At 40.3% G+C, this 121,896-nt stretch overlaps 1 protein-coding gene across 1 annotated transcript; it reads right to left on the reverse strand.

Annotated features, from left to right (window-relative positions):
* Nucleotides 1-81,304: 81,304 nt before the first annotated feature.
* Nucleotides 81,305-121,032, reverse strand: LOC137268740 (uncharacterized). The gene is made up of 12 exons (XM_067803323.1): nt 120,946-121,032; nt 114,096-114,219; nt 111,999-112,126; nt 90,265-90,384; nt 88,940-89,019; nt 87,683-88,295; nt 86,400-86,473; nt 85,397-85,480; nt 84,341-84,473; nt 83,657-83,779; nt 82,464-82,594; nt 81,305-81,418 (listed from the first exon to the last, which is right to left on the reverse strand). The coding sequence occupies exons 1-12, from the start codon at nt 121,022-121,024 to the stop codon at nt 81,305-81,307; spliced, it is 1,803 nt and encodes a 600-aa protein (XP_067659424.1). The 5' UTR covers nt 121,025-121,032.
* Nucleotides 121,033-121,896: the final 864 nt, after the last annotated feature.

Here is a 121,896-nt window from a genome sequence, read left to right on the forward strand (position 1 = left end):
GGAGGTTCTTCCGTTGTTGATTAACACCACTGTGCCGTTTGAGTCGTTCATCTTGAGTTCGGCTCCCAGGGGTTTGAAGACCTCGTCGTTTAGCGAGCACACGCTGTAGTAGCCGTCAGTTATTTGACTGCGAGTTCCACTGACGAACAGCTTATTGTTGCTGATATTAATGTTAGTCCATTGCGGTAGGTAGGTGATATCGCAGAGTGCGACTTCGAGTTGACCTGACGTGTTATCGATCGCGTGCGTCAGCTGAACGGCCTCACCGCTAGTTATTCCTGGAAGTGTTATGTACATATTATAATATATGAATTATAAATTATAATATGGATTTAGCACACTTGAAAATCGTGGTGAATGCAGATGGTACTGGGTTTAAAACAACCTTTATTGATATCTTTGAAAAGTATGTCGTGTCCGTTAATAACGCGCAGGCGGTGGTAAACTGGAATCAAAACCCAATGCAGTTTTGGCAGAACCAACTCAACTTTGCTGTGTGGTGTGCGACGACAGGGTCGGGTGTGACACCAGACTATGGTATAGACGAACTGAGTAAGGCGGTTGTTTTGTTTCATATTTATTATCAAACGAGACGAATATTGAAGGAAATAAGTGCTCCTCTTCCCCAAGATAAAGCGTGGAGTATGACGAATAACCCCTATGATAGACGCGCTTATGAACGTATTTGTGGGGAGTTTGAGATTCCAACGAATAAAGACTTTCGCCTTCCTGGTGTGAACCATGGTCTCGGTATAGTTCTCGTGTACTTCTACAGGTCCGGAAAATATTATGCCGGTTCTAAAGATGGTTCATACAACCCAAACCGGCATACATTTACAGGCCCCACAACGAATGAAAAGATCCATGTCAGCTGTATAAAGCAAACCAGTCCTGATGCAGCCACAGCCTGGACTAAAATGATCTCAAAAACATCGAAAGGATTCACTCGTGCTGGTACAATACGCTTGAACGACTCGATTCGAACGTACGTGTGGGCGGTGTTGGGTGCGCAGTCGATGACGCGTTCTAACATCCTCGGTAAGGGAACTGCTTACGACGCTCAGACACAATTCGTTTCCAACGTTGAGGATGCTATCAATTCTCCAGTTGATCTCCCGAGGGCCATCGACCGTTACCAAAATGTGTTAGAATACGCCAGATCGAAAGTCAATTACGTGTTCGGCGTGGGGTTATACATGGCTCCGAGTGATATGCAACTGAGAATAAAAAAAGTGGTGGGTTATAACAACAAAATAGTTATAGCCACGGCGGACCAAAAGTTGGGTATCAACCCCGATATTAACACCCCACATATCCCACACACCCAACCACGTGAAACGGGTATAGTTGCGCCACCACCGGAGCCTAAAGTTCATGTGGAGGTACCCTCGGGGGGTGTGGGGGTTTCCACCACCTATCAGCAGCATATTGATAATAAAACAGCCTTAGTGGTTGGCGGGGTAACTTTGGGACTTATTTGGTTAAAGATTTCTTAGCCGCTACGTACACCAGACCCACCACAGCGACGATGGCTGCCCACAGGTTTTGACTGAGCCACATGGCAGTTTTAGATAGAGCGCTCAACAACCACGAGACGATGCTACCCAGGATGCCGGGAAGGGCTTCGGCGGCTTTACCAGCCAGTTTAGCTAGGCCTTCCCCGAGTTTTTTAATCCAGTCTTTAACACCACCACCTGGGGTAACTCCCCCGCCGGCACTTGGGGGTGTGGGGGCACCCCCCACCAGTGACACCACCAAGGTTGATATGATGAAACCCAATGCAGTCAGAATGCTGGCGATGGTGATCCCTTGCTCCCGGAACAATATCCGAATCCTGTTGGCTAAAGTTGTATCTTCATTCAGTATTCTATCGATTGTTTCCCGAATGCGACTGATCTGGGATCGAAGATGTTCACGATTCGAGGAAGCGGCTTCCAATCGTGTACGTCTCTCGTCTTCTAAATCGCGTAGTCGTTCATTGATACGACTCTTCATATCATCGTCGTCAGTTTCGGTGAGTTTGGTTTTTTCCCTAGCGATGTGCTCGTCGATTTCGTTCAGTTTCCCCATGTTGTTCACGAGTTCTCCACGCACGCGTTTCACGGCTTCGTCTAAGCCGCGCAGTTCCCTTACCGGAAAGTCAAATCCCGGTAACGGTTTGTCCCAGTAGGTGCTCAACAGTTTTTCTATGCTGTCCGAGGCTTCTGTAGCACGCTCTGGCGTCATTTCATCTATAGTGGTGAGGTGGGATCTGGTAGCTTGCAGATCTTCTTTAACGGCCTTAGGTATTGCACCACCGTAATCAGGCATGTTTAGATGTTCATGGATAAATTCAACACCACCATTGCGGCTGGCTAGAGTTGACAAGGCCAGTGGTTTTTTATTGATCTTGTTAAAGAGGTCAACCTTTGGGGCAGACTTAAGACGTAGAACACCCTTTTTATCAATAAAAAAATTCTTATGGTATATACCCTGTGGTTCAACGTAGTTTTTATCACTTTTTAATCCTTCGTAATAATCATTTACCGTTGTTTCTAAAAGTTGTTGGCTCAATGGTGAACTAGTAAATGAGGTCTCCTGCACATCGGATGTCTGGGCACTAGCGCCCGGCATCTCATCCATAGGTATGTCTTCATCCATTAGTATTTAAATATATTTTATTTATATATAACAATGTACGGTAGAAAATTAGATCCTTTCAGAAAATTGAGAGAGCCATTAGGTGCCAGAGCCGTGCGACAGTCGGTGACCATCACCAACAACCCCAGCAAGATAGACCAGAACCAAACTCTGCTGGTTAGATTTCCAAACCTTGGTGAGAATGACCTCATTGTACCAGGCACTGTTCGACTGGCGTTCAATATCACGTTGACCTCCGACAACGACAAACGCGAGCTAGTGCGGAACGTGGGTCGAGCTATCATCAAGAAAACGACCGTCAAGATCAGCGGTAACGAGGTGCTGAGCATCGACGACAGCGACGTGTTTCACTGCTACAAGGATCTCTGGAAAAGCGAGAGAGAACGAGTCAATGATGTGTACCAGGGTATCAGCAAATCAACCCGGGCGCGCATAGGATACGTCTTCACGCAAGACCAACAAGACAAGCTATCGGACGGTGAAAAGGCCATCGCTCTAGCATACGGGAATCGATTCTGCGTGCCGCTCGACTTCGAGTTGCTCACGGGACACGCGCCGTTTTACCAGGCCGCGCTGGGTGATAGGCTCGAATACGAGCTCACGTTTAACGACTATAGCAAAGTAGTGCGTACGCCGAACGGTGATGAGGCCAGTTATGCCATAGACAACATCTCTCTTGAGTTCGACATGGTCACTAGCCCGGAGCTGGCCAGGCAGGTTCGAAGCCAGTACTCTGGGAAGATGGCTATCCTATACGATCGTGTACTGAGGCATAGATCAGTCGTGCGAGATAAGAGCGACACTGTGTGGAATATCAACCTGAACGTGCCGGCGCGATCGATGAAAGGTATCCTGGTCGTCCCCGTGGAGGATTACGATCCATTCCGGAGGGACAGCGAGAAGTTTTTCAACCCCGAGATTGAAAAGGTGGAAGTGACCATCGAGGGCGTGCCCAACCAGCTGTTCAGTCATGGTATGAGGCCACACCAGCAGTGGGATGAGATAAAAAAGCTACCAGTGGGGGATTACATAACAAAGGACCTGGACCTCGGCTCCGTGCAGATCGGTGAATACCTGACCACCAAGTATGCCCTATGGCTGGACATGCGATCCACGGATGATGATAAACTGCACGGTAGCGGGCGCCGTATAGATAACGGTAGCGAAGGGATAACTATCCAGATTAATAAGAAGGCTCAAACCGCTGGTAAGTTGAAATTATATCTGTACGTTATTATGGACGCGCAACTTAATATAGACAATGGGAGATTTGTGCAAGCCATCTACTAGTGGGGGGTATCCCCCCAATAAACTACCAACCTCTGGGGGGTGTGGGGGTCTCCCCCTCCCCACTGACCCACACTGCGCTATCATATGCGGGCAGACTGGCTGTGGGAAGACAGTTTTCGTGTTGGATATGTTGGAGGGTTACTACAAGGATGTGTTCGATAACATCGTTATCATGTGCCCTACTCTGGGCATGAATAAAACGTACGCGCGACCTTGGGTGATGACGGACCCGGACGTACACAAAATCGACCCTGGAACACGCCTGCAGGACTGGTTGAAAGCTCTTCACGAGAAATTTAAAGGGGAACCGACGCTGTTTATACTGGACGACTGCAGCGCTAATCGCGAGATAACAAAAAAGAGAGACATGCTATCGTACCTGGCCTTCTCCGGCCGGCATGCAAATCACAGCGTCTGGGTGCTAACACAGAAGTTCAACTCGGTGTTGAAAGACCTCAGGGAGCAGACGCGATGGGTGGCCTTATTTCACTGCAAGGATAGGGATTCGTTTGAGGAGTGTTTGAGAGAGAACGATGTGATGAGTAAATTAGAACGGGAACGGGTGAAGAAACAGCTCGCTGAAACTAAACACGCTAAGCTCGTGCTAAAGACCGACCAACCCGTGGCTTATATAGTATGCTAAGCAAAGCTAAGCAAAGCTAAGCAAAGCTAAGCTAAAGCTAAGCTAAAGCTAAGCAAAGCTAAGCATATAGCTAAGCATATAGCTATGATATTTGAAGTATTTGTCGTGTGCAACTTAACCTTCATTTCTCTGTGTTTTGTTTGTATCGGGTATTATATAGTTAAAACTAAATCTTACTTGTTATATTATAAGATGGAGTGTGAGGAATTGCTCGAACAATTGTCTGTGGAGGGTTCCCCAACTGGGGATTCCCCCAAGCGAGAGAAACTGGTGGCGTTGGCTGTTGGCGGCAAAGCCAAACATTACTTTGGAGACTACACTCCAGATAAAATTAACAAAATGTCAGCCGAAGAAATCGATAAGCTGTACGCTAGATACGAGTCCCGGCTCGGAGCAGAAATGACAAAAACAATAGGATCGGCTATGACCCAGATATACACCGGTATTGTATCACAATTCCTTCCCATTCCACCAGAGCGCCGACTTTACCTGTGGGAGGACCTCGAGAAAGACCCTTTTATCGAACACGCCGTGAGCTCTATCAGCTGCGGGCTGTACCACAAATATGGTATGTTGTTGGCTCCAGTGACGGCGGCGATTATCACGGCAAAACATTGCCAATTTGAGAGAAAGAATAATAATAATAGTATAGATGGATGCTGCACAGGAAACCCCAGTGGAGGTACCCCCAACAGTGATGGAGGAGACCCCACCCCCAACAGTGACCCCTTCAGTGGAGGTACCTCCAACAGTAACCAGGCAGAAGAATCCTAAGAGAGTAGCTGCCGGTAAAAAACGGTGGTGTAACCAACATAAAGTGACCAACCCAACCCGACTGTTGTTGGCTGTAGGCGTAACTGCTGCCGTGGTTATAACATGGTTATACACCTCCCACAGTGAGCCACAACCCAACAGTGAGGTAACCCCCAACAGTGGGGGTATGGGGGTATCCCCCATGGTAGACCCGCATATCATGTTATAATTTAAAATATTTTATATCATATACATAATGTCTGAGGGGAAAACGTTCGTCAACGACGCATACCACGCCACAGTGGTAGCCAGTCTAGCAGTAGGGTACGCTCGGTTGACTAAAATGGTGCTTAAACAACCAACTATCAAGCTAGATTTCAACCTGCAGGATATGGGTATGCTCATAATGAACCTTGGTATGGCGATGGCCACAAAAGACATCCTAGTAAAACAAGGAATAATACCTGATAATATAATGAAATAAATATAGGGATGGCCACGATAGCTATGATGGTCGGTGGGGCGTTAGTGAATGCCCTGGCATTTTCCGGGAGTAATTTCCTCTTCTCGAAACTACGAGATGATCACGCGGCTGAAATACAGGAAGAAAGGAAGCGACACGATCTCGCTACTGAGAAACTACAAAGAGCACAGGCTGAGTACGCTAAAAAACGCCTCCAGAGGATCGATTTTATTAATGAACAACTCACGCGTGAAAACCATGCCGTTCAAACATTCAAAGATGTCGATGAAGCAATGAAAGAATACTACCTACTAACTGGTAAACGATTGGAAGCGCTCAATAAACCCACACTCGCTCAGTACTACACACCATCCAAGGGACAAATGAATCGTGAACTGGGCTTCATAGTGTTGGGTATAGCAGCTACTGCGTTGGTTGCGAAGCAATTAAACTAAAATACCTATATAAGTAAACATGAGACCCGCTCCATACCGATGCGAATATATACTTATGGGGAAGACCGAGGCCTGTGGTAGGAAATGCAGGAATCAGGGGTTCTGTTGTTTCCATATGGGAAGTCCTAACTACACGTGTTCTGTGTGTGGTATCGGGGTTAAAGGGCACTACTGTTTATGTAAAGCTCACGGAGCGAACGTAGTCAGACATCAACTCATATACGAGAATAAAAAAGGCTACATAAAAGAACGTAGGCGACTGCTCAAGATAGACTCCAATTAGAGATTATACACACCTACGTATAGCTATGTCTGTGGAAAACATATTCAAATATGAACTGGCTTTATGGGGCAGCTTCAGATTTAAGATAATAGTGGACGTGGTATGGATTAAAGAGGGTGTTAAGTATACTCACCCCTTCGAATGGGAGCGGGATATCGCGTCTCAATACCATATAGAACGTTTTTCGAGTATAAGTGAATACAAGGAATACTATAACCAAGGTGAGTACTGGATTGAAACAGCCACACTATATATTTTACCAGGTACGTGGGACGATTTGACAGAATGTCTAGAATTGTACCCGGCCACCAGAAAATATTTTTTAAGAGTTACTGCCGACCAATTAGACATTGATTCTCTTAGGTGTAAACACTATGGCTACTGTGCGCGAGCTCAAGCGGGCCGCAAAGCAGAGAGGTGTTATCGGGTATTCTAGAATGCGGAAGCCAGCATTGTTGAGATTACTAGGTTTAGAAGTCCCTCCTACGGTAAAACAGTTAAAAGCTCAAGCGAAACAGCTTGGATACACGGGTTATTCAAAACTGGGGAAAGCCGGGTTAACCACATTGTTATCACATACCCCTGTAGCACGTCCAACTGTAAAACAACTGAAAGCCGAGGCACACGATTTGGGTTTAGGCGGGTATTCTCGTATGAGAAAACCACAGCTTGTAGAATTATTACGACAGAATAGAGCTATTGACCTACAGTTCGTGCGCACTGAGCACGCCGTAGGCAATTATTTGAGAGGTTGGCGCATGCACATTGATAGAAACATAGACATTACAGATATTAAGCCTCTGATAGCTGATAAGGTCAACCAGGAACTAAATAATCTAGGAAGTATCAAGTTTCAGATCACAGTGAAAATGTCACTCGATAAGCAGGTTGGGAGTACCACTGAGTATGTTCAACCTTACTTCCGAGGTAAACAAGAGGTCGTCACACATGCAGAGACCATTGACACATCAATCGATAATAGTTTTCAGCAGATACGAGAATACCTAGAACGCTACACACACATGGGGTCCGGGTGGGCTGTAGATAAAATCGATAATGTCTATCTAGATATAGCTAAATACGTGCCGTTCAGAGGTGGGTCATACCTAGCCTTGCCTCCCTACTATAAGAACAAACAAGCCATAGTAAACGTTAAGAATAGAGGAAACGATTGCTTGAGGTTATCTATCAGGTCAGCCTTATTTCCAGCTGCCACTAATCCGAACAGGCCTTCTAATTATCCACAGGACGATGGGCTCAACTGGGATGGTATAGATGAACCCACCCCAATATCCCAGATCACTAAAGTAGAAAAACAGAATAATCTGGCTATAAATGTCTTTGGACACGAAGGTAATACAACAATAATACACAGGGTCAGCCCGGTGAAGGATTGTCAAGTTATTAATTTATTCATGATTCAAAAAGGTGAAACGTATCACTACACGTGGATAAAACATCTCAGCCGGTTGTTGCACGACCAGTCGAAACACGTTGGGGAAAAACACTTTTGTGTACGACTGTTTCAGTCGGGCCGATTTATTAGAATCCCACCTGGAGGATTGCCAAGGTGTTGGGCAGACGGCCATACGAGTCGACATGCCTAAGGAAGGTGAAAATATCCTAAAATTCGACAATCACAAGAACCAAATGTCTGTGCCTTATATAATATACGCCGACTTCGAAGCCTTAGTGGTTGGGGAATCATCCACTAGTGGGAGTTTCACACACAAAACACAAGAGCATAAAGCCTGTTCGTTTGGATACATTATCGTCCGTTGTGACGGGGAAACGAAAGCTCCGGTAGTGTATAGGGGTCCTGACGCGACTGAAAGGTTTCTAAAGTGCTTGCAGGAGGAAGAAAAAATTATTAGGAATGCATTGTATAGAATCGCTCCAATGCGTATGACCAGAGCCGACATGCTAGCTCACGCCAGTAGCACTAACTGTCACGTGTGCGACTCGCCACTTAACGGTGATTCGGTGAGAGATCACTGTCACATAACTGGTAAGTATAGAGGCGCCGCTCATAACGCGTGCAACCTCAAGCTTAAAATCAACCCTAAGACAATAAACATCCCCGTTGTCTTTCACAACTTGAGAGGGTACGACTCACACTTGATCATGCAGGCCATTGCGAAAATCGATGGTAATATATCGTGCATCCCAAACAACATGGAGAGATACATCTCCTTCAGCTTAAACGGACTTAGGTTCATTGACTCGTTTCAGTTCCTCCTGTCGTCACTCGACAGTCTGGTCAAGGCCAACAATACCTTCCCTATCACAGATCGATACACAGACGCCGAGACTAGACACCTGCTCATGAGGAAGGGTGTGTACCCATATGAGTACATGGATAGCTGGGCTAAGTTCACAGAGACCAGACTACCTCCTATCGACTGTTTTTATAGCAAGCTGAATGAGGCGTCCGTCTCACGAGACGATTACTCGCACGCGATTAACGTATGGAATAAACTTGGTTGTAAGAACCTTGGTGATTATCACGACCTGTACTTGAGGACAGATGTACTGCTGTTAGCCGACGTGTTCGAGACGTTTCGGCAAACATGTTTAAAGCAGTATAAACTCGACCCCGCATGGTATTACACCAGCCCAGGTCTGTCGTGGGACGCCTTGCTTAGAAAGACCGGAGTTAATTTGGAATTGCTCACAGATTACGACATGCACCTATTCATTGAGAAAGGCTTGCGAGGTGGGATTTCCATGGCATCCAAACGATACGCTAAAGCAAATAATCAATACGTGAAAGGTTACGATCCTAACAAACCAACCAATCACATTCTCTACCTCGACGCAAATAACCTGTACGGCTGGGCTATGAGCCAGTATCTACCTACAGGAGGATTCGAATGGGTACCAAACGTTGATGTTATGAGCATTGCACCAGATTCGAACAAAGGTTATATCCTCGAGGTTGACTTAGAGTATCCCAAGGCATTACACGCATCGCACAACAGCTATCCCCTTGCACCCGAACGTATGAGGGTTAACCCAGACTGGATGTCTGAGTACCAACATAACTTGTCAGGTGGTCGTGTGACAGACGTTGAAAAACTCGTGCCTAACTTAATGAATAAGACCAAGTACATAGTTCACTATCGCAACCTACAGCTGTACCTGTCATTGGGTATAAGGCTGACCAAAATACACAGGGTGCTCATGTTCGACCAGAGCCCATGGATGGAGCCCTACATCAGAATGAACACAGACCTACGAAAAAAAGCCACCAGTGATTTTGAGAAAAATCTCTACAAGCTCATGAACAACTCGGTGTTTGGTAAGACTATGGAGAACCTGAGGAAACGCGTAACCGTGAAACTGGTTAGATCTAGTGAGGAAGACAAGCTCAGGAAATTGATAGCCAGTCCGGCATTCAACCGTAATAAAATATTCACAGACGACCTAGTTGCCATACACATGAAGAAAAGCCACATAAAATTCAACCGACCTGTTTACGTTGGGATGAGTATCCTCGATTTATCCAAACACCTGATGTACGACTTTTACTACAACGAGCTTAAGAAACAGTACGGCGACAGGTGCGAAGTGCTGTACACTGACACGGATTCCCTGCTGATGGAGATTCGAACCGAGGACGTGTACGAGGACATGAAAAAACACATCGATTTATACGACACCAGCGACTATCCTAAGACCCATACCATGCACAGTACGATAAATAAAAAGGTCCTAGGTAAGATGAAGGACGAGTGTGCTGGCACGCCAATAGCCGAGTACATAGGTTTAAGGCCTAAGATGTATTCCATATTGAAAGCCGACAATAGTGAGATCCGAAAAGCTAAAGGGGTTAAGAAGTATGTGGTGAAACAACACATCAAACACGCCAGATTCAAGGAGGCCCTGTTCAAGACCCGTACCTTTAGGCATAAGATGAACACGCTTAGAAGTGATGGACATAAGATATACGGACTGACTATAAACAAGACGTCCCTATCGCCTATGGACACGAAACGTTGGATAGCTATTGATGGTATAAACACATACGCGTATGGACATGAAAAAATTTGAGGCTATTTATTACAGCCCGCGTGGATATTGGAAAGGAGCTAGCGCAGTAGATAAGCTAGCTAAAATGGCGCGAGTATCACCAGAGAAAGCCAAAGCGTGGCTTGAAAAACAAGCCCTGTGGCAGATCTATTTGCCAGCGCCACGCTACGTACCTAGAAGGAGTTTCGGAATTAACATACCTAATAGCATTCACCAGGCAGACCTACTGTTCCTACCTCATGATAAGAGGTACAAGTATGCCTTAACCGTAGTGGACGTAGCCAGTCGTTACAAGGAAGCCGAACCCTTGACCACGAAAGATTCGGCCAAAGTAGCCAAAGGATTAGAACGTATATACAAACGCAGCCCGCTGACTTGGCCAACAGAGCTGCAAGTTGATCCCGGACGGGAGTTCATGGGTGCCGTTTCACAACTGCTAGCCAAACACGATACAAAGGTCAGACGTGGCACGGCCGGAGCCCATCGCAGCCAAGCTATAGTTGAGAGATTTAATAGGACTTTGGCTGAGCGCTTGTTCGGCCATCAATATGCTAGGGAAATGACAACCACTGGAAAACGATCGACCGAATGGGTAGCGAGGTTACCCGAGGTGGTGTCGGCAATCAACCATGAAGTAACCCGGCTCACTGGTAAGAAACCGGCAGACGCTATCAAACTAAAATCAGTGTTAGCAGAGTCGTCTGCTCCATTGCGTGGAAAGGAGAAACAGATACCAGATAGGGCCTTAGTTAGGTATCTATACCAGCCGGGGGAACACGAGGGCGATAGCCGTAAGCGAGCCACCGATCCTATATGGTCAGTCAAAACTTACAACATAGATAAAGTGGATATGAAAGCCGACGAACCTAACTTGTACTACTTGAGGGGTGGGCCAGGTAGGGGGTTTGTAAGAGAAGAATTATTGATCGTACCGTACGGCACAGTGTTACCGCCTGCCAAGTCACGGTAAACGTGATGGCGTGGCTTTGTAGTAGGGGCAATAATAGCAAGAGCTAAGGGTCCCACCAAAGCCTCATTTAGTAAATGAGGCTTTTTAGAGGGGTTTTTGAAAAGTGTTTTCGGACTATCATTCCCTATACTACTCCGGCAGCACTGATTTGCCAGTTGGGCTTGTATCTGCGTATTGCTTTGGCGATGACTAACAGTCCCTTTTGGTTGGGGATGTTGGTGTGGAGTGATGTGACGTCTAGTGTGACTAGGAGGACATGTTGGTGAGCTGGAATATGAAGTGACTCTAATCTTTGTATAAAGTGAATCGAGTCCCAGACGTAACTGGGGTATCGCAGGACAAACACCACATAGCCACTGATTTTTTCAGTGGGGGTATTGTTGCCACTTATGATGGGGCAGCCCGTGATTTTGCCCAGTGTGAGGTATTTGTGGATTTTGGGGAGTGTGTAAACTCTACCTGCTTTACAGTCATTTGGTACGAGGCCTAGGAACACTTTTTGTGATATTTCCTCTTTGTCGTAGAAATTGGTTAAATCTCTAGATGTGTGATTGTCCTCTAGTTTGCAGTAGAATTTATCATCCGAAAGTTGCCGTAATAGTTCATATATGTAGACCGCGGAACCTTTGTCTTCCTTTTTAATGATAATTTCATTATTATTTTTTAGAGCAGAGAGTGCGGTCAGTTCATCACGGGTGAGGTTGTGATGTTTGAATATAGTGTTTTTCAGTTTGAAAAAATCATTGGTGAGTGCTTTGAAGAATGATTCCAAACTGTGGTCATTACTATAGGGTGGGTTCCAGTCTTTTATTTGAGCTTGTCGGGGTAGGGAGAAATGTTATGCCCTTGGATAAGATACTTAATTCCGGTTCAGTTAGTTGGTAATGGGACAGATTAGCAACAAATCTGTTGGTAAATTTGCTAGTTTTTATTGGTGTCTGAATTATTACTGATATTCAGTGTACTGAGAGCATCACAAATGGAGCCGTTGTTAAGGTTTAAGCTCCGGGTGAGTAGGGCAATTGTGTGTTTTAGGTTGTGTCTATTGCCGATGGGTTTGCGATTTCCCAGTTGGTGGCGGGGTTCCGGGTGGCGGGCGGCTTGTGCTGGGTTGGCGGCGGCGTCTGTTGGCGCTCTTAGATCTAGACCTGGGCCAGCGGGTTGTCGGTTTGATTGTATTCCCTTCAATGAAATTATTGAAGTGGAAAAGGTCGTCTTTATCATGTTGTTGCAACAGATCATTGAATATCTGGTCCAGTTATACAGTATATTGGTTACATGAGGGGTGACTGTTTCAATCACTTTGGCTATCGTAGACTTGGACTGTTGGTCTAAGTCTGTGGGGATGCTGTGTTCGCATTCCTTAATGCTGTTTTCCAGAGATGCCTGCTGTTCAGAGAGCAGGCGCATGTGCAAAAGTAACATGGAGGCGGACTTAAGAGTGGAGACCCTAAGGGTGGCTGTTTCCTCCGTGAAGGTGGCTTGTAGGGACGGAGTTGAGACCCTGTACGACCCTGTGTGGAATATGGATAGAGACAGTACGCCCTTGTCGAGGAAGCATCGCAGGAATTCAAGATTGACGCTCACTCGGCTGCGTTTGGTGCTTGCATTTCTAAGATTCTGGTAGGGCTGCATGGTTCTGGCTGGTAATTCGACCGCTTTGGTCTCTAATGTAGCACCGGCCGGCAGGTTGGTGCCGAAAGTAAGACAGGGGCGTTTCCCTGGTGGTGGTACAGGTTCGTGGTGTATTTCAACATTTGTACTAAGGCTCCTAAATGAGGCTGTTGACCATGGTCCACCATGATTTCATTATACTTTGGTTGACCATGGTAGACCATGGTATGCTGTGGTCTTTCGTTTACCATGGTTTACTATGGTACACCATAGTCAATTTTTACCATGGTAGACCATGGTTTAATTTTACCATGGTAAACTGTTGTGCCATTCACCGCCACCATGGTCTTTTGTTATCACAGTAGAGCATGGTTGACCATGGTCTGACCTTGCACACTTTCTTGAAGCTAATGGTCATATTTCTCCACACAAACAAAAACTTACCATGAGTATTATCAAACAATAAAAAAATGTTCTTTTCAGATTATGTGTCAAACTGTACCAGCAGATAACAGACCTTGTAATATTTAAGAAAAACAACCCTTTCCACATCTCTCTTTACATTGTCAAGCACATAATATCACAAAACCACAGCCATAACCATCTACACCACAAAGAAGCACCATCTGATGTTTGACTCGAGCACAAAGAAGCACCATCTGATGTTTGACTCAAGCACAAAGAAGCACCATCTTATGTTTGACTCAAGCACAAATGCATATATTTACACTCTGGATTCAAAGTTCATCAAAGATTCTCCTAAAGGAACTTGCTGTAGAGAGATTTCAGTAAGATTGGTTTGTTGCCACTGAGAACTTTATTCCCAGACACACCAACACACATAATCAGGGTTATATGGTATTCGAACCCGATCCCACAGGCATCACAGTACTGACATTCCCTAATGACCCAACAGGGGTTCCTATAGCCATTGGTATCAGAAAAAAAATATGCATGTACAGCTCATAGAAAAATTACAATGTATTAGTTATATTCATTAATTCATAATTATTTCAATATTTTATCTAGGATAATCAACTAGGGCGATGTTCATAAGAGAATTATTGATATTACAAACTGTACATGTTTCTAATATGATATTCATAGAAAATAGATGGGAAAAATATTTTCACAAAGATTTTTGACCTTCTACAGAAAGGCACATCAAGATTGAATCAAAATGTGCTTTATCATAATCTAGACTGAAGAAATTTAACATTGCAACACTGTAAGTATTCAATCCAAGACTGCTTGTTTGGTTGGCTGGCTGACTTGTAGCACTTTGAATAAAGCGTGACATCAATTTCTACAATCCTGAGAGATATTGGTCCTAATATTTGTCTCGAAGCAATTAAGTTCTCTTTATGGCAAATATTGCTACTAACAAACAAAATCGTTCCATCACGTGTTCTCAAGAGCTGGGTTTTGTACCCACAACCTTTTATGACCTATTCGCAAAGGAGTGTCTGTCTGAAGATCAATGAGCTTTCCAATAAATGTGTGGATGGTGGGTGTGGGACATGAATGGTGCGTGTTGGACATGGATGGCAGGCGTTGGACATGGATGGTGGGTGTGGAACATGGATGGTGGGTGTGGAACATGGATGATGGATGTGGAACATGGATGTTGGGTGTGGGACATGGATGTTGGGTGTGGACATGAATGGTGGGTATGGGACATGGATGGTGGGTGTGGGACATGGATGGTGGGTGTGGGACATGGATGGTGGTGTGGAATATGGATAGAGGATATAGATGGTGGGCATGGGACGGTGGATAGCGGGACAGTGGATAGTGCGAGAGAGGATAGTAGGACAGTGGAGAGTGACTGTTGGACAGTGGAGAGTGACTGTTGGACAGTTGACAGAGGGACATGGATATGTATGGTGGGGAAGTTTCCAGAGGCCTAGTCTGCTGTTGGAGATGATGATGATGGTCATTGTATTATGAAAGTTGGGACTGTAGATTGGTGGGGAAGCAGAGGATAGTTGTGTACTAGCGAGCTAGTTTTGAAGACAACACCGGGGACCTAGTCTGCCCTGCATCAAATTCCCACTGGAAAACAAACAGCAAGTCGTGGAGAGCTCCTTGTTCTGGAATCCCCATAAGGAGATAAGCAGTGGGCATATGTCATCCACTCTTTGGAGATGCCGAGACAGGCAGGGAGCACTGATGATCTATTCAGGAATCCAGGACACTTGAAGCATAGAATTACATGCTTGACCTACATATGCTGTTGGGTTCAGCTTCATCATGTACAGAGACTCTCTGAAGGGTAAGGCACTTACATGTGGAAGTTTTGTAGTTAAACCACACGGTCCATAATGTCACAGATGAATATCATATGGTATTTTTTGTCATTGAAAGCTGACACAAAAACTTTCACAAGTAAATACTCAAATTTGGTCAAATTGTCAAATATTGTTAAAAATGTGTCAAGATTCATTTACAATGCAATAAATATTCAAAAGAATGCATTTATTCAGTGACTTAACACACATGGTTACTGATCTATATTATGTCATAAAACTGTTAGCATACTCTGTATAAATGCACCATAGTTCTCAGTTTTAAGAAGTAATAATGTCTGACAAGAGTGAAAATGACTACAAGTATGTGTTTTCTACAAGCTGACATTAAACCCTGTACAGGTTCAGGAATGTTTGAAATACTTACACTGATACATGGCAGTACACCACTGTCACATCATTTCTGCAAATACCTGCTAAATATTTTGGTCATGACAGACAACAATGAAAATCTGTTTGAATTTGCATAAATCCTCTTTCAGGAAAGGCCAGAATTGTATTTCTAAGCCATTGACGAACCAACAATGAAAAACTAACTTGAATTCTTTATGTGGAAAGTGGAGAAGAATTGAGAGATTGAACTGTTTTGTGGTTTTTACCCCCTGACATGAGGAGAAAAGTTGGAGGATGGAAACAAAACTCAACTTTAGAACTGTCCATCTTTCAAGATTTCAACCCATGGGGCAAAACTCAAGATTAGCTTGCCAATTTTTACCTTTCTGTGTAAGAAAAGGAAAGGAGACTTGAGAATTATACTGAGCTAAAATAGAAAGGTATCAGCATTGACACATATGATACATGCATGTGCATCAGCATTGACACATATGATACATGCATGTGCATCAGCATTGACACATGATACATGCATGTGCATCAGCATTGACACATGATACATGGGTGTGCATCAGCATTGACACATATGATACATGGGTGTGCATCAGCATTGACAAATATGATACATGCATGTGCATCAGCATTGACACATGATACATGCATGTGCATCAGCATTGACACATATGATACATGGGTGTGCATCAGCAGTGATACATGATACATGCATGTGCATCAGCATTGACACATATGATACATGGGTGTGCATCAGCATTGACACATGATACATGCATGTGCATCAGTATTGACACATGATACATGCATGTGCATCAGCATTGACACATATGATACATGCATGTGCATCAGTATTGACACATATGATACATGGGTGTGCATCAGTAATTACATATGATACATGGGAGTGCATCAGCACTGACACATATCATACATACATGTGCATAAACTTTGACCCATATGATACATGCATGTGCATCAGCATTGACCCATATGATACATGGATGTGCATAAACTTTGACCCATATGATACATGCATGTGCATAAACTTTGACCCATATGATACATGCATGTGCATAAACTTTGACCCATATGATACATACATGTGCATAAACTTTGACCCATATGATACATGGGAGTGCATCAGCACTGACACATATCATACATACATGTGCATAAACTTTGACCCATATGATACATGCATGTGCATCAGCACTGACACATATCATACATACATGTGCATAAACTTTGACCCATATGATACATGGATGTGCATCAGCAATTACATATGATACATGGGTGTGCACCAACTATGAGTGAGACTGCATTCACCATGACAGAGACAGTGTAAGCTAGAACACATATGAGATCATCTTCAACAAAGACTGCATTAAATGTGACAGACAAAATATGTGCGTGTATCCGCTACCATTGCATCTATCACAGCACACAGGGCATAATCTACAACACAGACTTGGCCATGATGCAGAAAATAATAGTCCCAACACAGACAGTATATGCTAAAAATACTGCATATTGAATATGGTGTTTAAAACATTTCAATATATTTAGCTTCAATCATCTTGTAGATACACTTTTCCTCTAAAGATATATTTTAACATCAAAAATATTCTTTCCAAATATATTTAAACTCATGGTTGTAACCAGTAAACAAAGAAAAAGCACACCCCCAAGACATTGATCCCTCATTACACCCTAATGTATCACTTCCATTTATATGCAAAGTTTACAGGAAAATGGCACCAAAAAAAACCCAAATGTTGAGTACGGAAAAAACAATCTATCATATGACAGAGTACTAACAATCCGTAAAATTATTGCTTTGCACCACAATCTCCATCATGCTTGCCACTTAAAAAATACCTTGCAACGATGCGCAGAGATAAGGAAGTTAAAAGCTAATTGTCCTCGCACTAATCTCAGGAGGAACTCCACTGGTCCAAAGGAAGGTACCAAGAGACCAAATGATGTAATACTTGCGCGAAAACTTCTCAGGAACTGAATTAAGAATTACATCATTTCTCCAAAGGACAATTTATCTTTTTCGCAGTTGTATAAAAAGTTTGGGGTTGACATCCCTATGAGGCAAATGACAAACATGTGTCCAGTGAAATCCCAGGAGGGAACGTGACCCAAAACATAAAATCATTACTCTCTGCTAACCTTTTACACGGACAACACAAAAATCAGATTTACATGAAACTGTGAGTCTGTGTTAAATATTTTTCGGCACTGGTATGAGAAACAGGCAGATCCTCGACAGTGTGATTCGGTTTTTGTTGTATTATTTTTTATGGGTGTATCTGGACTTGTCACCGTAATAAAATCAGCTGCTAGCTGAGCGGTAACTGACATGGTCTTAATTGTGGGTAATTTCCCCGGAGACTCATCGAAAGCCACCAACATCGAAATGTAACTGTGAGGAGTCAATTATTCCCGCTGTCCAAAAATTCAACTGAGCAGACGTCATTTTGATTGGCGGCAAAAGTATCGAAAAACACATTTTTAACACTTTGTTGAAGACTTACGTCACATGCTGTAGTGGAATGGTGCTGTGAGGATAAAACTACTGCGAAAAAACAACAAACAAGTTGATGTTGATCTGATCTACTCTCAAACACACACAGAATAAGGATATAAGTTGATACTGATTTGATCTAGCCTCAAACACACACAGGATAAGGATACAAGTTGATATTGATCTGATCTTCTCTCAAACACACACAGGATAAGGATACAAGTTGATGCTGATTTGATCTTCTCTCAAACACACACAGGATAAGGATATAAGCTGATATTGATCTGATCTACTCTCAAACACACACAGGATAAGGATATAAGTTAATATTGATTTGATCTTCTCTCAAACACACAGGATAAGGATATAAGCTGATATTGATTTGATCTTCTCTCAAACACACACAGGATAAGGATACAAGTTGATATTGATTTGATCTACTCTCAAACACACACAGGATAAGGATACAAGTTGATGCTGATTTGATCTAGTCTCAAACACACACAGGATAAGGATACAAGTTGATGCTGATTTGGTCTAGTCTCAAACACACACAGGATAAGGATATAAGTTGATACTGATTTGATCTACTCTCAAACACACACAGGATAAGGATACAAGTTGATACTGATTTGATCTACTCTCAAACACACACAGGATAAGGATACAAGCTGATGCTGATTTGGTCTAGTCTCAAACACACACAGGATAAGGATATAAGTTGATACTGGTTTGATCTACTCTCAAACACACACAGGATAAGGATACAAGTTGATGCTGATTTGATCTTCTCTCAAACACACACAGGATAAGGATATAAGCTGATATTGATCTGATCTACTCTCAAACACACACAGGATAAGGATATAAGCTGATATTGATCTGATCTACTCTCAAACACACACAGGATAAGGATATAAGTTGATACTGGTTTGATCTACTCTCAAACACACACAGGATAAGGATACAAGTTGATACTGATTTGATCTAGTCTCAAACACACACAGGATAAGGATATAAGTTGATACTGATTTGATCTACTCTCAAACACACACAGGATAAGGATACAAGTTGATGCTGATTTGGTCTAGTCTCAAACACACACAGGATAAGGATATAAGTTGATACTGATTTGATCTACTCTCAAACACACACAGGATAAGGATACAAGTTGATGCTGATTTGGTCTAGTCTCAAACACACACAGGATAAGGATTAAAGTTGATATTGATTTGATCTAGTCTCAAACACACACAGGATAAGGATACAAGTTGATATTGATTTGATCTAGTCTCAAACACACACATGTTGATATGTGTTAACCACAATATACAGAGGCCAGTCAACACTTCTGTAGACATATGACTCTGAGCAAATGAGAAAAGTCAATTGTAAAGCGTAACTGTAGTGCTATTTAATTAACTGGACAGATTATTATCACTGATAAATAAAACTAAGTAAAACAACTCAGAACACTTAATACCGATTATGACTTCAGTGATGATGTAAATAGAGAACTTAGATATCCGTAAATACAGAGTTTACAGTCATTAAAAGAAATATTTCTCTAACTTCCTTTTAGGGTTTTAAATCATTTGATTCCAGGTTACTGATGATAATGTTTGATTATTCAGAATACATGCCCATGTGTAGTCCTTTAATGTTCAATAATCTGGGTTGAACCATTTGATACTGAATTACATAGCATGACCTTATGTAATATCATCCAACTACAAGTCACAAGAAATGTAATCAGAAATATGTGTAAGCTGTAGGCAGCATAAACACAATGAGGAACACTCACCTGCAAAACTTGACTCAGTTTGAAAAAAATGCAGGAATGGCTGTTAAAATATATCTTGTTTTCCAATCTTAATAGTTTCAATACATTTGTTGGTTTGAGACTGATAACTTTTACTGAAATGTATGCATATCAGTCCCTCACACAGATACCTAAAATTATCCTGTAACTCTCTAAGTGTATGAAACATCAAGATTTCTGATTCTGATAATGAGAAGACTTTTTCATCTCCCTTTTGATAAAATACATAAGAATTATCATTTATTAATATTTTTATTAATTAAATGACTCTTAGACCAATATATTTCAGAAACTTATGATATTTTATGACTAGTGCCACCTTATAGGTCACGATACAAATCACCTGGTGTCATTGATATTTCATAGTGATTCATAAACACATACTTATATAGAGAGAAACTATATTTCTTTCTCAACTATATTTTCAGTTTAGGTTTCTTATGGATGAGGAGAGTGTTTTGTCGTCTCTGATTATCTGCATGTACATCTGGTACCAACGAACATTTTGCATAGTTAAAGCATGATCATTTTTCACTTTCCTGCTTGTCTACTGTCAAGGTACAGAACTGCTCGGATATCTTCATCTGCAGAGTCAATGTTTCATGTGGTTGTTGTAGTTTTTCTCAGACCGGTTCCCAGCTGTACTTGAGCTGGAGAACTTGTGCATCAGGACATGGTCTTTCCTTAAAACGTATTTCATTAAGCTGACTTTGTGTGTAACATTCAAGATGTAATCAGTGTGCAGTGTATGAGTTTAGTTGCCCTTTTTTGTGGAGAAACTTACGAGGGATCTGCTGGCCAAAATGGCTGACATGTCATGGTGAGAAGAAAGACTCACTTTCAGTGTCAACAACTGGGCTATCTTTATCAACTGACAGAGGTTCTAAGGTTTGGATGGATGGATGGATGAAATGATAAAAGGATGAAGGGTTGGATGAATGAAGGGATGGATGGATAAAGGAATGAAAGTATTAACAGATGATGGATGAATGGAGGGATGAAAGGAGTAACAGATAAAGGATGAATGAAGGGATGAAAGGATTAACAGATGATGGATGAATGGAGGGATGAAAGGAGTAACAGATGATGGATGAATGAAGGGATGAAAGGAGTAACAGATGAAGGATGAATGAAGGGATGAAAGGATTAACAGATGGTGGATGAATGAAGGGATGAAAGGAGTAACAGATGAAGGATGAATGAAGGGATGAAAGGAGTAACAGATGATGGATGAATGAAGGGATGAAAGGATTAACAGATGGTGGATGAATGAAGGGATGAAAGGATTAACAGATGAAGGATGAATGAAGGGATGAAAGAGTAACAGATGATGGATGAATGAAGGGATGAAAGGAGTAACAGATGATGGATGAATGAAGGGATGAAAGGATTAACAGATGGTGGATGAATGAAGGGATGAAAGGATTAACCGATGATGGATGAATGAAGGGATGAAAAGATTAACAGATGATGGATGAATTGAGGGATGAAAGGAGTAACAGATGAAAGATGAATGAAGGGATGAAAGGAGTAACAGATGAAGGATGAGGGATGAAAGGATTAACAGATGGTGGATGAATGAAGGGATGAAAGGAGTAACAGATGATGGATGAATGAAGGGATGAAAGGATTAACAGATGGTGGATGAATGAAGGGATGAAAGGAGTAACAGATGATGGATGAATGAAGAGATGAAAGGAGTAACAGATGAAGGATGAATGAAGGGATGAAAGGATTAACAGATGGTGGATGAATGAAGGGATGAAAGGAGTAACAGATGATGGATGAATGAAGGGATGAAAGGAGTAACAGATGAAGGATGAATGAAGGGATGAAAGGGTTAACAGATGAAGGATGAATGAAGGGATGAAAGGATTAACAGATGATGGATGAATGGAGGGATGAAAGGATTAACAGATGATGGATGAATGAAGGGATGAAAGGAGTAACAGATGAAGGATGAATGAAGGGATGAAAGGATTAACAGATGGTGGATGAATGAAGGGATGAAAGGAGTAACAGATGATGGATGAATGAAGGGATGAAAGGATTAACAGATGATGGATGAATGAAGGGATGAAAGAGTAACAGATGAAGGATGAATGAAGGGATGAAAAGGTTAACAGATGATGGATGAATGAAGGGATGAAAGGAGTAACAGATAGATGGATAAAGGAATGAAGCGATGGATGATGGATGATCAGATGGATGGGTGAGTGGATGAAGGCATAAAAGAATGGATGAGGTGATAAAAGGATGAAGGGCTGGATGGGTGAAGGAATGAAAGGATGACAGATAATGGATGATGGGATGAAAGGATGAAGTTATGGAAGGATGGATGGATTGTTAAGTGATGAAAGGATAAGCACATGAATGAGGGGTGGATGATGAATGAGGGGTGGATGATTGGATGAAAGGATGAAGTTATGGAAGGATGGGTGGATTGTTAAGTGATGAAAGGATGAACACATGAATGAGGGGTGGATGATGGGATGGATGAAGTCATGAAAGGATGAAGGGATGATATGCAATGGAATGGATGGATGGATGAATGGATGGATGGATGGATGGATGAATGGATGAATGGATGGATGAATGGCGTAAGTTGGGGGTCACCTGATCCTGATGATCTTTACTGATAATTTTTTTCTACTGTGAAAAGTATATTTTTCAAGTTTAAACAGTTAAATGAGATTAAGAAAAAGTATCATCCAGGGTTTTTCTTGGATTTCAACAGACAAATTAGCTTTATTGTTTTAAGGTTGAAGTCACCTAATTTTTTTCAAAAGTGTAATCAATAATTGAATTCTGGGTTGAGCAAAACAGAACACCTTTTTGTTTATATTTTTGTTTTATCTACACAACTTGTCCATCAAATGACTATCTTATCCGAGTTTCTCTGCCCTCTACTTCTGTGTGAGTGAGTGAGTAGGGTTTTATGGAACTTTTAGAATATTTCAGCAATATCATAGTTGGGGAATCAAACCAGGAGTAAATGCCTTCGCCCCTCCATCAGCCACTTCTCTGCTCCCAACTTCTGTCTGAATCACAATATTTTTCTGACCATCACACGTGTCTGCTGTCCATCATGTGATTAAAAATCTTGTCTAGGAGGAGGTCACTGTGGTCAGACTGCAAACAATAGTCAGATTCCCCAGTGGGTGTAAAGTGTAAATCCTATTTCTGGCATCGTCGTCTCTGTTGAATCACTGTTAAAAATGGTGTTAACAATACTTACTCATTTTGTTTATGGTATTGTACCAGAATCCCTGAAAAACTAGACTCCAAGATGCTGACTAGAAGAAGTTAAGACACAGCTACAAAGTGATGCATGCAATATCTTAGTTTCCTCTAAAGATAACAAGAGAAAATATTGACATAGCCATTTTAACTTTCACAATGCATGTGATGCCCAACAGACAAAGGACAACAAATAAACATTAAAATATCAATGTCATCACTGTAACAAATTTTATTAGGGTCTAAGCATGGCGTCATTTCTTCAACTGAATATAGCAAGGTTTTCATTCTCTCAAAATGTCTATTGAGGTAACAAAAACATAGATATTCTTAAAGATCAATGGTGTGTACCACTCAAAAGAAGTTAGGATCCCCTAAAACTTCCATGTTGCATGTGGCTATATTATCATGAGTGTTCTGTTACATCTGTGGAATTGTGGTCTGTGGAATTGCTGGCTTTAGAAGCAAACTGTGTTATCAAGATATTACAACTGTTAGTCTTTCAGGGTATGACTTATTAACCTAGTGAGTGAGTGAGTGAGTGAGTGAGTGAGTGAGTGAGTGAGTGAGCGAGTTTAACGCCACTTTCAGCAATATTCCAGCAAAATTATGGCAGGGGACCCCAGAAATGGACTTCACATATTGTACTATACTGTACTAGCTAATGCTTTAACCACCTGGCTACCCTACTGCCCCATCAACAAGAGTGGAGGCAGGACAATCTTTAACATGTTCTGGGAAAATGCTTCAAAGTAAAACCTGCAGAACATTCCTGGAATTTCTTCAAAAGCACAACAGAGTTAGAACTGAATGCCCCATTCCCATGTTCCAGCCTTATAAGGGCAAAACAACAAACAGCTCAGGCCGGAACACGAAATAATTCATTAATTATTTCCATGATTACAAATAAATTTTCTTTTCTGCCCATTTCATATGATCATGTGTCAAATAGCAAGTGTTCTTGTTACTTGTTCAGATGTAAGCAAAATGGCAAAATGCATAGCTGACATCTAAAAAGTGTTAAAAATAGCCAGTTTTACAAATAATCCTTATTGTCCTGTATGTTGCCATGTGATGACATGTTCTGGTAGTAAAGCTGCATGGAGACTTGACATCGTGACTACATGCCACCATGTATACATCAGGGTTATGGATTTGATGTTTCTTCTGAATGTTCTTAACACAGTTTACTGTTCTAGAGAGCTGGATGGTAATAAAAGGAGATAATTAAACTAAATGGAATCACAAACTATGTTTTTACAGTCCAACCTAACACATTTTATTGGACATTTGGGGAAACTGTCCAGTTAAATAATTGTCCAGAATAACACATGTCCTGACTAACTCCTGTTCTGATTCAGTGATTACACATGAATAAAATAATAAATGTCTTTATTAATGCATGTCTGTTGCATGTCCTGATTAATGCCAGTCCAGATCTATGCATGTCCTGATTATTGCATGTCCTGATATTGGCATGTCCTGATTACTGGATACAGAGTACCACTACTTTAAACATTCATGCCATTATCATGCATTAGGTCAGCGATCTGGACTAAGGGGGTTGGAATGGATGAAGTTTGAGGTTTGAGATAGTGATCAATCACTTCATGCAATGATATGCCAAACATTTTATTTTGCATCACATCAGGTTCAACAACTTATGATATTTAGTCTTGTAACTTTACAAAACTGAAACACTGAAATTGAGATATATCAAGAACTGGAGTCCAAACTAAGTATAGTGTTGTTTGTTAAACTGAGAGGAAGCTGAGATGCACTACATTATAATGACTTGACTCAATGGTTTGCAGTGCTAAAAGTAACACACAAACTTAATTCATGCCTTAATTCATGCCTGTCAACCTGTGGTGGAGGAGAAAAATAAAGCATCCTAATGACAGGTATTTTCCAGAGAACACATCTCTAAGCAACTGCAACAAGCTCGGCATCAGTGTATGATGACTTCATGACTATTGCCTGTATGCATGTCATCAAAACAACTGTCACATACTTATATCGTCATTGTATTCACTTTTCAGGATATCCTTAGAACTTTGATATTAGAAGTTTGACTTGAAAATATAAAAAGTATTCAGTATGACGTGTCTACAATGGTATCAGCTCATCAATCACCCCAGACCATGGTCAGTGTTTAAGGGATTGTCTTTCAAGTAATCTAAAGAGGCCAATATTCGGTCATTTAACAACGCTATCATATTTTAAGTCTAATCAGCCAAGAGAAGAGAGCGAAGACTTATGACATGAAAGAGCATCTTTCTTTGACATTTTGCACAGAGCCCAGCACCAAGACAATCATTACCGAGCCTTTGATATCAGGGAATAATGTCTCTCTGATTACAAGCAGCTTAAAATATCTTCTTTGACAAAATATATGATCCATATTTGAGAAATCTTATAGAATTTGAAATACATTCAACCCAAACATGAAATTTCCATTGATACATGACAACCCACAGAGGCAGATATTTGCATAATTCAAATCTGAAATTAATATGCATCAAGATCAAACTCAGTCTCACACGACATACACATCATAACAACTAAAACACATACATAAATACATGTTTGAAAAAAGATACATTGACTCAAATGTTCTTGATTTGTTGTGATGATTTAGTACAAATATAAATCTTGTTACAGTTAAGAGTCAGAAAAAGACCACAAAAATAAGTCTCATTATATATAACATGTATTGTCTGGTTATCTGTAAAATGCATTGCCCAGTTACCAATAACATGTATTGTCTGGCAATCAACAATGAGTTGTCCAATTATTAATAAAATCTATTAAAGGGCTATCAATAAAATGTATTATCCAGTTATTAATAAAATGTATTTTACTGTTATCGATAACATTTTTTGTCCAGTTATTAATGAAATATATTGTCTGGTTGTGAACAACATGCATTGTACTATAATCAATAAAATGCATTGTTTGGTTAGTAATTAAATGTATTGTATGGTTATCGATACTTTTTGCTGTCCATTTATTAATCAAATGCATCATCAACATGCACTGTCCTATGATCAATAAAATGTATTGTCCAGTTATTGATGAATGCATTGTTTGGTTATCAACAACATGCATTGTCCCATTGTCAATAAAATGTATTGTCCAGTTATTGATGAATGCATTGTTTGGTTATCAACAACATGCATTGTCCCATTGTCAATAAAATGTACTGTCACATGGACATTGTCTGTTCTATGATGATAAGATCAACAAAATTTCCCAACACAATCAGCATCCCTTATTTTTACATGTATTTCCTCACAAAAGGTATATTTGCCCCTTGAAATGCATGTAGTCTGAAAAGTAACACCTGTTTTTGTCAAATCCTCTCAAAATCATCAATACATAATTCTAAATTTACATATTTATAACAACTGTCGAAAAAGGTGTTCAGTGGTTGTGGCACCCAGATTTTCAAGGTTTTATCCTTTATGATAATGAGTATGAATGCATTTAGAATGTTATTTATGCAAATGTGATGACATTTTCACTTGCATATTTAGCAGATTACGTTTCGAAACTGAGCGAGAACAGTGGAACAGTGATAGCACTTTATACGATCATCAAATACAGGGTTGTTTTATGTGTCTACATACAGATTCAAACCCTGCACATGACAAGCTAATGGCTGATCCATGGTGCCCACTGAGCAGAGCAGCTACTGCAGCTTGTGCAGCTTGACCTGATCAAGTGAATACTACAGCATTGCCTGACCATGTCTCAACTGCTTGTGTCTATTATTGTGAAGGGGTGCACCTTTGTCAATCAATTGCCAACATGGCTAACAGCCGAGACAAGGTTCCTGTTTAACATTCTCTGCTCACCTTTTCAATGAAGTTAACTCAATCTGCAGTTTCTGCTAACTGACCTACCAGGTTATGCATATGTAGAGTAGCTCAGGTCAAGCTAGCAAGCTGTACAGACACAATATGTTCCCGAATGTTCTTGTGTTCCTGCATGTTTTTGTGTTCAACGTTCCCAACAGGATGACTTTAAAGGTACACATTAGTGTTCATAATAATGAGGCATAATATACGACAAATTGTATGGATGTCAACTTCTTCTTCATTGCATACATAACATTTCTGGGCTATTCCTTGCCCCTTTGTCAGATGGACACTTACTAACAGCTGTACAGGATATATATACTAGTAATGTACATGAAGCCATGATTTTAAGCATGTCTATACAATAAACAGCACATTATAAGATGAAAGAGAAAGAAATATACAACAGCCGATATGGTGTTGGTACAACGGATTAAGTGGGGAAGTGATAGAAGCTAATGAAAAGCTTAATGTGTAAACATTAAATCAGTGTGTGACATTATCAAGACGGTTGTACACTGGATAATCTACTAACATCAACATCTGACACACCCACTTTAATCTGATGAAGCATGCTACCCTATGTGACGTAACAGGGTTCTCTTTCATGGTTTGTTTGGAGTGTATGAAACCCTAGATGCAGATGTTTTGTGTGGATGTAGACATATCAAAGCTCTTCACAGAGATATTTAGATTCATACTGGGAGCATACAAATGTGTCACACACTGCACTGGAGCTCCTTTGATACATACATCTGGCTGTGTCTGCAAGACCTTTATGATACCTATTACCCTCAATGTAATCATCAATTACAGTTGAGTCTATTTTTAGATGATAGCCCTGTTGGGATTGACCTTTAATCGATGACTGATTGTACTATGTATGGTATGAACGCCACCATCACCTTATGACGACAATGTCACCCTGGGAACCTATTCTGCCAAATCCCCTGTGGGAAGAGCATCAATAAGGATTAATAATCTCTTATGTATCATGTGACATATCTCAAACATCTAGCAAAAGTTTATTCAGAAATGCCATCCTGCCATGTATCAGTAGAACCAATGTAAGCTTTGTCCACACTCATTTTTTTTCTGTGACACTCTACAAAAAGTATTTCTCTTGGAAGTGTAACCTTTTAAATCTTTCCAAACCATTTTAATCTGTTCAAAATAATCTAAGTCAAGAGATTCACAGTCCTTGAGGAAACGTCATTGACAGTTGTCCCAATGCATTCCCAAAAAACATATGAAGTTACTTTTCAAAACCATAGCACTTCTTTTTTAACACCTACAGGCAGACTGGTGAAAACAAATCCGTGAATGAAATCCAAAGAAAAAACGGCAAATGGTACCAGGGTCCAAGTGAGCTACAGGTCTAACAACCAATGAGAATATTGCTGCCACAGATCAACACTAGTTTGGTAATTCCCTCCTGATTCTAATGACACTGATTGTGACAGTAACATTCCTCCAATAGAAGATTGTGTCAGCAATGACACCAGCCATTATTGTGCACCTCTTGGTTATTCCTAATGACCTGGTGTTGGAGTAATTATATCTTAACGTGTAGAAACTGACATATTATTGACATACCTGGGCCCTGACTAACACTCTTTATGAAGTCTTATGTTTGTTGGTTTTCACTGGATACTGAAAATTTTCAAAATATCTTTGACTCCAATGATAATATGTTTGTTAGTTTCGTTCAAACATATTTCTTTTGCATTCCAAACACTAGGCAAAGTCCTCTCACATCAGTTACCTTCTCCCAAGAGCTGCATGTTTGTTTACTTACAACTAATACAATAAATGACAGGAAGAAAAGACCAGAAACCGAGAAGCACACTCAGACCTTTGGGGCTTTTTTGGAGGATGGACAGACAGACTACTCATTCAGTTAAAAGACCAGGGGCCCATAATGCAGTGTTTGTTTAGATGAATTACGCATATCAGTGAAGTAATCGATTAAGTTTCTCTGTAGCTGTTGACTTTATGTAAATACAGACATAAGTTATATACAACATCAAAGATTTCAGATGAAATAATTTCAGTTTGAGATGTTGAAGTTTTGGACTTGATATATTGTTTGAGATATGTACTTCAAATAGCTGACTGTTGGCATGCACAGCAATATGGAGACTTCATCTTCTAAAACCTTCTTGCCTCTTAACAGTCTTCACTGTACAGGACATGAGTGAGTGAGTGAGTGAGTGAGTGAGTGAGTGAGTGAGTGAGTAAGTTTTACATTATATGGGGGCAGTCTGTAGATAATTGAGTCTGGACCAGACAAGTGGGAACCGATGACATGTGTCAACCAAGTCAGCAAGCCTGACCACGGATCCCGTTAGTCGCCTCTTACGACAAGCATAGTCTCCATGGCAAGCATGGGTTGCTATTCTACCCCGGAACCTTCACGGGTCAGGTGAGTGAGTGAGTGTGAGGTTGTACCGTATTGTCTTCATGACTGCCTTAGTCAGCTGACACAGAAAGTTAACATTGTTAGAAGAGATGCTGAAGCAAGACTGTAATACTCCAGAGAAGACATAAATGTCTTGGTAGAGAGAGTTAGCTAGGGCATAGTTGGGGAGGAAGGGAGCTAGCCTGTCTCACAGTCCCTGAACCACATTATTTCCCTATAGGTCTAGCCCTCCCTGCAGTGATGAGGCTCTAAATGAAGGACGTCTACATTTCAGTAGGTTCAGGTTCTGAATCTCGGATCTCCTTAGGACTCCTTTTTAATTAAAATGGGTTTGTTTGTTTCTATCAAAATTATATATATTCAGAGAATAAATCTTAGTCTATAAGTGTGGGCGGGGGAGGGGGCAGGGGAGGTTGACGTAGGTATAGTGAGGGAGGGAGGGCATCATGAAAGGTGGGGGTGAGGTGGGGGATGGGGGACAGGGGAGGTTGCTGTGGGTATAGTGAGGGAGGAAGGACATCATTAGTGGATGGAGGTGAAGAAGGAAGGGGGCAGGGGAGATTGAGGTGGGTACAGTGAGGATTGGGGAGAACATCATTTGACCACTTTCTAAATGTCATTGTATATTCATTTTGCAATGCTGAAGATACGCATCCTTTATCCTGCCACACAGAAGACAAAACAGAACACTATCAGTAACAACGCACTACTAAATAAAAACAAAAACCTGCAAACAACAGAGTAGAATAAACTCTATCTGTGCCATTCCATTTGACAAGATTGTTTGGCATCAAAGAAAGACATTTTTACTGTTGTGGGTAAAGAGTTCCCAGTTTGTTACAATCTCATAAACTCTGTTGATCTTTAATCACAGATCTGATCAAAACACATAGCAATAAAGTGCATAGAATGACCCACAAATGCTCATTTCCTGCATTCTATTTATTTACTTTTCCGACAAAAGACATGTTCAATTCAATTTCTTTGATGAAGTTTACAAATAGGCACTTTTCCAAATAAACTGTTACCTAAGTCTTGGCTCCAGTGTCCCAAACACCACAACCCAGCGTATTCTTCCTCAATAAGGTGAAATCATAGATTCAAAGATGCTAATTTCTGTCAACAGGGCAAAGCACAAATACACCTTAGATAAACACTGCAGGCACAAAAAGTAAACAAACATGAAACTCCCTCAAGATTGAGGAGAAATAGCCTACAAGATAAACATACTATTATTTTGACGCCTTGTGCAGGAAAAAGTTTTGTGTGAACACTTTTCTGAGTTTTATTCATGCATAACTGCAGAAAGCCAAGCTGATACTTCAAGCCTCGCTGCTGTGATGTACATGGAAACAGCCACTATCAATAAATCAAGAAGCCATCCCAGTGAGGAAACCAAATATGCCTACTCATGACAAGAGTGTGATAAGTAGAACCAGTTTGAAGGATAGCAGTAGTTGCATGGAAGTTTGATAGTTCAAGAAAAAATACACCCATTAAAGGTGCTTTCATGATAATAGCAATTAATATTTAGCATAATGACACATGATAACTTAGTTTAATATCGCCTTGCTACAAGTAGTTTTAAGAAAAGTAGTAAGTATTAAGTTTAAAGTTCTCAGGAAAATTGCTTTTCAATGTAGCAATTGCTTTTGTTCCCTTCTGATAATCTGAATTAGTGTCAAAGATTAAATCAGTATCCTTATACACAAAATTAGCCTCTTGCTAATTAAAATTAAATTTTTCTTCAAACAATTAGGTAAAATTTGATAGTAGCTACTTGAGGACATACTGAAATCAGAGAACTACACTGCTGTACAGAGTTCAAATACCACCTGAACAAAAAACATTGGGGATAGATTCATTAAATTTCAAAGGCAATGATTTTGATGACACATTCACAAGTTCAGATTAGACAAGAAGACCCCTTGTTGAAATAATGCTTTCATGGGCAGCATTATTGTTTCCTGAGGGTGTGTCTAATTCTGCCACTAGCGCATGCGGGGTTGTTTCAAGCAGGTCACATGACTGGGACCCAGTTCCACAAGCATATCTTAGCAGTTATTTTCCAAAGTTGATGTTGAAGTAAGAGTGACTAAGCACTAAGACTGGTTTATGGATGCCTTCCATTGATCCAACTACAACAAAGGGCTGGCTGACATTTGCTTTGGTTGGTAATGGTAACGGTACATTGTTATACCACACTCAGCAATAATCCAGCTATATGGCATTGGTCTGTAAATATCTGAGTCTGGATCAGATAATCCAATGATCAACAGCATGAGCATCGGTGTACACAACTGGGATTCCATGGCATGTCAACAAAGTCAGTGAGTCTCACCACCCCATCTTGTTGGCTACTTCTCATGACAAGCACAGGTTACTGAAGGTGATGGTTCTAACCTGTCTGACATGTGCAATATTGTGACAACAATGAACGTCAGAGTACTATCAATAATAATCATTACATAAGGAAACTCAGGCTTCACATTACAAAACATGAACACACTACGGCTTTTTCATGAAATGTTCTTTACAACTTCCATAAAATATTTTTGGTCTCACATGCTTTGTCTGGCAATTTATATTAGAGTATATTGAACATGCACTGCGAAAAAAAATCCAAAAATACAATTACTGAGCATGATAAACATACAACCGAGTACAATTAGCATGCTCTAGAGTACAATAAACTGGAATACAATAAACACACAAGAAAAACACTGGTTGAAGCATCTTAAACTCATCGAATTTAGATTTTTTTAAAATAGTATTTTCATGCATCAGACATTTTTATCTTTTGGTATTGTGGCACAAGGTCTCAGTTTGGTCCCCTTCTGTTTAGTATATGAGATAATATCATAATGTAGAAAACTGGCACCAAGAGCCAAATCTTGTTTTATAACATAGAAAAAAATTACCATAATCCTTGTTATTTTTAAATAACCATAATCCTTGTTATTTTTAATGAACAAAACTGTCACTTCTTCACTAGATAGTATGAAAACTGAAAATATGGAATTTTTGGATTGCATTATGGCATACCAGACCGAAAGCAAAATACTGTGGTATACCGTTTCACCCATAGATATGATGCCAGTCATCAACCAAATCAATGAGCCAGACCACTGATCCTGTCTCTTTCAACATGCAGGGGTTACTTAATGCCAAATCTGACCAGGAATTCAAGGGTCCTTAACTTCAGTCTGCACTGAACAGCAGTGCATACTTATTGTCCTATGTGGCAGTCAAATAAGGCGGTATTACATGCTGTTTATTTCATTTGAGCATGTCTATCAAGTAAGCCCACTTAGAGGTATCTGTTTCACTGTCCTTAGTTGCATTATGCTTAAACATTCTATCATCAACACTTTCTGTTAAATGTACGACAACTTTTATTGAAGAAGAAGAGTACCTGACAAAATCAACTTTTCTCATGCAAAGACATTTTTCTGTTTCATGTTTTCAAGTGCGGTCAAACTTGAGTCACTTGGTCTCTGCAACAAGATCTCCAGTTTCAGGATATTGTTTTTCTTCTTATTACAGACATTCCCTGCAAACTGCATCTTTCCTTCATTTTATAATGTTTTTCTCTGATTTGAGTTCCCTAAGACAAGGTATGAGCTTGTGGGCAAGATGACATGGGTATGGACGTCACGACTGACTTGCATGTACACACTTGCATGTACACACTTGCATGTACACACTTGCATGTACACACTTGCATGTACACACTTGCATGTACACACTTGCATGTACACGCTTGCATGTACACACTTGCACGTACACACTTGCACGTACACACTTGCATGTACACACTTGCATGTACACACTTGCATGTACACACTTGCATGTACACACTTGCATGTACACACTTGCATGTACACACTTGCATGTACACACTTGCATGTACACACTTGTACGTATCTACTGTGGTTCACACTGATGCACCTGTGTGTACACACTTGCATGTACACACTTGTACGTATCTACTGTGGTTCACACTGATGCCCATGTGTGTACACACTTGTATGTATCTACTGTGGTTCACACTGATGCATCTGTGTGTACACACTTGCATGTATCTACTGTGGTTCACACTGATGCATCTGTGTGTACACACTTGCATGTACATACTTGTATGTATCTACTGTGGTTCACACTGATGCATCTGTGTGTACACACTTGCATGTATCTCTTGTGGTTCACACTGATGCCCCTGTGTGTACACACTTGCATGTATCTACTGTGGTTCACACTGATGCATCTGTGTGTACACACTTGCATGTACACACTTGTATGTACACACTTACATGTACACACTTGCATCTACACACTTGTAAGTATCCACTGTGGTTCACACTGATGCCCCTGTGTGTACACACTTGCATGTATCTACTGTGGTTCACACTGATGCCCCTGTGTGTACACACTTGCATGTATCTACTGTGGTTCACGCTGATGCCCCTGTGTGTACACACTTGCATGTACACACTTGCATGTACACACTTGTATGTACACACTTGCATGTACACACTTGCATGTACACACTTGTATGTACACACTTGCATGTACACACTTGCATGTACACACTTGCATGTACACACTTGCATGCACACACTTGCATGTACACACTTGTATGTATCTACTGTGGTTCACACTGATGCATCTGTGTGTACACACCTGCAAGTACATACTTGTATGTATCTACTGTGGTTCACACTGATGTCCCTGTGTGTACACACTTGCATGTACACACTTGCATGTACACACTTGTATGTACACACTTGCATGTACACACTTGCATGTACACACTTGCATGTACACACTTGCATGCACACACTTGCATGTACACACTTGTATGTATCTACTGTGGTTCACACTGATGCCCCTGTGTGTACACACTTGCATGTACACACTTGTATGTACACACTTGCATGTACACACTTGCATGTACACACTTGCATGTATCTACTGTGGTTCACACTGATGCCCCTGTGTGTACACACTTGCATGTACATACTCGTATGTATCTACTGTGGTTCACACTGATGCATCTGTGTGTACACACTTGCATGTACATACTTGTATGTATCTACTGTGGTTCACACTGATGCACCTGTGTGTACACACTTGCATGTACATACTTGTATGTATCTACTGTGGTTCACACTGATGCCCGTATGTGTGCACACTTGCATGTACACACTTGTATGTATCTACTGTGGTTCACACTGATGCACCTGTGTGTACATACTTGCATGTACATACTTGTATGTGTCTACTGTGGTTCACACTGATGCCCCTGTGTGTACATAATTGCATGTTTACCTTACTTCACGCATAAATATTGTTTTCTGATTGTCTTCTGTTATTTTCAGTGTATCCTGCTTACAACTGAGGTACACTGTAATGTACCCTGCTGCCTGCAGTAGCAACACACATTTAGTATATGAAGGTTTTTCTTCAAGTAACATGGTATTTACCACTGTGCACTGTGCTGATGAAACTACTGAGCTATAACCATTTACTTTTCCATTAGATCTCCTTTTGAGTCCAAAATTCTGACATATATTTCACCTTTTTATTAGGTACAAGTTCATAGTCAGTGTCTGCAATTTTGTAACCTAGCAAGTTGTGGCAACGTGCTTAATTAAACCATTCACTTTTTAAATATCATCATCTGGATAATTGGGCTTTTGACCACACATGCTCAGTTACATTTTGATTAGTTTGATAAGAGGCATTCGATATCACCATATTCAATATATAACTGTTTGGAGGGATACACTCTACAACACTTTGATGGGAGGTGTTCACCATAGATAACGTCGTTAATAGGAGGCAACAACATATGACAAAACTTTGATGGGAGGTATTCACCATAGATAACGTCGTTAATAGGAGGCAACAACACATGACAAAACTTTGATGGGAGGTGTTCACCATAAGATATCACCTTAAAAGGAGGCAGCAATGCATGCCAACACTTTGATGGGAGGTGTTCACCATAATATAACACCTTTAATAGAAAGCAACAACTCATGCCAACACTTTGATGGGAGGTGTTCACCATAGATAATGTTGTTAATAGGAGGCAACAACATATGACAAAACTTTGATGGGAGGTGTTCACCATAGATAACGTCGTTAATAGGAGGCAACAACATATGACAAAACTTTGATGGGAGGTATTCACCATAGATAACATCGTTAGTAGGAGGCAACAACATATGACAAAACTTTGATGGGAGGTATTCACCATAGATAACGTCGTTAATAGGAGGCAACAACACATGACAAAACTTTGATGGGAGGTGTTCACCATAAGATATCACCTTAAAAGGAGGCAGCAATGCATGACAACACTTTGATGGGAGGTGTTCACCATAACATAACACCTTTAATAGAAAGCAACAACTCATGCCAACACTTTGATGGGAGGTGTTCACCATAAGATTTCACCTTAAAAGGAGGCAACAACTCATGCCAACACTTTGATGGGAGGTGTTCACCATAACATAACACCTTTAATAGAAAGCAACAACTCATGCCAACACTTTGAGGGGAGGTGTTCACCATAGATAACATCATTAATAGGAGGCAACAACATATGACAAAACTTTGATGGGAGGTGTTCACCATAAGATTTCACCTTAAAAGGAGGCAACAACTCATGCCAACACTTTGATGGGAGGTGTTCACCATAACATAACACCTTTAATAGAAAGCAACAACTCATGCCAACACTTTGATGGGAGGTGTTCACCATAGATAACATTGTTAATAGGAGGCAACAACATATGACAAAACTTTGATGGGAGGTGTTCACCATAAGATTTCACCTTAAAAGGAGGCAACAACTCATGCCAACACTTTGATGGGAGGTGTTCACCATAACATAGCACCTTTAATAGAAAGCAACAACTCATGCCAACACTTTAATGGGAGGTGTTCACGACATGATTAACATCGTTAATAGGAGGCAACAACACATGACAAAACTTTGATGGGAGGTATTCACCATAAGATTTCACCTTAAAAGGAGGCAACAACTCATGCCAACACTTTGATGGGAGGTGTTCACGACATGATAACACCTTTAATAGAAAGCAACAACTCATGACAGCACTTTGATGGGAGGTGTTCACGACATGATTAACATCGTTAATAGGAGGCAACAACACATGACAAAACTTTGATGGGAGGTGTTCACCATAAGATTTCACCTTAAAAGGAGGCAACAACTCATGCCAACACTTTGATGGGAGGTGTTCACGACATGATAACACCTTTAATAGAAAGCAACAACTCATGACAGCACTTTGATGGGAGGTGTTCACGACATAACACCTTTAACAGGAGGCAACAACTCATGTCAGCACTTTGATGGGAGGTGTTCACGAAATGATAACACCTTTAACAGGAGGCAACAACTCATGACAACACTTTGATGGGAGGTGTTCATGACATGATAACACCTTTAACAGGAGGCAACAACTCATGACAACACTTTGATGGGAGGTGTTCATGACATGATAACACCTTTAACAGGAGGCAACAACTCATGACAACACAAGAGGCATTCAATGCTGTTAATGCCTGTGCCCATTACACAATATCCTGCTGATATAAAACTGAGGGCCTTTAACTGTTTAAGCCCTGTGCCTCTAACACTCATCAACCTCCAGCGCCAACATTTAAAACCCTATAAAAGTTTCCATGTTCCTAATTCCTGGAAGCTTAATTTGAAATTGGATCATCTCCAACATATAATCCTTCAGCCGCTTGTGCTGTGGTATCAGGCTGCGATGAGGGGAGGCTGTCAGAGGGACGGCCTGAATGGGCCACCCATATCAGTTGTTATCGGACTTATTACACGCAGAAATGCACATCCTTATTATCAGCTGCAGCGATGACAGCGGAGTTGCCCCACCTGTTACGACATCGCAAACTGTGGAGTGCTGGAGTTGAAGCACCATTAAAGTTCCTGTGTCTCTGGTTCTGAAATGTCTGGGAGCATTTAAATCATGTATGTTGTCTAAGACTGCACTAGGTACAGCTGAAACACACATGCCGCTCCACATTTAAACACTACCAAAATCATTTACACAATTCTCACTGAAATCATCTCTCAAAACAAGGCACAGTTGAAATGCCAAGAGAACACCATGTTGGTCATGATATAATTTGATGTAAGTTCATGGGTCCATGAACTGTAGAGTGCTACACCACAGTTTGATGTAAGTACTGTAGAGTGCTACACCACAGTTAGATGTAAGTACTGTAGAGTGCTACACCACAGTTTGATGTAAGTACTGTAGAGTGCTACACCACAGTTTGATGTAGGTACTGTAGAGGGTTACACCACAGTTTGATGTAAGTACTGTAGAGTGCTATACCACAGTTTGATGTAAGTACTGTAGAGTGCTACACCACAGTTTGATGTAAGTACTGTAGAGTCCTACACCACAGTTTGATGTAAGTACTGTAGAGTGCTACACCACAGTTTGATGTAGGTACTGTAGAGTGCTACACCACAGTTTGATGTAAGTAGTGTAGAGTCCTACACCACAGTTTGATGTAGGTACTGTAGAGTCCTACACCACAGTTTGATGTAAGTACTGTAGAGTGCTACACCACAGTTTGATGTAAGTACTGCAAAGTGCTACACCACAGTTTGATGTAAGTACTGTAGAGTGCTACACCACAGTTTGATGTAAGTACTGTAGAGTGCTACACCACAGTTTGATGTAAGTACTGTAGAGTGCTACACCACAGTTTGATGTAAGTACTGTAGAGTGCTACACCACAGTTTGATGTCAGTACTGTAGAGTGCTACACCACAGTTTGATGTAAGTACTGTAGAGTCCTACACCACAGTTTGATGTAAGTACTGTAGAGTGCTACACCACAGTTTGATGTAAGTACTGTAGAGTGCTACACCACAGTTTGATGTAAGTACTGTAGAGTCCTACACCACAGTTTGATGTCAGTACTGTAGAGTGCTACACCACAGTTTGATGTAAGTACTGTAGAATCCTACACCACAGTTTGATGTAGGTACTGTAGAGTGCTACACCACAGTTTGATGTAGGTACTATAAGTACTGTAGAGTGAAACACCAGAGTTTAATGTGATAGACCAGATTCAAACCTCTTAAACAGAATGGGATGGCATAACTGCAGTTATATTTATATGTAAATTATTGACCTGGTTGGTTGAAAGTTTCCTGCCCACATGTCTAGCATGGACAAAAGTAAAGACATTATGGGGAAACACACCAGGATGTAGCCTCACTGCACTGTCAGTAAGGTGAGTCAAACTGGCATCAAACTCGCCCAAATAAAACAACCAGCTCCATATGACCACCTTGAAAGAACACAGACTGTCACACACCTTCTTATGTGTCCTATCTTTTCAAAGGAAGTGTGGTCATTTATATGTTGGAAGGTATGAAACATTTTTACCATGTTCATCAGTATTTGTTTCTGATTTATGACTAAGTTTTAAATAAATATAATAAGAGAATTAAAAGTTCATTTCCATAAATATACAAAAATATACCTTGTTCCAAATGAACTCTTTCTTCAGCAACCAGGAACCATAAATCAGTCCTGAATATGTGACGATTCATGCAGATCGATTAAAAAACCTTAAACGTCCTCTTTTTTCTTGTGCTAATTGAATAAAATGTCTCACAAACAACAATTAATGCAAAAACTCAGAAAATCACAAGATATCTACCATTTGAAGAAACCAGGAGTATTTCATTACCCACTTACAGTCTCCCCCAACTTCCACCCTCCCCCCCTCCCCTCAAACCCTTGAAAACAACTATGTAACATGTACAGTGCTTGGTTAAGTAATTGCAGCTGGACTTGAGTTATTATCAAGCAAGCAAAAGACTTGATGTCTTTGAGTTTGTGTACATTGCTACAAGCACTTGCTCATGATGTACACATTTTATTCTGCAACTCTTTGAGTAAATTCTTGTCCAACTTTGTGGAATCTCTCATGCGAACATGTTAATGAGTAAGGCCTTATGTGAAGTCATTAGTCAGTACCTGGGCAGTGGCGTGGTACTTCATCATTGCGACACCCTTACACAATTAGGTGCATCACAGCAAAAAACACCCCTGTGATTTAACAGTTACAACCAAAAGTGACCAGAAAAACAAAATGCCCAAATCCTTATTTTATGTTTCAAAAAGTTCACTTTGTAAATTTTGCTTTGAAACTATGCTTTCAAATGTACATTTTCATTTTTTTTGCATTAAACCACTTTTCGATTCTGAATAAAAAGACGAAACATAACATATACTGACAAAAAATGGGTTGAACATGAATATTTCCTTAGACATATTTTTTTATGAAATATTGTGCTCAGACCTCACTTGTATCCACAAGATTCATGATCCCCAACTGTTCCTTCAGAAAATGTACGTTTGAAGATACAACATAAAAACATGAAAAGTAATACAAAGTAATTAAATAAAATGAAATATATTAACTATCAAACAAATTTAAAATAAAATAATTATTAATCAATACAAAAATACTGACATAATCAAATTCGCCATTACCGTCAGCTCTCTTGAAGCATATGAAGGTAGTTTACATTAAGAAATACAGACAATGGATATGTGAAGTGCTCACTGTACGGTCTCTGTTCGAAAATACTTCACTTCAACAGCCAGTAACAGGCAGGCTTCTACAAAAATATGTCAGCAATCATAAACTGAGCATTTTCACTTGGTGGCACATGTATGCAGTTGTCCTGAGTCACAGGTGACATACTTCACCAACATTGGTAGTAGAGACTGATCAGAAACAATGGGGACTTTGCCACATTAAGGTATAACTGAAAAACCTGGGGTGTGTCCTTTGACAAGTGATGATGATGCTGATGATCATGATGATGACGATGATGATGATGATGATGATGATGATGACGACAATGATGACGACGACGACGATGATGATGATGATGATGATGACGATGATGATGATGATGATGATGATGATGATGATGATGATGATGATGACGATGATGATGATGACGATGGCAATGACAATGATGGTGACGATGACGATGACGATGGTAATGACAATGATGATGACGATGATGATGATGATGATGATGGCAATGACAATGATGATGATGATGATGACGATGACGATGACGATGGCAATGACAATGATGATGACGATGATGATGATGGCAATGACAATGATGATGATGATGATGATGATGATGATGGCAATGACAATGATGATGATGATGAGGAGGAGGAGGAGGACGATGACGACGATGGTGGCGATGATGGTGGTGGTGGTGGTGGTGATGGTGGCATTATCATTTGGCAGTTTTTTTTACTTCCATCAGCCTCAAATTTGAGGCAGCTTCTGCATTTTGTATCATGGGAATAGCACAGACTACACTAAACCGACTCATCTGAAATCAGCACATGATTCAGTGCAAATGTTTAGGAGTACAGTTGTAGACTTTACTTGGCATGCATATGTCAGCATGAACCATGCCTCTCCATCAATTGATAACAGATAACAGGATTTGCCAGATTAATTATTGTAGACATGTTTATAAAATATTGTGTCTGATACACATAGAAATGGATGCAACTAAGTTAAAGTGGACAGGATGCAAAAATATTTGGCTGCTTGATAAAATGGATGACGTAGACTAAAGGTTACAAAGTACTGCCTGTTTTAGTGTAGTTGGACTACAGTATATGAGGTGCATGAGGTGGTAGAGTGAGTGAATGAGTGAGTGCAACAGTGGCAGACTAATATTTAAAACAATTAATTACTTGCTTTACTGAATATTTTAGGAAACTACATTTTCCTCCTTTTACACAATAACCTGAAGAAAATAACAGTTTGATCCGTTAGCCTCAGCACTCTCACTCTCTACAGCTATTGTTTGTGTTTAAGTCTATAGATTAACTCTCACACTTTGCCAACCATAAATCCTACTTTTTAGAATGTAAAAAATATCAACAAAAAAAGGAATAAGATTTTTTTTAATGTTTACCTTAATGAACACAATAAATATTTCTATTTACCTCTGGTGAGGTATTTATGTTTCAAAATTTACTTGCAAACAAAGAGTCAAGAAAAAGTTAAGCCAGTAAAAATATATGAGGCACTGCTGTCTCTGCAATGACTGTTTGCAGTACTTTTGCTCATTTTTTTCCAAAAAACACAAAATTATTTTTGTCATCATTTATGTTTGGAATATTCCATTTATTTTTCTAGAATTTCAGCCATGTGTTCCAAAAGAATAAGCATAGAATCTAAGCAAAGTATATAGCTGCAATTACATGAAAGAGTCGAATGGAAAAACTGACAACATTGATTCTTTGCATATCTTCATGTGTCAAGTCCACCATGGAAAGACTGGAATCATATAAATTTCTACTTTTCATATGAGCAAATAATGTGAATAAAAATGATAAATTTGTGTTTATTTCAATCTGTTAATGTATATGAAAATATGTAAATTATGACATTTCCAGATTTTATTCCCTGTGACACTTTACTCTGTCAAAACCTGCTGTGTGGGGCATCAATTACAAATCATCCAGAGATTTATACAAGAGCAAATTCCTAACTTTTAAGTTAGAATTCCACCATATTTTAAATAAGAAAAGTTTCAAAAACAAAAGTTTTACCAGCATATAACTTAATTTCCAGGAAAACAGACATATAACAGATGGTTTCATATTATTCTAAAATATTATATAAAGTCAGTGTTTACAAAAAAAATGGTATCAAAATTTCAAATTATGAATAGAAAAACCTTAAGAAATGTTATAAACAAATCCAGACATTTCTGAAACACAAGTTTACATATTACATCAATGTTTCTACACATTACAACAATCTTTTAAAGTTCCTATATCTTGATAAAAAACATATGTTTTTTTCCATTAATCAAATTCTCTTTCATACTTAAAAAGGACATTAAAATTACATTTTTGATGCAAGGCAGTTCTAAATTTATGGAACCTTCCACGACGTTAGTGACACAGTGTTGTTCTATCAGCTGGTGCAGTACCCCTCACGCTGATAATATTATCTGAACGTACCCCAGTGTTACTAGTGAAGATGTTATCAGCGTCATTTAAAAAGTCGTTTGTGAAATGTTAGCCAAATGCACTGTAGGGAGCTGTTGTGAGATGGAAACTTTGTAGAAAAATAAACATCCATCGGCTAAACTCACAAAGTTTGACGTCTTCGGTGGTGATAATGGGTTGGTTCTGCTGAATGTTGGTTCAGGGAACATTGAGCTGGTATGAGAATAAATTTTAATGAAAAGTATGTCATATGTTCCACACACCATAACAAACTGTTTTTTAAAAATGATTTGTGAAGTTTTTAAAAATGTTGAGATGAAATTTGGGACGATATCCATTTCATAAGGTACATAAACCTTCTAAACGTGAAAGTTTTTGTTCATGCGCAAGTTGTTCTTTAAGTGCTTTACAGTTCATTACACAGTAACGAGAATTTGTTTGCAAGTCCTTTCCAATCTGATGAAATTGATAATATAGGAGACAGTGAAACATGATATACAGATAACATAAGATAGGATTATTTCGGAAAAATCGTCCACTGTACTAATGAGGTCATTGGTGTTACACCAAAAAATCCAGTGTCTCAGGTTATGAAGATATTAAAATTTAGTAATTAATTCTTAAAAGTTTGTCATACTTCTGTATACTTTTTGAGCCTTTACAAAATATTAACATTGGCTTAACTGACACCAATGTAGTGATCATTTCACATACAAACCACAGAATATCTCTTTGAAGGGACAAAAGCGTTTCAGACAGACATACCAACAGTTTCCTTTGACAGGTAATTTCGTGATTTCACCATAACAAATAGATGAATAGTGTGCACATTACCTACCAAGAGATACCAAGTTAAAGTCAGTGAGGGTGAGTGATGATTTGTCTGGCTATAATAATGTATGACGCAAGCAGACACATGGTTATCCCGTGAACCCTTAAATCACAATCACAACTAAATATAACGTCCACAAACACATGTTTATCAGACTGATGTCAGAGTATATCAATCCATATTTTTCACAATACAATCAAACCTCAATAATCTAAACCAAATTACAATTGACAACCAGGGTAAGATTGAAAACAAAACCTGACATGCCACTGAGATTGACATCCAAAGGTCGAGGTGAAAAAAAAAAGTGCCATTGAGCAGCTACGCAGATCCGGATATTGGTGCTATAGAGATACATAAAATAATTATAATAATAAAACACTTCATAATGATAATGGTGAGGGAGCTTATTTTTATGCTGCTTTTAGGAATATTCCATCAATTTTGCTTCAGGGACACCAGAAATGGTCTTTACACATTGTACCCATGTGGGGAATAGAACCTGGGTCTTTGGCATGACAAGAGAACGCTTTAACCATTAAGCTACCCCTTACACTGATAACACATGAAGGAGTTTCTCAAGTAATGTCTTTGCACACTCTCCGGTTTTCATTTGAAAAACATGACTGGCAGATCAACAAGATTTCACCTTTAATGGAATCTTAATGTTTAAATCTACAGCAAAATAAATGTGTTTCATGTGACAGGTCCCAGACATTAAAACTTGACAGGGAAAATTAAAACGGGTTTATGATAACATGTCTGCCTGTCCAGCTGAAACATAATGAAAGACTGACTCACAAGATAGGTAATTATGAAATCTTAAATAAAGGGAAAGAACTTCTAACTTATTACTGTACATACCACTATACAAAAATATTGATGGAAAATTTACAAAAAGTATTCCAATAAGATGAAATGAACATATTTAAAAACACAACTTATGCAGCATGTCGGCAATACTGAAAACTTCAGTTTTTATAGTTGTTATCCAATTTCCAAAATGAAATCCACATGTATCATTAATATTTATGGTTGTAATAGACATATTTTTCATACATATCAGGCACCACATGAAGAACTTTATAGCTCATCTCAATCGCATGGAGACAAGACACTTTGGTCAACTACAGGTATACGCCGCTGATCCTCATCGGCTCACTACTTTGGAAGCAATCGATATTCCTTGTGACATCACATTTCCTCGCATGAACCAGCACCTTGTAAGGATCTCATTAACAGCATGTCACATTTTGCATATATGTGTCTCATCTCAATCAAACCATCCTTGGTATGTATTCCTATATTAATTAGGTCAATTTGTAATAATATTTATCAAGATAAAAGATCTGACGCCTCTGGAGGAAACTTTGCATTAACATGATAAGGGAGGTAACTCCATATTACAGTCACAAAATGATTTTATAGCCTCATATCTCAATATGCATGAATATAGTCTAAATGTTCTTCTCTCATGTTCCTACAGAAATATTGTCAAGATTATTCTGTGGCAATAGTTCAGAGTTAACTAGCATATATGAAACAAAGTCAAGTTTAACAAAATGGCATATATCATGTCAGAAGAACACTTAAAACATTTATCAAAACATCTTTGTACAAACTTTAATTTCTTTTTTTCAGAACTGCAGCCATTATCTAAAGGCCCCACTTATAATCCTTAACAGTAGCCCTTTTTCTGAATCATTAGAATCGAGCATAAATTGATTAAAGTGCATGACACTTATAAAACATCTTAAATCTTTATAGAAGCTTTGCTTAATTGAAAATTCACATGCTCCTGAAATTTCTGTACGAAAGTGATGTCACATACATTTTTTCAAAGATGTTTATTTGTCTGCACTACCGTATTTGTCCTGAAAACTGTTGCTATGCAAGCTATGACAGTAACAATTGAAAAGTTAATGTGAGTGTTTGTTAAAAGAGAAATCAAATATAAAATACCTTAAAATTGGATTAAAACCCTGTAAATTGTTTGGACTATTTTAAGCAGTCAAAAAGGCCTTTATCAAACGTTTGATGATATCTTTAAAATAAATAATGCAGGTCCAAAGGCTGTGGTGGATTTCAAAGTTTTAAACTTCATGTCTGGATTAGACATGCAATGGCATTTCTATGCATGTTGGGAACCTACTAAAGCTTTCATATGTAACCTCCGGCATTAAATAAATAAGGAATCAAAACTCCTGACCAAGTGTAACATGTCAAGATCAGGCAAAAGAACAATGAGTAAGTGAGTAAGTTTGGTTTTATGGCACTTCTAGCAATATTCCAACAATAAACTGGCGGGGACCACCAGAAATGGCCTTCACATATTGTACCCATATGGAAGACTGAACCTGGGTCTATAGTATGATGATACTAAACTGACCCACCTTGACTAAACATAGAGTTTGGTTAGTGGGAGGGTTGTGGCCAGGGTTAGGGTTAGGGTACGTTTCTTTGATTGTCACATTTGGAACTTGGTAAATGAGACAAGGATGAACAACTTCTTCATTGATACAGATTCAAGTGTCGTTGTACTTGTCCGACAATGATGCAAGAATCTGTACTGAAATGTCACATCAACCAAATATAGAACTTGTTTATCCATAGTGTTTAGTCCTTATTTGAAAGGGCAAGGGCAAGAGCAAGGGTCAGGGTCACATCAAGGTAGGGCTAAGGTTAGGGTCAGGGTCAAAATCAAGGTCAGAGCATAGAGTCAGTATCATGATCAGTGTTTGTGGCTAGAAATGTTGTAACTTGAAACACAAATAATTGATATAAAAATTGGGGAAATCACAACGTATTTCATGGGTACGGGCAGACATACATGCTTTGACATAATATTTTTACACAACTTAATGTTATTTTCATCCATAAAAAGATAATTTCCCTAAGTTGGTATTCAAAAAGTTAGTAAATTGCTAAAAACTGTTGCACTCAGGGAACTTTCAGTTTTCGGCAAGAAAAATGTTCAACCATCACGGCATCCCGTAATGAAGGAGCAGATCCATGACGTCATTTCAAAAGAACTTTGTGGTTCAACATGCAATTGCTTTCGACACAAAAAACACTGTCATCAAAAGCAATTAAGTTACTTGTCATATCTTTACAGATTTCTTTCTTTGTTTTTGTAGTTCTCTGGTACATAAATCAATGATGCGCTGACAATGCTTCCTTTCAGGGCCTCCGGTTCAAGTTGTCCCTCGTAACCTTTACCGACCCTAACAGATGACAGAATAGAGGATTGGATGGACAGGCCTGGCAACTTGCTTGATTGATGTAATCATATCTGATAGGGGGGTCAGTGTGCAAAATTGTTCCAAATTTCACAAGTCAGTTGTGCTAACTATGCCTCAACATTAGAAGCACACCACAATTTCACTAGCTGAAATTTTAATGTAGAAACGTAACAAAAAACCTACAAAATCAGATTAAGATATTGTAGGCATGACACCTGTTTCATCATTCAAGCTGCCGATATGATGAATATTTTTATCAGGCCATAATTTTACCTGATTTAAAAAAGTATTAAAAGTTAACAAGTTGGAAAGAGTGATATGAATTACTACCCCATGACAATTCACTAGCGAGTCGGGGCTGTAATTGTTGACTGGAGTTTTACTAGTCTTGGGCCAGTGGGACAGTGGCTATTTCATGGGCTAATGGGGGTTGGTCATTATATCAATCACCTGTTTGTGTGGTTCCGTGTATGTTATCTACAGGTTATAGCAATACAGCAGCAATTTTGCTGCTTGCAGTTTCAAACGTAAAGTTAATGTCTGTTTTGTAATATGGAAGTGAACATAGTGCATGAACACAACTACACACCAGAATGTACTGTGTCAAAACAGTTTCATGAACACAACTACATGCCAGAATGTACTGTGTCAAAACAGTTTCATGAACACAATTACACGCCAGAATGTACTGTATCAAAACAGTTTCATGAACACAATTACACGCCAGAATGTACTGTATCAAAACAGTTTCATGAACACAATTACATGCCAGAATGTACTGTATCAAAACAGTTTCATGAACACAACTACACACCAGAATGTACTGTATCAAAACAGTTTCATGAACACAACTACACACCAGAATGTACTGTATCAAAACAGTTTCATGAACACAATTACACGCCAGAATGTACTGTATCAAAACAGTTTCATGAACACAATTACACACCAGAATGTACTGTATCAAAACAGTTTCATGAACACAATTACACGCCAGAATGTACTGTATCAAAACAGTTTCATGAACACAACTACACACCAGAATGTACTGTGTCAAAACAGTTTCATGAACACAAATACACACCAGAATGTACTGTATCAAAACAGTTTCATGAACACAATTACACGCCAGAATGTACTGTATCAAAACAGTTTCATGAACACAATTACACACCAGAATGTACTGTATCAAAACAGTTTCATGAACACAATTACACGCCAGAATGTACTGTGTCAAAACAGTTTCATGAACACAATTACACGCCAGAATGTACTGTATCAAAACAATTTCATGAACACAATTACACGCCAGAATGTACTGTGTCAAAACAGTTTCATGAACACAATTACACGCCAGAATGTACTGTATCAAAACAGTTTCATGAACACAATTACACGCCAGAATGTACTGTGTCAAAACAGTTTCATGAACACAATTACACGCCAGAATGTACTGTATCAAAACAGTTTCATGAACACAACTACACACCAGAATGTACTGTGTCAAAACAGTTTCATGAACACAATTACACGCCAGAATGTACTGTATCAAAACAGTTTCATGAACACAATTACACGCCAGAATGTACTGTATCAAAACAGTTTCATGAACACAACTACACACCAGAATGTACTGTATCAAAACAGTTTCATGAACACAACTACACACCAGAATGTACTGTATCAAAACAGTTTCATGAACACAATTACACGCCAGAATGTACTGTGTCAAAACAGTTTCATGAACACAATTACACACCAGAATGTACTGTATCAAAACAGTTTCATGAACACAATTACACGCCAGAATGTACTGTATCAAAACAGTTTCATGAACACAACTACACGCCAGAATGTACTGTATCAAAACAGTTTCATGAACACAATTACACGCCAGAATGTACTGTATCAAAACAGTTTCATGAACACAATTACACACCAGAATGTACTGTATCAAAACAGTTTCATGAACACAATTACACGCCAGAATGTACTGTGTCAAAACAGTTTCATGAACACAATTACACGCCAGAATGTACTGTATCAAAACAGTTTCATGAACACAACTACACACCAGAATGTACTGTGTCAAAACAGTTTCATGAACACAATTACACGCCAGAATGTACTGTATCAAAACAGTTTCATGAACACAATTACACGCCAGAATGTACTGTATCAAAACAATTTCATGAACACAATTACACGCCAGAATGTACTGTGTCAAAACAGTTTCATGAACACAATTACACGCCAGAATGTACTGTATCAAAACAGTTTCATGAACACAATTACACGCCAGAATGTACTGTGTCAAAACAGTTTCATGAACACAATTACACGCCAGAATGTACTGTATCAAAACAGTTTCATGAACACAACTACACACCAGAATGTACTGTGTCAAAACAGTTTCATGAACACAATTACACGCCAGAATGTACTGTGTCAAAACAGTTTCATGAACACAATTACACGCCAGAATGTACTGTATCAAAACAGTTTCATGAACACAACTACACACCAGAATGTACTGTGTCAAAACAGTTTCATGAACACAACTACACACCAGAATGTACTGTATCAAAACAGTTTCATGAACACAACTACACGCCAGAATGTACTGTATCAAAACAGTTTCATGAACACAATTACACGCCAGAATGTACTGTATCAAAACAGTTTCATGAACACAAATACACACCAGAATGTACTGTGTCAAAACAGTTTCATGAACACAACTACACGCCAGAATGTACTGTGACAAAACAGTTTCATGAACACAATTACACGCCAGAATGTACTGTATCAAAACAGTTTCATGAACACAATTACACACCAGAATGTACTGTGTCAAAACAGTTTCATGAACACAAATACACACCAGAATGTACTGTATGAAAACAATTTCACACCCAAATTTCACATTTTTCTACATTTTTCAAACCCACAAGTACATATATTTCTGTTTTTGATTGACTCTGTTTGTAAATCACTGCAAAGTTACATGGACATCTAATCATTAATTTTATTTCATTTTATCTGAAAATGTCTTTGAGGTCTCAGTGAATTTTGAACATGCAGATGATAAAGCAGGAACTATATAAACATGCACACTAAAGAAAATCCACTGCAAGTTTTTGTCAATAATCACAGAAGGAAACAATGTTTTAGAAGACAGTTCTTGCGATAGCAAAACATTCCTTTGCCATCTTTTTACATTGCATCGCGATTTTATATGTAATACTTTTTCACATTATGAAGGTGAGGTGATTTTAATTGAGATTAAGCGAGCATTTGACATACTTGGGTCATAAACACTGTTAGCATTTGATACAATACTGCAACCAGCTGTGAACAGATTAGTGACGTAAATTTAACTCTCCTAAAAAGACAACTTCGCTCAAAATGGCCACTGTTCCACTCTATTCATTGTTCCTTGCATGCTCTGCCTCATTGCGTGGCCCATTACAGGGCCTCCTACACCACACACAGCCGATAAATCTGCTTGGCTTTTGACAACGCTATCGCATTGTCATACTAACATTAGAGGGCCTTATTGATCATAAATTACCTGCTTGTTAATTTCCTTAACGAGATAACAGAAACACCACCTGTTGGTCAGGTATCCTGCAGAGAAGCAGGATGAGCAGGCCACCAGCTATAGGGACATATAAGCCACACCTGCGACTCGTAATTTCAAACAGGTAAAAAGTTAAAATACCTGATCCACCAGTAAGTGTATCACTGCTATGGATGTAACCTGCTCTTGTCTGTAGAAAGAATAAAATCATGGGGTCATTTTTATCTTTTCTTTAAAATTTAATCAGAAATAATTATCTCTCAGTGAGTAAAACATTTGTATTCTGTATCAAGACTCGGATGTCATCAGCTGGTGTTAATCTTTTTAGACAACTTGATGTAATTAATTTCCATTTGTCTTCTTTATTTTGTCATATGATAGAGAGTGAACATTATTTTCACAGTTGATCTGGTATATATGCATTAATTCCTTTCCTCCAAAATGTAAAGGCAAACCTTTTCAAAATATTGAAATACTAATTAATGAAGAGGAGTTGGTTTATGGAATAATGAAGCAAAAATGTCAACAAATAAGTGTTTTTGCTAATAATGTTCATCCTATTCCTATGATAGCAAAAACAGTTGACTAAGGAAATCTACACAGATTGATGTGAGGTATATCGTATCATGATTGTGTCCTGAACAGAGGTGATTGATATCATCATTGTGTCACTATCAGAGGTACATTGTGTCAAGATTGTGGTATCATCAGATGTACAGAATCCCATCATTGCAACATGATTAGAGGTACAGTATGTCATGATTGTGTAATGATCAGAGATACAGTGTCTCATGATTGTGTAATGATCAGAGATACAGTGTCTCATGATTGTGTAATGATCAGAGATACACTGTCTCATGATTGTGTAATGATCAGAGATACACTGTCTTATGATTGTGTAATGATCAGAGATACAGTGTCTCATGATTGTGTAATGATCAGAGGTACAGTATCTCATGATTGTGTAATGATCAGAGATACACTGTCTCATGATTGTGTAATGATCAGAGATACAGTATCTCATGATTGTGTAATGATCAGAGATACAGTATCTCATGATTGTGTAATGATCAGAGATAAAGTGTCTCATGGTTGTGTAACGATCAGAGATACAGTGTCTCATGGTTTGTGGCATGGTGGATAAGCAGACTAAGGCACCAGGCTAATGATCCAAAGAACTTAAGGTATCGGGATCGAGCCCACCTGTGACCGGGTGTTACAACCTTGGAGTCAATGTTGTTTGCATACTCTTTCACTGTTGTCACAACCCCTAGTGTGCAGCCCACAACCCCGTGAACTTAAAAGAACCCTCAAATTTGTTGGTAGATGACCAGATGGTGGCCACATGAATACGTGCATACACCTAGTTGCAGGTACAGCTTTGTGCAGTAAAATATTTTGACTTCAGATATTTTGCATTAAATAGACTCATGCGCCTTCTACTGACTGAATATTGTTTTCTCAAACAGAAGATTTCTCATGAACATATTCTCTGTTTTCATGTAAACGTAACTATTGTATATATTGGGAGAGGGTGTCATTGGACAACTTGTGCCCATTCCTTTTCTCCACTGAATGAAACATGTTTAAATCAAATACATGGCATAAATTCCAAACCATAGAGAAATACATGACAAATGTGTACAGGTTGAACAAAACCACCCACAGGTATCAAACAGTATAGACAGAACCAAGGTTCCATTCATACCAAAGCATATTAGTGACACAGTCTAAGAACTAGTTACCAACAGCATAAATTTTACCCTCATCTTTGGAGAACACAGTCCTTCTACATAAATCATTCTTACATCTATATAGACTTTAGATATATCTATGTAGAAGATACTTTCATCTACACAGATTATACATATATACTTTGAATTCTTTGATAATGCCTAGTGTTGAATTATCAACTTGGAAACCATTTTTTCTCGGGTAATTGACAATAGTTCCCAGTCAGATTTATGAACCCTCCAAAAAAATTGTTTGACTTTCATTAGTTTGAGCATTCATGTGCTTTTACTGAGGTACTATCTTGGCATCAAATAAACCAACCCTTCATTTAAATGTCTACAAATTGCACATAACATTTGCCACAACACTACACCTGATTATAGTATTTACCATCGTCCTGAAAGTTGTTTTGAACGCATCAGACCAAAACTGCCCTGTGATAATATTCAGTTTCCTTGCACTGTTGCAAATGATTCACATTGACATCACCGTTGCCCTGAGGGATTTTACTACTACTTCATCAAGTAACACAGGGATCTCATCGCATGCCTTGCAGAGATATCCACGTATTATATGTGGTCTTTCATGCTTTTCATCTCTGCAATATACCTTCACTAAAAAAGGATTGCAACAGTGTTACCACCGATGGTTTCTGAAAACACCATGCTAGCTCTATTTTGATGTTAATTTGGAGAGGTGACATGCCCAATCTGAAGAGTAACGGTTGTATCGCTGTCAGGAACTTCTTTATTTTGAATAACAGAATTTAGCTCATACCAATTTGCTTTTGTATGTCAAAACATTGTCAAGTACGTTTTTATTTTGTTGGAAATGACTGACCAATTTATTTAGATGTTACGTGATACTTGTACATCAACATATTTGTTTCCTTCAGAAATCGGAGATATGTTTGTGAGATTCCGAAATGGGAGACGTGTGTATGTCCAGTTCAAAGGTCACGAAAGTCTGTAAAAATGGCCACGCCCTTATTCAAACGCCCAACAGCTCTGCCAACATTACGATGTATTTGCGATGCTTTTACAAGACCGAGATATACTCCACAGTTCCTCTCGTATGCATAAAGAAATTTTCTTCACTTACCTTTCTGTAGAAATAAGAAGGTCCAAGATGAATGCAAGTTTCTCCTCGTTGTCAAACATATAGTGATACTGATGTACACGCACGGGAGGGTTCTTTTGGACGTGTGACGTTTCCAAACTTTCTCACATTGGTTCGATACACAGCGCGACTAAAATGAGATATTCCCATTAAATTTGTACACAATTATCTCAAACACACTGCCATTAACTAATCAACCTAAAAACATTCCTTCACGACAATGGGAAACGCCAATATTTTCGCGTCTGCTTCGAACTCTTGAGCTCTTTAGACAGGTAGTAGTTACCAGCAGAAGATTTTTTTCTCCACCCGACATTGGCAGAATGTAAGTATTTGCCAGTCTTTGATGTCATGTAGAATGTATTAACGAATGCATACGTTTTCATAATCTACAAGATAATAATAATAATTAATAGCGACATAACACAAAGGATTGATTTGGTATATGTCGGTGTTACGACTGATATTTAATACACCGCCTTGAACAAAATTTCAGTTTTATCAAGCTGTGTGGGTTTGATGTTAGACGAATGTTTAGTCAAATGTTGCATATGAATATATATAATTTCTATGGTAACAAACTAACTCATATAAATTGAAAAGGAGCCCCATGCACGGAGACCAGTGATTCAGAACCGGAGGAAATCTAGACTTGTTTCATCTAAGGCTTTATCTAAGGCATTGCAAAGAGGGATGTGGTTCAGGGACTGTGAGACAGACTAACTTGATGTAAGAGAAAGTGACTAGCAAAACATTATTCGCCTTGTTTAATTATGGCTAAAATTTAGCGGCCAAAATATGGTTATTTTCCAGTGATGGCTTTAATACGGATGTATTACTTTGGCTCTGGACCGCGGTTTGTCATGCTTATTTATTCTCTTGAAGTTCAGAAAATCATTCCGTAAATTCATTTGTGACATACATAGAGTTGGTGTTTTGCCGTTGTTCAATTTGTTTCAGATAATGAGCATGTCAAACAGGCCTATGAGGACCATCGCCATCGTTTGAATATAATATAATTCTGTTACCGTTTAACAAACAAATATTCTCAACCAATGTGTATAAACACAATAAGGAGCGGAAAGTCTTTGGTATTCTGTCCAATCAATTTTGTACTTTCCAGTTTTCAAATATTACTTCGGTTCTACATACACAGGCCTTTGGACGATTAGCGGGGATCAACATACAGTGCATGCAGACGTATGATAACATAAATTACGCATGATGAAAACGTCAGTACTGGGGGAAACGCGTTATTTCAAGAAGAATGAATGCACTTGTAAATTTATTCCACCAGAAATTACCAACAATATCGAAGCGTTATTTGGTCAAAAATAAGCATCGAAACACTGCAAGAATGTGTCTGAGAGATTTAACTTCCATCATATCTTGGTAGTGATTACAGTCATCATCATCATCTCCTTACAAATCATCCGCAAAATAATCCTTCAAGCTCAAAACTTCCCAACGAAACCTGTAACACAAGTCCCGTATACAGTTTCAACTACACAGTCATCTTTCGGGTCAGAATCAAAGGACTTCTCTTCTCATTAACTAAACATATGCTATACTTGATGGTCAAATATTAACAACACTGCGAGACATCACATACACTAAATATATTTCCACCAACAAGCTTAACCGTCTACATACATGTAAGCGACTGTGTGGAGCGGGTTTTTTTTCAAAAGTATAATCCCTGTTTACTTTTCACATAATGTTTGATTAATAAGAACTTCATATTTCGGGACAAGAAACACATTGGGAAGAAACTGTGCTCCGTCTGTACATATATACAGAACGTCTTACTTGTGCTCCCCGTGAAGATCCGGGTTAGATTTGTTTTTCAGCCACTCATGCTTGTAAGAGGCTACTAACAGGATCGGTGGTCAGGCTCTCTGACTTGGTTGACGTGTTTCGTTGTAGCATATTTGCGCACACAGATGCTCATGCTGTTGACCACTAGATTGACTCGGTTATTTACTATGGTCGCCATCATATAACTGGAATATTGCTGAGTGCGGCGTAAACAACCAATAAACAAACGAGACGTATTATGGAAGATGTAAAACGATTGGAAGAACCTGTGTTCCGTCTGTACATTAACAGGACGCCATACTAGTGCATTCGGACCTTATTCACTGAATGAGAAAATGCCACGTTAGGAGCTGAGAGTTCGAAGAACTATAATGATTCAAAGATTCCATTTGTCACACTCTTCTGTGATCTTTTTGAAAATAAGAAACCGTACAAAACCAAAATTGGAGTGCAATAAGGAATTCGCCTTAGCTCACCAGTACGACTAGAGGATTAATTGAGTATTTCACAAACATCACAATATAAGCAGACGTCTGCGCATTCCTCTGCACAATGAAAACAGCAGCAAGGGGTGACGTCACAACGCTACATGTCATCATAATGTGTTATTCCGTCACAATATGATGACGTCACAGAACGAATCTGTCCGCAGTCATGACAGAGAAGATCCCAACTGATGGTAAGTGACAGATCTGAATTATTTTGCGTGAACACTTGTGCGTATTTCATTCCTCTTCTCTTACTTAGCCGTGATAGACATCAACTGATACAAATGACTGAAATAAACTAAGCGGCAAAAGAAAGTATAGGTCAACTTTAATGAACTGTGAAAAAGACACAACAAATAACTTTGGTTAAATGTGCAATTTGAATTAAAGAATAATAATAGGTCATCGTCTAATCACATTCTTAAGGAGGTACTGAAGACACATGACGTGTGGGGAATTATGGAACAATGGTGGGGTTCGAAGTACCGATTTCCAGTGATATCTAAACAAGTGTACAAGATTTTTCAGGTTCACAAACAGTTCACCTTGACACAATTAGAGTCTCAGTAGCGTGTGACCCCCACGTGAAGTAAGCCGTTCATTTACTACTTCAGAAAATGTGAGTTCAATGTCCGGATTTGGAACAGGATGATGACAGGACAGTAAACAGCATACTAATTCCACATCAGGCTTCTGATGTAGTGCTGCACTGACTTCCACAGAACATCTGTCCATCTCAGTACATCTGTACCAGTAAGTCGGTGTAACTGTTCCTGCACATCCTGCACACACTCTATGTTTCCTGGCCCCGATTTCTCGAAATATACTTAAGTTCTTACTCAAAGTTCAAACTGACAATTTGAAACCACTGAATTTCTAACTCAACTGCATTTTTCAAAATAGAACATGCCCAAACACCTTAAGGTATATATTCACAAAACTGAAACTGTCTACTATTCTTGAGCTTAAAATCGATTTCAGTACGTTTTAGGAAATCTGTTTTCTCAAATTTTAGTAAAAAATCGAACTTAAGTCAGAACTGAGACTTAAGTTTGTTTCGAGAAATCGGGGACTGACCTCCACATGGCGCACATCTGGATCACAAAGACTGCAGCTTCCTTCATACCCGGAACTCTCTTGGCCGTCACCCGGAACTCTCTTCGCTGATACCCAAGTCCCTAAAGGCGCGTTCCAACTCTTGTCTGTTCACAGGTGTTTGTTAGTGTCTTCTAGTCTGTTTAAATGTCCTATAGATGCTCTATTGGGTTCGTGCCCGGTGAGATGGCTGACCATGAGAGAACGTGGATATTGTGACGCTTGAGGAAGTCCACAGTCAGTCTCGCTGTATGGGGCCTGGCATTGTTATGTTGAGACACTGTCCCTTGTGGTTGGTTTTGCAGGAATGGAAGCACAACTGGCTCTATGTCTTGGTCTCTGTACTGCACAGCATTCAGGTTCCCCTGCACAATCACCAGGTCAGTCTTCTGTTGCCCACTAATACCGCCCCACACCATGAAACCTCCACCTCCATTCGCCGGTCTTCCCGTGGTGTTGTGCCTGTCATCTGTCCTTCCTCTCTGCGGGTATCGTTGCAGTAGTCTGGCTACTGTCAGTGGCATGCATCCGAATCTCTCAAATTGGACAGGCATCCTGTAAAACATGGGTTGGGGTGGGGTCTGGGGTCACGTGTTACTCCCATTTCTGCCATCCCAGTGGCTCTCTCTTTCTCTTATCTCGTGTCAGGCCTGGCATATCTTTGTTGTGCTTTTATCAGCTGTGTTATCACGATATGAGATGACCAGATTGATACACCAATTTAGCTCGTGCATCACGTGCTGAATGCTTAAAACATGATTTACGATTTTCCCGTGGAGGCACGACACCATCATTTGAGCTGCGCTGGGGTGGTGTGATTTTTGGTCCCTGTACCCGGACATTGCCCTAAAATGTTTTGGTCGTCTGTCTCGAGCCATCTGCAGGTTCGGTCTTGACTGCCGTCGAGTACGGACGTGCTGTGCCTGTGCCCAAACAGAACAGCATCCTAGCATACTTGGTTCTTTATGGTTTTCCTTTTTTGTTGTTTACATTTTCTCCACGCTTGTTGTTTATTGAAACTTCACTTGTATTCCTTTTCGTGGATTAATCAGTCAGTTGTTGAGGGTTTTCCACGGCAATGGCTGAACTTAGCATGGAGTGTTAAGGTGAATTCAAAGTGGTGTCATCTGGGAGGAGGCGAATTGGTCGCATTACCCGATGGGTGGGGTGGTTGTGTGTATTAGTGTTACAGTAAAAACCGTTGAGGCTGCCCAGAAAACGTATGCAAATTACAGAACTTGGTGACATTATGTTACCGCTTACTGGCCTGAATCACCCATGATATCCCGCGGGGTTATCTATGGTATTGATCAGGATGTTGAGATGACTGAAATTGAGGAAGAACTAAAACCTGTTTTGCCTTCACATATGCTCCGTAGTGCGTCTGACTCGTGGACCTGATAAAATTCCTACTACATCTGTTATGCTTATATTTGCTGGTCAGTCCTTACCAGATCATGTTGATATTTTCTTCCAGAGATTTCCTATCAGTGCGATGTTTCAAATGTCAGTCCTTTGGACATGTCTCTGCTAAGTGTAGGAGCACTCATCATATTTATGCTAAATGTGGAAGCACAAGTATGAAGAGTGCAGTGAGAGTTTCCTTAAATATAAACACTCGGTGAAATTCACTCTGCTGCCTACAGAGGTTGTCTTATGTATCAAGAGGTGGTTCAAATCCAGAAAGTTAGAGTCGAGGGGAAACTTTCCTATTCTCAGGCTGTCCGACAGGTGCGTGGAGATTCTCATGCTGTTAAGGACCCATCCGTTCATGCCACACCACCCGCTGCTCAACCACAGTCTCCAGCTGTTCAGATTCCTGTTGTGGTATCTCGTCTTGTCATGGTGACTACAAGTACGCAGACTGACACCCAACAGGTTGAATGTCAGACTGATTCTCTTACTGACCTTTTGCATGAAACCTCTTGTACACCTCTTTTCAACACTGTCTCTCCAGTTTATTTTCTCAATTTTGTTATATGCATAGTTGCCGACCTGGGATCCAATCGTGCATTCAAATCTGATGGTCTACAGACGATAGCATCAGCTGCACATTCTCTAGTGTGTTTAAAGTTGTCACCTGATGATGTGACGAGCATGCTTAAGGGTCAAAAATGGAAGTCATAATTCTTTTTATGGCTCTCTTAATACTTCAGTGAAATGCTAGATCTATTAATGCGAATGGTCCAGGCTTTAAAGTTTTTGTTAACAGTCTTGGCTCCATGCCAGATGTTATATGTCTTCAAGAGACGTTTTTGAATCCCACTCATCGATTCCGTTGGGAAGGGTATGTCTGTTTACGTAAAGACCGTCCGTCTGTGTCTAGAGGAGGTTGTGCTATACTCATAAAGGATTCGTTGTCCTTTAGTGAAATTAGATTGCCACAGTCCGAAGTTGAAGCAAATGCAGTCACTATCCATTTGAAAAATACGAGATCGGTCTCGATTTATAATATCCACAATCATGCTTTTGCTTCAAGTGATGATTATGCTTCTCTTTTGAATGTGTCTGATAATCTTAAAATATTATGTGGTGATTTTAATAGCCATAATCCGTTGTGGGGAGCTATTAGGAGGCAAAGCCATTGAGACACTCCTTGATGAACAGAATCTTTTCCTTCTGAATGATGGTTCTCTAACCCGGAATGACTTCATTTTCAGCCCTGGATTTGACCATTGTCAGTCGACAACTAGCTCCACATTGTGACTGTGAAGTGTATTTTCAGGATTCGTTTGGCAGCCTCCAACTTGACCCGATAACTGAATTAAGAGAAACAGCCCAGCGGTGGACTTTCTCTAAAGCTGACTGGTCTGCAAGTACTGATGTGTGCTCCCACGCTATCATCCCAGCTTTAAATTCGATTGATACCGAACAGTTTCATAACTGCTTTGTTTCTCACATTATTGCTGCAGCTAATGTAGCCATAGGCAGAAGTTCAGGTAAACGTCCTCTTAAACCGCCAGTTTGTTGGTGGACAGATGCATGTCATGATGATAGGAAGAGGGCCAACAAAAGGGTTGGAAAGTCTACCTTTCCGTCTGATTTAATGAAATTTCGACACGCTTCGGCTTTCCTCAAGCGAACTGTTACTGAAGACAAACGTTTGTCTTGGCCTAAATACACACGTTCCATCAACACAAATACACCTCTTTCTCACGTATGAAGAAAAGTGAAAATTATTTCTGGTAGTTCATGTTCTACCCGTGCAATACTATGTATTGGTAGAGATGCACCAACAACAACAGATATTGACGGAAGTAATGCATTGGCTCAGTCCTTTCAGAAAGTATCTAGTACAGACAACTTCAATTCAGACTTTCAAATTATTAAGGAGACACTTGAATCAGAGTATTCAGATATCTTACATTGTCCAGCACATCATATCGCTGACTACAACTCTTTATTTGGTTTCCAGGAATTAAGGAACGCCATTTCTGGACTGAAAAATACCTCCCCAGGTGATGATTCATTATGTAATGATATGTTCAAACATCTGCCACTTATCAGCCTCGAAACAATGCTTTTACTTATTAATCACATTTAGTTTGAAAGCAAACTCCCCATCTCTTAGAAAAAGGCAATTGTAGTTCCTATTCCTAAGTCTGGTAAAGATCCTACTAAAGCCACATCCTACAGACCTATTGCTCTAACTCCAACATGTGTACAATAATGGAGAGAATGGTAAATAACCGGCTAGTTTACTTCATGGAAAAGAACAATCTGTTTTCAGGTGTTTAGTCGGGCTTTCGGAAAAACAGATCTTGTGCTGATCATTTAGTGCAACTTGAAACCGGAATTAAGAAGACATAGGAAGCACTGAATATCTGATGGGTGTTTTCATTGACATTGAAAAGGCCTATGACATGTTATGAGAGACGGTTTGGTAATAAAATTGCATAAGCTTGGAGTTAGTGGACGCATGCTTGACTGGATAAAGGAATTTTTGAGTGATAGAAGTATACAAGATCGCACTGGAACTTCTCTGTCGCATATGGAACTCCCCAAGGTAGTGTAGTCAGGCCAACATTATTTAATGAAATGATTAATGACCTGTTTGAGAATATCAAAGTCCTGGTCGAAACTTCACAGTTTGCTGATGATGGAGCGTTGTGGAAACGGTCCAGTAATTTTGACATCGTCTTCAGTGGCCTTTAACAATCTCTCGATCTTGTACAAATCTGGTGTATACAGTGGGGTTTTAAGATTTCAGCTTCTAAATCGTCTGCAATCAGTCTTACTAGGAAGAAGGTTCCTCAAAATTCAAAATTGGTTTTGTGCGGTTCTCCTTTGGAGTTTGTGGATAAGGTGAAGTTTTTTTACTCTGGTTTGATAGGAGGCTTACCAGGAAACCTCATATAGATTATTTGATTCAGAAGTGCACTAAAGTCTTGAACCTTCTGAGAAGTATTTCCAGTACCAAATGGGGTGCAGACAGGATGTATGTTATATCGTGCCCTCCTTAGATCACGACAAGGCAAGACTAGATGTTGTTCAGTCAAAAGCATTCCAAATCTGTCTTGGAGCATTTAGAACTACCTCTGTTGAGGTCCACGTGTTTGAATCGGGTGAAATGCCTTTAGACCTCAGACGTGAACTGTTTGAAGTTAGATACATCCTGAAGTTAAAATCTTTTGGGCTGAAACACCCGACGTCAGCTGTATTGGGAGATTGTGTTGAGTATTTTCTCGATCCTTGGAAAGACGGTATGGGGCCTTATGGGATGCGTAGTCAGAGAACTGCTTTTCATCATCAAGTACGTGATGTTGCCATAGATTATGTCAATATTCTGCCTAAGAAGCCACATCGGTTGCTTGAACTTCCATCCGTTTATCTTGATGTCCTTGAACAAACATCTAAACCTTAGCCAGCTCTTCGTATAAAAACTCTTGCTGAGAAACATATCCGAAGTCTACAGTGGACTAATGCTATGCAGATTTACACTGATGGGTCCAAGTGGCCAGTGGCTGGTCATGTTGGTGCAGGTATCTTCACAACTACTGATCAAAGAGAGATTTCTCTCCGATTAGCTGATCACTTGTCAGTATTTTCTGCTGAGCTTGCGGCGATTCATTTTTAAGACCTGTATCAGCGGTCATATTTAGTGATTCTAAAGTGCTTTACAAGCAATACGGACAGGCTCCTCCTCAGCAAGGCAAGATTTGATCAACATTATACTTGATCTCTTGATGACTTAAGTAAAGATCTTTTAGACGTTGAATTTTCATGGATACCGGCCCATGTTGGGATATTTGGAAATGAAAAAGCTGACAGATTGGCTAAAGCTGCATTAGATTTTGATGGGTCGGAACAAGATGAGTCCATATTGCCCTCTCCTGCTGAATTCTGCACCACCAGTAAGTTCTGTGTTCAGACGAAATGGCAACAGAGATGGTCCTCATCCTTAAAAGGACGCCATCTCTATGGCATCGAGCCTTTTCTAACGAAGTCAAAATTATCCAGAGGCAACCGTAGAGAAGAGGTGACATTAACCAGACTTCGTCTTGGGCACTGTGGTCTTGGTGCTTATCTAAATGTTATTAATAAAGATATTTCTCCAAATTTCACTGTGTGTCATCAACTAGATAATGTGGCCCATTATTTACTGCATTGCCCAACGTATGTCACTCAACGTAAGGCGATGATTGAATCACTTACATCATTCAGTATTGATATCTCCTTGACTGGACTGTTGTGTTCACGGAATATCTGGTGTTCGGAATGTCCTTCTTGCTTATACTAAACCGTGTGGCAGTTTTGATACTTTAGAAACATTTAGGAAATTAGCAAACCTTTGTGATGGGCAAGATGTAAAAGGGCCTAGCTGCCCGAACACCTGTTAAAACCTAAATTATCTATCTGTCTGTCTGTCTGTCTGTCTGTCAAATGTTTCTTTTTCACTCCTTTAATTTTACCTAGTCATGAGATGGGTCGTTCTGTATAAATAGCGTCTCTTTTCGTTTAGATGGACAAGAAATTGCTGAATACAGAAATGGGCCTTGACTCAGTCATCAAAACATGCAAGGTGCGTGATTATTTCAATCAGTTTACGAAACGAGAGTGTCGGTGTTTTGCAATCGTCAATATTTAGACGTTAGACACGTCAAGAGTGGAGTTCAACCTCCCTACCGGTACAGTGTGTAAATATGGACGCCAATCACTAAAACAACCAAACCAACCAGGGTGTCAGTGAGGGATGAGATTTGGTCCTATTAAACACTGTACAATTTTGTAAATCATGTGTGACTGAGTATTTGTTCGGTCGCAATTATTGAGTGAGTGAGTGGCTTTGGTTTTACGCAGCTTTTAGCAATATTCTAGCAATATTCTAGCAATATTCCAGCAATATTTCAGCAACATCACGACGAGGACACCAGAAATGGACTTCACATAATATAACCACACTGTCCCTGCTGTGACTCAAGTCGCCACGTCAGGACCATGGTTTCCAGGGGTCATGGGGTCTAAACACTGTATATTATAATAGTGTGAGAAGGGACGCTTGCCTATAAGAACGAAAATAAATTAGTGAATAACTATGTTGATCTTACAATTGCCGGTTGTCTCCCATTTGTTACACATGCCAGTTGTTACACAGTCAGGTTGGGGTTTAATTACTGCTAGACCAACAACAACAATGGGTTTATAGTAAAGCAGCTTGACTGTGAAATTGTTCGAAGGGATTAAGAGCATGCAGTACTTGACGTTTTGTTTGACTAAAGATGTCTTCACAACTAGCATCAAATATTTACATTCAGTTGTTTTTATATTGAAATGACCTCTTCTTCTCAAGACAGTCGAGTTAACTTGATTATACTGAGAAAATACATCACTTACGAAAAATGGAAGGGGGTGGCCCTTGCACATTACCGTCGCCGACATTGGGAGAGCTAAAAGCAAACAAATGCATATAAAATGCAATAAAATGATATGTAATGCTACTCAGTTGATTTGCATCAATTTGCAAACAAAATAAAGATGTGATATATGTGCATTTTGGTCAGTGATGAATAACAGCTGGGTCTGGAAGACATATGGACAAGCCCACCCCTTTACTTCATTTTAAACTTTATTTTTCTATTTTTTCTACACACATTGTTTTTATCTCTCTCTATCCTCTTTATCTTTGTTATGCAACAAATCTTTCCTTCCAAGACTACAAATTCCCCTGTAACAAGAGGACTCTCTTCACGTTGTATTGTATCTTTCTCTGGTAATAATAACAATAAACCAGTTTCTAATCCCCGTAAATCAACTACTGTAACTTATTGTTCAACTTATTTTGAGATCATTGTATTAAGAACAACTGTTTCAGTATCTCATAATGGATAAAACAAAGAAAATTAGATTGATTTCAGCTAACTGAAGAGGCTTAGCTGACAAAAGTAAAAGAAAGGAAGTGATGAATTTATTTAGAAAAAAAGGCTTATTCTATAATCTGTTTACAGGATATTAACAGAGTCAAAAATGAATGGGGTTGCAAAGTATAATTGCGCCTTTTAGATCTATCTCTAGAGAAGTAGCCATAGTTTTCAATAATGACATCGAGCTCACTATAAACAGAACACTGGAGGATGAAAGTGGTAATTATATTTTTGCAGATGTAACCGTAGACGATAAAGGACTTACCCTTACCAATTTATATGGTCCCAATACCGATGATCCCAATTTTTTTCAAAAAATATATCAAAACACACGTCATTTTGATAATGAATCCGTAGCTATTGTTGGTGATTGGAATTTGGTTTTGGATCCTTCCATTGATTTGGAAAATTATAAGAAAATTAACGACCCAAAGGCTAGAGATGTAGTTTTAGACAAAATTGAATCCCTAGATCTTATAGATATTTGGCGAGAACTAAATCCTGATTTGCGAAAATATGCATGGTGGAAAAAAACGCCTAGACAACAAGCAAGATTGGATTTATGTTTTTTCACTTTCGCAGGACATGTTTAATCTGTCACTGGATTCTGACATTATACCTGGCTATAAAAGAGACCATTCAGCTATTACTTTTACTTTCTCAAACACTATTAATCAACAAAGAGGGAGGGGTTACTGGAAATTCAATACTTCTTTGCTCTTAAATCCTGAATATGCACATTTAGTGAGATCAGTCTTAAAGGAGACGACTAAGGAATGCGCAGATACTGACTTATGATGAAAATATGAGTGAGTGAGTGAGTGAGTGAGTTTAGTTTTACGCCGCACTCAGCAATATTACAGCTATATGGCGGCGGTCTGTAAATAATCGAGTCTGGACCAGACAATCCAGTGATCAACAACATGAGCATCGATCTGCGCAATTGGGAACCGATGACATGCGTCAACCAAGTCAGCGAGCCTGACCACCCGATCCCGTTAGTCGCCTCTTACGACAAGCTGAGTCGCCTTTTATGGCAAGCATGGGTTGGTGAAGGCCTATTCTACCCCGGGACCTTCACGGGTCGATGAAAATATGAATGACTCGGTTATCAAATTAAAGATAGATGACAGCTTATTCTTAGAAACACTTCTGATGAATGTTCATCGTATCTTAAAAAGAAAACAAAAGATAAAACTAATGAATTCCAAATTAAAATAAGAGTCTCTGAAGATAACATAAGAAAAGATTTTCAAAACGTAGATGAAGCATTATTATTTAAACTTTCTAAATTAAAATTAGAATTGCAACAAATTAAGGAAGAAGAAATATTCAGCTCAGAAACAGAATTTTATGGTACGAAGAAGGAGAAAAGCCAACAAAATATCTCTGTTCTAGTCTTTGAAGGGCATTTAGAAGTGAAATACATAAGAATGAAGAATTTATGGATATCAACTTCTTTATTATGGGAACACAACGTTTCGGAGTTAATGCTTACTCCTTCATCAGGTGATACGAAGTTGATATCCATAAAATCTTCAGGCATTATAATTGACGATCAAGAATATAAATTGGTCGATATGCAGATGACACTGAACTATTTCTGGATGGCACTGAGGAAAATTTGAACTCCGCTATAGACACACTTAATACAATTTACAATATGTCAGGACTAAAAATAAACATAGATAAGACTAAAGCAATCTGGTTAGGCTCAAAAGCTGGTAGCGGGGATATACTATGTCATGATCTGAATATAGAATGGCAAAGAGAACAATTTGAAGTTTTAGGAATAAAATTTACGCCGGATTTGAAGGATCTATGGGTTATTAACACAAAGAGGGTTATTAACACAAAGAAAATATTGGAAGAGATCAATAGATTACTGGCAACCTGGAGAACAAGACAATTGACTCTAATAGGCAAAATTGCTGTTGTTAAGACATTGGCCCTCTCAAAATTAGTTCATATTTTTAACACTTTACCTAACCCCACCGAGGATCAAACGGAGTACCTTAAAAAGGGATTATATAAAGGGGGTCTACGTATGATTAATGTCAAGATCTTTGTTAAATTATCTACTCTCAAACTATACTTGAGAAAAAGCAAATCCTTGTAACCCATGCAATTTCCCTTTTAAGGATATACTAAAATATATTTCATAATATAACAGCAGTTGATAATCCTTTTTGGAAAGATGTTTTAAGTGCATGGAAATTATATTGTACCAAAAATAATATTGATGCTGAGAATCAAGGACCTATGTGATGAACATGGATTTATATTCTTTGAACATTTGAAGCGTAAACTTTGTATAAGAGGTACATGGCCAGGTCTTGAATATGTTATGTATATTTTACCGGAATCTTGGAAAAAGAGTATAAAGGGACATGGATATTTAGACACAAATGACCTCGCCATAAATTCTCCCCAAAAGGATTCCATAGCCCCAAGAAAAGGTTCAAGGGTCTTCTATGATAAAATGCTATCTGAAATGTTAAATCCCACAGGTACCAAAATGGGAAACATTATTTAATTGTATTGATTTTGATTGGTGTTTGATTTTTTATACTTCCAGAAAGAATTTGAAAGATGTGAAATTGTTAAATTTCGAATATAGAGTTCTGCGTGGAATTGTATATAAAAAAAAACCCTTTTAGGGTGAATCTGGTTAACAATACATTATGTTCTTTTTGTAATAGATCTAATGAGACCTTATGACATGAATACTGGGATTGTGAGGAAACCAAAATTTTCTGGAAGAAGCTTGAACAGTGGATTACTACACATATCCAAGCACGTCATTTGACAAAAAAATTGATTTGGTTTGGCTTTTTGGGTAAGAACCCATTACTGACTCACGTGTTGTTATCTGCTAAGAGGTATATTCACACATGCTCTTTGAAAAAAACCCAATTCGAACAGTTGATAATTACTTGAAGATATGGAAAGACATATTTACCATCGAAGCTTTTATTGCCATAAGAAATAATAATGTTGGAAGATTTGTAGCCAAATGGTTTCCTCTCGTCCATGAATTCAAACCCTGAATCACCACAAACACATACCTCTGATATTGATATTGATATTGATATTGATATGTGATGTACACTTAAACCACTGTATGCTTTTTTCACACTACAATAGGATATGTGATGTACTCAACTTACTCTATCCACCCCACTTGTTGTATGTACACTTATTCTACTATATGCTTTCTCATATCTTTGTACTCACTATATTGGGAACAATAAAAAATATGAAAAAGAAATGCAAGCAAATGCATGTGAAATACAATAAAATGATATGTAGTGCTTCTCAATTGATTTGAATCAATTTGCAAACAAATGCATATAGTTCTACTCAATTGTGTTCCATGTTCTTTCTGTGTCTGTGACGAGTATGGACTGTCCCATTCTTCACTAGCAGGTACTGGGTGTGTACAGTGGTCTGTGGCCTTGGTGTGTGTAACAACTGGCATTTATAACAAATGGGACGATACCAAATTGCCAACCGACGATTGATAGCATGAGCTCATTATCTGCCAGAACCTGTTGCACATAGCACCAAGTGCCAACATGAAGGTAACTCCTGTATAAATCAGTCTGTCTCAGTCCCAGAGTCGCATTATTTTCCTTATTGTCTAGGCCTTCCTGTCAGAATTAGTCATCTGACGTATTTTATGGGGACCCTGGTACTCGTTGCTATGTAAACTTCGCGGGAATACTAAATCCATCTTCTGTGTAGCAGGGCTACCAGCCGATGTCACCTTCACTGCACGCAGCCATTCCTGCCTCCACTGGCCAGTCAGAGACCAGCAGCGATCGCCACAAGTCCAGCACCTGGGGAGGCTTCCAACGCGGCACTGAGGCACGACCATCGTTGTCGGAAGCTGACATCCGGCATCAACAACGTCCTGATACGTCAAACACTGCAGTATCTTCGACACGCGTGCGACCTCCTACCCCAGTTTGGGTGGAGGGAAGATACACTCCAGTATTCAACATCTCCCCCATAGTAACCCATGCGGAGGTCAAAGAGGAAACGTTAACACAGGTGGTCAAGATCACCGACCCAGAGTCAAAGAAAGCGTCGAAACTGAAACGTTTTTTCAACGGGGTAAGCCGCTTCCTGCGTGAGAACCGCCACCATAGGAAGGGGTGGATCCGGTTTTAGTCTTCCTGGGACTTTGAACTCACATGTCAAACTGGCGGATATGACGTATATTTCGATATTTTGTACGTGATATATAATTTCAGCAAAATGTTAACTTTGAAATCATAAACATTGTATTTAATCAATTTTCCTTTGTCCTTCAAATCAGACTTAGAAGAAACACGTCACGGCCACCGTTTCTACACAGCTTCGAATATTTTCACTATCACATAGATCATGGTCATCGTGTGCCAATTCATAATTATCAGAGGGTACACAAAGACTGTTGCCTTGACTACCAGTTGTCCGACTTCCATTTTTGTGGAACCTCCAGTGGCGGAGGTGGTTAGACAGATGTCTTTGTGTGACTGTGAGAAGGTATCTGATTCTGAGGGTGTGGGTTCGAATCCCAGATGGGACTCAATCCAACAAAAGTACTAGAATCTGTACTTTTCTGAGAAAGTGTAATCCAAAATATACTCGGCGTCATTAATGACGGATCAAGCTATTGGCAACACCGATTTCATAAAAGTTGTGAAATTTCGTTTTTGTTTAAAAACATACAGAACTTTGTTAATTACACATAAGGCCGTTAAAATGTCATTGTTATCGTCTTACATCTTGTCCGATATATACTGTTACATACGACACACTTTTATTCAACTTGTCAATATGGAAATCCACCTGCCAATTAACGTCAAATTGTAAGGTTATGGTTTGGGCAGGGATAACTCCTACTGGAAGTACTCTACTGCACGTGGTCGACGGTAATCGTACTGGACGTATCGTGACCAGACTCTGGCTCCTAGCAGAACTATTCCTGCAAGTGTGACTTTATTATCAAAGCTCTTTACTGTAAGACGACAACGCCAGGCATGATAGCGCCAGGATTGTCCTTAGCCTGCTCGAGACGAACTCTTGTCCACATGTGTACACCCACCATCCAGCACCAATGGCTCTCCCAGCTCTACGCAGATCTCTAGTAGAGGAATGGGATGCGATTTCTCAACCTTTCTTCATGAAGTTCATAAGGAGCATGAAAATGAGGTGAACTTGAGTCTAGAACGCGCGAGGGGGATACACAAGATATTGAATGACCAAGTGTCTCATGTTAGTCATTGTATTTGGGGGGTTGATCTATACAACTAATGTTTGGTAGTGCTGTTAGAACTTTCTGTCTGTATGCTGTTATTTGAACCTTTATTAATGATGCCTTGTACATATACATAACAAGTGCTACATTTGACCATTTTCTATATTGCATACAGTACTGACAGACATGATGATTCTGATACAGCTGGGAGAACTTGCTTAGCTATGAACTTATGGATTTGGCTAAAGCTGTAGGAATTCCTGTTTCATTGCTGGGAGTGTGCTACAAGTCGCATCTTCCTTTAGTCCTGGGGATTCTGCTTATATGAGCATGAAGACTTAGCTTAGCTTTGCAAACAATTACTCCACACAATGGTGCCCATCTCTAATCAGTGTCAAGGTGGTAATTCTCACCCTGTGTGCCATGTGTGTTACATGAACTGTTGTGAGGACTCTTCAACAGTCACTTAAAGAAGTCCCCAACAACTGAGACACCACACCTTCACAAATCACACTATGTTCATACAGAATTTTATTTGGGGTTTTATTACCAGCTCTTCACTCACTGATTGTAGGGTAAGAATGTACACATTATTTTATTCACGATGAGAATTAGGAATACAGAATGTCAGTAACAGTGTACACAAATTGTCCTTGACAGCATCATGCACGTCAACCACATTAACTTCAACAACCATATAACCAAAATATTGTGCTGATTCAGCAAATTCGTTATCTTGTGGTTTAGAGTACAGTTTCTTTTACAAAAATAAATGAATCACAAGATCCAAAATATCACAGGCACATATTTTGCAGCAAGTTCCAAATGCATTTTAACTTCTACAAATAATAGCTTTCTGGAATTTGTTTCATGAAATCCCAATATTTTTCGTAACTTATGGAAATTAAGATTTTCTGGAAAAAACTTTTTTTAAAGTTACTGATAACACTTTATCAAACTACAGACCTACATCAACTTATGACTGTCTTAGTGCTAAGACAGCTCTGGAAATCTCGGCCCAGGACCACACAACCCTCTGTATGAAGTACTGATAAGCGTTCTTCATTTCTTCCAGTTTAACAGGTCTATATGTATGAATATTTGAATGTGTCGTTTGACTTCAAATCTGTTAAGCACAATCTGGATATAACATTTTGGGAAATAAATCTTCATTCACTTTATATACAAACAATATGTGCATTCTCTGAATGTAGTACAGTACAGTTAAACAATGCTGTGTTAAGGTTGAACAGACCTGTGTTAAGCTTTCATTTATCCGATGTTGTTCAAAACGAAAGAATGATAAGTAAGTGAGTTAAATTTTTCGCTGCTTTTAGCAATATTCCAGCAATATCATGGCAGGAGACCCAAGAAGTGGGCTTCACACATTATGCCACATGGGGAATCAAACGTGGGTCTTCGGTGTGATGAGCCAACACTTTAACCAAAACTTTAACCCCACTGCCCATTTTCACCTAAGATAAAACATTATGATTACATAAGGGCTACTTGGCAATCAAGTCGTTACTTCCAGACAACAATATACTACAACAGTATTTGACTGTACTCGTAATATAAGTACATATTATGGAAGTATTATTCAATTCATCGTATCAAAGGACACACATCAATTCTTATTAAAATAACAAAAATGACATAAAATACTTTCAAAATATTTGAGAATATATCACAGAAACATGTTTATGACATTTTCAATTAACAATCTTTATAATACAATAGATAAAGTTATCAATGCAGTATACCTGATAAATATGACATCACCAACAGATGAAGATACAGACAAGCTCACCTTCTCCATACATAAGTGTCTTGGTAGCAGCTGACTAACCTCAGACAGCGATACCTGGTGATCTTGTCTACAGATACCACTGCTCATCACTGCACTATAGGATAAATTGACCAGGTCACACAAACAGTGTATTCTTACACAGTTTCCAGATGTTTTTACAAAATCATCACTTACTATGAAACTGAACATACAACAATAAAGGCATTTACCATCACATATTTTCATCACACATACAAATTCTAATTAATATAGAATATGGATCAAGTACTCCACAAACTTGTAAAATACAATTTCTCCAGTCCAGACCTGATTAATACAGCTTAAAACACATCCAGTCACTCGTTCAGTGTAATAATATTGGGAGTAGTCTTCAAAATGAGATCCTTGTGTGGTTGTGTAAGTACAGAATCTTTGACCATGAAGACTGAAAGTGCTTCATCTATCACATGAATAGTTTTACCAGTATTAAAGGAATAAGTTCTTAAACATTCTCTCACATGTAGCTTGAAACTTCAACAAGTACAGCAACAATAAACACATATCTCAAATATAATCTTGGTTAGCACATATAATGTGAGAGCTGCCAGGTTTCCCGTGCATGTCTAGTCTAGTTGACTACAGTCAGTCTGGGTCACAATGATACTGATGAATCACAACAACTCACAAGCTGTTCCTGCATCAGCACTAATGTTACGTAACACTCATAAAATGATGATAGTTTGTTAAGTAACTTTTTTTTTCTTTTGAAGATAAACGTTGTGAAACTTTTTTTTTCCCAGAGTTGGTTTGATGTTTTCATAACATTCTATGTTGACATGAATTGTGAACTGATTTGCAGTTAGATTACAATCTATCTGTATCACTTTGTCCTACACAAACTATAACTGTGGTTTGTTATACAAAGACCATTCAGACAGATCATAGGAATGTCTGGGCTCATCACAGCAGGTATCGAGGATCTGCATCATTCTCAGCCCTTACATTAGACACAGAGGTGTTGACATACTGTTCAAGGTGTCCTCCAATATGCTATATAATGTCTCAGTTATTTTATGGCAAATATTCGGTTTGCCAACATATCTTCAGTATGCACCAAGCCTTATTAGAGACACACATAAAAAAGCAACTCGAACCGTTTTTTCCAGAGTGAGTCAGTGAGTTGGGTTTTATGGTGCTTTCAGTCCTGTTATAGTAATATCAGAGCAGGGGACACTGGAATGGTATTTTTCAAAGAATAAAACAAATTTATGTGGCTTTTACTTGACTAATCATCTATAGCACATCAAATACATCTTGGAAAGCTAGTAGCATGAGAACGTCCTTCCCTTCTACCATGCTCAGGAATATAGAGCCCTATCTAAACATTAACTCACACTATCCTTAGCATTCACACTACACAATGTACGTATTACTATCATTTTGAAAGTCATTTGGTTGATGGTTTCTCATTAATGAGCAGAAGTCTTTCTGTGAAACGTTGGTATTGAGAGCGACGAGGCTGTTGATGACTGATTAAAGTCAGGGTGTCACCTGGTCCCTGATTGTCCTCACAGTAACAGAAAACCTTAGGCCAGAGCAATTTTAGTTTTGTTTTACAGATCCATTGGTCATTTTTTTCAACAATTTAAAAAAAAACCCAAACATTAATTTTCCACACTCCAAAAATAAAATCCAAATGTTTGTATTGGACAAAACTGTAATACTTACTGTAAAAGAATTTTGGCCCAAATACACTTCATAAGTTGCCAGAGATAAAATACTTTCTGTATTTAGAAGGAATATTACTTGAACGTGTGATTTTCTTTTTTTTTTAAATTTCCCTCCTGCCTTTAGGTTTTCTGAGGACAAAAATCCATAAAACAAGAGATAAAGTTGGTCTGGCCTTACTGTTATACAACACTCCATATACAATATCACTGTTCTTTAAACTCAGAGATCTGCACTCAACACAACAGTCAGGGCAGGCATTTTCAGAAACAGTAACCATGGTAACTATATTCCTGGCAACAATAACAAAGTCACATGATTCTCCTTACTCACAATATTTCTTATACCGTGACACATATTGACAACCTTAGAATATCATGGGTGACTTGTTCGTACAAGGAGGTGAGTGTTGTTCTGCTGTGTGAACTGTGACCATTTCATGGGTTCTGATGGAAATGTTGCAGTGACACTGTTTCAGTAACATATCTGGTATTTAGAGACATATAAGACATAATGTTGCTATAAATACAAAATAAATGCAATAAAAACACCAGTGCATATCAAAGTTAGAAGACAATAATGCATGGTATATTCCCCCTGCAGCACATTACTTATATTAACGTGTAGTAGTTGGGGAACATTAACTAATGCAGCAAAGAGTATTTGCAGAAATATGTGGGATATGCCATCAATATTATTTAAGAGTCAGGAAAATATCATCTGTACAAATCTGTATAATTCAGGGATATGCAATGTATTCTACTTAACAGCTGTCAGGGAAACAATCTATACTACTCAATAGTTGTTTTTAAATAACCATCATCTGTACAAGTTAAACATACCACTCATGGTGGAATCATCAAAATAGGTTTGTCATGGTTTCATCAAAGAAAACAGCATATCACCAATAGTGCCATTCTGATAATCTCATTCATTCATATTTGAGTTTAATGTACACAACCATTATTTGGTTTTCCATTAAAACCAGAATATTCCGTAGCTAACAATTTCGTCCAACAGTTGTTCATGCTGCTTAGTGGACTGTTCAGATGAAGACATGAAGCATGCAAAAGTTTTCCAAAATCCAACCAAACAGTGACGGCAGTTTTAGTATTAACAGTTGGCAGAATCTTGACAACAAAATTATAATATTTTTTAGATGCGTTTGTTTGTTGTTTTAATACATGCTCAAGTAGCATTCACGCTATGTGACAGCGGAATGTAAATGATCTGGTCTAGATAAAACAATCCAGTGACTGATATCATGTGTATCCATCTACACCCTGGTATACGACGACATGCGTCAACCAAGTCAGTAAAACTTGGCACCTAATGAAGTTAGTTGCCAAGCTGACTTTAGATTAATGATTTAGTGCTGTAGATCACATGAAGAATGAGGTAGAGTAAATATTTTCACAGCACATTGTGCAATAATTATAGTATCCTTTGAGCCTATCAAACATGAACCAGAGAGTCTATTGGTGGATAACATGAGCATCTACACAAGTAACCATGGAAACAGGAATGACAGTAAAGTGTCGTCCAGGTGACTTCCCTTCAGGCAAACCCTACCTTAAACCTATCCGACAAAAACATTCTTTGCTACAGTTGTCAGTATTGTTTAAAAAAGATCATCACTTGCACATACTTTTAACTTCATTTTGCTGCAAATAACACTCATACATCACGCTCCTGCTCAGCTTCTACTCTTTCTTCTACATTCCTTTTAAATGTTTCATCACTGAATTTAATTCATTGTTAAAAGTTTTCAAGTTGGTTTTTATTTTCCAAAACTGACATGTTATTTTTCAAACATAAACATTTCAAATACAATCACAACTGAACTTGATTGGTGTTAGAGAATGTGTACAGTGTTAGATATTATAACAGCATCAATGAAAGGTGTCACTGGGAAAACAGGATGAAAATATTCTGCTTTCAGAGCTTAAAAATACAACATAAAATCAGCATGTTGACTAAGCAATTGGCTCCAAGGTGTAAATTAACAGGTGTGTGTTGAATAATAGCCCTCCCAAACTGAATGTAATGAGCTGAACTTGTCGTTGATTCTAACGCACAACAGATATGTATTGTGACTTCCTTGAAAATGTTGTATATATATGAAAATATGAAAACAACCAAAACAAGAGCAATAACAAATAAACAACACTGTAATACTATCTACAACAGATTCAAACATCGAACATGGAATGTAAACATTTTTGAAGATTGTTCATCTGGCCTGCTTTAGTTTTGATATAAAATTACAAACAAAATGAATACAGTAACAGATATTTCTGTGGGAAATATTCCGGTGGGTGGAACTATAAGCCAGTTCAGTGTCATCCAGGTTAGCTTCATATCCTATCACCATATCCATTCCACATATCCCTGTCAGTAATAGTAGTGTTTGCTCCTAGTCACATCTCAGTTGGTTATGGTAAATTGATACCTGTCATACCCCTATTGGTTATGGCAAATGGATATCTGTGTTATCATATTCGTATCGGTTATGGCAAATGCGCAGCTATGATATCATATCCCTATCAGTTATATGGCAAATAGATATCTGTGTTATTATACCCCTGTTGGTTATGGCAAATGGATATCTGTGTTATTATACCCCTGTTGGTTATGGCAAAGGGATATCTGTGTTATTATACCCCTGTTGGTTATAGCAAATGGATGTCTGTGTTATTATACCCCTGTTGGTTATGGCAAATGGATGTCTGTGTTATCATACTCCTATCAGTTATGGCAAATGGATATCTGTGTTATTATACCCCTGTTGGTTATAGCAAATGGATGTCTGTGTTATCATACTCCTATCAGTTATGGCAAATGGATATCTGTGTTATTATATCCCTGTCAGTTATGGCAAATGGATATCTGTGTTATCATACTCCTATCAGTTATGGCAAATGGATAGTTGTGTTATCATACTTCCATAGATAACGTGTTATCATACCCCTATTGGTATGGCAAATGGATATCTGTGTTATCATACTCCTATCAGTTATGGTAAATGGATATCTGTGTTATCATACTCCCATAGATAACGTGTTATCATACCCCTATTGGTATGGCAAATGGACAGCTATGATAATTACATATTTTTCCTTATCCTGACTCATGCTTAATTGCTTACAGAATCCGACAGAAACGGTGGTGGGTCAGACCACGCTGGATTCTGCTGGCTGTCCCAAATTACGTCCAACAATTTCCCCCCTAACTGGAACTTGTAACAGCAATAATTTGGTCCTATTCTTCTCATATTCACTGCAGATTTTTCGGGGGGATCACATCTAGTCGAACTTGTCTTCCATAGAAGGCCTTGTTGACTTTCACGCGATAACAAAAAAGGTAACTAGCGTCCTGCTAGTTTCTGATGCAACTAAATGTCAAGATATAGCAATCGAGACTAGTTGCGACCCTTCTTCATGTACAAATATCTTCATAAGATATGACCCCAACAAGGTCATAATCACTCATGCTAGTCTGTTCAAGACGTGTGCAAGGACTTTCCACCAATATACTCCGCAGAGCATCTGGCTTCCACAAGTCACGTGATAAATCGAGTGAGTGAAGTCAGCGCCTTCAGGGAACTGTTAGTTGCTGAGCAATGACAAGTGGCCCAAACTGATGAATGCCAGTGACGTCCTCCGTGGCTATGTCCCACAGGTAATGATTGGCAAACACTGTGTTTGACTTCCAAAAGCAGCCCTCCATTATAGTAGATAGTGAGCAAATTCCATGTAGCGCTAGTGTAGAAGCCAAGCTCTGAGTTCATGCGGGTTTGAGGCTCGCGGAGGGTCTAATCCTGCTGATGTATATGCTCTGCGTATAACAACTCTGATCCACACTGAGTTAGTGTTGTGGGATACTTCCGTAGGTGTCTCAGTAGATACAGGCATAAATTGGCACTTGAACCGTTGTCTTCTAGACTTGGTACGTGCAATGTATATCTTCAATGCTCTGACTGAACTTAATGATAAATCTTGTGTATCATGAGGTCCCAAGATTGAACACAAGGCCAGTATACGGAACTGGCAGTTGATTCTTTGTGATGAAATCCCATCTTAGACCCAAATGAGTTGTTTCTTGGTGACTTGTATCAAACTTTGTTCGATTAAAGTCTACAGCATGAATTTCTGACATTCTTGCAGCTGTAGCCAGGGCAAGTAAAAACAGTGTCTTTTGAGTCAGCATTTCAACTGAAGTCCGATCGAGTGGTTCATATGCATCACTTGTAAGATGTTGGAGTACAACATTTAGGTCCCACGCTGGAGCTGTAAATCTGTGTTGTTGATCTTCCAACTTGAATGAGCATTGTAAGGCAAGAAGCTCTGCTACTTGAATGACGTAAATAGCATAAATAGTCTGAGGATTTGAAGATGAGTCGCCCTGTTCGCGGGCAAAACGTTTCCACTTGTCATCATAAAGTGTGAGAGTGGATTTCCGTAAGGCTTAGATGACTGCTTTCACTGTTCTCGCCGAATATCCTCTGTGTTTCAAACAGGTCTTAATATGTTCCATACGTGAAGGCGAAATATAGATGGCTGGCAGTGCGCCTGCTTTGTGTGGGGGTGGATGAGAAGATTCTTCCACTCTGTTAATTGTAGTGTTGGTTGTCCTAACTCTTCTATAAGTGTTGGAAACCAATCTCTCGTTGGCCAGTAGGGCGCGACCAAAATCAGTTGTAACCCCTTTGTGTGTCTGATTTTCTCGATGACTTTCGGTAGCAGTACTGGAGGGGGAAACGCATAAGCGTTTAGTCTTTCCCACAGAATGCTGAGAGTGTCTGCTGCCCAGGCTAATGGATCTGGTACTGGTGATACAAAGGTTGTTGTCTGTCTGTTGAACCTTGTTGCAAATAGGTCTATTTGCGGTGCTCCAAGTGCCTGACTGATTAGTTGAAACGCTTCCTGATGCAGCATCCATTCTGTTGGTGATGGACAAAGAGGACGAGATAGGGCGCCTGCCATGATGTTGCAGGCTCCTGGTATGTGACATGCTTTTACTTGATGATTCACACTGTCGACTAAGTTGAACACTTGAAACGTCAGGTGTAGTTGAGATAGTGATCTCGTTGAATCTTGTTTGTTTTAGAAAAAGGTTACTGTTGAGTTATCCCTTTGGATCATTAATAACTTGTCTCTTAATGCTATTGACCAGTGGTGGACTGCATGAATGACCGCTTTCATTTCCAACTGGTTGATGTGAAGAGCCTGTTCCTCTTTGTTCCAGATTCCTGCTGCTAACTTGTTTCCTAGCTGAGCTCCCCATCCTTGCACAGATGCGTTTACATTGAGATGGTTGTTGAATACCGGCTCTAACATATAGGTTCCTGCACAAACATTCGATCAGCAAGTCCACCACAGCAGAAAGGGCTTGAGATTGTCTGGGATCGGAATCTGGCCTCTGTTGTCGAGATGAAGATTCAAGAAGCGTTGTAACGGACGCAGTTGCAGTCTTCCTCTTCTGGTCATATCTTGCGCTGACATGAGGAGACCTAGTAAACACTGCTAGTTTTAACAAAGAGAGTAGAGCTTGTGTTATCATTTCTTGAATTTTGACCCACCAGTCCGCCGGAACAACAATCTGATTCAACATAGGGATAAATCGAATCCCGAGGAATTTGATATCTTGTTGAGGTTCCAAGTCCGACTGTAGGTGATTAACTAACCAACCCAGTTGTGTTAGTAGCCTGATCGTGAAGTCTAATTGTAGTCTGAGTTGACTATCTCTTGATGCTCTTGTATGCCGTCGTCCAGAAAAAAAAGCACTGCGTAGCCCCCTGAGGTGTAGATAGTTGACGATGGGTTTGGTTACCCGAGTAAACGGCCATGAGGCCGATGATATTCCAAACAGTAGGACCATCCATTGGTAGTGCTGACCATTGAAAAGGAAGCGCAGATATTTCCTGGATTCTCGATGAATCGGGATATGCAAGTACACATCTTGCAGATCTATGCTGGCTAGATAGTCGGCCGGTTGGATGAGGAGTCTTAGTTGATGAAGATGTACCATCTTCAAATGTTCTAGCTTCCATAGAAACTTGAATTCCTTCATATTGTAAATGAGTTGGAATTTGTCTCTGGAATTCTTCTTCGGTACTAAGAAGATTGGGGAGTAAAAGCCGGGCGTTAGATTCTGTGGCTGTATTACCTCTACCGCTCCCTTCTGCAACAGTGTTGATATAGCTTCGGTCAACTTGTCTAGTTGATTGTCTGCATAGATGATTTGATTTGGGAGTTTTGTGAGTGGTGGTGTATCCTCCAGCGGAATCTTGTAGCCGTCTCGCAGAATATTCTTGACATACTTGTCTTTGAGGATTCCCAAATTTTGCCAGTAGAATTGAAGACGTCCACCCACTTGTGACGGTTGTATGGAAATGGCTGGGGGTGGAGGACTCCAGTCGTTCCGAACCTGATCTTCAGCGTTTATTTCCTCCACTGCCCCTTGATGATCTTCCTGATGTCTGAGGGCGCTTATTTCCTCCATAGGAGCGACGAAAAGAAGAAGACGACTTCTCCCCTAGAGCTCTGAATTTCTTATTTCAGGATTGCTGAATTTTGTAATGAGAGTCTCGTTGATGACTCTGGATCGAGCTAATCCGAAAAAGCTTCGCCTCGTAGTAGCGTCAAGTTACACGGGCCTCTTGTCTTCTAATTTGTAAAACCTGCTGTGAGCTGTGTTGATAACTTTGTGACCTTCGTCTACATCAGGTGCTCTGATGAATGCCTCCATGTGATGAACAGGGAAACAATGTGCGTTGAATGGTGGCACATGTTGAAGTTGAAACTTGGTTGCTGATCTAAATGCTGTAGACAAATCTCAGGGATTGTAGATATAGGAGCTATCAGTGGTAACGGTAACGTATCGATGTCATCATTCTTCATTGGAATCCTTAGATGGTGAGACAAGGTTTAAGCGATCCTTGATGTGACTTCTGAATCCAAGAAGAGGGCTTCTTCCGGTGACAACTCTCGGTGGTGTCTGACTTCATTCCTCGTAAAGTAAGATGCATTCACTGATTGCCGACGATCCCGACTGTGTGAATCTAATGACTGCTTACGACGCCTTCTATGAACAGGGGAGATTGAAGGAGACCTTTTCCATTGACGAGTCAATCCGCCCGTCAATGCCCGTTGATTACGGTGATTGATGTAGTGCTCACTCAGTATCATCAACAGAGGTTGTCGAAGATGTGACGTTCTTGTAGAGGGAAGATCTCTTCCCCGAACAATTTCTTCATTAAAGAATGATGCTTCTGCGATGATCTTGAAGACGAGGACTTCGACGACTTAGATTTCTTAGGCTGTGACTGCCCTGCCTCTACAGACGGTCTCTTCTGAGTCTTGGGAGACGACATGCCCGACCCTGGACATAATCTTGGAGATGTGGCTGGTATATCACTGGAATGAATCTCAGCATCAATAGGTTACCCTATTTTATTTCACCAGATTTAGACATGGCTAATGTGAGCCGACGTTGCATATCTCTAGCAAGTCTTTGAACAGACCATAAGTATATTAAGAATTCTGCTTCAGACAAATTTATACAAAATTTACAACAAGTATGAGCTGAACATAACTGCTTACATGCCGGACAAAGTAAATACGGGTCAACTGCTGACAGCCGTAATCTGCACTGAAAACACAATTTTATCTAAGTTGATGAAATATGTGTTAGATAAAGACACAATAATCACAAATTTGTATAATAATAATAATATATATATAGAAGCCAAATACCACATACAACACAAATTTAGTTTAAAAGACCAAAAGAATGAAAAACTTATTGCCGTATACGGGACCCAGGTGCCTCCAGCCGCCCTTGTCGGGCCATAGGGACAGAGTGAGTATCATGGCTGACCAGCTGACCATGTGTGCGGGAGGGGAGGTAATTCATGGGTGAATGTCAATTTTACGTTAGAAGGGAACTTGAAAGGATTTCAGGTGTTCCACTACCTTCGCCAGGAAGAGGAGATAAGCAATTAAGCATGAGTCAGGATATGGAAAAATTATCCCTATAGGATATATGGCAAATGGACAGGTATGATATATTCCTATCGGATATATGGCAAATGGACAGCTATGATATATTCCTATCGGATATATGGCAAATGGACAGCTATGATATATTCCTATAGGATATATGGCAAACGGATGTTCATTCATGCAAATCAATGGCTATACTTGTTAAACAGTGAACACATGCCAAGGAAGAAAGTGATCTAAATGCTTGGACATGTATAATGATTTTAGAGTGGTTTAGTGGAGACTCAATCTGGCATAGGGAGTGCGTCATGGATTCAATAAATGGCTGCCTCTCTGCCACAGGGTCAGGTCTCCTGCTTACCTGACAAAAAGTAATATGTAAGTTCACCCAGTTAATGGCTGGATCTGTGTGATGGGGTTGTGACACAGTAGCATAGCTGGTGAGAAAAGAAGACATGATCATATGTCATGGTGTAGCTCATGCCACCAACGGCTGCCTCTCTGTGGCGTCAGCTCCATGGTTTGATGTTGTTGGAGAGGAGGGTGGTGACTGGGGCAGCTTCAACCGCTTGAATGATAACCACAGCATCATCTGTGAAGCACATTCTGCATGTTAATACCATTGCATACACAACAGGAGTTGCAGTGACAACTAATTTATTTTAAAAATTCTCCAGGCCTATAATATGACATAATCGTGAGTGTATGATCAAACTCACAATGTGAAACAAAGCACATTTTTATTTTGCTTATTGTAAGGTAAAATAGCTCACTTTCAATTCATCACATTTTATGGCAACGTTTTGTTTGGATCAGAGAACATTAAATAATTCTACAGTCTAAGTTTGCAAGATCATATCATGCATTTTCACCTATGTGCTCAGAACTTCATTGATATCTTAAGAACAGTTGTAATACTGACCAGAACAAAATAACCAAATTTACTGTCAACATAAAACTATGTTGTATTACCCACAGTATCAATATAATATTGATCAGATTCAGCATATTTGGCTGCCAAGGGACATAACTGTTCCTAAAATCTGCCTTGAAGTATCCAATAGCTTGTTTGATTGTATTCTTCTTGATATTTTTTGTTGGATTAATGGCTGACTGTCTTCAGAGGAAGACAAAATAATTGTTGAAACTGATAAAACCTTATTATTTATGAAACATGCATCAATGTAATCATATTAAAGGCAAAGCTGCCATTCGAAGCCTGCACCACAAGATAGGTGCAGATAACAACCACCTGACCCTAGACTGTCATGTGTTTTGATGAAGTTCATATCTCTGCATGAAATTGTTGTTTTGCTATTGTTTCTACACAAGCTGAAGTCAACAGTAAAAGTTACACCGCTACTTTGTCTGCAGCTACTACGACTACTCCTGTCACTGCTACCACCACATCTGCAGCAACTACGACTCCTACTACTTTGTCTGCAACAACTGATACTACATTGGCAACTCATACCACCACATCTGCAACGTATACTACCACATCGGCTATTCCAATTACTACATCTGCAATTACTGCTACTACATCTGTAACTAACATCAAACACATCTTCATTTAAAGTAGAATCATGTCTGAGAGCCTCACATCTCATCATGCAAAGAAAGAAGACATTTGGTACCTGTGATATAAACAGCAGAGCCACTAACACCCCTATACCGACATACAGCATGGTGACCGTTGACCCCGCCCACAGCGGCGCCATGATGGTGCCAAGACCTGTCACACTCCTTCGGATGCCCTGACTCAAACCTGAACACATGGAAACAACATTTACTATCACTCTAAAACAAATGAAAAAGGATAAATTAAGCAGAAAAATATTTGGCAATCATGACATGAAGTAATCGAAACAACAGAGAGATAGTGGTCTAGATAATAGTTCCATGTAGTATGGTTAGTCACGGAATGTTCTGTTTACTGTCAAAGGTATGGTGGTAACCAAAGTGGTCTGTGTGTTCGCTCGTCACGCCAAAGACACGGGTTCGATTCCCAAGACGGGTACACTGTGTGAAGCCTAGTCATGGTTCCCTGACCATGATATTGCTGCAGTACTGTTAAAAACGGTGTAAAACTAAAAAATCAGTTTATTTGTTCTTACATTCCCAGGATGAGTTTTCAGCATTTCAGAATCACAGCAGGCACATGTCATCTCTTCATTTAAGTATCTCCACACTATTAGTAACTGTTGGAGAGTGTACAGAGCATGCTTTGGATAGTCTCGACTTAAACCTAATTTACATGATACCAATGACCAAGAACCAGAAATTAAAGTCATGTGATGTTTGCTGGTTTTTTTTAAGCTAACACCAAATGACTTAAACTCCAGTGTCTTTGCTTGGGCCTTACAAAGCATTGATAGTGTCATCTGGTGCCCATGACATGCCGAAAGGTTCACAATGTGCAGGTTCACCGATAATATTATTGACCATATCTTTCACTGAGTAGCTTAGCGTAGACATGTTTGCTTTGACAAATAAAGCTTGTGAAAGTTTTCTATGAATCTCAATTTCTGATTCCACCACAAGAAAACACACTTTCAGAGTTGTTAGTAGTTTTAGCAATTCAAAATGGAATGAAGCCATTATCTGCTGCTGCAGAATTGCTAAGCAATGAAGGTTGCCATGTTATGTAACACATCCATAATGCATTGCAAATGGGAATTTCTTCAACCACAGCAAAATTTACAAAGTTTCCAGAACTGCTGACTGTGATGTGTGATAGAAGGGAACACAGCTTTATACTTCTGTAAATGATGCAGTGTTTGATACAGTGAGATGTGTAATTATTGATCGTTTACTGCAGATAACGTACCCTGTGTTTCCCTGCGAGTGAGTTTAGAATACAGTGATACCCCACACACCATCAGGAATGGCAGACCGGCCACGTCAAAGATGGTACCAACAATGAAACCTGGTAACGTCCAGCCCGGGTTATCTGAAACGTGTGGGGCACCAACACAATGATACTGTCAATGGTATAAAACATTCCGAGCAAAACACTTCAAAACATTACAGTAATGAGGTTATTGGTTGACACATCTGCTGTTATTACATATGGAGACAGGACATGGACTAAGACAGAGTTGTGTCCCCTAGCTGAAGGGATCTGGTGATAATCTGTTAAAATCCAACTGCCAATTGTCTAGAACATTCTAGGCCAAATACTTCACTGCATTCATGAAGCACAGTTATTGGTTGGACACTTTTGTTCTTTGTACATATTGGGAGGGGACATGGACTAAGAGTTGTCTCCCTTAGATGCCAGGATCTGTTGATCATGTGTTTAAATTCACTATTCCTCTGAGCAATGTTCTGTGGCTTGTCACCCTGACTCTAACTGGTTTCCTGAATGTTTAATTATGTATACCCCATATTACACTTTAAACCTCACACATTTAGCTGAGATGTCACAATGTCAGAGAAAAACTGCTACAAACAGCATCTAACTGCCCTAACTCTACTGCTGGGAAATCTGGTGTTTGCATCCACTACTTACCCGGGGTACAGGAAGGCAGGAAGTACAGATACCACACATTGGAAACTGTCAGAATAAAACCACCTATTGCTATCAAATAACGATCTTCGAGCTTCCGACTCAACCAGCTTGTCAATACAAAAATTAAGATGATCTGAAAAGTGAAATGCAATGATTTCAGTAAAAGGACCTGCTCCACATAATAACTGTAAACAGAATTCCATTACAGAATTCAAAAACAAAACTACCAATACATACTGTTAGATGGTTTATTGAAACTTGAGAGAGTGAGTGAGTGAGTGAGTGAGTATGGTTTTACACTGCTTTCAGCAACATTCATGACAGGGAACACCAGAAATGGGCTTCACACATTGTACCCATGTGGGGAATCAAACCTGGGCCTTTGGCATGACAAGCAAACACTTAAACCACTAGGCTACTCCATTTGCTTTTCTGTGAAAGTGACACTGAACAAGATGACCATAAATGACTGATGTGTCTTAAATCTCAAAACCTTGGCTTCAAACACACAATTTCGTTCCAGAAATGTAATAATAAACAACACTCAGTGGTGATTCTGTTCTGGTTCAAACGTTAAACACATTATGTCCTCAGTACTCATTGTTTGCTGCATTCATTCTATCTTCATGCTATTGCTCTATTGTTTGCTGCATTCATTCTATCTTCATGCTATTGCTCTATTGTTTGCTGCATTCATTCTATCTTCATGCTATTGTTCTATTGTTTGCTGCTTGTTGTAGCAAAACTCAAAAACTCAAGATCTGATAAAAATTACAGATTTTCCTCAAATTTCACTTTAATATTTCTGATACTTTTTCGGTGGCTCTGTTTGGAGGCTCCTAGGCCTGTTGTATCTATGCAAGCCCTTACCGTTATTCTGTATACTATATATAATTTGATAATAATGATAGATTTTCCTTAAATTTCACTGTAATGATTCTGATAAGAAATTGCTAACTTAAACCACATGACAGCTAACTTCAAGGCTGGTAAGGACTGCAGAGACTGTTTAGAAATGATGTCCCCAAGGACAAACAGAAGTTGCTAAACACTCACCTCCACCCCTGCCCCGCAATACAAGAAGCTGTTCTGAAGTTCGTTCCAGTGAAGCAACTTGTCTGTCAGCGGCGTTAACATTGTCTGAAATACACAAGATTACAGACTTAAATCCAAACATAGAGACTTGGGCTGGGACCAGTAACCCAGATACCTGTCAGGGGTAATGTAGATACCTGTGGCGGGTGGGTATTGAGCTGGATCTGGGTATCCGTCTCAGTATCCAAACCCATTATGATCATGTGACTAATAGGTTAAACAATGTTATATGTTATTCTTTAATGATTAAAAGGTTGTATTGTCTTTAGAGATTGAGACATGACTGACAGTCACCTGTTTTCAATGCCATACGTGGTTAAAGTATGTTAGCCTCATGGCTGAAGAATATGTTGTCATTTCTTACAAATTTGATGTCAGGAATTAACATATCGGGTATCCAGGTAGGGTAGGGTAATTGGAGGTTGGGTATCCAGGTAAATATTTGGACTTGTCCCAACCCTATAGTCAGAGCTTTAAAGCAGTGTCACATGCTACATCACGTACATGAAATCAGAGCATGTCAGGCATGTGGTTGATACACATGTAGCTATCACTTCATAGAAGCTGATAATGGCCCCAAGTGTTAAACAATAATCTTAAATTGTCAAGTGAGTGAGTGAGTGAGTGTGAAAGAGAGAGACATACCAGAAATGGGCTCCACACATTTTACCATGACGAGCCAATGCTTTAACCACAACGCGATTCCACCTCCCCAAGAGCATGAACATAAAGTGGCCCAAATGCTTAACTGTAAAACATTGCACTGACAGGTTAAAATATTTCTGATTTAGATAAAAAAAATAATAAATCTGGAAACAAAATATTGATGCCACATACCACCCCAGTTCTCCCTTTGACAAAGCAGCCAGTTTGTAAAAGTAGTTACATCTGTACTGTCAGAATCACAGGATGAGCTCTACAATTCGAGAACCACAACATGTAGTAGTGTTAAGTAGGTGCTTACCTCTAGCGTGACCTGGGCAAATATAGTTATAAACTGTAATCCTAGCAGCACAACTATTTCTTCTCGAATATATTCTGTAACAAAACAGAATGAAACCTCAGTCCACCAAACTCCTTGCAACACAATCAACACAAAACACAGAGTAACTATCTTTAATATATGCCATGGTACAAGTGGCTTTATCTAGCCTCATGTAAGAATGTCGAGTTTTGATTGGTCCACGTGACTCTGATAAAATACGATGTACATTCATCACAAACCTCCAGTGGGAGAATAAAAATCGTATACTCCCGCTGTGAAGTCATATCACCCCGCTATGCCTCGGTGATGACACGAAGTGAGAAAAGCATGCATCGACAAGCCTTTAGTAACGTGCGGTGCATTGAGATCAAACGATCAGCTGGTGTCAACATGGCAGCAAGTCGATTCCATGCGTGTTGTTTTGTTTTGATTTAGTGAAAACATTCAGCTAGATAAATGCCTTATCACACCGTGTCAAGGGAAATACAGGGTGTTGTCAGTCCCGAGTAAGGTTGTACTCCCCGGCTCGGGGAATACAACCTTACTCGGGACTGATAAAACCCTGTATTTCCCGAGCCACGATGTGATAACTTATACTGTCATTTGAGACATCTGTGTTACACAGAGTTGCATCCCTTGTCCAAGTCAGGGACTCTGACAACTAACATGGCTTGTTGAAGACAAAATTTAAGCTCTAGTTTCCCAGGAATTACAATGTATCATTACCGTAAAACAGACAGTGTGGGTCAATGCTCATACAAACAAACATTTTTCAAAAATATATAAATAAATCAACATTCACATATATAAGCTTCAGAAGGCCAGTTCCAGTCCTGGGACTAAGAGAACAGGTCAAGGCTTATGCAAGCAACTATTTGCTCACAGTAAAACAATATTCACATTTATCCTACCTCACACATAAATGTCGTTTTCTGATTGGATAAGTATTCTTCTCTTATTTTCATTGTACCCCTCTTACAAGTGGGGTACATTGCAATATACCCCGCTGCCAGTGGCAACTCATTCCGTACTACATGGTAGTACTTCATAACATCTTGAATAACACTGAATCATAAATCAGAATTAACTTTGTGGTGTTCAGTAAGATAAACACATTGTTCACTGGTCCCTCGGGCCCCATGGGTTGATGTACCATCGATGTTTGTTTATGTTCCCCAAAGAGACCAGTGAACAAGTTTTATTGCAATACCTCACTTGCAGAAATATTTCCATTTTGGTTTTAGGTGATCTGATATCCTTACCATCATACAAGAACTTTAGTCTCCCTTGACTGAGAGGGTCCTTCAAATCTGCAACACTTTCTTCTCTCGGCAACAATGCTTGTTGCTTGGAGTCTAAGAGTTCTTTTAATTTTCTACTGCGGCTATTCTGTCGTTGGGCCACTCTATCCTTGTCTCCCATCCCCGAGGAGTCACTCTGCATAAGTCTTTCCGCAGACTCAATTAGTTCAGAAGAATTTCCAATAGATACGCTTCCTAATGATTCATTACCTACAGACCCATAGCTTGCCACTGATATATTGGACAATGACGCATTGCTTATGGAACCATACATGTTTGGTGTGGCAGTGGTAGTGGTAGTGACTCCATTAGGAACATGCTCGGTGCACTGAATGTCTGTGGGATTGGTACTGGGGCTTCTGGTGGTGCTGCAGGTCAAGTCCGGGTACACATCATCGTACGTGATTGTTTGGGGAGGGATCTCGGTGTACTGTTCCTCCTCATCGTCTTGCAATGGTGTATACGCTGTCTCCACCTGCCGCATCACCTGCACCTGCCGGAACACTTCTCCCGGCTCGGTGAAGAGAAACAACAGCAGCAGTCCCATTACCAGCCAGATCAAGGCCATCAGGAGCTGTGAAGGTCAAAGCTACAATCAGGTGTGAAGGTGCAGGTGAAGGTGAACGTTGGAGCAACAACATAGTATGAAGGTGAAGGTCAGGGTACCAACATGGTGTAATGGTCAAAACTATGATAATGGTCCCTGAAGGTGAAGGTCACGAGTTGTTTCAGGTTATGAAGGATGTGGTAAAAGCCATGGTATGAAGGTGAAATCAAGGCCATAATGGAAACAAAATTGAAGGTCAGGGCTTCTATGAAGTTCACAAGAGTGTATGATTGAGTGAGATTGGTATAAATCTAGCAATAATCACAAAAGGAATGTGAACTCCAATATTTGTGATTCCCAGATCACAAACATCACCTCTCAAATGGCATCTTGTTAATGCTTTAAGGTCTTCACTGTGAACATTTGTCATTTCCTCTAATGTAACTGATTCCCTTGAATTATGCACGGCACATGAAACTGAATGTTTTAGGAACTGATTGTGCACCAAGGTGTATCTGAACTGTCACACCACCTAAGACAGACCTTGAGGTGTACTGTACATGTACTGACAGTACAAAGAAAGGGGTTTTGTAGGTGTAACAGCAGATTATTATTTCAACTAAACTGAACAGTAAGTTTGTTTAATTTATCACTCTGGTTGTCTGACCTACCCCTGGTGATGAAAACCTGTCCACTTTGAAAGGACCGATGTTGAAATTGACCAGGGTCAGGAAGAAGTTGAAACCCGGACCTGTAAAACAACGTAAGAAGAACCAAATCATTGGAATGGTTGTTGATATTTTTCTTTCATTGTCAAGTCCTAAAAAAACAAACTAACTTAATGTGACTTTAACACATTGTCCAGCAAGTCTGTTGGCTACAACTATTGAGATGATCCCCACCCATCCTAGCAACAGGACCTGTGAAGGTCCCGGGGTAGAATAGGCCTTCACCAACCCATGCTTGCCATAAAAGGCGACTATGCTTGTCGTAAGAGGTGACTATCGGGATCGGGTGGTCAGGCTCGCTGACTTGGTTGATACATGTCATCGGTTCCCAATTGCACAGATCGATGCTCATGTTGTTGGTCACTGGGTTGTCTGGTCCAGACTCGATTAATTTACAGACCGCCGACATATAGCTGGAATATTGCTGAGTTCAGCGTAAAACTAAACTCACTCACTCACTCACTCCTAGCAACAGCCCACACTGACAGACAGCTATATCTATTGAGAGGACCCCCATCCTACATAGATACAGTCCACTCTGACAGACAGCTATATCTATTGAGATGACCCCCATCCTACATAGATACAGTCCACACTGACAGACAGCTATAAGTATTGAGAGGACCCCCATCCTACATAGATACAGTCCACTCTGACAGACAGCTATATCTATTGAGATGACCCCCATCCTACATAGATACAGTCCACACTGACAGACAGCTATAAGTATTGAGAGGACCCCCATCCTACATAGATACAGTCCACTCTGACAGACAGCTATCTCTATTGAGATGACCCCCACCCTACCTAGATACAATCCACACTGACAGACAGCTATATCTATTGAGATGACCCCCCACCCCACCCTACATAGATACAGTCCGCTCTGACAGACAGCTATAACTACTGAGATGACCCCATCCTACATAGATACAGTCCACACTGACAGACAGCTATAACTATTGAGATGACCCCCATCCTACATAGATACAGTCCACACTGACAGACAGCTATAACTATTGAGATGACCCCCATCCTACATAGATACAGTCCACACTGACAGACAGCTATAACTATTGAGATGACCCCCATCCTACATAGATACAGTCCACACTGACAGACAGCTATAACTATTGAGATGACCCCCACCCTACCTAGACACAGTCCACACTGACAGACAGCTATAACTATTGAGATGACCCCCACCCTACCTAGACACAGTCCACACTGACAGACAGCTATAACTATTGAGATGACCCCCACCCTACCTAGCAACAGCCCACACTGACGGACAGCTACAAGTTTTGAGATCACCGATGTCCTCTCTTGTTCTGTGGTGAAGCGGGCAATCTCTGCCAGTATCACGGCCTCGCCACCAACACCAACACCTAAGCAAACAAACACAGAATTTCTTTCAGAACTAAAACAGAGCATTACTAGGTTTTCTGAATTTTTACACTCAAGTAAACATGGCAAAACTACCATGTCATGTCCCATTACAAATCCTTTCACTCAAATAAACACCTTATGTTACAGTAGGATAAATAAAAAATGTGAAATGTTTCTAAGGCATTGACGCATCACTTTTATTTGTGTGTGTAACAACTTCTAAACGTCATGTAATGTCATTTGCCTTTGCTGCGTTCTGATCATTCATATTATCCACTATGAGAGTGAGTGTCTGTAAGAACGAATGTGACTGAAGTAGTATAGGGAATGATAGTTCTGGACCACTTTCAAGAAATGTCTCTACAAAGCCTTATTTATTAAATAAGACGTTGGTGGGCCCCTTAGCTCTTGCTATTATTACCCCTACTACAAAAAAGTTGGCGGTAATTACTGTGCCTTGGTAGGAGGTAACACTGTGCCGTACGGTACGATCAATAATTCTTCTCTTACAAACCCCCTACCCGGCCCATCCCTCAAGTAGTATAAGTTAGGTTCGTCGGCTTTCATATCCACTTTATCTATGTTGTAAGTTTTGACTGACCATATAGGATCGGTGGCCCGCTTACGGCTATCACCCTCGTGTTCCCCCGGCTGGTATAGATACCTCACTAGGGCCCTATCTGGTATCTGTTTCTCCTTCCCACGCAATGGAGCGGCCGACTCTGCAACTATTGATTTTAGTTTGATAGCGTCTGCCGGTTTCTTACCGGTGAGACGGGTGACTTCATGGTTGATTGCAGACACCACCTTGGGTAACCTCGTGACCCATTCAGTCGATCGTTTTCCAGGGGTGGTCATCTCCCTAGCATACTGATAGCCGAACAAGCGCTCAGCCAAAGTCCTATTAAATCTCTCAACTATGGCTTGGCTGCGATGGGCTCCGGCCGTGCCACGCCTGACCTTTGTATCGTGTTTGGCTAGCAGTTGTGACACGGCACCCATGAACTCCCGTCCGGGGTCAACTTGCAGCTCTGTTGGCCACGTCAGTGGGCTGCGTTTGTATATGCGTTCAAATCCTCTGGCTACCTGGGCCGCATCTTTCGTGGTCAAGGGTTCGGCTTCCTTGTAACGACTGGCTACATCCACTACGGTTAAGGCATACTTGTACCTCTTATCGTGGGGTAGGAACAGTAGGTCTGCCTGGTGAATGCTATTAGGTATGTTAATACCGAACCTCCTTCTAGGCACGTAGCGTGGTGCCGGTAAATAGATCTGCCACAGGGCTTGTTTTTCAAGCCACGCTTTGGCTTCCTCCGGGGGTACTCGCGCTAGTTTAGCTAGCTTATCTACTGCGCTAGCTCCTTTCCAGTACCCACGCGGGCTGTAGTAAATAGCCTCAAATTTTTTCATGTCCATACGCGTATGTGTTTATACCATCAATAGCTATCCAACGTTTCGTGTCCATAGGCGATAGGGACGTCTTGTTTATAGTCAGTCCGTATATCTTATGCCCATCACTTCTAAGTGTGTTCATTTTATGTCTAAAGGTACGGGTCTTGAACAGGGCTTCCTTGAATCTGGCGTGTTTGATGTGTTGTTTCACCACATACTTCTTAACCCCCTTAGCCTTCCGGATCTCACTATTGTCGGCTTTCAGTATGGAGTACATCTTAGGTCTCAAACCTATGTACTCGGCTATGGGCGTGCCAGCACACTCGTCCTTCATCTTACCTAGGACCTTTTTATTTACCGTGCTGTGTAGGGTATGGGTCTTAGGGTAGTCGCTGGTGTCGTATAAATCGAGGTGTTTTTTCATGTCCTCGTACACGTCCTCGGTTCGAATCTCCATCAGCAGGGAATCCGTGTCAGTGTACAGCACTTCACACCTGTCGCCGTACTGTTTCTTGAGCTCGTTGTAGTAAAAGTCGTACATCAGGTGTTTGGATAAATCGAGGATGCTCATCCCCACGTAAACAGGCCGATTGAATTTTATGTGGCTTTTCTTCATGTGTATGGCAACCAGGTTGTCTGTAAATATTTTATTACGGTTGAATGCCGGACTGGCTATCAATTTCCTGAGCTTGTCTTCCTCACTAGATCTAACCAGCTTCACGGTTACGCGTTTCCTCAGGTTTTCCATAGTCTTACCAAACACCGAGTTATTCATGAGCTTGTAGAGATTTTTCTCAAAATCACTGGTGGCTTTTTTTCGTAGGTCTGTGTTCATTCTGATGTAGGGCTCCATCCATGGGCTCTGGTCGAACATGAGCACCCTGTGTATTTTGGTCAGCCTCATACCCAACGACAGGTACAGCTGTAGGTTGCGATAGTGAACGATGTACTTGGTCTTATTCATTAAGTTAGGCACGAGTTTTTCAACGTCTGTCACACGACCACCTGACAAGTTATGTTGGTACTCAGACATCCAGTCTGTGTTAACCCTCATACGTTCGGGGGCCAGGGGGTAGCTGTTGTGCGATGTGTGTAATTCCTTGGGATACTCTAAGTCAACTTCGAGGATATACCCTTTGTTCGAATCTGGTGCGACCCCCATAACATCAACGTGGGGTACCCATTCGAATCCCCCTGTAGGTAGATACTGGCTCATGGCCCAGCCGTACAGGTTGTTTGCGTCGAGGTATAGAATGTGATTGGTTGGTTTGTTAGGATCGTAACCTTTCACGTATTGATTATTTGCTTTAGCGTATCGTTTGGATGCCATGGAAATCCCACCTCGCAAGCCTTTCTCAATGAATAGGTGCATGTCGTAATCTGTGAGCAATTCCAAATTAACTCCGGTCTTTTTAAGCAAGGCGTCCCACGACAGACCTGGGCTGGTGTAATACCATGCGGGGTCGAGTTTATACTGCTTTAAACACGTCCGTCGAAACGTTTCAAACACGTCGGCTAACAGCAGTACATCTGTCCTCAAGTACAGGTCGTGATAATCACCCAGGTTCTTACAACCCAGTTTATTCCATACGTTAGTCGCGTGCGAGTAATCATCTCGTGAGACGGACGCCTCATTCAGCTTGCTATAAAAGCAGTCAATAGGGGGTAGTCTGGTCTCGGTGAACTTGGCCCAACTATCCATGTACTCATAGGGGTACACACCCTTCCTCATAAGCAGGGGTCTAGTCTCGGCGTCTGTGTATCGATCGGTGATAGGGAAGGTATTGTTGGCCTTGACCAGACTGTCGAGTGACGACAGGAGGAACTGAAACGAGTCAATGAACCTAAGTCCGTTTAAGCTGAAGGAGATGTATCTCTCCATGTTGTTGGGGATGCACGTTATATTACCATCGATTTTCGCGATGGCCTGCATGATCAAGTGTGAGTCGTACCCTCTCAAGTTGTGAAAGACAACGGGGATGTTTATTGTCTTAGGGTTGATTTTAAGCTTGAGGTTGCACGCGTTGTGAGCGGCGCCTCTATACTTACCAGTTATGTGGCAGTGATCTCTCACCGAATCACCGTTAAGTGGTGAGTCGCACACGTGACAGTTAGTGCTACTAGCGTGAGCTAGCCTGTCGGCTCGGGTCATACGCATGGGAGCGATTCTGTACAATGCATTCCTAATAATTTTTTCTTCCTCCTGCAAACACTTTAGAAACCTTTCAGCCGCGTCAGGGCCCCTATACACTACCGGAGCTTTCGTTTCCCCGTCACAACGGACGACAATGTATCCAAACGAACAGGCTTTATGCTCTTGTGTCTTGTGGGTGAAGCTACCACTGGGAGCCTCGCCGGCGGCAGCCACTAAGGCTTTGAAGTCGGCGTATATGATATAAGGTACAGACATTTGGTTCTTGTGGTTACTGAATTTTAGGATATTTTCACCTTCCTTAGGCATGTCGACTCGTATGGCCGTCTGCCCCACACCTTGACAATCATCCCGGTGGGATTCTAATAAATCAGCTCGACTGAAACCGTGTAGGCATCGTACACAAAAGTGTTTTTCCCCAACGTGTTTCGACTGGTCGTGCAACAACCGGCTGAGATGTTTTATCCACGTGTAGTGATACTTTTCACCTCGCTGGATCATGAATATATTGATAACTTGGCGATCCTTCACCGGGCTGACCCTGTGTATTATTGTTGTGTTACCTTCGTGCCCAAAGATATTTATAGCCAGATTATTCTGTTTTTCTACTTTAGTGATCTGGGATATTGGGGTGGGTTCATCTATACCATCCCAGTTGAGCCCATCGTCTTGGGGATAGCTAGAAAGCCTATCTGAATGAGTGTCAGCTGGAAATAAGGCTGACCTGATAGCTAACCTCAGGCAATCGTTTCCTCTATTCTTAACGTTTACTATGGCATGTTTTTTCCTATAGTAGGGAGGCAAGGCTAGGTATGACCCACCTCTGAACGGCACGTAGTTAGCTATGTCTAGATAGACATTATCGATTTTATCTACAGCCCACCCAGACCCCAAGTGTGTATAGCGTTCTAGGTATTCTCGTATCTGCTGAAAACTGGTATCGATTGATGCGTCAATGGTCTCTGCATGTGTGACGACCTCTTGTTTACCTCGGAAGTAAGGCTGAACATACTCAGTGGTACTCCCAACCTGCTTATCGAGCGACATTTTCACTGTGATCTGAAACTTGATACTTCCTAGGTTATTTAGTTCCTGGTTGATCTTATCAGCTATCAGAGGCTTGATATCTGTAATGTCTATGTTTCTATCAACGCGCATGCGCCAACCTCTCAAATAATTGCCTACGGCGTGCTCAGTGCGCACGAACTGTAGGTCAATAGCTCTATTCTGTCGTAATAATTCTACAAGCTGTGGTTTTCTCATACGAGAATACCCGCCTAAACCCAAATCGTGTGCCTCGGTTTTCAGTTGTTTTACAGTGGGAGGTTTTGCTACGGGGGCATGTGATAACAATGCGGTTAACCCGGCTCTCCCCAGGTTTGAATAACCCGTGTGTCCAAGCTGTTTTGCTTGAGCTTTTAATTGTTTTACCGTAGGAGGGGCTTCTAAACCTAGTAATCTCAACAATGCTGACTTCCGCATTCGAGAATACCCGATGACACCTCTCTGTTTTGCTACCTTCTTCAGCTCGCGTACAGTAGACATAGTGTTTACACCTAAGAGAACTAATGTCTAATTGGTTCACAGTAACCTTAATAAAAATATATTTCAATCCTGTATTTTATTTGACATGTCTCGGAAGTCTTCTATCAGCGAGGTATCATGTGATAACAATCCGACTAACCAGTCTCTCCCCATGTTTGAATAACCCGTGTATCCAAGCTGTTTCGCTTGAGTTTTTAATTGTTTTACCGTAGGAGGGGCTTCTAAACCTAGTAATCTCAACAATGCTGACTTCCGCATTCGAGAATACCCGATCACACCTCTCTGTTTTGCGACCCGCTTTAGCTCGCGCACAGTATACATAGTGTTTACACCTAAGAGAACTAATGTCTAATTGGTTCACGCATTGGAGTCTATCTTGAGCAGTCGCCTACGTTCTTTTATGTAGCCTTTTTTATTCTCGTAGATGAGTTGATGTCTGACTACATTCGCTCCGTGAGCTTTACATAGACAGTAGTGCCCTTTAACCCCGATACCACACACAGAACACGTGTAGTTAGGACTTCCCATATGGAAACAACAGAACCCCTGATTCCTGCATTTCCTACCACAGGCCTCGGTCTTCCCCATAAGTATGTATTCGCATCGGTATGGAGCGGGTCTCATGTTTACTTATATAGGTATTTTAGTTTAATTGCTTCGCAACCAACGCAGTAGCTGCTATACCCAACACTATGAAGCCCAGTTCACGATTCATTTGTCCCTTGGATGGTGTGTAGTACTGAGCGAGTGTGGGTTTATCGAGCGGTTCCAATCGTTTACCAGTTAGTAGGTAGTATTCTTTCATTGCTTCATCGACATCGTTGAATGTTTGAACGGCATGGTTTTCACGCGTGAGTTGTTCGTTAATAAAATCGATCCTCTGGAGGCGTTTTTTAGCGTACTCAGCCTGTGCTCTTTGTAATTTCTCAGTAGCGAGATCGTGCCGTTTCCTTTCTTCCTGTATTTCAGCCCCATCTCGTAGTTTCGAGAAGAGGAAATTACTCCCGGAAAATGCCAGGGCATTCACTAACGCCCCACCGACCATCATAGCTATCGTGGCCATCCCTATATTTATTTCATTATATTATCAGGTATTATTCCTTGTTTTACTAGGATGTCTTTTGTGGCCATCGCCATACCAAGGTTCATTATGAGCATACCCATATCCTGCAGGTTGAAATCTAGCTTGATAGTTGGTTGTTTAAGCACCATTTTAGTCAACCGAGCATACCCTACAGCTAGACTGGCGACCACTGTGGCGTGGTATGCGTCGTTGACGAACGTTTTCCCCTCAGACATTATGTATATGATATAAAATATTAAAATTATAACATGATATGCGGGTCTACAGTGGGGCCTGCCGGCGGCGTGGGGGTATCCCCCACACCCCCAGAGTTTCCCTCACGTGTATATAACCATGTTATAACCACGGCAGCAGTTACGCCTACAGCCAACAACAGTCGGGTTGGGTTGGTCACTTTATGTTGGTTACACCACCGTTTTTTACCGGCAGCTACTCTCTTAGGATTCTTCTGCCTGGTTACTGTTGAAGTGGTCTCCACCGTCACCTCGGGACTCACTGGTTCCTGTGAAGGGGTCTCCTCCACTGTTTCCTGTGCAGCATCCATCTATACTATTATTATTATTCTTTCTCTCAAATTGACAATGTTTTGCCGTGATAATCGCCGCCGTCACTGGAGCCAACAACATGCCATATTTGTGGTACAGCCCGCAGCTGATAGAGCTCACGGCGTGTTCGATAAAAGGGTCTTTCTCGAGGTCCTCCCACAGGTAAAGTCGGCGCTCTGGTGGAATGGGAAGGAAGTGTGACACAATACCGGTGTATATCTGGGTCATAGCCGATCCTATTGTCTTTGTCATTTCTGCTCCGAGCCGGGACTCGTATCTAGCGTACAGCTTATCAATTTCTTCGACTGGCATTTTGTGAATTTTATCCGGAGTGTAGTCTCCAAAGTAATGTTTGGCTTTGCCACCAACAGCCAACGCCACCAGTTTCTCTCGCTTGGGGGAATCCCCCACAGTGGGGCCTGCCGGCGGCATGGTGGAGACCCCCAACTGTTCGAGCAATTCCTCACACTCCATCTTATAATATAACAAGTAAGATTTAGTTTTAACTATATAATACCCGATGCAGACAAAACACAGAGAAATGAAGGTTAAGTTGCACACGACAAACACTTCGAATATCATAGCTATGCTTAGCTTTGCTTAGCTTTAGCTTCGCTTTGCTTAGCTTTGCTTAGCATACTATATATGCTACTGGTTGGTCGGTCTTTAGAACGAGCTTAGCGTGTTTAGTTTCAGCGAGCTGTTTCTTCACCCGTTCCCGTTCTAATTTACTCATCACATCGTTCTCTCTCAAACACTCCTCGAACGAATCCCTGTCCTTGCAGTGAAATAAGGCCACCCATCGCGTCTGCTCCCTGAGGTCTTTCAACACCGAGTTGAACTTCTGCGTTAGCACCCAGACGCTGTGATTTGCATGCCGGCCGGAGAAGGCCAGGTACGATAGCATGTCTCTCTTTTTTGTTATCTCGCGATTAGCGCTGCAGTCGTCCAGTATGAACAGCGTCGGTTCCCCTTTAAATCTCTCGTGAAGAGCTTTCAACCAGTCCTGCAGGCGTGTTCCAGGGTCGATTTTGTGTACGTCCGGGTCCGTCATCACCCAAGGTCGCGCGTACGTTTTATTCATGCTCAGAGTAGGGCACATGATAACGATGTTATCGAAAACATCCTTGTAGTAACCCTCCAACATATCCAACACGAAAACGGTCTTCCCACAGCCAGTCTGCCCGCATATGATAGCGCAGTGTGGGTCAGTGGGTAACCCCAGGGGGTACCCCCCACTAGTAGATGGCTTGCACGAATCTCCCATTGTCTATATTAAGTTGCGCGTCCATAATAACGTACAGATATAATTTCAACTTACCAGCGGTTTGAGCCTTCTTAGTAATCTGGATGGTTATCCCTTCGCTGCCGTTATCTATACGGCGCCCGCTGCCGTGCAGTTTATCATCATCCGTGGATCGCATGTCCAACCATAGGGCGTACTTGGTGGTCAGGTATTCACCGATCTGCACGGAGCTTAGGTCCAGGTCCTTTGTTATGTAATTCCCCACTGGTAGCTTTTTTATCTCATCCCACTGCTGGTGTGGTCTCATACCATGACTGAACAGCTGGTTGGGCACGCCCTCGATGGTCACTTCCACCTTTTCAATCTCGGGGTTGAAAAACTTCTCGCTGTCCCTCTGGAATGGCTCGTAATCCTCCACGGGGACGACCAGGATACCTTTCATCGATCGCGCCGGCACGTTCAGGTTGATATTCCACACAGTGTCGCTCTTATCTCGCACGACTGATCTATGTCTCAGTACGCGATCGTACAGGATAGCCATCTTCCCAGAGTACTGGCTTCGAACCTGCCTGGCCAGCTCCGGGCTAGTGACCATGTCGAACTCCAGAGAGATGTTGTCTATGGCATAACTGGCCTCATCACCGTTCGGCGTACGCACTACTTTGCTATAGTCGTTAAACGTGAGCTCGTATTCGAGCCTATCACCCAGCGCGGCCTGGTAAAACGGCGCGTGTCCCGTGAGCAACTCGAAGTCGAGCGGCACGCAGAATCGATTCCCGTATGCTAGAGCGATGGCCTTTTCACCGGCCGATAGCTTGTCTTGCTGGTCTTGCGTGAAGACATACCCTATGCGCGCCCGGGTTGATTTGCTGATACCCTGGTACACATCATTGACTCGTTCTCCATCGCTTTTCCAGAGATCCTTGTAGCAGTGAAACACGTCGCTGTCGTCGATGCTCAGCACCTCGTTACCGCTGATCTTGACGGTCGTTTTCTTGATGATAGCTCGCCCCACGTTCCGCACTAGCTCGCGTTTATCGTTGCCGGAGGTCAACGTGATATTGAACGCCAGTCGAACAGTGCCTGGTACAATGAGGTCATTCTCACCAAGGTTTGGAAATCTAACCAGCAGAGTTTGATTCTGGTCTATCTTGCTGGGATTGTTGGTGATGGTCACCGACTGTCGCACGGCTCTGGCGCCTAATGGCTCTCTCAATCTTCTGAAAGGATCTAATTTTCTACCGTACATTGTTATATAAATGAAATATATTTTTAATACTAATGGATGAAGACATACCTATGGATGATATGTGGGACGATAGTGCCCAGGCATTCGATGATGACCAGGAGACCTCATTCTCGCAAAGTGACGAGCTCCTTAAGGGCGCCATCGACGATTATTACAACGCAGTTGAAAATAAATCCAAACTCAAACCGTTGGGAAGGAACTATTCCGATTTTACCCTCAGCAATGGCACGCTGCGTTTGAAGTCTCGCCCGGAGATCGATCTCATGAATAAACGCACTAGAGAACCGCTTGCTTTATCAACATTGGCCGGTAAACATGGAAGTCAGTTGGTCCAAGATGAACTAGGCTTCACAGATTACGGTGGCGCGCGACCTAAGCAGTATCCTCCGAAGTTAGTTCAAGGTCTGGAAGGTATCAGGGACGCCATATCAGATCAAAACATGACTTATGATATTAAAAAGGTGTTGGCCGACTACGAGAACAAACCATTCCCAGGGCTCGAATTTACCGTTCGGGAACTGCGGGGGTTGGATCTGACGATGCAAACCATTCGCGGACATCTCGCGAAAAGCACAGCCAAAATGAGTGAGATAGACGACCACATCGCCTATGAAAAGAAAAAACTCGGTGAAACTGAGGACGAGTCTATGAAAGCCACCATCGAGGAACGAATACGTAATTTGGAAGATGAAAAGCAGACCTGGCTGGAGACAGCATCCTCCTTCAAAGAAAAGCTTCGATCCCAGGTCAACCGTATACGGGAAACCATCAATCAAGTCCTCTACCGAGACACCACGTTAGCAGGCAGGATTCGGATATTGTTCCGGGAGCAAGGGATCACCATCGCCAGCATTCTGACTGCATTGGGTTTAATCATATCAACCCTGGTGGTGTCACTGGTGGGAGGAACCCCTGTGGGGCCTGCCGGTGGGGCCCCCACACCCCCCGGCGGTGGTGGTGTTAAAGACTGGATAAAAAAACTCGGGGAAGGCCTAGCTAAACTGGCTGGTAAAGCCGCCGAAGCCCTTCCCGGCATCCTGGGTAGCATCGTCTCGTGGTTGTTGAGCGCTCTGTCTAAAACTGCCATGTGGCTCAGTCAAAACCTGTGGGCAGCCATCGTCGCCGTGGCTGGTCTGGTGTACGTAGCGGCTAAGAAATCTTTAACCAAATAAGTCCCAAAGTTACCCCACCAACCACTAAGGCTGTTTTATTATCAATATGCTGCTGATAGGGGGGTACCCCCACATGTATATGGGTGTGTGTGGGGGGCACATGAACTTTAGACTCCGGGGGTGGCGCCACTATACCCTTTTCACGTGGTGGGATGTGTGGGATATAGGGGGTGTTAATATCGGGGTTGATACCCAACTTTTGGTCCGCCGTGGCTATGACTATTTTGTTGTTATAACCCACCACTTTTTTTATTCTCAGTTGCATATCACTCGGAGCCATGTACAACCCCACGCCGAACACGTAATTGACTTTCGATCTGGCGTATTCTAACACGTTTTGGTAACGGTCGATGGCCCTCGGGAGATCAACTGGAGAATTGATAGCATCCTCAACGTTGGAAACGAATTGTGTCTGAGCGTCGTAAGCAGTTCCCTTACCGAGGATGTTGGAACGCGTCATCGACTGCGCACCCAACAGCGCCCACACGTACGTTCGAATCGAGTCGTTCAAGCGTATTGTACCAGCACGAGTGAATTCTTTCGATGTTTTTGAGATCATTTTAGTCCAGGCTGTGGCTGCATCAGGACTGGTTTGCTTTATACAGCTGACATGGATCTTTTCATTCGTTGTGGGGCCTGTAAATGTATGACGGTTTGGGTTGTATGAACCATCTTTAGAACCGGCATAATATGTTCCGGACCTGTAGAAGTACACGAGAACTATACCGAGACCATGGTTCACACCAGGAAGGCGAAAGTCTTTATTCGTTGGAATCTCAAACTCCCCACAAATACGTTCATAAGCGCGTCTATCATAGGGGTTATTCGTCATACTCCACGCTTTATCTTGGGGAAGAGGAGCACTTATTTCCTTCAATATTCGTCTCGTTTGATAATAAATATGAAACAAAATAACCGCCTTACTCAGTTCGTCTATACCGTAGTCTGGTGTCACACCCGACCCTGTCGTCGCACACCACACAGCAAAGTTGAGTTGGTTCTGCCAAAACTGCATTGGGTTTTGATTCCAGTTTACCACCGCCTGCGCGTTATTAACGGACACGATATATTTTTCAAAGATATCAATAAAGGTTGTTTTTGTCAAGATCACAGATGATTTCGTTTATATAATTAGTTTATGGTACTGTAAATAGATGTAGTATGGTATTGTTAGAGTGTGTTATATATTGTTGGGAGTTGTTGTTAGATTATGTTCGGTAATACTATGGGAACAGGGTTATGTTCAGGGAAGCGTGACCAGGTATGGCCAGAGAGCTGGGGTGTTAATTTGTAAACAATAGAGAGGTGTTGAGTAGCTTGGGTATGGGAGGTCAATATAAATAGTGAGGAAGGGTAGTAATCTGGACAGTCAGCCAGAATCACCACTGTGTTCACCTGTATGGGTTCAACTTTTGTATGGGATTGCATCTCACGCTGGCTGGCGTAAGTTTTTATTATCATTATTACTTTTGTATTTATTGATTGAGTAGATGTAGCAAGAAATTGTTTTACTGATGTAGTATTTCTAGATATATGTGCATATTGTAACACTATATAGCCACAAAGCCATTCAAAATTTGAATGTTATCGTTCCACAAAACCTGTTCCACTTTCAAATATGTAAATCGGAGTAAAGTACATGCATAAAGTATAAGACATTGACACATGTCTTACTGAGTAACTGTAGTTACTTATATTGTATTGTAGTGTCCCGGAACTGGCCGGTTATCCTTAAAGTAAGGAGAGGGGTAGTATCTCCGCCTGTAAGGAGACAGACAAGAGTCTTCCCTGTTGTATAAGGAGCATGTATCTCCTAGTAATGTGAGATGTGGATGGCACAGCCATCAACCATTACACAGGCCCCTTAAACTCCGTGAGGGAAACCATCGCCTGGGTGTGAGGGATACCACACAAATACCATGACGTCACCAAGTGGAACCACAGTGCACTGACATTCTGATTACATTGTAAAGAGAAAGTGTTCTCTCTGAGTGGCTAATTCCTTTATTGTTATTTAGTTCAATTGTTTAGTTTCTGATTGGGATTATATGTAATCATTATCTATATTAGTGAGGGTATTAGGATTTTAGTGTAGTTAGTAGTAGTAGTAGTATTATTAGAACTTTAGCAATATAAGTGGTAGACAGAACTGTATATGTAGCTAGGTTAGGTAATTAGATTAGTTAGTTGTATTTGCACCTGTAGAATTAGTTTAGTATAGGTATTGGGGTTACTTATATCTTAAGGGGAGGAATAAAGTTTTGCAAAACAAACTATTCTTCTGTTGTGGTTACTTTGGTATGTGACATTTTGGTGGCAGCGGTGGGATAATTAGATTATTTGTCACTATCAAAGGGAACCCTAGTTGTGTTCTGTAGCGCATTTGATGTAGCGTTGTTGATTGTATATCGCTGCAGAATCTTTGTGTCCATAAAGAAGGGTTAGAACATACGGCACCACTTCTGCGTCCTTGAGTGTATGATTTGGAATTCAAGGGTGGAGGGTGTATTGTGGTTATTGGTCAGTTAAGGCCATTGGTTCGTCGTGAACATTTTGAACATTGGGATATATGGGAAATCACCTCCGGTTTTATTCTTGGTAGGATCCCTATTTATTCCAGACAGTTTGACTTTTTGTGTACCCTGCTTTGCCCTCATACAGACAATTATGGACATTGACAAACTTATCAAACTGGGTCAGAGTTTAGGGTATGAGAAAGATGATTTGAGAGTGTTTGTGAAAGAGCAAATGGAGTTGGAGAATGAGAAAGAAAAGGACAGGCTCGAACGGGAGGAAAGAGCTAGGGAGCGGGAGATTAAAAAGTTAGAACTGGAGGAAAGAAAGGAGAAAGAAAGGTTAGAATGGGAACGAGAGAGAGAACGATTAGAATTGGAGAAAGAAAAGTGTAAAATACAGTCAAATGAAAGAATAGAACTAGCCAAGTTAGAAAAGAGTGCGGCAGGAAATCAAGAAGGGCAGGTAGGAGAGAATAGATCGGCAGCCATTCCCAAGATGCCTAAAATGCCTCCATTTGACGACCACAATGACAATATTGATGCATATCTGCAAAGGTTTGAACGTGTAGCTACAGCGCAAGGCTGGGACCCGTCCCATTGGGCAGCTTACCTGTGTACTCTGCTGAAAGGTAAGGCTTTAGAAGTATACTCCCGGTTAAATGCCTTTGAGGCTGAAAATTACAATGCAGTTAAAACTGCATTACTTAAACGCTATGAAATGACTGAGGATGGATTCCATCAGAAATTTAGGACTGCTAAAACTGAAACAGGTGAGATTTTCACACAATTTGTAGTTAGAATTGAGAACTATTTCAACAGATGGATTGAACTAAGTGGTACACAAAAGACGTTCGAAGGTGTGAGAGATTTGCTGCTGCGTGAACAGATTTTGAATGTGACTGGAAGGGATCTGGGTATATTCTTGAGAGAGAGAAAGCCAAAAGACGCGATGGAAATGGCTAGACTAGCAGAGCAATTTATAGAAGCTAGAGGTACGAGTCATGGAAGATACAATAGACCAGTTATTCCAGGTCAAACTGACAAGCAGGTTTCCAAAGGGAAAATAGTCGAGGGTAGCGCATTAGGTAAACATGGTACTTGTTCCAAACAATTTGTTCCTATTAAGGAAAGGACATGTTACAACTGCAATCAAACTGGGCATTTGGCAGCACAGTGCAAGAAACCCAAGTTTAAAGTGGCAAGTATCCAGGTGAGTGAAGACAACACAAACATGTCTCTAATACATCCAGATAACACAAAAGTAGAGCCCTGCATACATGAAGTTCTAGATGGTGATGCAGCAACTTCAGAGGAGGTTACTAAAGCAGATGTAGCCTCAGGGAGTGTGCTTACCAAAGATCACCGCATGCCATTTTATCAGGGAAAGGTAAACGACACTCCAGTAGATGTGCTTAGAGACACGGGATGTAACGGTGTAATAGTGAGGAGGTCAATGGTAAAAGATGCATGTTTGACTTCAGAAACACAATCTTGTAAATTAGCAGATAGCAGGATCTTGACACTTCCGGTAGCATGGATTACTGTAAATACGCCCTTTTACACGGGTATGGTGAGAGCAGCATGTATGGACACACCAATCTGTGACTTAATATTAGGCAATATTCCCGGAGTTAGAGAGCCAGGAGATCCAGACTTGATGTGGGATAAGCAGGACATTAAAACAGTAGGTGCTGTAGAGACAAGGAGCCAGAGAAGAGTACGCCAAGTAGGCATGGAACCCTTGAAGACATTGGAACCTGTTGGGTTGACACTGAGTCGAGGTGAGTTCGTATCCCTACAACATCAGGATTCAAGTCTGAACAAAATAAGAAAATTAGTGGAAGAAGGTAAGATTAGGGAGACCCGACATAGTACTTCCTCTTACTTTGTGGAGAATGATATGCTGTATAGGAAGCATACTTCCAATAAAATGGACAATGGTAAACAAGTTGTACAGGCAGTAGTACCGGTTGGATTGCGCACACAGGTAATGAAGGTATGTCATGAAGCACTGATGGGTGGACATCTTGGAATCAAGAAGACTCTAGATAGGGTAATCTCACAGTTTTATTGGCCAGGAGTAATTGGTGATGTCAGAAGACATGTTCAGTCTTGTGATATTTGTCAACGTACCATGCCGAAGGGAAAGGTAAGGAAAATACCACTGGGACAAATGCCATTAATTGAAGTGCCATTTGAGAGGGTAGCTGTTGATTTGATTGGTCCATTGTATCCTGTCACAGACAAGGGTAATAGGTATATACTGACGGTGGTTGATTATGCAACACGATACCCAGAAGCAGTAGCTTTACCCAGAGTAGAGACGGAATATGTTGCCGAAGCTCTGTTCGAGATATTCAGTAGGGTTGGTATCCCCAAGGAGATATTAACAGACATGGGAGCCCAGTTCACGTCAGGCGTGATGAAGGAGGTAAGTAGACTATTGTCCATACATCAGCTTACTACTTCCCCTTATCATCCAATGTGCAATGGCCTAGTGGAGAAGTTCAATGGAACCTTGAAGACGATGCTGAAACGGATGTGTGCAGAACGACCAAATGACTGGGACAGGTATGTACCTGCTTTGTTATTTGCTTACCGAGAGGTACCTCAAGAGAGTTTGGGTTTTGCCCCATTTGAATCTTATATGGACGCACTGTGAGAGGACCAGTACAGATTCTGAGGGAAATCTGGACAAGAGATATACCAAACCCAGAGGTAAGAACCACATATGAGTATGTGCTAGATCTTCAAAACCGTCTTGAGGAGACTATTCACGTAGCACAGCAAGAACTTCAAAAGAAAGCATGTAAATACAAAAAGTTCTTTGATGTGAAGTCCAAGCCAAGAAAAATGAAGGTTGGTGATAAAGTATTAATTCTGTTGCCCACTGATTCAAACAAACTGTTGCTGCAGTGGAAGGGGCCATATGAAATACTGGATACCTTTGGCATTGGCAATTACAGAATACAGGTTGGTAACAAGATTAAAACCTATCATGCCAATCTACTGAAAAGGTACATTGAGAGAGAGGAGGTCAAGGACACAGCTGTATGTGACGTCAGCATAGCTCAACTTGTGCATGTCAGTGCTGGTCTGGTGGATGTCAAGGCTGAAGAGGTGAGTATGTTAGACATAGCTTCACCTTCTTTAGTTTCTAAGGAAACGTATCAGGATGTAGACATTTCTGAAGATTTGACAGAGGAGCAACAAAATGATGTGAAGGAGCTCATAAGTGAATTCAAAGATGTACTGAGTGATTTACCAGGGAAGGTAGATTGTATGGAATATAAGATCAAGCTGACATGTAATGAGCCTATACGATCCAAGCCCTATCCACTTCCTCATCATATGAGAGATGTTGTAGCTAAGGAGATACAGCTAATGTTAGACATGGGGGTGATAGAACCTTCTCAGTCACCATATAAAATACAGAAGTTAGAAAGATATCTGTATGGGAGAGAATTTATTTTGGAGACTGACCATCAGCCCTTAATATGGATGACCAAGGCAAAAATGACCAATGGACGAGTGATGAGGTGGGCCCTGACTTTGCAACCCTACAGATTTCTAATTCGTGCAATCAAAGGAAGTGAGAATGTTGGGGCTGATCTCTTGAGCCGGTGTTCACCCTAGTCATACTATGTGTATGGCAGTGTGTAAATAATGTACTCTCTGCATATCCAGATTATTTGTCAGCAGTTATTTCTTATGTATTACTGTGCTATTGTACATTTAGACAATTGTGTTTTATGATATTTATGCATTAAAACAAACTTAAATGTGATCTTGAGTGTAATATATAATTGTACTTGTGTACAATTACTTGAAGAGGGGAGTGATGTCAAGATCACAGATGATTTCGTATATATAATTAGTTTATGGTACTGTAAATAGATGTAGTATGGTATTGTTAGAGTGTGTTATATATTGTTGGGAGTTGTTGTTAGATTATGTTCGGTAATACTATGGGAACAGGGTTATGTTCAGGGAAGCGTGACCAGGTATGGCCAGAGAGCTGGGGTGTTAATTTGTAAACAATAGAGAGGTGTTGAGTAGCTTGGGTATGGGAGGTCAATATAAATAGTGAGGAAGGGTAGTAATCTGCACAGTCAGCCAGAATCACCACTGTGTTCACCTGTATGGGTTCAACTTTTGTATGGGATTGCATCTCACGCTGGCTGGCGTAAGTTTTTATTATCATTATTACTTTTGTATTTATTGATTGAGTAGATGTAGCAAGAAATTGTTTTACTGATGTAGTATTTCTAGATATATGTGCATATTGTAACACTATATAGCCACAAAGCCATTCAAAATTTGAATGTTATCGTTCCACAAAACCTGTTCCACTTTCAAATATGTAAATCGGAGTAAAGTACATGCATAAAGTATAAGACATTGACACATGTCTTACTGAGTAACTGTAGTTACTTATATTGTATTGTAGTGTCCCGGAACTGGCCGGTTATCCTTAAAGTAAGGAGAGGGGTAGTATCTCCGCCTGTAAGGAGACAGACAAGAGTCTTCCCTGTTGTATAAGGAGCATGTATCTCCTAGTAATGTGAGATGTGGATGGCACAGCCATCAACCATTACACAGGCCCCTTAAACTCCGTGAGGGAAACCATCGCCTGGGTGTGAGGGATACCACACAAATACCATGACGTCACCAAGTGGAACCACAGTGCACTGACATTCTGATTACATTGTAAAGAGAAAGTGTTCTCTCTGAGTGGCTAATTCCTTTATTGTTATTTAGTTCAATTGTTTAGTTTCTGATTGGGATTATATGTAATCATTATCTATATTAGTGAGGGTATTAGGATTTTAGTGTAGTTAGTAGTAGTAGTAGTATTATTAGAACTTTAGCAATATAAGTGGTAGACAGAACTGTATATGTAGCTAGGTTAGGTAATTAGATTAGTTAGTTGTATTTGCACCTGTAGAATTAGTTTAGTATAGGTATTGGGGTTACTTATATCTTAAGGGGAGGAATAAAGTTTTGCAAAACAAACTATTCTTCTGTTGTGGTTACTTTGGTATGTGACAGTTTTAAACCCCGTACCATCTGCATTCACCACGATTTTCAAGTGTGCTAAATCCATATTATAATATATAATTCATATATTATAATATGTACATAAAACTTCCAGGAATAACGAGCGGTGAGGCCGTTCAGCTGACGCACGCGATCGATAACACGTCAGGTCAACTCGAAGTCGCACTCTGCGATATCACCTACCTACCGCAATGGACTAACATCAATATCAGCAACAATAAGCTGTTCGTCAGTGGAACTCGCAGCCAGATAACTGACGGCTACTACAGCGTGTGCTCTCTAAACGACGAGGTCTTCAAACCCCTGGGAGCCGAACTCAAGATGAACGACTCAAACGGCACAGTGGTGTTAATCAACAACGGAAGAAACCCCTTGAGGCTTGGCCGACCATTAGCGAGGATACTCGGTATGTCTCCTGACGAGATAAAACCAACAACAACCGTCACAGGCACGAAGTTACCCAACCTAGTACCGTACCGAGAGCTGTACATTCATCTCAGTCAGGTGAGCACAACGTACAACATTCAAGGAGGTCACCCTTCCACTATACTGAGAGCAGTGCCGGTGAAAACTGAGAAATACAACGACGGTAGAACCGAGTCGTTTTCACCACGGCAGTATAAAAAATTAACCCAGGGCAACATACCTGAGCTGACAATATCGGTGTTAGATATAAATCATAATCCTGTAAATATAGGATACCTCAGCTTAACGCTTCATGTAAAATGACCAGCGCACAAGGGCCCGGAGTGAAAAAATGCGTTAATATCGGGATCTCCGACCTCGGAGACACGCGCGGTTTCGACGCTCCCGGAGTAGATGGTACATCGTACGCCTTGCAACTGAAAAACAACATTTACAAACGCGTTGAAATCCCCTCCGGTGGAACCCTAAGTGATATGATAGATACCACAAGAGCAACAGTCAACACTAAGTACTCCCTTGTCAACACCGGTGATAATAACTGGATAATATACCCATCATTCGGGGGTAAACTGTTCGACTTAGACGATGTTGAGAGCACTACCGTCGCCCGAAACAAACCATATATGCTCGTCTTCACCGAAGATGACAAGTGGGTGTTGTTACCCGATAACGACGACTGGTTTCTCAATATTAGGCTCGTCTCTCCCTACGTGTTCACGGATAACAAAGACAACCACCTAAACAAAGTCGTGAACAATGGAACCATACTCGTGGCTTACGTCCCAACTCAGAGACGTAGCATAGTCGTCAGCCCACTCGACACTATGGCAGCTCACATGCTATCGAGTAAACCGAACATACAAAACGTGAAATTGCAGTTGGTGTCTGAATTCGAAGGCGTGGTCAGTATACTAGAGAGTCTACCGGCAAACTCAACACTGATCATCAAAGTCTACCTAGGGGAACCATCGGGGAATGATGTCGAGATCGTGAAGGGGATCAAACTCGGGTAGGTGAAACGACACCAGTATCAAGTTTGTAACGTTTACGTGCGGGTGGGTACCGACTCCAACACCAGTCTGCAGGGGGTCAACGTGATCGTGGAAAACAAGATATCACTAACCAATATCTTCCTGCCTGCCAACATACACTTCATGGGTATGAAGTTCACCCCTGAATTATTATCAAAAAACCAGTTGGAAATTATATCATAATAATATAATAATGACCAGTCATCGACCCAACACTACGCTTAACGACCTGGGAGATACAGAGGGATTCGATCAGCCTGGTGAGGAAGATGAATTATACATCCTGCACTTCAAAGACAACGTGTACAGACGGGTGTCGTTATCAGATCTTAAAGAGCCCAAATGGCTGATCAACTTAACACCCACCTCACCTTATATCACATCAAAATAATTCGGGTATATCTCTAAGATTAGGAACAACGGTATCTGGCCCGGGGATTTCATTCCGGAGAATCACTTAGGATCTCCGACATTTTTGGATACCGAAACAAATGGGTTAAGTTCTGGATTAGATAATAAATTAACATTTAGCAGTAATCTTTTGCCCCAGGTGTCTATTGATAGAATATCCTACCCCTACACACTCATCATAGAAGTCGTCTTTACGTATTTTGACAAGGTAAACTCTTCGAAAGGACGTCAAATGTTACCCGGGTTGGTAATACACTGGTATACCGAACACTTAGACCAACACTGTCGTATTGTTATACAACGGGATTCCCCTACGGGTTCTATAAACCGCTTAATAAACCTCAGTGGGGTTTTTATTACAACAGAAAAGTCTATTAGCCTCTCACCTATTATCATTAGTTATGATCTATCCCTTGTAGGTTTCAAATACATTGATAGACTATTAACTGAAACCCAATTAAAATATCTTTCAAAATATATATTATAGGATGGGTCTGTACCCAGTCGTAGAGGAAGTAGCGAAGACGCTGGAAACCGTAGATGGGTTCCGCTTGAGGCAGTTATGTGATGTGAAACGTCAACTAGAAGAAGACCGTGACACGCGGAAAGCACTATGTAAAAAGTACAATAGAGCTTTCAATATCGTGGACGGGGCTGACACTACCCTTATGGCAACCAGCATGGGATTAGGGGCGGCAGGCGTTGGGTTGTTAGCTACCATCGTGGCTGCACCTATAGTGCTAGGTATTGAAATAACAGCTGGGGTGGCAGGGTTGGCAGGGTTGGCGCTTAAGTTAGTATCACGCAGACTTAATCGTAAGGCATTGAAACACGACGAGATCAGGGTTCTGGCTGAAGCAAAGCTGAACACAGTGAGTGAGCGAATTTCCACGGCACTCTCTGACAGTAAGATCTCAGAAGAGGAGTTTCGTTCAATCCTATCTGAACTCAAAAAATATAACGGAATGAAACAAGATATTCGGTCCAAGTCTCGTAAGTCTGCTATCAGCGAGGACGAGAAAAAAAAGTACATAGAACAGGGGATACAAAAAGCCCAGCAAGCCTTTATTACGAATACCAAAGTGATCGTAGGCGGTTCACATTAAACTGTTTCATCGATATAAACGTGACATAGGCCGCCAAAGTGAGGTATCTATACCAGCCGGGGGAACACGAGGGTGATAGCCGTAAGCGGGCCACCGATCCTATATGGTCAGTCAAAACTTACAACATAAATAAAGTGGATATGAAAGCCGACGAACCTAACTTATACTACTTGAGGGATGGGCCGGGTAGGGGGTTTGTAAGAGAAGAATTATTGATCGTACCGTATGGCACAGTGTTACCTCCTACCAAGGCACAGTAATTACCGCCAACTTTTTTGTAGTAGGGGTAATAATAGCAAGAGCTAAGGGGCCCACCAACGTCTTATTTAATAAATAAGGCTTTGTAGAGACATTTCTTGAAAGTGGTCCAGAACTATCATTCCCTATACTACTACTGAATCTACAGCTTAATAAAACGTGTTAATAAACTTTCCCTGCTGTATTTCTGAGAGAAAAAATAAAATGTGTTCCTCCCTCATCACTTTTTTCTATCAAATTTTTTTTCAAATGTCCTACCGCCCTCGTCACTTTTGACAAAAAATGTGCCCAAGAAACATTTAATGTTTTTTATGCAGCCTTATATATGCCCCATTGTGTTGGGGGTGAGAGTGGAGTTTCGGTGACTGGTCAGGCTGTAAGTGTAAGTTGTAAGGAAGTGTTGAGTCTATCAAACTAACCTGCGACCAGTCGACTGGCAACCAGGAAGTACTTGGATATCCCAACAAAGTACATGAAACTGCCACCAATCTCAAACAACACAGCGAACAGTAGTATCAACTTCACTCGGCGTGACTTGTCAGCCCATCTACAAACATAACAATACAACAATTTTGAAATTTTCAGAGGCAAAACGTCAAAACATCACATTGGTGCAATGTTTCAGTATAGATTCTTTAATACCATTGTCAAGCAAGAAATTTAAATGTTGCATCAAATTTTACACCACAGTGGCATCTTAAACAGAACTACCCTACAGTGAACAAGTCATCAAAACTGAACTCATATATGCCAAAACAGAACAAAAATCACAAAAATCCTCCAAAACTGAAACAAACTCTCTGTAATGGAAAACTAATCATTTGAAATGGAAACAAAACTTGCATACTGTAAATCATGAAATTAATGCAAACATTTTATTAATGCGAAAAATGCGTCTGTACATGTGTCGCATTATTAAAATGACGCATTTCAGTCTGGGGGTGTACTTTTGAATAAACGTCAGAAAACGGAAATCTCTTCCTTTCATTGACACTACGTAATACCTATTGAAATTATTCATCGGCAAATTTTGTCACTAAGCAGAAGTGTTGACACTACACACTACACCAGTCAATACAGGTCACTTCCTCATTACGGGTATCGCAAGTCAGTTATCACTGGTTACAATAATCACTGTCAATTGTTCAAAGTCATTGAAGCACATCAGCCAGACCGGACATTCTCCAGCCACGCAGGATCGTTTAGCGATCGTTGCTCACCTTTGCAATTTTGCTCTCCATCCATTTGGCATGTAGAGGCTTCATCACACTTATTCGTAAATCCACAAGCGTGTCCTTTTTAGAACCTGTCAAATTGTCTGACACTTTGTTGGCATACCAATTAATAAATTGGTTCTTCATGGCCACCTTGAATTCACCATTAATTGTTGTCATATGACAAGCAGTAGCAAGCAATCACGTGATCAAACATGGCAGCGTAATCATAACATTGTCAGCTCCATTCCATTCAATGTTTAACAAGCTCAATTCAGGTCACTAGTGTGTGGTAATAAGAAATGAAAAGAAAATGAACATCAAAGAATCAGGGTGTCGCATTTTTCTGATCAACACAGCTTCCAGAGCTCGCATTAATTTCATGACGCATTTTAGACAAGACCTTTGCACTCGCATTAAATTCATGACGCATTAATTTCATGATTTACAGTATTACCTACAAGTGTCCAAGAATGACTGCCAAGCATACAAAAGCAGTCATAGCACCCCAAAAGGGCCGGCAAGTCCGAAATGGCATAAATATCATCCATGATGGTGGCAGGGAGGCAAACAGGCTTTGTTCAATAATGTTTTTAATCACAATGAGTCTAATTTTGAAAATGTGAAATCGTGATGTAGCGCATCAACCTCCTATTGTATTAAGCTTCAAACCTATGTTCATGCTTCTCAGATTTTGCTATAATATTATCCAAAACGGCCTTCCTGTTGTGAATCATTTCACCTTGTCAAATGTTTTCAAATTTTTTATCATGAATAATTTTTATAATTTAAGTTGTGTTGCCAAGGCATACTGAAAATGTTCATCTATTTTACTACTGTGCTGCTGCACACAAATTAAGCACTATTACAATCCCTATGTCCATACCACTATTCTTTGGCTTCAACTACAAAAGAGCACTACCTATAAGTAACTTTCAGCTATAACTTCTGGCCAATGGCATCATACTTTATGGACCACAACTTGTCTATTATATTATGGTGCAATGTTTCAGTATAGATTCTTTAATACTATTGTGAAGCAAGAAATTTACATGTTGCATCATAATAAAATAAAGAATTTGATTTCAAGTATAATACCATTTTTATCATTCATCAACTTTCTAAAATGCCAATCAAACAGATCAATAACTTCGTAGGTAATAACATCTCATTTTGTGCGCTATCATCCCTTCAGACATATATTTGTATGCCAGGTCGCAAAAGTGAGTGAGTTGTTTATACTGCAGTAACCAGGAGCTATGTCGCACATAGCGGTTGATAAGAAGAGCAATAATTCCCTACCTGCCCATCAGAGGCCCAGCAAACATCCCTGAGAAACTGAAGGCTGACAGCATGAACCCTAGGAAGTACTCCTCTGCATTGAAGCGTGAGTGGATGTACAGCCACGCACTGGGCAGGATCACAGCTGGAACACACACAATGACGACAACAATGATGAAGCTGACATCAACGATCACCTGCCTCGTACCGACAGATCAGTAATGGCGATTAGTGAAGGTCTTACAGTCTCGTCTAGATGTAACCACCTCACAAAGCAGGAAATATAAACAGATGTGATTTTCTGTTGCAATTTCGATTGTTTTAACCTTCCTTAAAGGCCTTTGATGTGAAAATAAAACACATACTGTTTCAAATCTACATTTTTGTTCAAAATAGTGAGTGCAAGAGTGAGTTGTTTTACGCCGCACTCAGCAATGTTCCAGCTATATGGTGGTGATCTGTAAGTAATCGAGTCTGGACCAGACAATCCACTGAGCAACAACAAGAGCATTGATCTGCGCAATTGGGTAACTGATGACATGTGTCAACCAAGTCAGCGAGTCTGACCACCCCATCCCGTTAGTTGCCTCTTACGACAAGCATACTCGCCTTTTATGGCAAGCATGGGTTGGTGAAGGCCTAGTCTACCCCGGGACCTTCACGGGTCTGTTCAAAATAGCAACATGTATGATTTGTTATGAAAAAACAGCCATGTATAGACCCAGTGTTATATGCCACATCAATAGTGGAAACAGGTTTTAATGATTATCCGTATAAGAATTGTGTTGACGATAATGTTGCATACAAACAGTATTACAATGATGCAGCCGTAAGTTACTCCAACAATACAAAACATCTTTTTTCAAGGGCTGTTTTTAGGACACTGTTTAGGTAGCAATTCAAGGCAAATTATGTAAAAACTTGAGAAATATATTTATTTACTTCAGAATTAGGGACATTTTATGCTCAGAGTTACTTCTCTGATATGCACCACTAATCAATAGATATGCAATAAACAGTTATCAGTGTCTGTAATCTTCATTGATGGCCAGCCCTACAGGTCTCCAGACAATTTTTAAACATCAGGAGTATGCTATACTACTTATATCTTTTCAACAGTAGTGCTGGGAAAACTTACATTTAGAGAATAGAATGGAATTTAATGGAGTATCCTTTCATATATGTACCGCAACATTGCTACTCATGTGTAAACATGTCAATGAACAATAAAACAATATGTTTTGAAATAAATATGTTCATAAATGATACTAAGACACCACTGTTGTGTTGTGCATCTGGAGCGCTGCTACTAGACATCAATCCTAGGCTTATTTTATGACCACTGTTGTGTTGTGCATCTGGAGCGCTGCTACCAGACATCAATCCTAGGCTTATTTTATGACCACTGTTGTGTTGTGCATCTGGAGCGCTGCTACTAGACATCAATCCTAGGCTTATTTTATGACCACTGTTGTGTTGTGCACCTGGAGCGCTGCTACTAGACATCAATCCTAGGCTTATTTTATGACCACTGTTGTGTTGTGCACCTGGAGCGCTGCTACTAGACATCAATCCTAGGCTTATTTTATGACCACTGTTGTGTTGTGCACCTGGAGCGCTGCTACTAGACATCAATCCTAGGCTTATTTTATGACCACTGTTGTGTTGTGCATCTGGAGCGCTGCTACTAGACATCAATCCTAGGCTTATTTTATGACCACTGTTGTGTTGTGCACCTGGAGCGCTGCTACTAGACATCAATCCTAGGCTTATTTTATGACCACTGTTGTGTTGTGCATCTGGAGCGCTGCTACTAGACATCAATCCTAGGCTTATTTTATGACCACTGTTGTGTTGTGCACCTGGAGCGCTGCTACCAGACATCAATCCTAGGCTTATTTTATGACCACTGTTGCTACTGATGAGTATTATCAGAGACTATAACTATCAAATGCATAACATTTCTTTGTTGCTTGTTGGTTAAACACTGAAATCTTTTATGTACACATGACTTTGTTAACTTTTGTTCAGTTCGGATATTCGACAAGACACCAAACACTAAACTAAAAGTACCATGAAAGTCACGGAACAACCCAACTACTCTTCAATACAACCATCAATAACTTCTCATGAGACATTCACAGCATGACACTGTTGATTATTTATAGTTTTTAGATTTTTAGTACACTGTAGGACACTAGAATGCCTCCCCATGCATATAAATACATGTGTCAACAATTGTATATGACAGGAAGTCCCTTATGGTCTCATGCTTGTCATAAAAGGCAACTAACGGTATCCGGTGGTCAGGCTCCCTGACTTGGTGTACACACGGCATCGTACCCCTATTGTGGAGATGGATGCTCATTATGTTAACCACTAGACTGCCTAGTCTGGGCTTAACTAATTAATTACAGACCACCGTCATGTTGCCATAAACATACTAAGTGTGAACAAAATAGAAACACCACAGCATCGAGAGAGAGAGTGAGAGAGAGAAAGAGAGAGAGAGGGGGAATATATATATATATATATATATATATATATATATATATATATATATATATATATATATATATATATATTCACAGCAGCCTTATAATCATCGCCACTTCCTCCAACACGGCTCCCCCTGGCCATATATTATGACCGGTCCCTTACTTCAGACAATACAGTGCATAGGGCTGTTCCGGATCACTAATGAAAAACCAACTGCATGCGCCTCCGCAAAAATATATCTGAAGCACATAAGGGCAATTTCTGACTGAACAATGTCTCATGTTACTTACACCAAAATATGAAATTAATTCGGTCCTGATTGACTTTAGAAATATCGCAAAAGAAACGCTCCGCCGTTACGGCAGTTCCAAATCATTTCAGGGTATTCCGGATCACGTGACATAACGAGGCAGTGTTCGGTTATTGGTGCTCGTTTGGGGCAACAGGGGTCTGTGTCAAACAGTAACACACGTTTAATTAAATAAATGCGCTAACAATATTCATAATGTTTGATAAACGAATAATTAACAAACATTGCAGTTGATAACAACATCCACTTGGTAGATAGTTTTAACACCTGCTGCTCATAACAACATACTCCAGAATCATGATTCCAGGTAACGGTGTGGGCTGAAAATATTTTCTTGGGGTGAATACATAAGTGGTTTATGGTACTGATCTCTTCAGTATTGATATATAGTATTTTGTCGTGACTTTTACATGCGACTTCAACTTGTAAAGTACAACTATCGAGGCAAAATAACCCATTTTTTCTGAACCTTTAAAGCTTTATTCAGTCAAGATTTTAACATCACATCAGCATTTACTGATTGTAAAGCTAACGAGTATAATCTATTAATACCAGCCTATTTGAACTCTTTATGGGTGTACGTGTATCTTCTTGTGTTTAAAAATAAAACAAACTATAGCTCGAGCCTACTCCAACCTCATTGCTTCCGCCTCTGGCATAATTCATCACTAAAATTCATCAAGTTACTAAAAAAAAGAATAATATGACTTGAAAACAAAACAAAACAATTTCAACCCCAAAGCATTGTCAAGTTGGTTATTTCCAATATTCATAATCTTTTACCTGACAGACAGTTCTTAGGAGATAAACATCATGTGTTGGCCAATTTCCGGGTGTTATTGAGTATTTGAAGCACAGGAATGCATTTGGAACCACCCGGAAATTGGCCAACACATGATGTTTATCGACATTGTAAACAAAAAAGTAAACCAAAGGGGTTTTACTGTCTGCACTCGTTTACATCGAGTATGGGTACAGCAGTGAAGTGTCATCAGCTGGCCGTTTCAGCTGGTTCCCATGGTAGCATCTGGAGTTGCTCATTTGTGACGTCATTCTAACTTTACGTCACAATATGACTTGAATGACGTCACCACTGTTGATGACGCAACAAAACAATTGTTTACATGTCAATACGCAGTGAATAGTCTTGCAGTTTCCAGGAATCTAATACCATTTGATCATGTTTTTCAACCAATCAGATTACAGAACACAGTGACTTTTGGTTTACAATGTACCGCAAATTATGTTTTGGCGAAATGAAGGCCAAAACGTTTTATGTATCTACTCTGTGCAAAGAACATCTAAGACAGACCCTTGAGTGAGTATATATTTTAAATAAAGGCAACCGAAGTAAGATCGTGAAACTAATTACTTTATTTCAACAGTAATTAACATTTTTCGGCGGTTGGCAGTCCTGAGGTGATCACTATTTTCTGGTGATCTGGAACTGACTTAAACAGGTGGTTCCATAAATTGCTCATTTCTCCAAAAATATGGCAGATGAAGAGAAGATTTTTGTTGCCCTTAACAGATGAAAAGTATATGCATGCAATGGAGAGGGGAAAGTTAACGCGAAGCAACTTGATTCTAGTCTTATTTGAGATGGGCCATTCCGAATGAGTTACCTTTTCCTGACGTGCCAACGACAAATTACGCAATGATAGGTATCCTCGTTACGGGTGCAAGCTAAAACGTCACCACAGCAAAACGGCACCTGGCGAAAACGTCACCGTTTGGACAGAACGGAACCTTCCCTTGGCGAAAACGGCTACAAATGTTATGGCGAAAACGTCATCATATACAATTTTAAAAAGGATGAACATTGATATGACTTTATTGTATTGTGAACTTTGGATAAACATTTAGTGTTTCGTAAATAGACTTTGTGAAATAAAAACATATATATTAGGTAAGTAGACGTTATTGGATTGTGAACTTTGGATGAACATTGATATGATCACTTTAGTGTTTCGTAAATAGACTTTGTGAAAACATATATATTACCTAAATATAAATAAATAATATATCAGGAAAGTATGCCCATCAATATATAACACTAACACTCACCAAGCTGCTTGCATTATGTTTAGATAATAAATGCGTCTACTCTGTCGACAATGATTGGAAAGTGCTTCTCATACCCAAGCTGCGTGTAGTATGTTTAGGTTACTTCCATCTAAGTCTGGAATCAACTGCCAAGTCAAATCCCCCAGAAGAAGAAGCTATGGATCTGGACGCTGATGTAAGGGCTCCTGATATATCTGACATTAATATATCATCAACGTCACTGCCACCTCCAAACGACCATGATGACCGTGAACGAACTACGATTGAAACCACCATCCTCAATCCCCCTACAGCTGATATTCCAGAGAACGTCTTTACAGTCGTGGACACTGGCTCCCAGAAAGGAAAAAAGAAGCTTGTGGATTCGTATGGATTCACATATGTCATTCGTGTAAGTACAGACACATCTTCCTAAATACACGTGTATGCAAATGCAAATGTAATAGTTGATTATTAATATTTAAAATATGTTTGAAATAATATGATATTTTTTGTTACAGAAATCAACAACCAACCGAACGTACTGGCATTGCAGTGTGAGAAACAAAACAACAACGTGTCCTGCCTCGGTAATCCAGTTCGGAGATTCGTTTGATGAGGGAAAACACCGTCATTGTCACCCACCCCAACCTGGTCAGTTGACAGCGATCAGAGTGAGAGTGGAGGTAATTATCGTGTTTGTTTAATGATTGTCCGGACTTGTTACCTGTGTAATTAATCCGAAATTGTGATTTAACGGTATTAAAGTAAGTGTATTAACGGGTGTGTCATTGTGCAGTTGTTATATTCTGCAGGTGAAGGAAAAAGCTGTCAACAATATCTATATGTCGGGAGCCAGCATTGTTGAGGAGGCTCAGCAAAACCATGTCGATCCGGACGTGACAAGACTATTCCACAGAATATCGGATAGGGTTCTAGCTAATGGGATGTTGCGTCAACTCACTGACTATTTCAAAAGTCAATGGATCACCCACCCTATGTTCACCCCACGCACCTGGTCCGTCTTCAACATTGCAGTCAGGACTAACAACTTTGTTGAAGGTATACATTTCATTTCAAAATACATACATCTAGACGTTATCATAATAATAAAAGTTACCGATATTCTTGAATAAAATAATAATACATTTATAGTAATAACCATATGTATTTTTCTGTTTAGGCTGGCACAGGCGGGTGAACAACAAGGTGAGGGAGCAGTCGCTGGGAATTTACCAGGATGGCGATCTTTCCTTGTCCCAATTCCTGACGAGATGTGCGGCAATTCATGGGTCCATCCATTGAGTTTAAAATACTCTTATCTCAACGGTCCTTTTCAGGACCACCAAACAACCCAAAAGAATGCTTGATAACTTGAGAAATAAACATCTAAACATTACAAACAATTAAACAATAAAGTCAACATAATAAAGTCAACATAATAATAAAGTCAATATAACAATGATATATGGTGACGTTTTAGCCCTTTAATCAGTAGCCGTTTTCGCCAATTTGGTGCCGTTTTCACCAAACGATTTTGGTGCCGTCCTGCTGTTGTGCCGTTTTAGCTATAACCCCTCGTTACAGGGCGCGCAAGTAAACTTCTGGTTCAGATCAAGTAAAACAAAATATATCACCTTAAAGAGCAATGTCTCGGCTTTAAAATGAGAGATTGAGTGAAGAAATCTATCGAGATTTACAGTTTCTAGGGGTAAATGTACGTGGCAGTGATCCGGAATAGCCGTGATCCGGAATACCCTTACCCACTGTATTTAAAGCAATTCTATGACTGGAGTTATGTGATCATGCAATGCTCCGACATTCAACATTTGAACAATATGATAGATATGATGTGTTTAAACAATGTGTGTCACACTTCGTGAGAAGTAATAGTTTGTTTCCGCGGCAGTGACTTACGTCCAGTCATCTTGCCTGCACATGATACAGATGTAGTCTGTATCCAAGGCAGGAGAAGTTTTCACTCATTTGAGCTGTCAATTCTCAACATGAACTTACCATATTCGACTCCTTCCATGAAAAAGTATGCACCCATTGTAAAATAAGTCAACCTTTTCTTAGCTTTTAGGGACACCATATTTCTAGGGCCTTTATATCACATCTGAGCACCTGTCACCACTCGTGTTTCATTCCTACAGAAGAGTGAATTTAGAGTTATCTGCCCCTGACTCTCTTGACTTGTGCATTGTTTCGTACCCTGCGAGCATTTTAATTTATCTTTGGCCCTTGTTACTGATACGTTCATTACGATCTTTAGCAGTGCTCACAACATTAAGCAGAGATATGTATCATGTGTGTACTGACGAATCGTTGCTAACAATATATTAGTGGGAAAACAATGTGCAATCTCAACATCGTAACCATTGTCACTGTTACTGTATATCCTTCATTGTGGTCAGAAACTATACAGTAGTCTGATATATGGTCTCTGTTGTGGTGTAAATGATTTTACACTTTTCTCAAGTAGGATAACATGTTTTGATATTACTAAATTTAATAATGATACCGATAGCTAGTTGCCTACAGTGGAGTATCATTTTCTGGATGGTTTTAATGTTGAACGTGTGCGATCGTGGTATTGGCTAGCAGGATACTTGGGGTTTTTTTCAGGTCAGGATACTATTAAAATGGTATGGCTTTTATGGAGCTGCATGTTTAATGTGAATTATCCCCCCTGAGATTGTATGATTGGTATGTGCCTGCCAATCCCACCCCAACAACCATGCATGTCATGAACAAAATCAGCGACACCACTTCCCATGATTCTTAAACATTTTAATGTAACAAATTGATGACACTCCCAAACAAGATGAGAGAACCCCCTACAAATCAGCATCACCCTTCCTTTGCCATAAAATGATAAACAGTCCCTTTGGCAGTACAAAATGGTACGAACTACTGATAATTTTTATTTTTTGATGAGAAATGTCATTTAAAGTGATTGAGATT

The sequence above is a fragment of the Haliotis asinina genome, chromosome 16 (assembly GCF_037392515.1).
Source record: "Haliotis asinina isolate JCU_RB_2024 chromosome 16, JCU_Hal_asi_v2, whole genome shotgun sequence".
NCBI lineage: Eukaryota > Metazoa > Mollusca > Gastropoda > Lepetellida > Haliotidae > Haliotis > Haliotis asinina.

Bases quoted from the DNA above. Each gene is read 5' to 3' on its own strand.
- LOC137268740 (XM_067803323.1), bottom strand. From the start codon at position 121,024: ATGGTGTCCCTAAAAGCTAAGAAAAGGTTGACTTATTTTACAATGGGT. The intron at 88,296-88,939 runs GTAGGTCAGACA...TGACCTTCACAG, and splicing joins ACAGGTTTTCATCACCAGGG to CTCCTGATGGCCTTGATCTG. The intron at 86,474-87,682 runs GTAAGGATATCA...GTTTTGTTACAG, and splicing joins ACTAAAGTTCTTGTATGATG to AATATATTCGAGAAGAAATA.